General features: G+C 35.6%; 6 protein-coding genes and 1 long non-coding RNA gene across 10 annotated transcripts; 5 read left to right on the top strand and 2 right to left on the bottom strand.

Annotated features, from left to right (window-relative positions):
* Nucleotides 1-6878: 6878 nt before the first annotated feature.
* LOC100372147 (cleavage and polyadenylation specificity factor subunit 6-like) lies at nt 6879-32112 on the bottom strand. 3 transcript variants are annotated; one of them, XM_006825840.3, is made up of 14 exons: nt 32024-32112; nt 25439-25528; nt 24979-25077; nt 22298-22467; nt 22024-22109; nt 21476-21700; nt 16423-16598; nt 15874-15979; nt 15388-15725; nt 15180-15253; nt 14713-14894; nt 12470-12623; nt 11719-11944; nt 6879-7578 (listed from the first exon to the last, which is right to left on the bottom strand). In XM_006825840.3, exons 1-13 carry the CDS (start codon nt 32081-32083, stop codon nt 11737-11739), a joined length of 1968 nt encoding a protein of 655 aa, XP_006825903.1. In that variant the 5' UTR covers nt 32084-32112; the 3' UTR covers nt 6879-7578; nt 11719-11736. The 3 variants fall into 3 exon arrangements, with proteins under 3 accessions (XP_006825903.1, XP_085358059.1, XP_085358056.1); XM_085501933.1 differs by having other exon boundaries at nt 14713-14831; XM_085501930.1 differs by having other exon boundaries at nt 21491-21700.
* Nucleotides 32113-32330: 218 nt separating this feature from the next.
* Nucleotides 32331-51255, top strand: LOC144341602 (arylsulfatase I-like). 2 transcript variants are annotated; one of them, XM_085501919.1, is made up of 11 exons: nt 32331-32451; nt 35548-35725; nt 37119-37278; nt 38050-38162; nt 38272-38382; nt 38872-38997; nt 39666-39792; nt 39997-40354; nt 40717-40871; nt 42079-42243; nt 49273-51255. In XM_085501919.1, exons 2-11 carry the CDS (start codon nt 35618-35620, stop codon nt 49443-49445), a joined length of 1596 nt encoding a protein of 531 aa, XP_085358045.1. In that variant the 5' UTR covers nt 32331-32451; nt 35548-35617; the 3' UTR covers nt 49446-51255. The 2 variants fall into 2 exon arrangements, with proteins under 2 accessions (XP_085358045.1, XP_085358047.1); XM_085501921.1 differs by lacking the exon at nt 38272-38382.
* A 742-nt stretch (nt 51256-51997) lies between these two features.
* On the top strand, nt 51998-61817 carry LOC100369888 (arylsulfatase I-like). Its single transcript, XM_002741171.4, has 10 exons — nt 51998-52425; nt 54536-54695; nt 54968-55080; nt 55320-55430; nt 55766-55891; nt 57091-57226; nt 59157-59499; nt 59717-59856; nt 59978-60154; nt 60756-61817. The coding sequence occupies exons 1-10, from the start codon at nt 52315-52317 to the stop codon at nt 60917-60919; spliced, it is 1581 nt and encodes a 526-aa protein (XP_002741217.2). The 5' UTR covers nt 51998-52314; the 3' UTR covers nt 60920-61817.
* A 453-nt stretch (nt 61818-62270) lies between these two features.
* LOC100372300 (arylsulfatase B-like) lies at nt 62271-73523 on the top strand. Its single transcript, XM_085501908.1, has 10 exons — nt 62271-62526; nt 63341-63500; nt 64000-64112; nt 66196-66306; nt 68503-68628; nt 68801-68927; nt 69786-70143; nt 70438-70589; nt 71055-71189; nt 72529-73523. The coding sequence occupies exons 1-10, from the start codon at nt 62368-62370 to the stop codon at nt 72654-72656; spliced, it is 1569 nt and encodes a 522-aa protein (XP_085358034.1). The 5' UTR covers nt 62271-62367; the 3' UTR covers nt 72657-73523.
* On the bottom strand, nt 72797-82512 carry LOC102804409 (arylsulfatase I-like). The gene is made up of 9 exons (XM_085501914.1): nt 82358-82512; nt 81847-81959; nt 81525-81635; nt 80633-80761; nt 79799-79925; nt 78757-79111; nt 78088-78239; nt 76907-77071; nt 72797-75243 (listed from the first exon to the last, which is right to left on the bottom strand). Exons 1-9 carry the CDS (start codon nt 82383-82385, stop codon nt 75074-75076), a joined length of 1350 nt encoding a protein of 449 aa, XP_085358040.1. The 5' UTR covers nt 82386-82512; the 3' UTR covers nt 72797-75073.
* Nucleotides 82513-109373: 26861 nt separating this feature from the next.
* LOC102801604 (prestin-like) lies at nt 109374-116875 on the top strand. Its single transcript, XM_006819122.3, has 13 exons — nt 109374-109389; nt 109704-109814; nt 109990-110189; nt 110552-110716; nt 111701-111856; nt 111983-112065; nt 112170-112317; nt 112679-112792; nt 113082-113159; nt 114565-114660; nt 115221-115397; nt 115843-116064; nt 116567-116875. The coding sequence occupies exons 1-13, from the start codon at nt 109374-109376 to the stop codon at nt 116873-116875; spliced, it is 1875 nt and encodes a 624-aa protein (XP_006819185.3).
* Nucleotides 116876-117667: 792 nt separating this feature from the next.
* LOC146750886 (uncharacterized) lies at nt 117668-118372 on the top strand. The gene is made up of 2 exons (XR_014928645.1): nt 117668-117772; nt 117938-118372. It is a non-coding gene; the product is annotated as an uncharacterized LOC146750886 (long non-coding RNA).
* The last annotated feature ends 3524 nt before the right edge of the window (nt 118373-121896 follow it).

Genomic DNA, 121896 nt, shown 5'->3' with positions numbered 1-121896 from the left:
TTCGAACATGTGTTGCGTGACGACCCCTCCGGTTTAAAACATAGCAAAGAAAAGCATAGATCACAAGTGAAAGCATATCCAAGTTTTCACACTTTAAACAAACAAGATGGCCGCCAGTCGGCCATATTTGATCAAATTGCAAATTGAATTGACATGTACATGTATCCATTTATGACATGCTAAATATCAATGACATGGGTGACAGATGTAGCAATATGGCCAAATAAAAAACGGCCGTTATTCGGCCATCTTGGATCTGATGATGCATGTGCCAAATACTAATGAAAATGGTACATAATCTTGGAAATATAGCAGCAAGGCCAAAAAGTCAAATGGCTGACAATCGGCCATCCTTGATCCGATTTTGAAACAAATTGTCATGGACATATATCCCAACATGTATAAAGTATGTGTCAAATCTGAATGAAAATGACAGAGCATGTCCAATATACAACATTTTCAAAAAACAAGATGGCTGCCAGTCAGCCATTTCAAATCGCTAAACCACTGCATGTGCATATGTTCCACATAAAGTACTAGGCACATGCAAAGAATGAACAGAATCTGTCCAAATGATTCTAAAATACGACTCCGGGCGGACGGACATCGAATTACAAGTCCCCCCCTTTTCAGACTTCGAACGGGGACTAAAAATTATGACCATACAGGACTTGATATTTCAGTTATATACGTTGTCAGACAAGCCAATTAAAATACTAGTCTGCAAGAGTACTTAAGATATTACAGCTATGCATATTGAAGTTACAGCCACTTAGTCATCTGATACATCAGTCATATTTGCTTGATGCCTTCATTACAGCACTGGTTGCAAGGTCACATGACCATATAAGGCATTTTGAATGCATATCCCTGAATGCAAATGATCATCTATGTATCAAGTTTCATTGTATCTATTAGATCATTCTTGAAAAAACAAGCCATGCATGGCACAATCCCCGTTAGTTATCAAATTTAAGACATAAAGTTTTGTTTATAGTAATATAGCTGGAATATAAACATGTCAGGAATATGATGATTGTTTAACATTTAAATGATTGACATTTGTATCTGATCGTCAAATGAGTATTGAGAGATATTGCTCTGGAATAGCATTAATTAAAACAAAATCAGCCATTATGAATATATGTATAATGAATATATGAAATTCAAACATAGTCAGTCAAAGCATATCAGAGATAGGGCTCTAAAAGCCCATTCATTAAAACAAAATGGCCACGAGTCAGCCATTCAGAATCCGATCTAAAAAATAAAACAAGTTTTTTAGCACAAAAATAGCCACCATTAGGCCACTTTAAAAAGGATCGTCAAACCAATATATCCGTACATCTGTGACATGATGTATAATGAATATGAAAAATTTGAACATAATCAGTCAAAACAAGTCAGACATAAGGGTCTGGAAACCCATTCATTAAAACAAAATGGCCACAGGACAGGCATTTTGAGTCTGATCTGAAAAATAAAATGACGTGCATCAGGAACCCGTAATGTCTAATATATGTACCAAGTTTGAACGAAATCCATCCATAAATGCTTGATATTTGATGATTTTTTAGCACAAAAATGACAACCATTCGGCCATTTTGAATAGGATCGTCAAACCAATATATCTGTCTATGACATGATGTATAATGAATATTTAAAATTTGAACATAATCAGTCAAAACAAGTCATTGTCAATGACGCGTCCCCGTTCCGTTCATATTTGAGTGACATATACATTCAAAGCAGATCATGACCGAAATGCACCTGCATATGTACAACACATTGTGCTAAATCTGAACAAAATCCATCCATGCATGACTGAGATCCGGTTCTGGAATTGTGAAAATACGTGATTTTGATGCATTTTCGGCCTTAAAATGGCCATCATTCCACTATTGTTAAGCAGATCATGAAACAAATGCACATATCTATTTGTGACATGATGTACCATGTGTGTGTGAAGTTTGAACTTGATCAATCCAGACATGTCTTGGATACGGATCCAGAACTGAATTCTTTAACAAAATGGCCGCCAGTCGGCCATTTCGAACCCGATCCAAAAAAAAATGACGTGCATCAAGGTCCTATTATGTTTAATGTATGTACCAAATTTGAACAAAATCCGCCAATGCATAACTGAGATCCGGGTCCGGAATGGTAAAAATGTGCGATTTTGATGCATTTTCGGCCTTAAAATGGCCGCTATTCGGCTATCGTTAATCAGATCATGAAAAAAATGCATGTGCATATGTCCCATATAATGTGTGATGTATGAGTGAAGTTTGAACTTTATCGGTCCATGCATGTTCGAGATACAGGTGATCACGGACGGACGGACGGACGGACGGACACAGGACTGCGTCCGAACGGGGACTAACAAGTTGGAAATATGGGTCTAGAAGCCCATTCATTAAAACAAAATAGCCGCCAGTCGGCCATTTTGAATGTTATCTGAAAAACAAAATTATTTGCATCAAGGTCGCATAATGTCTCGTGTATATATCAATTTTGAACAAAATCCATCTGTAAACAGCCGAGAAATGCTTGATTTTTTTAACACAAAAATGGCCACCATTCGGCCATCTTGAATCAGATTGTGAAACAAATTGACGTGCATATGTATGATATCATGTATGATGTATGTGTGAAGTTTGATTGTGATTGGTCCAGGCATTTCTAAGATACAGGTCCGGACGGACGGGGACTAAAAAGCAGCCTCTTGGTTGAGATAGCTCTGCTGTTAGCAATAATGCACTTACAGAATTGATGATATCACAAAATGAACAAATCTGCAAAGTCCATTTAAAGTACCTAAAAGTGATATCAAAGTAATCAGACCTGCAGTCTGATGAAAAGGCTTAAAATGGCTCATTAGCAGCCTAACAAATCCAAGTTGCATTTTCATGGGAGTATCATGATCGAAGTCTCGCACAGATCTATACTTTATGCGCGTTGTTTGTGGTGACATGCCGTGATACTCAAAAAAATTCCTCATTAATGCTGAAAATTGTGCCCCAATTGGCAACATTGCCAACCAGGTTATACATGGAATAACAAATTATTTAATTTCCTCTCTCTGATCAATGATCTCACAATTCTTTGAGAATCACACAAATCTAATGGGGGGGGGGGGGAAAGGATCCCCCCCCTCAAACAAATTTACTTATAAAAACTCGAGAAACTCGGAATAAAAGTCTGGCCTTATTGTTTGATATAAAATAAATGCAAAATTAAACAGATCTTAATCGTGAGCAAATGTTTTGCAAACTTTATCAATTTGGGAAGAAAAAATACAAATGAAATGTTAAAATTAGTTTTCAATTTGTTAGCACCACACAATGAGAATATCACTGCATTATCTAGTACAAGATCTTGAAGAGTGTCTATCCTTTGCACTTGTGTTCAGCAGTCTTTATATACTGAATGAAATATAAAGCTAGTGGCATTAATAAATTTATAGCGAGCGAAAGAAAATGTATAAAAATACACATGCAGTGAAAAATGAGAGTACTATAATGTAGATACTGGTATCAAATACGCCAATGAGGAGATCTGTTATTTTAAAAAAACACTTAGTATTCATGTTCCTCTATTAATAGAAGTACTATATTAATCTTGGGGTCCCTTGCATAACAGTACAACAAGAACCTTATCAGTTTCCCAATACAGAAATATATAAAAACAAAACTTAAACATACTGGCCAGCATTTCAACAAGAAAAGTAGTGGATGTTTTGTGGCAGGAAAAATGATTTATACTACGTAATGAAAAACAATTTGGTTATTGTACTATCTAGGAGAGCCTACTGACACCTTGGTTCTATTTATAAACAGTATAAATGTTAATTCTGTGCACTAATATCAATTTTCAACAAATTAATTCTTTTAACCAAATCAAACCACCATCTTGAAAATTATATGTGCTAGTCACACAAAAATTGAACACAGTGGCTATTTTATGATTGGCAAGAATAGCTGGTTTGAAGATAATCAGATTAACCACAAGAAAAGAACAATTTCAAGTGACATTACACCAACTTGAAAAATGTGCATACAACACATTGCATACATCCAATTATTGCTAGTTAATAAAATATTCAAGTTTGAAAAAGATTTAATAAAAAAATTGTTAAGTTTATGCTGGAGACTTACCTTTCACCCCCCTCTCCACACATCTTCCCCTTCATCTTATGATGATTGGGCAATCTTAAAATATCCCAATTATACAGCTTTTCAAATGTTAAAGCATAGTGGTCGTCGCGCTGCGCATGTGCGACATTTGTGTTGATAAACATTGATTTTCCCCACAATTCAATGCGTTCTTCAAATGGAAATCACAAGTGTGATGTTCGATTTGGGCGTGACTTGCACTGAATACCGCCGGCGACTCTTGACACCTAAAAACACCTAATTAAAGCTTGGAAAAGTCTCAGTACTCGTTGATCTGTGCAACGGTCAAAGTCACCATCTTTGTTTATACGAGACCCATATATCTCGCGCATGCGTGGCGCGGCGACTACCATCCTTTAATGTCCAATTTGCAAGTTCATGCACAGATATGAATTTACTCATATTGATTACAGGTGGTAGATAAAATAAGCCCAGCTTGACCCGATCCAACCCAAACTTTGATAGCACGGCAACAACTAAGGCAGCAAGCTATACACCCCCCTCCCAAGAAATCTATTTTTGCAATACTGACAAAAAATCTTGCACACAAGTTCCTAAGGTTTAATAAGGTAAAGATTTGGGTCAGTAACGTTGATTGACAGAGAAACACTAACAAAACTGCAACAATTGGCTGCAAAGTTGGCAATCATGAATTTGATCTCAAAAAACCTGATATGCATCTTACATTGTTTGCAACCCACAAACAAACACACCCACCCACCCACCAAACCAAGTTGCAGCACTGCTTCATGTGCCAAATTCCTGTCAGTCAGCAATATTTGATAAGATTGAAAACAAAATTAATGTGCAAATGTATGACATGTCCACTTTGTGTACTAAGTTTGTAAAGAATCTGTCAATGCAATATTCCCAGTTTTCAGACTGAGATAAGTGGAGTGAAGCATTACCTGTTTAACTATATATTCATTTATACTTTACTGGGCACCAAGAAAAGTACATACAATGACAGCAAAACTAAAATTGTGTTATTGACTTTGATTCCTTCTATTCAAGAAGAATTGAATAATCTTTTAGTACAATTAAATTACACATGCTATTCCCATCTTTGAATGGAAGTCCACAGACACCTTTCAAGTCAAGTGTCATGACAATGCTGAAAATACTGTTAAAATATTGTTTTCCATCTAGCCCAGTTAAACTTTTTTTCACGCAGTTTGAAAAGAGCATGAAAACAGTACACAAGGGGGAGGGGGTGTTTTTTTTTTTTTGAAAATTAAACTGTGCTAAGAAACATTGTAAAACTTTAAATTCAGGATATGCTTAGGTAATTTGGAATGTACTTGTAATAAACTGTCTGCAAAACACAACTCGCCCCATGTACCAAAAAAGATGGAGTTCACGTAATCTGTAGCACATCAAGAGACTTGTGCTGTTAACAAAAATCTTGCATTAAGTGTTAGAGATGGTTGCTGTCGACTTTTCAGGGAATGGTTTGAAAAGAAAGTGCAGTTTCTGTTACCTATTCATGTAATAAAAACATAACCGTTTTGCTAGAAAATTCTTAATGTTGTTTCTCACTAAAACTTTTTTCATATCAATTTTAACAAGACTCAATACACAATCATGCAAATGTTTTTTACAATATTCAATTCTCAGCATGTCTAACATAAATGTCTGCAATTCAGAAACAATTTTACTATTTTGTCCTTTGCATCATTTAGGGGGGGGGGGGTGTCAGACATGAAACAATTAGATTTAGAGTAGATATACATCCAATTTTTATCTCTGCATTTAACACACCCTTTCCAATAAATCTAATTTCGTATTGCCAAAAAAATTGTGGACACAGAAGTCTTGCAATCGACACAGACTAGCAGTACTAGAGACACTGAGAATTGGAACCTTTACCACCCCCCCACCCTCTGCAATTTTTTTTTTTAGGCACAAAGTTATCTACGCTGCCAAACTCAACCAGGATTATCAATGTGAATAAGCCAAGGTTATTATTGGATCATGTATTTAAATTAAATTGATACAATAGTACACATTTTATAATCAACAGTCTGTCATGTCAGGTTATAATGAATTGCTTGCTCACCAGGTTACAATACTACCGGTATATTGCGGTAATCATAAGACACAAAAACAATCTTCCTTTTAGAAATTTTTTTTTCTGGTAAACTTTCGCTACAGCTAAATCATAGAAATGTTCATCTAACCGTAATTGTACCAGCACCTTGGAGTTTAAGATTTTGGTACAATTTGGGTTAAATGATCTAACCTGTAATTTTGTTTAAAAAACAAAACAACCGAAAACCTTAAAATAAACTTCAGAATGAACCCCCCCCCACCCCAAACAAAATCTCTAATATTAAAAATTAAGCTTTATAATTATAAAATCACCTGCAAAAGTTGTTCAAACAAAAAGACTACTTTCAGAACCCCTAAAGGTCACACATCCTGGTACTTTTGATAGTATGACAGGATCACAACCATACACAACTGGGACATTCTAATGCGTCTTTGTTCCTACCAGAAACATTTTAACCAAGTAACTAAAAAACAATTAGATAAGTCCAGGAATTGAACTGAAAGTACCAGAACATGCGACCTTTAGAGGTCATAAATGTGACCTATTACTAACGCAAAAAAAAAGTTGTTAACAATAAAAACATCAAGTCAAGTGAGTATGTGAATACAGATACCTACCTTTACAGATAAGTGACAAAGGTACACTTGCTATTCAACACAATATAATCTTTAATCCAAAGACACTTACCATAAAAATCACATTAAAATGCAAGAAATCAGAAGAAGCACTATTGAATGACGATGAAACATGATGAGATAATGATTTTTAAAAGTAATCTAATGCAAACACGAACATTGATGCCTAAATTGTTTTGCGAACTATTTTTTTTTCTCAAAAACATGATCAATTCAGGTACAGCTTTACTTTCGGATAATATAAAAACGACTAAAGGGAAATAGAAACTAGAACAAATCTAGCATCCAGCGTCTTCAAATCTGCGAGTTCAAATCAGACAAGTATACAATTAAGACCTTAAATTCTTATCTAAGCCATATCTCAGGAATTCTTTCAATTCATGTTCCTCTTCAATGCTTGCTGCTTTTATTTTCTTCATTCTCAGCATGGCTCAACATTTCTGTGTAATTCCAGGTTAATTCATTAATTTTCTCTTTTCCTCTTCACAAGTCTTTGCTTCTCTTTCCAATTTTCCCCCAAATCATCAGTTGTGTACATCACACATGTTTACATCTAGATTTGGTTACATACAATGTCTATTGTCTACAATGTTATTGTAACTCTGTTAACAATACTGTATAATGAAATATTTTCCAACATCACTAAATAACAGGAGTACAGAAGGAATGTATACTTGATTGACCCTTGAACTCTGACATGACCTTCAACCTACACCTAGGAGAAGAGAGGGAGAGATTGTACATATATGGTTAACATTCAAGATGTTCATTCTATCAAATTTACTCAATTTCTGTGGGTACGTACATTGCTTTGCTTTCCATATAAATTCTATGACAGTTTAGTAATGTCAAGTGTTTTTCCTTTGATTTTCATTTGAGGACATTTTAAAATTTTTCTAGAACATCTTAGAACACAATTTCAAAGAAAAGCTGCTTTTACACCCCTGCTAACTTTAAATAATCTCCCATTTGGCATTGTCTTTGACGTATTCACAATTTTAAACAAACACTGTAACTAACATAAGTTTAGGACCCGAGTACTACCGGTAAATCCAAAGTTGGAGGGCATACAGTGGAAAAAAAGTAATCTACAGTAGCCACATTTAAATAAACAATACACAGAACAAAATAAGTCACCCTTTATGTACATAAAATAACTGACCTCGTAACCTAGTACGGTATAAGACAGCTAAAGTTTCACTCAGAGATGGCACTTCTATTTATTGGAGCTCGGAATTTTTGTTGACATATTTGATGGTGTGGTAAGCATATTATTGGAAATGTAATTGAAATATTTATCAAAATGATCAGTAACATTTTGGCATACTGAAAATCATTAGAATTAAATATGTCACACAATAGGTACCAAAACTCTAGTAAACCTTAAAGTATTATCCCATAATGTAACTTCATGTTTTTACATGCAAGGAAATGAATCAATTCTGCATGTACACATTTGCTATTTACCATCTATAGAAACAAAATAAGATAACTGTAAAACCACGGTTATATCAGCCAATAGTAACATACCAGTTGTCATTGCCAATATACAATATTTTTTTACTTATGCAATATTATTAGCAATATCAAACGTTTTATATATATTTCATAAATGCAACAACTAATGACATTTAAACACTGTTGCAGTCAACATAATGAATGACAAACATGTGGTTATTACGTCTGACAGCAGAAGAGAAACTGTTCAATAAATGTTTTTAACATGCATGTAACCATGAACAAAAGGTTAACAATTTTACAAACTATTTTAAACTGCAGCAGGCTACTGTGGAAACAAATTACATGTTAGGAAGTTTTAACAATAAGATAATACATGACTACCCAGGAAAACTGAAGGCATCAAAAATTGTGCAGATGGTAGTGAAAATGCAAGTTTCAGCAATTTGACAGATGAATGTTTAACAATGCTTTTTTTCTATTAGGAAAGCATCAGACAACTGCAGCAATTCCAAAGTTTGTCCCAGAATAGTAACCCTATAAAAATCAAGCTGAGGTTTATGCATTTTCGAAATTTACCAAATTTGAAAAATTTCCCTTCATGCCTTCAGTCTTCAAAAGTATGACAAATATTTTTAACAGGTTGAAAAAATAAAATAAATCTGATGTCATCACTGCACTCCATTTCAGGCTAAAAATAGAATAAATACAGCTACATATATAATAATTTAATGAAAATAATACACATTGAAAAAGCAGATACCACAAGTCTATTATGATTATGCATGTAGTATGGTTATCCTTAGAAAGTTCAACAATAATCATTATTTCAGCAATAACTTGTATAGGCTACATTTACTGGCAAGTATCTCCACTTGTGGAATAAACCAACAATGAGAATAAAATATCACAACATATTTAAAGATATTTAAAGATATTTTGTTTTGTTTTGGTGAATTTAACTATCCTGTTCAATTACAAAAGAATGCAGTACAAATTAAGCAATCACAGAAGCCATTATATGTAGGCAGTACAAGCAAACAAGCAGTAGGTAAAGAAATGGCACGAAAGACAGTAGATTTAGTTATAAGACTTGAATTACCCCTTACTACAACACAATATATAACCCATCTTGTTTCTTGTTTCCCTGCAATGTCTGCTAAATACTTAAATATTTTGCATAAATTTGTATATTAATTAAGTTAAGATTGAATGATAAAGACCCATAAGTGGGAATAAATTGTGCATGCTCTTAAAGCGAAATCAATACAGCGAAATCACATTTGACATTAATATATGCCTCTATTGGAGATACACTTTACCAGGGCAACTATGTTTTTCAAGAATTGATAGGGTCCTGATTGTGCAGAGTTCAGTACCAAGATTCTCAAAATACAAACCAAAATATAATAATATAGCTTTTACATTTAGTTCAAGTATACAAAACAAAGTCAATTTGGAACATGTTTACTTTTGCAGCACGAGGACAGAAATCACAGCAAATGAGCCTTTAAGATTCTTAACACAGGATTATGCATTACAAAAGACAATCTTTTTGATGGCATCACTGCTTTCCATCTTGGCTATGTTATAATGCTATATAAAAGAAGGATGAAGTAATTACATTGAACATGGACATGTACTGATATTTAAGACATTTCATGATTAAAGCTGAACTTTCCTTGTCAGTTTTAAAAATATTATTGCTGTATTTACTCAAATAGAAGTGCATCCCTTAGAAAAGCACACAAATTATTGCATCATCCAAATATAACCAATGTATGCATTACTAATAGAAAATATTTAGTTTCAAAACATGTTCTATTCAGGAAGGCTGAAGAAATGGCAGTGTAGTTCAAAACATGATTCAGACAAATAGGACACTATTAAACAAAGTTTACAAATTATATGCCATTAATTTTTCATAAAACTGGACAGAGTATAGCTTTAAACAAATAGAATTGGAATTGCTTAGTAGAGAAATGCAGACTCTAGAACTAACTGCTCTTCACACTAATAAAGATATTCCTAGGATTTTGCTTTATATAATACTGCTTCAGCAATTGACCAGGCTGACTACAGCTCATTGACAATGTTAAAGAGGAATTATAAGTTGAAACATTTCTCTTTAAAAAACTGGATGGGGCAGTGATTTTGAAAAGAGGTACAATGAATATACTGCCAATTACTAGCTGGGTTTTCATTTGTTTCACTGATACATATTAAAACTTTATATTAAAACCCAATTAATCTTTATATTTAACAGAATGTATAGCTTTCTTCAGATGCCAGTGAATTTAAAACAAGTGATCAACTTTGCAACACCAAATCCGGTAAAATTAAATGTATTGAACATTTCTTCTAAAATATAAAGTTCATTTGTAATTTTTTCTAACGTGTCACGCTATTCATATTTTGCAAGAAAGAGAACCACTACATGAACGAATTAAGGTCTGTCAACATTTTTTTTTATATATATAAGGGAACAGTCAGTAAATAAAAAGTGAAAAAAAAAAAACACTCAACGCAACATTTTAGATGTACCGGTACTGTGTTGGATAAAATAACACTAACTATGGACACTAAGTGTGTCCAAGTAAACTAAGTATTTGTCAATTTTTACCGCAGTGCAATTAATACAAATGAAATATGTAAAACTCAAAATGATATGAGAAAATAACTTTGCTGCTCGCCGTTCACTAGGCAATAATATATAGACACAAGATTAGCCAATATATATATTTATATGACACCATAATAAACCCAGTGATATTCACAGAGAGAAAATTCGTACCTTTAACCTGAACCTAAAGTGGCAATACACATATGTGTAAATAAAACTAATATCTGTCCACTTTAATTTTTTTTGCTCTGAAACCCAGCTGAAAAGAAGCATTACAAATGGTTTCAAATGATGAAAGCCTCTTGGGCCAAATAATAGTCAGTGGCAAAATATGGGTACTATTCTGTACAGTTAGACAGTAAAACGTTTTTGATCAACAAACAACAAGTTCAGGTGAGGATCTCACAAAGTAAATAAAGAGATAATTAGGAAACACTTTAACTGAAACAAAAAAATTTACGGGTAGAAAACTCATTATGATGCACACATCATGCATCTCCCAAAGAAGCCCCAAAAAAGACCAACTACATTGTATTTACATAATGTGTTTCCAATATGGAATACAGTAAATGTCACATTGATCTGTGGAGAGAATTGCTGCTTACCAACACCTACATGTATAACAGCTCACTTTCTGAAGCAGCAACTGCAACAAATTAACACTGTTAATTTCTATATTTCCCCATATGGGAGATGATGCATAGTCGTACGAATGAATAATCTTCGAAAGAATGTACCTTATTTATTAAAACGCTTTCTGATCCTCCTACTTACCTCAAGAAAAACTAAAGCTTATCGTCGATAACGTTCACGTTCCCTTTCTCTATCTCTATCACGATCTCGGTCACGTTCTCTGTACTCTCGGTCCCGACTTCTTTCACGATACTCTCCTCTATCCTTGCTACGTGAACGATCTCTGCGTTCCTTGTGACGGCTCTTATCACGAGATGACCGATGGCCCCTCTCTTCTCTGTCATGAGATGTACCTCTGTCTTTGCGCCTTAGGGAGATAAAGTATTATTTTGATACTTAGTAAGGGACATCATTGAAATATGACTTAAATCAACACATTTTGAACAATTTGACGACAGAACTGACAGATTTAGACACAATATTACTTCCTCTTTGTACTAGTGGCTGAAAGCACATGGAAATACTTGATGTAATGTGCTACTCAGACAGAAATTCTACTTCTGTATCTCTATTGGGACCTTGAAGACAAAGATTTACAGAAATCCAATGCATTTTCTCATCAGGGATTGCTAGATGAATATATATTTACATAAACATATTTGTAATGAATTTCCAAAATAAGTTCAGGCAGTCTTTTCCTTTCTATACAGAGACAGCAATTCAGGGAAGACATTGTTCCTAAATCTAAAATATAATTTGTTCATTTAAACAAATTACTTGTTTCTAATCTACGGAAGGTTACATTGTTGACAAGCAAGTCCTATGATTATACTTTATCATATTTTATTAGTTTAAAATTTATAAATGTCAACTAAAAGTGAGCATTCCTTACCTTGACCCAGAACCATAGGATTTGCTTTCAATACCATGAAGGCAGTCTTGGAGAGAGCTGATTAGTACTTTACATCGATCATCAGAAGATACCTTAGACTGTTTGATGAGAGATATGGCAGTGACCAGTGTTTCTATAGCACTGGCATACTCAGCTGAAAAAGAATACATTTTATAATATTGAAGTTATCTTGAAAACAATTAAAAATACATCGAAATATGAAGGCCATGAAATGAAGCCTGGTGGACCATAAACTCTTCCTTATACCGTACTTATCCGGGTAAGAGCCCATGCCTGGACAAACGCCCACCCCCCACTTTTGACACAATAAAGAAGTTGAGGTCATATCCGGGCACACGCCCAGAGGGTCTTTTTCTACACAAAACAAAAACAAAAAAACTATTTTCTATTCGTTGACTGTGGTTGTATTAACAGTTGACTTTCTTGAAGTCAGTCGTGATACTTATAAAAATTGTTAATTGCATAAAACAAAGCGTAAACGCAAAATAGCTGTGACAGCTTTCTGCCTTCAGGGCAGCGTGTTCACCGCTGATTTTTTTCAGAATCATAGCAGTCAGCAAGTCTATAAAAATAAATATTAGAGCAGAAACGGTAGTTCTCTTTTTGAAATATGTCGTGGCCCTAAAAAGGGCCGGCCGATTGGTTTGTGCTTCCTTAGAAACGATTCAAGCAAATCGTACAAGTGTTTGCTTTAGCGTCGTCGACAATGAAAACAATGTTGCAATATTGTAGCAACCCGTACCTGGGAGAGTGGTTGAAATCGCGTTATTTTGGCTTTATAAATATTTTGTAGCAGCTTGCGAATCTATAACTGGGGCCAGCAATTTTGCAATGTCACGCCGAAAACTGCCAACTTTTTTACCATCTTTTATCACCGCTATTGCATTTCTGTCATGAAAACAATTCTTCTGTCGTTGGATAAAAAAAAAAAACTTCCTATTTCAAGTCCACCGCGATATCCATATAGTGAGACATTCCAACCGCCGGAACTTGCTGAATGATAACTTTCACCGTGATTAATAAGCGTCGAGTCTGATAAGAAAGCAATGTCACGATTTGACCTTTATGATGAAATACAAGTAGTGATGTCATTCTTAGCCAATCAGTAAAGCAGATGCATAAAGGTCAAAATTGATTGCTAGACTATAAACAAAAACATCGCGTGCCATTTCAGCAGAGCGACCCCATTTTTCTTGTCTCTTTATTATGATTAGACATGAATGAAAAGTGCCAAGCTGACAGACTGCGAAATTCGTGGATTAAAAGTGCTATGTCCAAATTGTGTGGGACGATATCGACGAACCTCAGGAATAAGTTGTAGGGATTTTGTTCGACAGCTACAGTGGCACCGACTTGAACATTTGAGGGTTTTGAGTTTGACGAAGATGGCAAAGAACGTACAAATAAAGATCTGAGAAGTTTTTTCAAACATCTATGAATTTTTATAATTTTTACTGTGTAAATTTGTAGATTATTATTGATCTTGCATGACGGTTCATTCGTAATTTGTCGAACCCGGAAATCATTTTACGCAGTTCAACCCCGACATTTTAATTCATTTTGAGTTCATGCGTATTGGGCGTGTTTGACGGCGGGAAAATCCTAATTCAAATGATTCCTCACTGTCGATTTTTATTATTTCTGGTTCATTTGTCACATTATAAGCAATACATTATTTTTGTTCTACTTCTAGTGTTGCATATTGTTCATTTATTTCCGTTGCATGTTTTCATTTGCCGTTCTATTCCCTGCCGTAGTTCGATCTGCCTGTTGTCAATTTTCGCGAATTTTCGTTTTTTTTGCCGGGGATCTCCTGGCAAACTCCCACCTCTTCTCTTTGGCAATTTTCCATGTTCAAGACCCTGGGCTTATACCCGGATAAATACGGTAAATGTTCTACAATTGCTGATCTTGGTGATTCATTGCAAGTACCTGGATGGCTCAGTTTAGAGATGCACAACATTTCTGGAATAATAAATTATAATACAGTGGCAAATTTCTGCTAATTAAGTTAAAGAGCCAATTTCATACCATGTAATTATAACAAAGTACACAAAAACACTAGTGCCTAGACACAGTAGAATGAATTTTTGAACCCATTTGTTTGGCCATAAATCTTTCAATTTTTATTTTACAAGTGTAAAAATATTGCGATGGGTTTCATTATCTTAGGTTTGCGACACAAGTTTACTATATACTCACAACTTTTGAATAGAACTCACCATTACTTGCATCTTGCACAGCTCTGGATATAGCACTGCTGGAAACAGTTCTATTACGATTCATAATCTCTTCAAACTCTGTTTCTGATAATTGAGGGGATGCAGGTGGCATTTCATGCCTAGAAATGACGAATGGATAGGTCACAGGGGTTGGATCCTTTGGTAAAGATGGATTGGCATTTCTACAGGTGAAAACAATTTACTCAAATCTCACTCGTCAAAACTGGCCGTAGTGTAGTCTTTGTATGCGGCTTATTGTGCTGCATGATGAGGTTTATACTGTATACTACAGAGCACATTATAGGAGAATACAATGTGACTTGTGTGAATGCCATAATTTAACAAATTAGCTCAAATGATGGAGGGAAGGGGTAAAAGGCGTTCAACACAGGATGAATTGGGTACACCCTAGTTATTGGAATCACAGACTTGTTTGACCCCCAAAATAAGGGTGCTTTGTCACATACCTCTCAGATCTATAGGGTTCTGGCTCATACCTTGGTATTGGTTGACCATACATGTCCATTGGTGGATTAGGTGGCTGATGGAAATAAAAACAGATGAAGTATGTTTAATGTGTTGTTTCTAGATAAATGTCAGGCATGTCACACCACAACAAGACCATACATGGAGAATTAGAATCTTCATGGTTATATCCAATAAGTGATTACTTACCGGCCTTTCTTGTGGAGGTCCTTGTGGTGGGAAAAATGCAGGATTCACATGTGGAGCTGGAGGACCTCCATGTCCTGGTGGGGGTGGATGACTTCCAGGCGGAGGCCCACCACCATGGGGTCCTCCATGAGGGCCACCATGGGGTCCTCCATGAGGGCCACCATGGGGTCCTCCATGGGGGCCACCATGAGGTGGTGGCCCTGGATGCGGAGGTCCTGGATGTGGTGGTCCATGCATACCTGGCGGAGGAGGTCCCCTGTTGGGTGGGGGACCTGGCATTGGTCCATGTCCTGGTGGTGGCCCACCAGGTCCTCCTGGGGGTGGCGGTCCACCATAGCCTGTGCATCAAATAATAAAAAAAAAACATTGGAAGTATAGATACAGATTCATTTACAATCATCTTATAAACTCCCAGTTTTGTAACACTGTCCCATGTTTTTTTTTTTTTAATCTTGTGTTAACAGAACAAGCAGGAAAGTAACATACCTGGAGGCCTGTCCCACTCTGGTCTTTGGGGAGGCCCTCTTGGGTCTGGTCCGGGAGGAGGTGGTCCTCTTGGACCTGGTGGTGGGTGTCTTGGTCCACCTGGGTGCTGGGTAAATTAAAATATAAAATTGGAACAATTATTTTTCTTTAAATTTGGCCAATTCAGTGAATATTGACTATTTCAACAATGATGAAAAAGCTGCCCATGAGAAACAAAGGATGGTTGCTCAAGATAAAAAGATGGGCACTACCAAATAGAGGGGGCAGAATTAAATTATGAAAGGACGACCGACCCATTTAAAACAGCTTGTGGAGAACACTAACTACAACTGTACATATAAACTAAGAATTTATTTTTGCATGCTGCGTGAATCTACAGATGCCGAGTTGTATTTCTTGAGTGAAATGTGTTCATTAAATAATCAAGCACAAAGCACAAATCCAGCAGGGGCAAAAAAGTGCAGAAAAATGTGGGTGAGAAAGTCTGGTGGGGAAAAGGTTAAGGGGCCTGACATGATCAGATTGGCCATACATGCAAACATCTCTTACCATGGGACCATGATGCGATGGATGTGGACCTCTATCTGGTGGAGGTCCTTGCATTCCAGGGGGAGGTGGTGGTCCACCATGGTGATGTGGACCTCCAGGATAACCAGGTGGTGGTCCACCAGGTCTAGGTCCTTGTTGCTGAGGTGGTCCTGGGGGTGGTCCACGAGGTGGTGGTCCTAAAAGTAATATAACAAAATGTTAATAGAACTTGGCATACCATAATGAGATACTGAAAAAATATTCAGTATGACAATATAAATGACCAAAGTAGGTTTAATAATGAACATTGAAGAATCCATACATCCTATTCAAACATAGACCCTAGCGAAGAACGACAAGAAACTGGGGCAAACAACGAAAGGAATGTTCGGTTTACAATCTTGGTTTCACTAACTGAATTATAATAGGACTATCTCAGACTGACAAAAATGTCACTATGTGCATTGACGTCAGAATTGTTTGTAGTTTTTGAAGTAAATTGGAAAACAATCCTGAATTGTGAATTATCTTGTCTTAACACTTCATTACTGGAGTTCTTGGGGCATTTGTAAATGATCACAAAATCTCAAAAAAACACGTTTTTCTGTTATTAATTTTATTCTAAAATTTCTACAAACTGTTTTACCCATACATACATACAGTGCATGCAAATCTAAATACATTTTGGTGCAAAGTTTTATAGTTGAGACGGGGAACACCTTGGGAGTAAGATGAAAAACAATACTGTATTCGACCGCATTAGCGCCCAGGGTCCTCAACTCATAAAATCAAGATTTTTTTAGGGGTGGGCGCTTACCTGAGCACCCCCCTGGGAAAAGAGTTAAAGTTTGAGGGAAAATATAACTCAGAAATTAGGTGAGTCATCATTGACTCTTACAATGAAGAAACAGAAATGGTCAAATATGCACATTTTATTACAATATTAATTACGTACCACCCGAATTTACAAGATTAAAAATATTCAAGTCTGTTGGAATACAGTCAAAGTCAAAATCTTCATCATTAACGCCAGTGACGAATGTGTCCGATCGTACGCAAACTCTTTCCGCCATGATTTAGGCGAGGGTTCTCCGAACCCGCCTATTCACATAGTTCATACCCACCATAGACTCCGGTCAGTCAAAATGACTATTTTGAACTGTAGGCATTAATCAGCGATTCTGCCGGTGACTGAGAGATAGAATCCAGGTCAGGGGAAGCCCCATGACCTCAAGATTCTTTTACCCCTTACGTCACGAACCCACGTAACCGAGGCCATGTGGCAACGCCACAGGTAGCCGTCCATCACTCTGGTTCCTTTCTCTCCGCCTCGAGGACTTAGACCAACGCGACGGATAGAGTGGGGAGGTTGGGGGGGGGGACCCGGAGTCTATGGTGGGTATGAACTATGTGAATAGGCGGGTTCGGAGAACCCTCGCCTAAATTCACTACGTTCAATTACCCACCATAGACTCCGGTCAGTCAAAATTACTATTTTGAACTGTAGGCAGAGTCAGACACCGATAGGTGGCGGGTTTTTCCGAGCCAACAGAAAAAAAAGGAATGATGAAAGTCTTTCCCCAGTCCGGGATGAAAACAAACTCAAAAGACCTAAGTTAAGATCCAAGAAGGGTGGTGTCTTACCTTGCCTGTGCTGTCCCCGAAGCAAGAAACCAATGCTGCTGTGGTGACAGGGTTCGGTGCGCCCGAGAAAGCTAGACCCAAGCCGAATTCGGGGGTGATAAGCTTGAAGTAGGACCGAAACAGTTCGCATGAGGGCGTAGGTCAAAAGAAGCGAAACCTGGGAGCTGGTGCGTTCTGCCTCCAAGGTCACCAGAGTGCTGGGCACGCATAATAATGCGCTCAAGCAACTCTGCCCTCAGGGCTAGATGGGTCGTCCTTAATTGCTAAAGACACCCATGGAACGCGGCTATCCCCCTTTGCCCGGTTTGCCAAATTCGTGGTACCGGGGTCTGGGGAAGGAGCCTTGGAATCTGGTTGGGGGCGTTTTGGTCTCATCCCATGCTATGGGGTCTGATCCCGAAACACACCGACCGGGTAGCGTTTGGTCCAGTGGGAATTGTTGCCTAAAGTTATCCCCACTCGGGGGCCTTAAGCATTACATCCTCCGTGGCTGACCAACGCCGCCCATCAGCACCATTTGCATGCTCTGCGCCACACTCCGCACTCAGACGGACAGGGGAGAGATGTGCCGACGGGGTTGCTTTGGATCCCGACACCCGTGATCCCATAAGCGTTGAAGCAACCTTAGGTGGTCGCTTTAGGATCAAGGGTGGGGGTATATACATCGTATCACTGGGATCGATGATACTCAGCCTAACCCCAAAAGCGTGGCTCACCGAGTCATACAGATGGAAGACTCTGAGGGACCGCCCGGAGTACCGGCTATATCCAACGCGAGCGAACTGAGTCTCCTTTAACTTAAAATATGTGAGAGGGAGCGTGTTCGACTGTGCGTCTCATGACAGGGTCGGTTCCCTCTGGGGACGAGCGTGGGTCAGTAAGAAAGGAGTCAAAACCCACAGCAGGGACCGCACACAAGGATAAATTCGTTACAGTTGTACAGTTACCGCGTGACGAACCCTAGCTGGCTGAAAGTGGGGGGGGTCAACGTGTGCCCTGCCCTGAAAGCCCTGCCCCGAGATCGGAGACTTGGCTGCCAGCACCCCATTGGCATTCAGTGCCCGCGGATCCAGAGAAGAACCGGTGCAATTAGCCTGAGCCTCGGCCACCCCCCAAAATAGTGGGAGAGCCGTGACTGGGAACGGGGGTTCCCCGGAAGAGACGTGTTTGAATGCAAACATGCTTTCGTGTCTCTTCCTGCTTGCCCACCGAGGGGACACAGTGGAGACAGCTCGCTCCGACTGCGTCTGATCTACCCGGCCCGACAGTCCTTCGACCAAAGCCCTCAACTCGGAGGCAAACCCGGTGCCGTGCGAGGAAGGGTCCACAAAGAGACCCGCAACGGGCCCCATAGGAGGAAAGCCTCCAGGGGCACAGCCTCGCTGCAGCCGGTAAAATCGGGTAAACCACCGCCTGAAAAAACAGACTGTGAGGATGCCCTCCGATCAGCGGGGGAGACCAAGAAAAATATCGGTACCTCCACCGTCGGGCCTCTTACTCGACGTCCCGGTACATGAAGTACCGGTAGCCGAGCGTGAGGACTTTCCACTCATGCAAAACACGCAACTCACTTTAACCGATTTGTTTACTGGACGCGCGACCTTGCTGTGACGCGGTCAGCCTCAGCGATTTTGATGGCTCTGAAAGAAAATCTCAGGCCTCAGAACTCCAGTGAAAAAAACACGCTTTCACGCAAAAACCCCGAAACCCGCACGTAGCTACGACAAAGTATCTCGGATGCAGGTTCTATGCTGGTAAATTCTGAATATAACCACTGCACGGTCGACTCGAAACACGAGGAGACCGGAAAGAAAACGGCAGCGAGCCCTGGTGCTGTCATTACATCTATATATTGCTAAATACATTAAAAATAAAAGATGACATGCATGAGGGAAACGAATTACAGTTGTAAAAGGTGCCGCCATGAAATAAACATGTGACTACGTAGTGGCGCCGGATTTTGATTTCTTTGCTGTGAAAAATACTACACACAAAGGGGAAAACGACACGAGGGTAAAAATGACAAGAAAAACTTATCCTACCAGCTACCATGTCGGATGCCGAGCAGCGGCAACAACCCAAGCTATAAATCCGGACAGGAAAAAAAAAGCAGGCGATCCAGCAGAGCTCGCTAGATTTCATCTCCACTCGAGGCGGAGAGAAATTAAGAGTGATGGACGGCTACCTGTGGCGTTGCCACATGGCCTCGGTCACGTAAGGGGTAAAAGAATCTTGAGGTCATGGGGCTTCCCCTGACCTGGATTCTATCTCTCCGTCACCGGCAGAATCGCTGATTAATGCCTACAGTTCAAAATAGTCATTTTGACTGACCGGAGTCTATGGTGGGTAATTGAACGTAGTGAATGTATTTGCATTTGACCTGCATCAACGTCCTTTGACCTAACGGGTCAAGTCTGTTACTATCCAATCAAAATGCTGTGTGGTACCAACGAAATTCTTCGGAAATTTCCGAAGACCCTCGGGGTAACGCTATGCGGAATGGAATTATCGATGTCGAAGTACGATCTGCTGGAGTTGATTTCGGCGAATAAATGACATGTTTTTTTGTTTTTAAATGGTAAATAGCAATTTTTAGCGGTAAACTGAATACGGCATGAAATATTTACTGCATTTTACTTTTATTAACAGGTCATTGTCGAAATGTAGTTTACGCACGGTTACCGTGGCCTATGCATTCACAACATATTCACGGCGGTCAATATCCACGCTGTATCATATAAAAGCGATAAATTATTGGCATTTTGAATGTGACCCCGAATATAAAAATTGCGCAAAAGTGGGGGGTGGGCACTTGACCGAGCATAGGCGCTAACGCGGTCGAGTACGGTAATTGCATTGTTTTTCATCTGCCCTAAGAGCTGGCTGTTCTAGAAAAAATATATTTGATATTGTTTATACCACAAATTTGCTGTCTGGTATTTAATTACATGTTAGACACACTTGTCTATTGGAATCAAACAATGTCAATGCCAAGGTTAATGTACTGAACACAACATTGCTAACTGACTAGCAAATTTGCCCGCTAACATGTTGCATTGGTATTCAAACGCTACAGGCAGCAATAGTAATTAGCATAAGTAATTCAAACACAGTTTGGATCAAATGAAATTCTCAGGTTTCTATCCTTCAAGGGTCTATGATTAAAAGATGTATAGTATGTTTGATTATCACTAAAGCAGTTTTGAGCACATGTACTGCAGTGCGATTAGTGCTTTAAGGGTAGCGACTCAAACCAACCAATAGACTACCCTGTCCTGTCACATACGTCAAAGAATAATCAAACAGTACCATATTCAACTGTTCACTGCTTCACTATTAACAATTACAAATTTTACCGAATACCATTAAATCTGTGTGGAATTGAATACTTGTATACAGTGAATGCACAGTGTTTTAGAAATATATTTACTCATATTTGGTGCACCTGGTCCTGGTGATTGATGAGGGAATCTATCTGGACCCATACCACGAGGGGGTCCTGGTGGTCCCGGTGGAAACCTTGGTCCTCCTCTTGGAGGTGGTCCAGGACCAGGTGTTCTGACTCCTCCTGGTGGTCCTCGAGGAGGTGGTCCTGGAGGCCCACCCCTGCCAACACTACCAGGTGGTCCAGCTTTTCCTTCACCAGACATTTGACCTAATTAAAAACAAAACAAAAAAGTTTTCAGATTGACTTACAAACAGTTCAGAATATGTTTTCAAGTCAATGGCAAAAAAAGGGACGTTACTGCGGCAAATGATCGTATGAGGTTGGTATACACCAATCATTTTATTTTTCAGGTGTGCCTCTGTTGGAGATGAAAATTACTGCCACTTTCACATTATTAGTGACTGGTCAACCATATTATCACATTTGATGCAATGCAATTTTCTCACAATCAATGCTTAATAACCGTTTGTGTGAATGCCATGATGCGACTAAAAACTCAACGAGACCAAGAAACTGAAAATAGTACTCACTATCTCCTTTTCTTGATGCCATCTCAAACTGATTGAGACTCACTCTGTTACATGGTGTAACAACGGGTAGTTGTCCATGAAGTTCTCTATAATATCAAGGTAAAATAATTTGTTCAACAGGAAAAATAAATCATGTACACCTCTATGAACACAAAGTAACAAATTGAAAGCACACTCAGTGGATCCAAAACAATGTCAATGAATTTTTGCACTGCAATAATAGAAAGGATTGAGAATATTCACATAAAAAATGAAAGAAAAACAAAACAACTACCTTTTAGGAAGTTTGTCCATGATAAGTCTATAAGAATTCTCAGAGCCTACATGTACAGCACAGAAGCCTTTAGACTGGCCGTTGGCACGATTCTCATAAAATTTGATTTCTTGAAGATCATTGACACCAACACTCATTATAGAGTCAGCTAAATCTTGGTCAGTTGTCCACTAGAATAAATTCAAGTTAGAAGAAAGTTAGCATAGTAAACAATTATGTTACAGGGATTGCGTTAACGCGGAATTACGCGTCCGGGAAGCATAGTTTTTCTGTGGGACGCATGAATTTTTCAACTGGTGAGTCCCTGGGACGCATCCGGTGAGCACACGTCTCGGTCGTATTATGATAGGTCTAAAGGCATTGTGTGCGTTTGCGATGCCATTGTCCCGCATACAAAGTTCATAGAGCTTTTAAATTCACGTAAAATACTATGCCATTGTCTTCAAAAACACCTATTAGCATCTACATTTCACAATGGAAAGTGTGAAGTCCCGTCTGAAGTACGGCGAGACAGTCAATACTGAGACCTGCTAATTTAACCGCCTAAAACTTACAATGTCACCCAGGGTAATTTTTCTCCAAAAAATTACTTTAACAAACCTGGTACGTGAAATAAACTTTATTTTCCTAATTTAATTGGTAAAGAAATTATATTCTAAACAAAGTAAAAACGATCACAACTGCCGAGCAACAAATGATCACGGTTGCGCAATCCAGTCATGCCGAGTTTCACAATTGTTGATTATTACTCAGTAGTGATTATAATAACGTTTAAAAAAAACAAATTTGTTGAATTGTAATGAAATGCAAATAAAATTCAACTTCGTTTCGTCGTAAGCAAATAATTCCGGTCGCAAATTAACGCTCGATGCTGTCGAGTATCCGCCATGTTCCTTGTCTTGCATGGTTGACCTAATACTAGTAGGTCAAATCTCCAATTAACCAATAAAAATGCTGGATAACGCCAATGTGTTCAAATTACCATAGCTCATTTAAATATGTTAATGTTATTTAACACAACGCGGAAGAGATTTGCCGATGTTGTAGTACGATCATTTGGCTTGGATTTTTACGGGAAAACGGCATGATTTTTTTTTTCAAATCAAAAAATAGTTGTTTTCAAAAGATAAACTAAGCGTTTGAAGACTAATTTAACATAATTTACAGTGACAACAACTCAAACCGAAACGAAGTTTGCGCACTCACGCTAGTCACAAAAAACGTACTCTTGAAATTGAATAAAAACTTAAACTCTATTTTAGGCGTCAGGAAAGATTGAAATGTCCGAAAAATGACGGCAAAATATTTAAATAACCAATATTAAATAAAATCTGCCGAAAAATCGCCAATTTCTTGGTCCCATTTAATTTTTTTTAAAACCATAACTGCCCAGATGCGAATTTACTGCAGAATCTGGTACTACTGAGTACTAGTATGTACACATTTTGGGTGTATTGTTTTCTGGGGGCAATATTAATCGAAACAATGAACTATTTAATTATATAACACAAGTAACTTTGGGAAAAAAATAATCACATTTCTAGAAGCCATGGATCGATTCATTATTTGCAAGATCGCCTCCCCGGCAGGTTCCATGTGGCAATGCCTTTTCTTGTCAGAATCGTATTAAGTCTAAGTTAAGTCTGACACCAGCTCATTTATCTTGGCTTATGAAGAACTTGAAGGGTAAACCCAGTAATGATTTAAACTTTTTACAAGCAGCATTACATTTTAATAACAGTAAAAATAGAAGTAAACCATGTAAATAATGCAGATTGCTGACATGTAAAGGCTGGAATGAACATGTGAATAAAGTACAATATAAATGTGATTAATGCCTGTTTATGTTTATTGTGTAATAGTTCGTGCAAAAAACTATTTTAGAAAAATAAAGTGCGGTAGCGGCAGGGACCCCACATATTTTTAAGGGACCCACACATTTTATAAGGGGTGGGGGTCCCAGGGACTCCACATTATCGAACACTAATGCAACCCCTGATGTTACAACACATTTTGTTTCAGGAACAAATGTGCCAGTAAATGTAGCTTTTATTTTAAACTGTCATTTTAACTTAACACAAGAGGCAGCAATTGACAGCCAATTTAAATCTATTTGATGTATGCATAGAAAACCTGCACTTACCCCTTCTTGAAACATTATCAAACAAGTTTTTGTTTCCACATTTTTTTTTGCACTATCACAATCATTGTATAGTTTATATGGTTGTTGCCATGGCAATTACAATCTGGGTTTTTTATAAACAATAGAGCCAATTTAGCAAATTTATTTATGCAAATTAGCTGATACTCTATGCCGTTTTCCTGGGAAGAACACTGATTACAATTGTTATCTTGTTACAAATCTTATCAAAGCAATCAAGCAAGTAGTTTTCAAGCAGATGTCTGATAAAATCACAAAGCTATTTTCTGAAAATAGAAAATTGAAGACATGTTCATGAAATGAACAACTCTCAAGAGGTTCATCTACATGTATGGTACCTACATATTAAGTATCAAAGTACTTGGATCGGTAGTCCAAAATGAAATTACAGACAGATGGACGGCCAATTACCTCTATAACAACCCTGCTCTGCTATCTTAGATACGGTAACAGTAGCAAACAGTAAGGGCAAGGATTTACGCATGCTTGTATTAGAGTACAGATAAAACTGGTAACTTACCCATGTGAGATTTCCAACATATAGGGAAACTCTTTTGCCACTAGATGTTTGAAGACTTGTAGGAGTTGTAGGAGCCTTTGAATGAACACCATCTGAAAACTGCAACAACGTATACTGCTAATTAATTTATAATTATGGAAATAATTTTTCATTGAAAACCATTGACATACAGATCCTCATCACCTTTGCTTGAAGGTAAATTTCTAGTTTAACTCTTAAAGTCTGTAAAATTATTTAGTTTTTCAGGTTCCAAGCTAGTTTCCGAGTGTGTACAATGTTGTCAAAGAAAGCTTGCAATCAATCAACCTAGTCAACATGGATTGAAAGTTTTTTTTTAAAGCAAGGTATAAGTTGAATCATGAGGGTGAATCTGCAAAGTTTTAATTATTAGAATTACAATTTGCCTTAAAAACAGGACACTGTAATTAAACAAAAAATTTTAATGAAAAAAATTACTTACATTTTCAACTCCCTGCCCATTACTAGCAGGAGCTGTTATTACATCATCGTACAGATCAACATTAGCTGAACTTGAACCATATTCGGCATCCTACACAAAAATATGTATTTGATTATATTACTTATGATTCAATTATCGTAACCTTAGTGTACTTGTCCGATACTTGACCATGTGTGCCCCCCCCCACAAACTTTTAGGACATTTCTATTTTGGTGGCCACATTCATTCAGACATCCCCTCCAAATTGCCTCAAATTTGACTGTGGATATATTCCCCATTAGTCTAGCATACTGTCATTTGCATACTTTTTCAAGGCAGGGATCTTACCAGCCCAATGTGAGTAGTAAATATTTTTTTATTCAAGTCAAAATATAATAAACAAAAATTCCATAAAAATTTAGAACAGTTTGAATTTTAAAAAGGAACAATTCTAAACATCCCGAAATACAAATGCTGTTGACTGAAATCCTGAAAAGAAAATTATTGTTGTAATCAAATAAACATTTGAAACTTAGCTCCCAGGAATATGTTCACAAGTTCCATGTCTTATTTACCACAAAACCACTTGTACAAAAAATTGACGAATTACTGTAAAACATGTTTAAATAGCTACATGCCATTTTAGCGAATTTTACTCCATGCATGAATTAACTGAATCTTAATTTAGCTAAAGTGCCAACAATCTCATTGTGAGAATATACTATATTTTAAATTAGTGACATCTTGAATTGGCGAAATTACAGATTAGCTAAAATAACATGCTAGCTAAAAAAGACATGTTTTACAGTATTTGGCAGATTGTGGTAATAAATTATTCATACCGCCAGCTTCTAAAACGCTTATATTACAAACAAGGTGCTAAGCTCCTTGCTAAATAATTACAATGGCATATTTTCCAATTTTCACTTTAGTTTTGTCACAGAAACTATTGTAAACACCACATTATCTTTCTTGTTCACGACTTTTGTTGATGGCTACACCGACTTTTTCGTTTATGATAACCATGGCGTGTGGTGTCATGTTACACAATTTTGACGTCTACGGAGTCATTCGGGCCAGGCAAACAAGGATGATTAGATATTTTCAGGGCTTTATTTAGCCACTGAAGTGATTTAATACAATGCATATACAGTAAAACCTGTCAAAACCGACCCCTGGATAAACCGACCTACTGTCAGAACCGACCGATTTATGTAGCCCCGAAATTTCTCCATAGACGCCTATGTTAAAACAACCTGTGAAATCCGATCACTGTTTACTCCGAACACCGACCGCATTGATCGGTCCCAAGTCCAATATTCACACTGAATACATCGACCATCCGACCAGTTGCACCACATCCGCTGTCTAGTAATTCGGTCTGCCCGACCTAAAAAGTGTGCTTTGTGTCCAAATTCCGCAAACGTCACAGAAACAATACCAAATCTCACACTACAAGTAACGTCCCGTGTAAAACAATGGCAACTGATTACATTTTTCACACCACACGCCCACGCATCGCGTGGTGTCTGGACAGTATAATGACCCCGGATATAAACAAATGATCGGGGTCATCACCTTGCGGTGAAGCACACTGCATTATCACTTCTTCAACGCTCAAAAGACATTGAGTTTTCTTCTTTCCATAACGATTCTGATCGACAATTTTGTGCTTTCGAATGTTTCCGTAAAGGGGGCTTCAAGATTGAAATTTATGATGACGAAGAAGCAGACAACAAAGAATTCGGAAACCTTGTTTAGCAAGTTGCAGACCCGCAAACACAGTGTAGCGTTGTAGAATACCTCCACTTTGATGAACGTATACCGACTGAAGCAATGTATGATGGCGAGTGGGAGCAACAGATTGTTGAGAATTTTATTGCAGACAAAGAAAACCATGAATCTATAGACAACAATGACATAAATTGCAACGACAGTCAAATTATTGACCCCCACAACGACAGTGACTTGACGCATGGCGATGTGCTAGACATGTTGACAAGATTACAGAACAAAGACTCCAGTTACTTGACAGATATCCAAAATTTCATAATTCGAACGGAAAACAAAATCGTTGAAAAAAAGATGTTCTTTAAAGTAGTCAAAACTTGATGATTTTTTACATCATAATTTGATTCATTGACTCACAGTTGAGGGACTGTGATTCACTTAACAGCAAAATCGACTGTCTGCATAAATTATGATAATTACATGTAGCTCACGTGAACTTACGTAGTTATTTTAATGTTAATTGATGTCGTGTACATACCATAATATTTTTGTCTTGTTTGGTAAATTATTTTATTGAAACAATACAATAAATGCACATTGTAAATACATGTAGAATCACCGGAGGCAAACTCTGATGTCTTTCATTTGTCCCGTGTTTACAGCACATGTAATTGTTGTTTCAATCAAAGTCACGCCCACCCTGAATAAACCGACTCCCTCTGAAAACCGACCATAGATCCCAGTCCCAGTCATGGTCGGTTTTGACAGGTTTTACTGTAGATCATAACACTCCTTCAGTCAATGCAGATAGCATCACAGTACAAAAGACAGGCGCCATGTTGTTGAAAGTTTGAAAGTTCATAGCTACTATATATGGATGCAACAAGTGGGCTGAAGCGTGAATTCACGTCTTTGACACTGTCAGTACAAGCTCAAACTCTCAGATGCAGCTCAATTAATTCAACAATGAGCTTGCATTATGTTTTTTGGGGGGAGTGTGTCTACCATATAATCTCTTTAATAGATGTCACTCTAATTTGGTTCTAAAATAGGCATCATGAAAAAACTGTTTACATGATAACAAGTACTGAGTATTTAATGTAATAATGCTTTTTTTTTAATTTTGTGATAACGAAAAAGTATATGAATTGCTTAGTAGCAATATTACTGTTGCACAGCGCAATCCGTTCATGCTGCGTTTCACAAGTGAATAACTTACTTGTTTTCAAAGTGTTACAATTGTTGATTAGTACAAAAAATAAATTCATTGAATTGTTATGAAATGCAAGTAAAATTCAACTTAGTTTCATCGCAAGTAAATGATTACGATCACATGTAAATGCTTGATGCGATATGATTTGACCTGAAACTGTTCTTTGACCTGATCTATGTAGGTTAAGTCGCTAATTAACCAATCAAAATGTGCCATTGTGTTCGAATTACCATAGCTCATTTAAATATGTTAATGTCAGTTCAGCGACTTCATGGTGAACGCAGCATGGGTAGAGATTTACTGATGTAGATTGATTTACTGTTATGTCTGAATGTGTCTATTTTCACCCGAAAAAAACAAATCACTATTTAATGAATTGACTAAAAAAGGATTCCATCAAATAGAGCACAAGATAAAAATAATTTCCATTTGTATTCTATTCATTAGTGGTCTTGAAGCAAATCAATTAGTTAAAACCCACTTTGCATATGCATAACGAATCAGCCAAACAATGGATTAATTTTGAGTGGTGTATGCGGCAAAAACGTATCTGCCAAAATAGCACCTAAAAATGAAGTTCAAGAGGTCGTGTAATTTGATTGCAAGTTTTTTTGGCAAAAAAGGTGAGCCAAAAAACAATTCTGAGAGTGCAGCCACTACTTAGAGTACTAGCAACAATGTCATTCAGAATTTGCCAAGCACAATGACTGAACCCGAAGATGCCATTCAGAATTTACCAAGCACATCATCTGATCCCGATCAAAACCAGGGAATTTCGAAATGTTATGTCGGTGACACCACAACAGCCCCCCCCCCAAATAGCTGGATAAATAAAAAAGATAGCTGAATGGTGTTATACTCATGGTTGGAAAAACCACATGCCGAGTTTGGAATGGTCTTCCGAATCAGCAGAGAAAGCTGGCAAAACCATGCCATTCTTAAGCACTGCAGTAACTAAGACATGAACTGATGCGACTTGCTGCCAGCACCTAACAGGAAGCTTTGCTGGACATCACAATCCGTTCAGATATGTAAACTGTTGAATGTTATTACAGAAAAACAAGATGCAGTGGTTGTTGCAATGAAATCTGCTAGCGAAAGAAGCCATATCAACTGATAAGTATACAAGTTTATTAGATTTGTTAGACACCAGCGGCTGTGAGCATGCAAAGAGTCTTAATGTAATGCAACACATCTCATTGATCACATACAACAGCCGAGGAATTGCAACAGGCTTGTGCAGATTCGATAAAGAGAGAATGAAATAATCCTGGAAAGCCCACAACTCAAATTGAAGGAAATTCACAAAATACAATGGTTTGCATTTTATGATGTGTTGCAGATAGTATCATTCCGGGAATGCATAGATATCATTTTTCAATATGTAGAACAAAACCAAAAACCCCAAAACAGTCTGTCTGCGTGACAAATTAACACAATATAAGTTTGTCACAGTTGCACATATTTTGATGGACATTATCCCTATTCATTACTCGTCTTAACCTAGTGTTCCAGAAAGATGAGATTGACATTGTCACTGTGAAGCTGTGTCAAAGCATCCATCGAGCAACTGAAGCAATACTTAGAGGAGAACTAAGTTCGAAGACGAGATCAAAATCAACGATGACTGGTTCACAGCTTTAATATGAGAAATAGAACAAAACAAAACAAATTGGCACTGTTATCAACATGAAGTATGAGTTTATCAATAATTAAATAGACAACATAAATACACGCTTCCTGGAAGACAGTAAGTACCAGCATTATTACTGAATTGGATGTCTTTACAATGCGTCACATCTCTTTCGTACCCGCCGACCAATTGTTAGATCACGGCAATGATAAATTAAGACTCTGATTGTACATTATGGCATTGATAAAGTAAGCAAGGAGGGTCACATATACAAAGCTCTTATCAATTCAGACGAAACCCCGTGACAACTATACTTCACTGCGGAAATTGATCAACACCAACCATAAGGCCACAGTGCCAAATTTAATAACTTTGGCAAAGACAGCTGTTGTTTTGCCTGTAAATACAGCAAACTGTGAGAGAGGATTTAGCTCCAAAATTGATAAGAGGCTTTGCTGTATCATCTGCTCAACCATCCTAGTTAGTAGAAGGTGAAATTTGATGTGCAGAATGTTATTAATATTATTGTAATAATGAAATTATTGCGTCAACTATAATTTTTCTATCTGCAAACTACGTTCTTTTTAAAAACACAAAATGTAGAATATAACTGCCAACAGTGGAGACCATAATAAAAATTCACTGCCCATGTTATAATAAGCAAATTTATGCTCATTAGAAATTCCCCCCTTGTTAAAGAAAACCCCCCCTCTATTTTGATCTGAAGGGGTGACAATCCCTTCTTATAATACAAAGCTGGAGAAAACACAGTATGTAATAATATTATTTTATAACAATTATATTGACTTGTGTCACAATGTCTGTTGTGGGAAACTATATTAAGCAAATTAGATGCATTGTTATGCAAAGTAATCATAATACTTGACACAAGGTCTGGGAGGACACTGCTTTATCTCTTTATTTACAAAGCTCCTTTAATGCAAGTGGATTGAGTAAATTAATCTATGGCAAATCTGATAATATCAAAATTAGATATTTTCTGTGAATAAATTGACAGCATAAAAAAAATGATTGTATTGCAACCTAAGTTTGCCCACCTGCTGAAACACTGCCCATGCCCATTGTGATGTTTTGGATGGGTGGAAAATCCAACTAATACAGTAAACTTAAAGTGTTTTGTTGTTTTGGAACAAATGCAGCAATCTGCCATGTTTTTTTACCACATGTTACCCTTTGACATAAACGTCATTAACAAATCAGAATAACACACAATACTATCATCAGTTTTGGGAATCTTCAGACACCTTGGGAAACTTGATGATTGCAAAGAACTTATTCCGGAAGTTACAGTAAGACTGATTTTTTGAGGGCATGACAAGTTATTTGTTTAAAAAATAATGTTGCTTTCTCATAACAAACTGTGCACCACACACGCCATCTAAAATTTTGTAACCATTTTTACTCCAAAATATCAACAGACAGGCATCAGAATGCTATTATTGGGTGACACTGAATAAGGCATTATCGAATCTAGTTCAATTGATAATTTGGATATCCTATTAATTCGCTAAAAACGAAAGCACTGCAAAATAACAAACTGCACTGAAGAGTACTTGCTAATTATTACTAAATGTTACAGGCGAGAAAAAGAAAAATACCCCAAACGACAATGCACAACTGCATTGACTCTGGTATGGAAATAATAGTAGTTAGGATTTTTATATAATAGCTGAATGTGGTCCGATATTTCGTTTGCATCTTGACTAGTATTATAATACAAGAAACTATGATTAAACAGCAGACGGTGACGCCTGTAACATACATACCGTCATACGTGCACTGCACAGCACAGTAAAGCACTGAATACAAAGGGGATTCACACAACAACCATTCATTCTTAGCCAAGCACGCCGCTCACAAATAATTTCGAGCAAACACGTCTCGTATTTATGATGGTTTTGCGCAAGAATTTTCGATATAGAAGCCAAGAAAATCTACTACCCAGATATTTGAAAGCATCAAGATCAGTCCTGCATAGTGCAAATTAACATGTGTGTGCGTTATTTACCTGATTGAATTCTTGTTCCAAGTCGTCGGCGTACAAATCAATGTCCACAGCGTCCGCCATGATGGAACTACTCAACTAAGAACTCCCCAATCCCATCAGCCAACGCGGCTTCAAATCGAGGGCGCTAAATTGGCGACGATTTGTGCAGAAAAAAACAACTTTTTGAGATGAACTTTTTAAATTTTTCGAGTTAATACAATTTAAACTATCGGAATTTTTAAAATCATATCTTTTCAAAAACTATTACATGGCGTTTGGGTTTATAAATATCAGCGAACGAGGTTCGAATATGCCCCACGTGACAAAACACATGATCAACAACAGCACTTTCCACCTGAGCACTTTCTGAACAGGTGAAATCTTAGATCGGCCAAACTGTTGCTGACTGAGGTAGGGTGCCGAATAAAAAGATTTTCACGTGAGGATAGGTGAGTTAATACAGATCACAGTCCTTCTATTACTATAAAGGGACTGTGTACAGATGTATATCTGATAGCTGTTGCAATAATATTTTGATTTTGTTTCATTGCCTATATTTGCACACTATCTGATTTTAGGGTCAGAGAAAGGTCGAATCAACAACAACAACAACTTTATTGCATAATGATCAACAACACACTTTTGGAAAAACAAAACAAAACATCAACAATATTTGCTTTCTGCAAGTGCTTTTTTTTTTTTTTTTTAGAGTGTCAGATATAAAGTTCATATTAGAGGCCTTTTGTTATCTGCAGATTTGAGATATTTATATAAAATTAATTACATGTATTATCTCTCTTAAAAAACAAACAAATAAGCGTTATCTTGCTGTATTGTATTTTTGGTTTTCAAGAGTGGTCAGAAATTAAAAAAATTGTTAAAGTGACAATAGCTGTGAAATTTATTTGGTTTGAATATAACTCGCATATAGATGACTAAATCTCACTAAAATAGTCACTAAGTGTATTAGACACAATATTGGATGGACATAAGTGACCTTAAACAAGGCTATATCACATAAAATGCGGTTGAGTAGTCATCATCTTTGAAATCTGCCATCAGACAGTGGCTTGGCCTCTTAAGATTGTGACGTACTTGACATGCTTTCACCCAGGGTCTCTGGTAAGTTGTACAGTGTCTTGTACTTTAATCTCTGAGGTTTGTTTCACAAAACTGGATTTCAATAGTTGGTGCAAGTGATTTAATGTACAACATCAATATATGTTGGTACTTGGTATTGACACAGGAAATTTGTATTAAAAATAAAACTCGGAGGAAAAAGATTGATAGCTAATTGCTGCTTTAATATTACCCTGTAATTTATTTCTTGTAATTAAATAAATGAATAAATAAATTGACATATAAATAAATACTGTTTTATTTCGAACATTATTTTAAATTGTCTTGGCTTTTCCACCTTTTCCCTGACAATATTTCAGATAAATACAGTTGTACTACAAACTAATCAAAATTTCTGCCATTCCGTGACTGGACATGGACAAATATCATTCAAAGCTATCTCCATTGAACATAATGGGTCCTTGATGCACATCATTAATTTTCATCAAAGTACCTGAATGATAGAGGTGTTCAGCGTTTTTCTTTTGCATTGCACGACAAGTGTATTATTTCTGGATTTGGGCCTACAGACCATATCAAATGCAATGCTCCTTAATTGCTGTACTTTCAGTGCAATCAAGAAAATATAAAAATCTGGCGAAATATCCCAGACTTTCAGAGGTTACATTCCATGCCCCCTCCCCACCTCTCTTAGATGAAATTGGATTGCTTTGATTTGGCAAGATAATGACTGGAAGCCCAGCACATATTTGTTCTCTACATGTTGTAGGAGACAATGGGCAGACTCAAGTCTTTACTATCTGGATAACCAATATGGCAGCTATTTTTTTTTTCAAACTCTTCCCTGACCTATTCGCACCCAAATAAACAAACATGTGCTGCTGTCATTTACAGTATCAAGACCAGGTATATTATTGATTGTACTGATTTTTTTATTTATTCAGAATCGGTCTACTCCAACATCCCATATAAATGTCTGACAATTACATTTGTATCCAAGTTATGGGATGGCAATTTAGCCGGCTAATTTATTAGAATGAGCATTGGTTTTTTCGAACTACCCGGTAGCTGAGTCAGGTGAAACAATCATGGCTTATCATGGTTTTGATATTGAGGGTCTGCTTTTTGATCGATATTTGTCATTCTGCCATATACTAGAAAGCATAAGAAAGATGTGCATCTTTATTGTAATGAAAATATGATGGCTAAATATAATTAGAAAACACAACAATGAAAGATCCTAATATCTTTGTATTACAGTCTGTACATACAGTTTGTAACAATTATTATTGGTATGATTTTGTTTTCAGTATTTTGTGAAAAAAGTAAGATTGTGCTTGTTCAATAATTCATGATCAGCAGGCTTCTAGAGGCGAACATTTAGTTTATCATCAATTTCAATAAGCTTCCCCTTTTGTGCACTACTGCAAGTTATACCAAATTTGTGAAGTTTGCCTCTGTGATCATTCAAACTCAACCCAACTTGCAGTGCGAAATAGTTATGCAAATGAGCAGCCATTAGGAACTTGAAAGTCAGAAATTCTTGGGATAGCACCATGGAATTATTGGATATTATTGTTAATTGTAATCTATCAACTAATCTATTGTCTTTTTAATTTTTCCAATATTTATCCACCCCTTAAAGGGCAAGGGGTGTAGCTGGTACAGGATACGGGAAATAAAAATGGCATTTTACATTTTTTCCAGAAAATAAAATGAAAGTTCCATTTACAATAAAAATAGGTTTTACAGATAAAGCAAATTCCTAATTACATTTTATATTTTTATAATATGTTTTTATAATATTTTTATAATATGATTTGTATTTAAGAATCAAAATTAGATGACTTTTAATGTGGAAAATGCTTTATACGCTTCCAAAAAATAAGGTCTTTGTACAAAATACGAATAAAATAGCTGATTATATTTTACACCTTGCCCATGTCTACGAATTTACGTTTTTTATTTATTTAAATTACGAAAATAAAAACGAATATACCGCTTGCCGCCCCTCCTTAAAATGTGACAAATTGTAACTATAAAACACCTTCTTCATGAATGAATGTATGCAGTACTAGAGCAAATAACTTTGTTCTATTTTCACTGCTACACATTAAAGCAATTCCACCTTTGAATTATGATACAACTTATACATTTATTAATTAATAAATATTTTAGGCCCCAGTTAGGTTTATAAACATGCCTTATATTATTAGTTACCAGATAGGCAAGGAAAGATGGTGTATAAATGCTGTGATGACCAGCTGCCCTTTAGCAAACACAACCAGAAGTGCCGGTATTATGATTACTCTGAATGAAAAGGCAACCCAATCAGCGACATTGCATATTAGCTCATTGTTTTGTAAACAAATAGCAATGTTGTAGTTGAAATGTAAGTTTCTTATGGGAAGAAAGAGAATAACTGGTTATATTTTCAGTTGTTGCTTATTGTTTCAACCATACAGATGTCTTCTATCAGTCATCCGGAATACCAACAAGACCTATAGGCTACATACAAGTGTATCACAGTTAAATATGGCTGATTTCATCACTCAACAGTTGTTGTGCTGCGTTGCATTATGGGTAACCTGTGATGCTTTTTCTCGTCAACCTCATATCATTGTTATACTAGCTGATGACTTGGTGAGTATTATTTTCCAGTACTAGTACGGTACCTTCAGTATTGTTTACCTTTTTTAATGCCCTAAATGGTAGATTTAGCTACCGTTAAAGTCCTAATATAAACCGCATACGTAATAGTAACCGCACCCCCAATTCCGGCTTCGGGGTTAAAGAGTTCTTAACAAAAATTGAAAACTTGAAAAGTACCTATTACTAACCGCACCCCCAATTCAACAAGACCGTGACTGACTTCATTGTTTCAACCAGCTGTTCCAAAACGGCATTGTTCCTAATCCTATTCTTTGTTTCGACAACATGCCTAAAAATATTCACACCTATTTATTGTTCAGCGGTGATAAGATGTCAGACAGGCAATGAAACTGCTTTTGTTCTGGCGGCGACCTCTAGCTTCTGTCAATACTCTTTCTGAATACGTCTGTGTTTCGTAAGTTTTAGACAATGAGCTTTTATCACCGTAAAAGTGTTAAACTGAGCATTGAAGAATAATTTATCTTTCGAAAACAAATAATTTCTTGATTTAAAAAAAAATCATGCCGTTTTCCCATGGAAATCAAAGGCAAAAGATCGCACTACATTATCGGTAAATCTCTTTCGTGTTGCGTTCACCATGAGGTCGCTGAACTGTCATTAACATATTTAAATGAGCTATGTAATTTAGACACGTGGGCACCATCCAGCATTTTGATTGGTTAATTAGCGACTTGACCTATCCGGTCAATAATACGTCACGTGAGCATTCAAAAGCATGGCGGATATCGTATCGGCTGTTTACATGTGACTGAAATCGTTCGCTTACGGGGAAACTAAGTTGAATTTTACTTGCATTTTATAACAATTCAACGAACTTATTTTTTGTGCGTTATTGTAATCACTACTAAATAATAATCACCAATATCAACACTTCGAAAACAAGTAAGTTATTCACTTGTGACCAGCAGCATGGCCGGATCGAGCTACCGTTATGTTATCATTTGCTACTAAGCAGTGCATTCGTGTTTTTATTTGAAACTTCTGTTAGAATATACTTTTCGTTACCAAGAAAATTAAAAAAAATAAATGCATATTACGTTAAAAATACTGAGTATTTTTTGTATCATGTAGAATTTTTTTTTGATTGACTGTAATCTTTCAACATTTCGTAACGCCTATTTTAGAACCAAAATAAGGCATTTCACTCTTCCCTGACGCCTATTCAAAAGACTATACGGTGTATTGTTTGTTTTGTGCATGTGTTGTGGACAAAAAATGACCACGCCCATTTAGTGATTGCAATATGTACGTAATAGAAACCGCACCCTGAACTTGAGCTTTTGATCCCAATTTTTAAATTGATACATTGTAATATAAACCGCGGTTTATAATAGGACTTTAACGGTATACTTTTTCTCTACAGGGATGGGATGATGTTAGTTTCCATGGTTCTGATCAGATTCCAACACCAAACATTGATGAGTTGGCTTACAGTGGTGTATTATTACATAACTACTATGTACAACCAATTTGTACACCAACAAGAAGTGCTCTCATGACAGGAAGACATCCCATACATACTGGTCAGTTGGTGTAAAAGGGCATATTCAGCCCTTCTTGTCACTCTAATCTGATGAAATATAGCTTTAACAAAATATAACGCTCACAATTCGTGGGATTAAAGTCTAATACTGCCTCTTTTCAGACAAATATTTACATATATGTGCCAATAAGATTAATGAAATGTTCCTTTGCTCTGAAAATTCAGACCATTATAAACTTTGAGTGGAGGTAAGTTCTGCAAAGAAAATTAAGAAAATGATTTCATCCATAACTGGTTTTTAGTATACCGGTAATTATAATAAAGGAAAAATGGTTAATTTTGTAGTTGAAAGTAAAATATAACCTGTATATCTCAAAAATAAAATGTATGAAACATATGAAGAATAGAGCGTTTGGTGTAAAAAAAACTAAAATGAATATTTTAGTTATGTTACCATGATAACCATTATACATGTATATGTCTTGATGGCACTAGTATGCTACCATGCTCTAAACTTTCAACTCATTTATTTACTTCAGAGGTTATAGATGAAATCATTTCAATTTTTCCACAACAGTTGTCGTCAAGAATGAAGATGGAAAGTTGAATATCTAGAGAATGAAAACTGTAAATCCCATTCTCCTGCCTTTGTGGAGCTCTTTCATCTAAAGCATTATGTTGTTATGTAGCCAGAAAACTTTAAAAACATAAAATGTATTAAATGTTATGACGGTAATGAAGATTTACTTTAATTTACTGTGGTTGGTAGCAATGTCTAAATGCCTTTCCTAATAATATATCTTTCTTGCAGGTCTTCAACACAGTGTTATCGTTGCTCCTCAGCCCTATGGGTTGCGCCCAAATGAGACAACAATGGCTGAATATCTGAAGCCACTAGGATATTCTACACATATGGTTGGCAAGGTAGCATGTGACCAATAGTATGCTTTGTAGTTACTGTAGCTTTTGGAACATTAATATACCAGTATATACATTTTGACAAATGATATAATGTGTTAGTTTTTCATTACAGTGGCATCTGGGATTTTTTGCAAAGGAATACACCCCAACGTATCGTGGATTTGATAGTTTCTATGGTTACTATTGTGGCCATGAAGATTATTGGGATCATACTGTACACTGGGTAAAATATAAATTCTAAAGTAGGTAAAAAATGTTTCACTGTGGAGGGGGCAGGGCTGGTAGATTCTTTAACATATGACCATGTACCTAAATATCCAAATAGTGTTCAAAAGTGGCTGCATTCTAGCAACCTGACCTGTTCTAGTAAGACACGCTATAATTGAATGATGTACAATTTCACACTTCTACATTACTATAAAACACCAAAAAACAAACAAGAGACAATGCAAGTCAAAATCACTTTATGCTTTGAATCATTATTATGAGTGATTTTCATTGCACCATGCAAGTAAATACTTGTATTGCAGTGATAAAAAATGCTATCATCAGACAATTTGGTTTTCTCATTCGATCACACACAGACTAGTGTTTAGCATGCGCATTACCACGCTTGGTGTGAAATATCAGTCAGTGTTATTGTATGATAAATGTAGCTACTTGTGAATGATATGCACCAATGTCATGAGATGAAATATGTAATTTTACACAGGGTAAATACTGGGGATTTGATCTGCATAAAAATATGGATGTAGATTGGCCAACTTTTGGTGAATACAGCACAGAACTCTTTACAACACATGCTGAGAAAATCATTTCAAATCACCCATCTGACAAGGTGAGTTTACAGTGTGGTGTGGTTATCTGAATGCCTTTCCCTCAACTATCTTGTTGCCATTACATCAAATGTTCACAAGTTCTGGTGTATTGTCTGGCACAAATACTCTATAATGCTATACGGGTTTTCTGATGCATTGGTTCAAATTACATATTTATATGGTACATACAGTTTGTTAGTGTGTGTATTGTTGTGAATGTAAGTAAAGGGAAGTTCTGCAACAAGGTTTTCAATATTTATGGGTTTAACAAAATCAAAAGCAAAAAATCAACTGCCATAGTGATTGCATCATGAAACTGTAAACAATGTGAATCAATGAAGCTATACTCTGTTTACTGCTAATCACAGTTCAATTCACGGATAAAAAAAAGTTCCGGAAACAGGTTTTAATGATTTTCATTGGAAGAGACATAATACATCAGTGGTAACAAAATTTGAGATTTTGATTTTGGAAAATCCAGAAATGTTGAAAATCTTTTTACAGAACTTCCTGTTACCTCTGTATGCACAGCAATACACATGCCCACTAATTTTTCCTGGGTTTCATCAAAACCTCTTCATTTTTCTTTCACACACCCCTGCTAAATCAAACTCCAAAGTATACTCAAAGTCTACCAACATTACTTACACTTTATTAATGTTTTACTGTTATTTCACCATTTTCCCAGCCATTATTTTTATACCTAGCTCACCAAGCTGTACACAGTGGTAATGAAAAGAGTCCATTGCAAGCTCCGTACAAGTATACAAGTAGATTTCCATATATACAAGATGAGAGAAGAAGAACATTTGCAGGTCCTTTGAATATTTCTAATCATTTCCATGCATGGTATATAACAATATAAATTGGGTTGGATTTGACTATATCATAATAGGTATTTCAAAACCTATTTGATAACTTGCATTCCAATTGTTTCAAGCTACATTTTTTCATATATTATTTGATTATTATTAGTCTTCAATCAATTTGAAGTGAATTTTTTTTGTTCAACTCCTCAGCAATGGTGTCTGCATTAGATGACTCAGTTGGCAATGTTACAAGAACATTAAAAGAAACTGGACTGTACGACAATTCTGTTATTATATTCAGCACAGACAATGGAGGACCTCCAGCTGGGTTTGACATGAACTATGCATCTAACTGGCCACTGAGGGGGACTAAGGCAACATTATGGGAGGGTGGCATACGAGGAGATGGATTTGTTCATAGTCCTTTGCTGGAAAAGGCAAGTCGAATATCATTGGATCTGGTGCATGTTTGTGATTGGATGCCCACTGTTTATTATTTAGCTGGCGGCAATATGTCTGCTTTACCAAGCAATTTAGATGGTTTCAATGTGTGGGATACCCTCTCAAGGTATGTACCTGAACTGTAGGAATTTTAAATAGATAAACTGTATGTGATAATATAGAATGTACATGTATTAATATGAGCCAGACTATTTTGAACTGTACAGTATTTTTTACCATATTTTACTCCACTGTCATCAAAGATGAGAGAGCTATGTAGGTGATTTTTGTTGTCGTTAGTCAATTCTATTTTTAAGTTCTTCTTTAAAACTACTAGCTCAATTGCTTTTATACTTGGTTTGTATGATTTCTTCATTTTGTGATGATAGCAAATATTTTTGTAATTTTTGTCAAAATTGCTAATTTTGAATTGAAAACTACTACTTGTTGGAATACAGCGTGATTATGATAATTTTTGCTTATTTACAGAGGTGAACCTTCTCCTAGAACAGAAATTCTCCATAATATTGATCCAATACAAAATACTGCAGCGCTAAGAGTTGGCGAATACAAGATTATTATAGGAGAAGCATATGGGAATAAATGGAATGGATGGTATAAACCTGAAGAATACTCACGACTAGGTACTGCTACTAGGTTTTTCATGTTATACCAGTCTTGGATGACCACAGGATATTTCATGTACTATTACTTCATTACTCTTCAATGATACTTGTTACATAGATGCTCTAGAACAATCAAAAGCTTTGATTAATTTAAATAATAATGTGTGCATATTAATCAACTAATTTGCATAATTAGTTAATTTTTGGTTTTTACAGTGATATCGCATGTACTAATAATTCCATTTCAATGAATCTTGGTACATAAATGTCCTAGAACAATGCACAGACCTGATTAGTTTTGGGTTAAAATCAGTGCATATTAACTACCTAATTTGCATAATTACCCAATTTTTGGCTTTTACACTGATATCACATGTACTAATTATTCCATTTCAATGACACTTGGTACATTTATGCTCCAGGACAATGCACAGACCCGCCCAGTTTTAGGTTAAAATCAGATCATATTAATTACTTAATAATTTGCATAATAAATCATAATTTTTGGTTCTAATCACATTTCAATGAAACTTGGTACATAGATGGTCTGTGATAGTACTTATCTTAATTCAATGAATCTTGGTACATATGTACTCTAACACAATGTGATGATCAAATTAGTTTTAGGTTCATATACATCTATAATAATTTACTTTTCTGTTTTCCAATAATTTAATTAGGATTAATCATCACATTATAATGAAACTTTGTACATGTGCACCCTGAAACAATTTGGTTCATTGAGGTAATCCACAGACATGATTAGTTTAATGTTGATGAACATGCATATTGATTATCTCAAATAGCAGACAAAAATTAGTTGCCAAGCTTTTTGTTTTGAAAAGCAAATCTTAAATTTTGAATTAATTTTAATGTGTCTCCAATACTCTCAGCACACGGGAGTTCTTTGTAAGCTTTCTTTGATTAGACCTTTTTTTTTCTCGAACTGCTTAACAGATAGATTTCAATTAAACTTGATACATAGATGGTCTGAGATAATGCACAGACCTGATTAGTTTTGGGTTGCAATCTTTACAGATTAATTGCCTAATTTGCATATTTATTAGCCAATTTCAAGCCTGGAATATTATCAAGATACAAGTAATTATAGCAATAATGATTTTACTGTGTGTTGTCATATGCCGTATCCCGTATCGGCTTAATGAAGTCATTACCATATAACAAGGCTTGTGTTCATACACATGTTACGTTTCATTTATTGCAGAGAAAAAGAACTTCACTGTATTGCATAATCCAAGAGCTGATGTTGTTCAATGTGGAGAAAAACCTGCAAATGCATCAACTAATTGTAAACCAACCAAGAATCCATGTCTGTATAATGTTATCAATGACCCATGTGAATATCATAACATAGCTGATAAGTACCCAGGTAAGAAACCATGTCTGTATAATGTTATCAATGACCCATATGAATATCATAACATAGATGATAAATACCCAGGTAAGAAACCAATTCTATATAATGTTATCAATGACCCATGTGAATATCATAACATAGCTGATATGTACCCAGGTAAGACACCATGTCTGTATAATGTTATCAATGACCCATGTGAATATCATAACATAGCTGATAAGTACCCAGGTAAGGAACCATGTCTGTATAATGTTATCAATGACCCATGTGAATATCTTAACATAGCTGATAAGTACCCAGGTAAGAAACCATGTCTGTATAATGTTATTAATGACCCATGTGAATATCACAACATAGCTGATAAGTACCCAGGTAAGAAACCACATCTGTATAATGTTATCAATGACCCATGTGAATATCACAACATAGCTGATAAGTACCCAGGTAAGAAACCATGTCTGTATAATGTTATTAATGACCCATGTGAATATCACAACATAGCTGATAAGTACCCAGGTAAGAAACCACATCTGTATAATGTTATCAATGACCCATGTGAATATCACAACATAGCTGATAAGTACCCAGGTAAGAAACCATGTCTGTATAATGTTATTAATGACCCATGTGAATATCACAACATAGCTGATAAGTACCCAGGTAAGAAACCACATCTGTATAATGTTATCAATGACCCATGTGAATATCATAACATAGCTGATAAGTACCCAGGTAAGGAACCATGTCTGTATAATGTTATCAATGACCCATGTGAATATCACGACATAGCTGATAAGTACCCAGGTAAGGAACCATGTCTGTATAATGTTATCAATGACCCATGTGAATATCATAACAAAGCTGATAAGTACCCAGGTAAGGAACCATGTCTGTATAATGTTATCAATGACCCATGTGAATATCATAACATAGCTGATAAGTACCCAGGTAAGGAACCATATCTGTATAATGTTATCAATGACCCATGTGAATATCACGACATAGCTGATAAGTACCCAGGTAAGGAACCATGTCTGTATAATGTTATCAATGACCCATGTGAATATCATAACAAAGCTGATAAGTACCCAGGTAAGGAACCATGTCTGTATAATGTTATCAATGACCCATATGAATATCATAACATAGCTGATAAGTACCCAGGTAAGGAACCATGTCTGTATAATGTTATCAATGACCCATGTGAATATCATAACATAGCTGATAAGTACCCAGGTAAGGAACCATGTCTGTATAATGTTATCAATGACCCATGTGAATATCATAACATAGCTGATAAGTACCCAGGTAAGGAACCATGTCTGTATAATGTTATCAATGACCCATGTGAATATCATAACATAGCTGATAAGTACCCAGGTAAGGAACCATGTCTGTATAATGTTATCAATGACCCATGTGAATATCATAACATAGCTGATAAGTACCCAGGTAAGAAACCATGTCTGTATAATGTTATCAATGACCCATGTGAATATCACAACATAGCTGATAAGTACCCAGGTAAGACACCATGTCTGTATAATGTTATCAATGACCCATGTGAATATCATAACATAGCTGATAAGTACCCAGGTAAGGAACCATGTCTGTATAATGTTATCAATGACTCATGTGAATATCATAACATAGCTGATAAGTACCCAGGTAAGGAACCATGTCTGTATAATGTTATCAATGACCCATGTGAATATCATAACATAGCTGATAAGTACCCAGGTAAGAAACCATGTCTGTATAATGTTATCAATGACCCATGTGAATATCATAACATAGCTGATAAGTACCCAGGTAAACACCATGTCTGTATAATGTTATCAATGACCCATGTGAATATCATAACATAGCTGATAAGTACCCAGGTAAGGAACCATGTCTGTATAATGTTATCAATGACCCATGTGAATATCATAACATAGCTGATAAGTACCCAGGTAAGGAACCACGTCTGTATAATGTTATCAATGACCCATGTGAATATCATAACATAGTTGATAAATACCCAGGTAAGGAACCACGTCTGTATAATGTTATCAATGACCCATGTGAATATCATAACATAGCTGATAAGTACCCAGGTAAGAAACCATGTCTGCATAATCTTATCAATGACCCATGTGAATATCATAACATAGCTGATAAGTACCCAGGTAAGGAACCATGTCTGTATAATGTTATCAATGACCCATATAAATATCATAACATAGCTGATAAGTACCCAGGTAAAAAATTAATAGTTGATTCTATCAGATATTCTCTATGGATGTTATAGCTTTTTTAGTCTCTGTTTGGACGTTGTTCGAAAACGGCGAAATATTATTTCACCTTTATGCATCTGTGTGATCCAATTCATGATGGCCGAATTGCGGCCATTTTACTGCTAAGCATTTCTGCCATTCCAGAACTGGGTCATAGTTGTGCATGGACATATTACTGTTGCATTCTAAATTTGTATGTCCATTCAACATATTGGGTCCTTGATACATGTTATATATTTTTCCCGGACTTGATTAAAAATGGCTGACTATGGTCATTTTGTTTCTAACAAATGCTAGTGGAGCCATGTTGCTTACATGGCTGGACTGATAATGTTGTGGCTGTCTATTGTACACATTCGATCAGGTCCAATAACTGCGAGCACTTTTTTAGTGAAGTGGTAACCCAACTATGGTAAACTGTAATGCTTATAAACATTAGTACGCCGTTTATATCATTATAGAAGTCTGGCATTAAGATACAATGAGTACAATAAAAAAAAACATGCAATGAAAAACCCTTTGATATTATGTGGGGTTAATCAAATTTACGCCTCGAATTTTAAAATTGGAGGGAAAGGCTGTGATTGGTTTGCCATGTTAGAAGGTCAATATTAAGTATACTTAATCTGCGAAAATGCAATTTTTCTTGCCTTCATAGTGATAATAGTGTCCTTGTGACCATTACACAAATGTCTTAATATGTAAACTGATTTGGGCTTCTTTGTAATAAAGATACATGTATTGTGAGATGAAATCAAAGATGAAACGACTTTTAATAACTACATCTCAGTGAATAATGCTTTGAATCGAATGAAATAAAAATGAACAAATGCAGAAAATCATTGTCTATCGATACAAACTAAATACGAATGAAAAATAACAATTACGAATAAACAACAACAAATATGAATGAATCAACACACATGTTGATAAGCATCCATGATAAATGTTCAAACTTCACACATACATCATGTAACACATTTTCATAGATTTGGTTTCAAAACCGATTCAAGATGGCTGATTGTCATTTTTATGTTAAAAATGTATTACCGGTATGAATGTCATGGGCTGAATTTATAAATGAATAGATGATTTTCCGTTCAACTGCGAGATCCCGCGACTTGCATGAAAAACGCGCACAGAACGTCTGCTGCAAAACTCAATTGATTTGATTTTGAACTCTAATTTCTTTATTTTGTACCTCACATCGACCGGCCGATCTTCGACAGAGGAATATTGCTTTCGAATACCCTCACTTAAGGTAGAGATGCAGTTTATTTGTGAATTTCAATCAAAAATAGTTTTTTTCGTTTTTTATATAGATTTTTATCTAAAGAACATTCTGTGAAAATTTGACCAATGAATTCTTATTGGAACACCGTTAAAATTGCTGTTTATTTTCCGGTTAAAAATAAAAAACACTCACACGTGGCAATGTTTATGTCCAATTGCCTAATTTGCATGAGTAACCAAATAACAGACCCTTTGATTGACAATATGCAAATCGAGATTGTACGGGTCATAGTTCATTCAATTCACGCGCATATGCAATTATTCTCAAATCAGGTCTCGCTCGCTAGCAAACCAAACATATTTCCTCAGTGTTTTTTCCTAATTGTTATCATTACATTATGCGTGGTGTGAAAAGAAAGAGAGGTAGAAAGAAGATTCAGATGATTTCTATGTCGGAAGAGGCAAAAGCTACACTGAAGGCATCAGCCCACCGAACGAAAAACAAAATCGATGTGAGCGTCCAAACATAACTTTCCCTGAAGGCATGAATCCGAGTTTCTGATTGACTGAGAGATTTTATTTTTAAATAATTGTTCTCAAAAAATAAACTGAACATGTGAAGAATAATTTAACATTGTTTACAGTGATAACTGCTCATTGTCGAAACGAAGCTTACCCATTCACGCTAGTCACAATAAACATCATACTCTTGAATAGGCGTCAATGACTACGGTAAAACTTAGACTCTATTTTAGGCATCAGGAATGATTGAAATGTCCGAAAATGACGCCAAAATACACCTTAAAAGTCCCATTTTTTTTCCCCTAAATCCCATCCCGAATTTACGGCAGAGTCTGGTCCCTCAAATAAGGGACACGTGAGCTTTGATTCTAACCGGATATATTGCACTGGGTCGGGGAGATACAAACTTTTGTGTATCTTTTGTCCAATGGGTACCTGTACTTCGATCATTCGCAAGTTTTGCTAGGTGGTGCGAGACAGCTTTGTTTGCAACCGGACGAACTTCGTTTAATTCAATGAAGCAAACAACTGACAATGCTAAAATAAATTGCAGAGGTACGCTAAAATTAATTGAAAACAACCAAATAATTTCAATGAAAAATAAATCACGGAGAGAGGTAACTTGATACATTACGATAACAACTCTTTTGACGCGCTGACCGCTTCTCCGCGTCTGATGTTTTGTTTTCCTTGTCATAATACTTACTGATTGATGATTTTGTTTTGATTTTTGAGTTTTTTAGCCTGCACCTCGGCCACGACCTTTGCTTTTTCCGTGAAAAATGGGGAAATTTACGTCAATTTGACGGACATTCCATTTTTTTAAACTAACGAAGCACACTGTTTAGCACTCCTATTTTTTCATTTGCCGATTTCTATTCAGAAAAATTTGACCGCTCGAAAATGCACCTTAATTTTGCACTCTTAAAACATGTCAGATTTCCAACACTAATTATTTAAAACCGGTCTAAATTTTAAAACTTTTACGTTAGAAGCTGGAGCTCTCTTCTTGCAAGCGACCGTCGCCGGTAGTACAACAGCATGTTTTGAACGTACATCCGTGCGCTGATTGTCTGCGACTGTCTTAGAAAATCCCTGAATAAGGCGTTGCCAAAATCGGAAAAAATAATAAAAATGCCTCCTTAAAAAACGAACAGAATTCAAATATTTCTTTTAACAAATATGTTGCAATGGGAAAAATTGGATTGGAAACGATGAACAAAACTTCTGTGCCTCGCGTTTCGATTCTAGGATTACGCGATTATTCATATAGTTGAGGATGAGCAACATTTTGTAATGAAATGTCCAGCTTACAGTCACCATAGGGACAAATTATTCCTGACTGCACAAAATAAAATTCCAAATTTTGATAAAGAAAATAGTCAGAATAAATTCATTTTGATTATGGCAAACCATACTCTAGCACCAGCCTTAGCTGTCTTCTTAAAAAACAGCTATGGAACATAAAACAGCAACAACTATCAGTGTATTAGGCCACATTTTGTGTTCATTCTATATTCTGTATTCACCATTGGCTGCAAATTGTATTTTTTTGTTTTTGACTTGTTTTTTTGTTTGTTTTTTTTTAGAAAAGTTTTTATTTTTTGTTTTCTTTTTTAGATTGTAGTCTTTTGTGTGTTTTTTTTTTAATTTCTTTCTGTAAGACCCTTTTTATCCTTTCCTAAGGATTTTATGCGTCTAATAAAAAAATATCAAATATCATTATTGTGTGTTCGCTTCCTGGAGTTGGTTCTCAATACTACATAAAAATCATCAAGGATAAATAATTTAATATCCCACTTTGTACTCTTCACGGTAAACCATAGACTGTGAAATACTCGTAGATTTTTTATTGAAAAATACATCGAAGAGAAGCCATGATGTTTTGATCGTGATAAAAGGTCACCTTCCTCGGACCGCCCCCTGTTTAATAATTCACGAGATGACGTCTTATTTACTGGGCATTGCCACGTGTTTTTACCGACCCCATCAAAACACTGGTATGAATGACGTGTTTCTGATTTATATATCCAAGAGCAGTTGTTCTGGTCCAACGATTTTACATAAAATGTCTATGTCTATACGTTAACTTTCGATTTCAATAGTCTAGAAAGTATGACAAAGTATGACAAAGCAGTAATTCCCGGTTTAACGCGCAAATATGCAAATTAGCCTTTTTCTCGTCTTCTATTTTTGGTGAATTCTTGGGTTTTAAATTAAAATAGCTGATAGACGCTTTGGCCATTTGCCTCGAAATTTTCACACATTATTGACAAGGTGTTCCCCCTTCAAAATGCGTCCGGACAGTTTATTACGGCGCGTGGAACAAAAATAACAAGTCCGCAATTAACATGGATATATAAATTATGCAAAAATAGAAAAGAGTGAACTTTGAGGTCATGCTGTGCGACTTTGAAAGTCGTTAGAGAGATGAGTGGACGCATTTGAATTAGTAGTATACCAAGGTATCCAGTGATGTAATTTTACCCACAAACGGACTTGAAGTTTTTAAGCTAATTTTTTTTAAACCACTTTTGTCCAAAAAAGCATATTTTTGACCCAAAATCAAAAACGCATTCTGGATATTTAAAATAAAGACAAGTTTTACAAAGTTTGTATAATAAGCTTTCAGAAAATATATAACATGTTGGATATATAATACCATCTTCATTGTCTAATTACTCAATTAAAAAGCAAGCCAAATAAACTGCATCTCTACCTTAATCGAAATTGCCTATCATCAAATGTGGAAAGCACATTATTAAGCATGGAAATGTTCCCCAAAATACTTTCGCGTTTGTCGAACCCCACGCGATGTTTGACGCCACTACGACGCTATGACCTTAGTTTGTCCTGTTTTTATGTTCGATTTCACGCATAACTCATGATTCTCGCAGTGAATGGAAAATGGTCTATTGCACAAATAAACTGGCTCCACTTTGTATCATGTCTGTCACAGGAGTAAATAATTATTTGGCACAATGACTTATTTGTTTTCATTGTACAGATATTGTTGCGATGTTGTTGAAGAGACTGGATGAATATAATGCTACTGCTGTACATCCACAATTCCCTCCTGAAGATCCCAAATCTGATCCCAAACTTCATGGGTATGCATGGGTGCCATGGATCAATTTAACTCAAGGAAATGATTACAATCAGGCTGCATGGGTTAACTAGGATGGGCTATTTTTCAGTTGAAAGAGTGGTTGGTGATTTCATGGCCATAGAATTGAAATTAAAGGGAACAGACAGATTTACATCGTATATTCTGCATTATTTTTGATGGATGAATCAAATGTTTAGAAAAAAAATATTTTCTGACAATTTTGTACGTAAATAAGATAACACTCATTGCATTGATTTTGATACCAGTAATCATTTTTTGCTAAGCTCACTTTGCTTGGTTTTTTGAAAGAGAATGTTTTTTATGAAAGACATTTACATGCTTAATTTAATAAAACAGAAAAAGTTTTGTTGATCAAAATTATATTTCTGCAGACATTTGATTAGTGGTAGGTGAAAATGAATTTCTACAGTCTTTTATTGTATACCTGGTACTGTATAAACAAGATGGTATTTAATAGAATTGGATGAAATAAATAATGCATTATCCTGTATTTATGTCAGTATATTCTTGTATGACCATAGTGAATAATTCCTCATTCTGTTATGTCACCGGGAAAGCGGATAAAACAATAGACAGGTATGCTGAGGATAACATGTCGACTTTGTCGAGTGGAGCTTATCATATGAGTGATTGTCCGTCCGTGTCAATGCTTTACTTTTTCGACTTCTTCTTGAAAACTACAAGCCTGAATGCTTTGATACTTGGTGTATATGTACCTTGGGTTGATCTTTCTTAGATTTGTTCATTTCATTATGATATCTTCAATTCTTTAATTTTGATGAATATTTTTGTCATTTTTGGTAAAAAGTGATATTTTTGACTTGTAGAAAACTGTGAGTCGAATTGCTTTGATATTACATATATAGGTACTACATGTAGACCTCTTTTAGATTTGTTAATTTCGTGGTGATATCTTTAATTATCTAATTTTCATGATTATTTTTGTCATTTTTGGTGAAAAGTGATATTCTTGAATTCTTGTTGAATTGCTCTGATACTATACATATTGTTCATTTTCTAATGATATCTTTATTTGAAATGTGCATTGCTAACAGCGGAGCTATCTCAGTCGATAGGCTGCTTGTTTCATATGGTATAGGGGAGGCATGGCTAAATCACACTCAGTCCATGATAGTGACTGTTGCTGAACCAAAGGGTTGATAATGTTCAATATTTAACTGTTTAAACAAAAATCTTGGGATATTGATATTCAAGAATGGCAAAACAAATAAAACCAATCACTAAAGCTCTCAATTTGGATATAAATATTACCTTACAGTGGTTGACAATGTGTCCATGTGTGTATGCTTATGTAAATTTAAAATATCGGCACACATCAAATTCCTGGTAGATCAAAGGAAGAGATATTGGCGTTTGAGTTAAGAGTTCAAAGCCAATCAGCATTTGTTCAGAACCATAACTTTAAAATTTATCAGGCAGTCGTGTTATGTAAAATTAATTCGAGTGTTGATTTGTATCTCTAATGCCCCATGTTGAAGAGCGGTGGTCGTCACGCTGCGCATGTGCGACATTTGTGTTGATAAACATTGATTTTCCCATAATCCAATGCACTCTTCTGAAAATGGAAATGGTTTGACCTGGTCACGACTTGCACTAATTATTGGTGACTCATCCGATACCTTCCAATCACCTAAAAAATGCCTAATTAAAGCTTGGTAACGTCTCGTGTTGTACTTGCTGATCTGCGCAACAGTCAATGTCGCCATCTTTGTTTATATGAGATCCATATATCTCGTGCATGCGGGGCGCGACGACTACCGCCCTTTAAATACAGACTTGGCATGATGTATTTGAACAGTTGAATTTTCAAGCTTGTGAAATAAAGGTAGAAAAAAGGAATGTGAAGTGGTCCATGAGCAGGGCAAAATAAACAAAAATGAAATTCTACAATATTTTTTTGGCATTATTCCCATAATCTATCGTCTCTCAAAGTGCCATTCGCAAAAGATGCAAGTGCAATATTGCTTTCTAAGCATAGTACCAGTACTTAGCTTTGTTTCCCAGGGCACTCAGGTCAGCAGGTGACTGTTGAACACTGACCATGGAAACTCAGTGAACAGTGGGAAGAAAAACAACACAAACTGCTAGAAGTTGAATTTTTATGGAGGACAATGATATATTTTATTACAGACTCCGGGGCAACAATTCTTCGCATTGCAATTCTCCCTGGCGTGGGGAAAATCAAGGATATTTAAAAATGGCGACAAATGTCAAAAACATTGTTATGCCAATTACGCCATGAAACACCGACAACGTTTTTTGAATTTCCTCGGCGATAAATTGGGGTCAAAACGATATTGGCAAGATGTAACTCAAGTCTGCCCATCCTAAGTTCCCAATGCTGCAGGTTCTTACACATTTCTATTTACTTTGAATAAAAGTTTCCCAAATAGGTACAATAGGTATACATTGTAATTTCTTTTTAACCTCTCTGCTTACCAAATACCGTATTTTTTTATTTGTTATACAATACATACGCCAAATCCTACAAACAAAATATATTGGATAATAAATAAATATCAGTGTCAGCCACAAAGGCTTTGAAATATCATAGCGCCACCAACGGTGACTGACACTCGTCACAAAGACGACGACCATCCCAGATAAATCACAAGAAAGAACAATGGTACTCCGGATTAACTCTGCCCCACCCCTCCCGCATGCTAACGAAAAAAAGCCTTTGTTTAGTATGCTTCGAGTCAGCTGTGCTGTTTCCACGACAATGAATCTTGTCTACGACTTCAACAAGCAAGAATGTTCCGATCGCCATTAGCTACTAGTACCTATTCCCCCGCAACAGTGCAAGGCACAGACTGTAGAGTGTGTACATAACAGATCGTGTTTTTTTAACAAACTCGCTTGTTTACAAGTCGGAGACATTTTAACCAGTACAGAGTGATGGCGATTCATACGTCGCTGATACTGAAAGTTGTGCTATCTTTGTTATCATGGAAACTAGTCATATCGTCTAAACAACCTAATATCATTTTCATTCTTGCTGATGACTTGGTAGGTCAAACTGACTTTTCATATATAAAGGTTAAATCGCCCATCCGGGGACAAGTGTGCTAATGCTGCAAACTTTTATTGTATGTTTACAAAGCCTTGATTTTTTAAATAGTAGAAGATTACCAGCTCAGACTAGTGGCCGGAACTCGTGGATTTAACTTTGAAAACATGGACTGTATAAGTTTCGTCTGGCAATGTGGATGATTTGTAAGCATTTTCAAACATAGTCGTAGTTTCGCGGCGTTTTGGGTCTGGAAAAGTACATTGCTGCGTCAGTCAGTTATATCATGGAACTATAGTTCCATGGTTATATCATGGAGGGTATATCCATGCATGGAGCTAAAAAAGTCTTTCTTTAGCTCCATGATTATATCATGGAACTATAAACCCCTTAGTTCCATGATTATATACACATCATCGGTATATAAACGCCGCGGGTCTGTGGAGCAAAATGGTCGGAAAACAACAAAAATATGCATATTTTACTCAAGTAAAATACCTCAAAGGGTACACTAAATCCCAATGTTCTCTCGACGGAAATCTGGATTAGTTATTTCATCGTTGTAGTTTATTTTTTAAGCATTTCTCACGATTTTTGCAAGCTCACAAAACTACAATGCCGCCATATTGAAAACTACGAGAATAAAGCCAAGTCTCGCAAAACAATCACGTGACTTCAAGATATCAACAAATCCATGCGTTTGTCTGTTTACGAAGACGAATAATGCGTTTTTAGCCGACATTTACATGCAATTTTTCTTTAAATACATAATGATTAACGTTATTCATATATTTTCATCATAACTGTTTTTCATTGTTATTTAAATCCTTTCCTGAAAATCCATGATGAGGAAAACTAATGCAAAAGTGAAAACAAACTACCGGTACATACAAAAGACACTGGCTAATCAAAACTGCCAAATATAATATAGGCGAGAATAACAAATAACAATGTCTAAAATACACTCTTAATAGGCAATCATATCTAATAACATAACTAATAGTTTGAGCCCTGAAAAAGAAATAAATGAAATTATACTTGCATTTCAAATACAAGACGGTGATCCAGAAGTTGTCTAAAGGAACTCGATAACATTATTTTAATGAATTTAGCCAGTGAAACAAGTAAACCAGTTTTATTGCTGTGCACTATAAATTTTAATTGATAGGAGAATTCTGCTCACCATTTATACTTTCCTATCTGATCCAATAAGGACTGTTTGGCTCACTAATTAATTAAAGCCAGTTATGAGAGGTACATCATGTACCTCTGCACCTCACCTCGTGTGCTTCAGCGCTTGACCCTTAAGTGTATCATATTAGCTCTAGTAGAAGCACATATGAACTGAAAATTGCATTTTTTGTATTCCTAATCATTAAAATATTACTTATGACCATCACGCTACAGTAGCCTTATAGTAAAATTTCCATTTGGCCATCTGAATAGTTGCACAGACTTGTCTCAACAGGCTATACTATATAAATATACATGTAAGTTTAAAAGTTGGTGTCAAGCCCTGTATTTCTGTGAATTTTACTTTCGTACATTGCACTTGGCAATGGCAACTTTAGATTATTGGTTATGAATTTTATACAAAAAAAAATATAAAATGTCTGTGTTTCTTCCACAATTTAAGGTATGAGAAGATTATTTATATACAATAATTCTCAAAACAAGCATAACATGTGATGTTCAAATTGTATTGTATAATCATTAATTTTCACTGACATTTAATTTCACTATTTTGGTGCTTGTGCATATTCATTTTGTTTTAATTTCAAAAATTTGACAAGGAAACAATAAGTTCTATTTTTACGGTATTTTATATGTTTACATAGATTTAATTTAGTGGAATTTACATATCAGTGAAAATAGTGAAATTAAAACCCAGTGACTAATTAATGCATTTACAGTACTACCCTAGTTTCATTGGGCATTGAGAGAAAATTATAAAAACTAAACTTGAAAAAAAAACATTTCCTAAATTGGCATCTTTATTTTCATCATATTGTCTTGGTATAGCAAATATCAAACAAAATATCATGATGATTCACATCATGCCCCACTGTTTTTTCTGTTTTTTTTAATAAACTAATCTGTGCTTTCTAGGGATGGGATGATGTTAGTTTCCATGGTTCTCATCAGATTCCAACACCAAACATTGATGAGTTGGCTTACAGTGGTGTGTTATTACATAACTACTATGTACAACCAGTGTGTACCCCCACAAGAGGAGCATTGTTGACTGGTAGATATCCTATGCATTTAGGTAGGTCATTCAAGTGTGAATTATCAATCAAATTACGGTTATGTTAACTATTATTATTTTATTTTTTTAAGAATAACTGATTATGGGAGAAAAATTAGGTTTCATTAGTGTTTCATTCTTGCCTGATGCCTAAATTAGAATATATATAGATTGTCAGAATGCTGGTGATTATAATAGTATCTATATGAAATGATAATGAAAACAACTCTCTATTGCCATTACATCGTAGTAATGTTACATATCATACTATTTTTGTGTGAATTATGTTGTAGGTTTACAACATTTTGTCATTACCCCTAATGAACCTGTTGGATTACCTTTAAATGAAACGACTTTGCCGACTTACTTAAAAAAATTGGGATATTCTACACATATGGTTGGTAAGGTGAGTTAATGATGAATTATTTGACTTTATGTATGTATGTATGTGATGCAGACATGCACACAATAATCTAAATTATTTAGTACAGGTAAGTCATTTTTACAGGTGTTCACAAATATTTTACGAGTGTTCACAATTACTTTTACTAGAGTTCACCTCCGCCACAATTGTCGCTCTGCATTGTGTTTGATTTGGATTAAAACAATTTTAAATTGCTAATTTCAAACTACTTTTTCACTCAGTGGCATCTTGGATTCTTTGCTAAAGAGTACACACCTACTTATCGTGGATTTGATAGTCACTATGGTTACTTCCTTGGACACCAAGATTATTACACACACAATGCATTATGGGTAAGAACTACTTTTTAATTTTTTTTTAATTGTCACACTGTTTTCTGGTGTATGGTATGTATAACTATACATTCAATTTCACTATTTTGACTGGGTTTTGAGTCTAGAAATTTGCCATGGAAACAATGAGTTATACTGCTTTCTCACATGTTCACCTGGATTAAACCAAAAACAAATCTTGCAGTAGTTATTTTTAATAGTTTTATGACCTGGTGGATATATATTTTACTTAATTCCATATAGCAATTGTTTGGAATATGTGGTTGCTTTAAGTCATTAGATTTTTTGTTATGACGTATAGTCAGAAATAGTAATTATTCATCCTTTTGTCGTAGAATAATCAATGGGGTTTTGATTTGCGTCACAATATGGATCTACAGAGGTCAACTTTTGGGGAATATGGACCTGAGTTATTTACAACACAAGCTGAAAAATTGATATATGATCATGATCACAAAAAGGTAATGTGTGTACAGGTTATTGCATTCATATAAACAACAACGTAAAAAAAATAATGTGTCATTGCAAATTTATATTGATATACATGTATTCTTACATCAAACTGTATATATTATTAGGTCATTTTATCATCAGTGAGGTGACCCTAACCTGTCTTATGACAGGAATCATGAGTTGGTTTCCCTCAACTTTAAATATCATAAATATGGTCTTATTTAGTCATCATTTGAGGTGACTTAACTTTGATGAAAATACATCTATATTGTCATCTATATACCGGTATTCCCACTAGAATAGCTTGATGGAAGTACATTCTTCTTTATCATCACAGAACATATATTTAATAATTAAAATAACTACCTGGTATACTGTTATATCCATATATGCATACTTTATAGCTAAATTGAATCAGGCTTTTACCTTCTCTTTTGCTCAAAATGTTTTTATACCTGTATAGATGATATACAAGTTTATAAACTGTGCTGTACACATTTGATGATGGTCAATTTCGATGAAGTAAGGGTATTAAAACGCAATATTTCCTTGTCAAAGATTGGCCTTTCGATGTGAGCTACAAAATAAAGAAATTCAAGTTCAAAATCAAATCAATTGAGTTTTGCAGCAGACGTTCTGTTTCACGCAACTTACAAGATCTTGCAGTTGAACGGAAAATAACCTATTCAAGTAGTCAATTTGTTGCTTATTCCAAGTTGATTGTCCTTTGATACCCATATTAAACATGGAACTTTTAGAACACTTATTGACATTAAAGACTGCTATGGTACCCTTGCTCTTAAGAGTTGTATTTATTTATTTATTTATTTATTTATTTATTTATTTATTTATTTATTTATTTATTTATTTATTTATTTATTTATTTATTTATTTATTTATTTATTTATTTATTTATTTATTTATTTATTTATTTATTTATTTATTTATTTATTTATTAACTAATTAATTAATTAATTTATTTATTTGTTTGTTCGTTTGTTCTTTGGTTTATTTATTTATTTATTTATTGTTTTATTTATTGTTTTATTTAATTTATTGTTTTATTTATTGTTTACACTGTCTACACTGAATAGATTGTAAGCTAGACAATGTGTTTGGTTTTAACAGGTTCCCAGCTTACATAAGGAGAGCTGTACTGTTATATTGATACACCACTAATAATCAGGTTATCGTTTTTCTTATGCAGCCTTTATTTTTATATTTTGCACATCAAGCAGTGCATTATGGGAATTCAGGACCTTATGGTACTTTGCTTGAAGCGCCATATAAGTATACAAGTCGTTTTCCACACATTGCTGATCACCAGAGACGCATTTATGCAGGTAATGGCTTATCCTAGTTTTGTTGAATGGGTTAAGGATGTCCCTTAAATATAATAATTATTTTGCAAATTATAAATAAACATAATTTGTGGAGTTTCAGATTTTTGTTGTTAGGTTTATGTCCAAATTTATGAATAAAGAAAATAGAAAAATCCAATTTTCATGAAAAATCACAAAATTAAATTGACCACAAACTTTCTAATTTTTTTTTCTGAGTATAAATGGCATTTGAATTTTGGTATCTGATTCATCAGAGGTTATATCCATTATATTATTTGTATTTTTTCTTCTCTTATTAGTAATTTTTTTGTATTTAAGTGTTCAAATTGAATGTAAACAAACAATGCATTTTACATTCATTGTATTCACAGCTCTCTTTACAAGCATGATTTGCTGCCATGTTTATGTTGCTTTAAATGAGACTATGTGTTTAATCTAATAGAAGTACACATATATCAAAAATAGCATTTATTAGTATGCTGGGTTATAACAGTATCACTTTCACTTTGGCCTGTCACCCCTCCTGGAACATAGGTCATCGATGACAGTTCTCCAGTGTGTGCGGTCCTGTGCTGCAGTCTCAAGCTGTCCCCAGGTGGATCTTGAGCGCCTAACATCATCGTTAAGGTCCCTCCACCAGGTGTTTTTAGCCTTCCTCGTTTCCGCTTTCCCTGTGGATTCCATGTCAAGGCTTGTCTGGTGAGGTTGGATGGTTACTTACGCAAAGTTTGGCCAATCCAACCCCATCTCCTCTGCAAGATCTCTTCCCCCATAGGAAGCTGCCTGGTTTGCTTCCAGAGCTCAAAGTTCCTGATCTCTTATCCAGCCAATGAATTTTTAGGATTGTCCGCAGGCATCTGTTTACAAAGGTCTGTACTTTGTGGGTTGTTGCTTTTGTGGTACGCCAGGTTTCTGCTCCATATAACAGGACAGACTTAATATATGTATTAAACAAACGAAGCTTGGTGTGTCTTCCTATTGTTCTGAAGTTCCAAATGTTCCTCAGTTGGAGGAATGCAGCTCTTGTTTTGCCAATCCAGGTTTTGACATCAGCATCCATCCCACCCTGTTTATCCACAACACTTCCAAGGTAAGTGATGGACTCCACCTCGTCAAGGGGTGTATCACTTAGTCTGATCGAGACCTTTGTCTTATCTTGGTGGATGATTAGACCAAATTTGTCAGAATTTGTTGCTAAGTTGGTGGTTTTATCTTGCATCTGCTTGTGGTTATGGGACAGGAGGGCAATGTCATCCGTATGTCATAACAGTATGTCATTATATATTATTTTGACAATAGACATAGCCCGGTCATTTAAGTGGGTAATACTGTAAAAGCATTTATTTTCACTGGCATTTAAATTCTCTATTTTAATACTTAGAGCAATTTCACTGAGTTTTAGGTTCACAAACATGGAATGAAAAACAATGAGTTCTATTGTTATTTTACATGTTTAGCTGTATTTAATTTACTGTAAACTACTTTATTTTCACTTATTTATTTATTTATTTATTTATTTATTTATTTATTTATTTATTTATTTATTTATTTATTTATTTATTTATTTATTTATTTATTTATTTATTTATTTATTTATTTATTTATTTATTTATTTATTTATTTATTTATTTATTTATTTAATTAATTTATTTTTGCTATTTTTGTTAAAGGAGTGAATCAGTGAAAATCCCTTTTTTTCTGTATTTTACATACGACTCAAAATAAACGAAAATAACCTCCATATAAAACAGCCAAAATGGTATTTCAGTGAAAATTAATTTCAGCTAAAAAAAATATTTTACAGTAATTTACTCAACAAAAATATCAAAATTAAAACTGAATAATTAATACAATTGCAATACAGCGCATAGGATAACAAGGTATATTAAGTTTATTTACTTGAATATTTCACATTTAATAATGATTTCAGGAATGGTTTCTGCATTGGATGATTCCGTCGGTAACATCACAAGAGCGTTAAAAAAGTCTGGACTCTACAACAATTCTATCATTGTCTTCAGTACTGACAATGGTGGTCCTCATGAGTGTGAGGCATTCAATACCCCTTTACGGGGCACAAAAAACACTCTCTGGGAAGGCGGTATCCGTGGAGCCGCCTTCATTCATAGCGTTCTCCTGGAAAAACCTAAGCGAGTCTGTGAGGGAATGATGCATGTGGTTGACTGGTTGCCAACAATGTATCACGTTGCTGGGGGCAATCTGTCTGATTTGCATAACTTGGATGGATTCAATATGTGGGACACTTTATCAAGGTTCTTTTGTTTTTATATACTTAAGCAATAACCAATATATATATAGATAATGATTTCATGCTTAATTATCAATATATATATAGATAATGATTTCATGCTTAATTATCAATAAACAATGAATTGTACATCAAATTATGGTAGTATGTTTGATAATAAAGCTTAAAAGTTTTAAATTCACAGAATATATTTAATTTATGATAATAATTATATTTTTCAGTGGTGTATCATCTCCAAGGACTGAAATACTACACAACATAGACCCGATTACCCAGACTGCTGCCCTCCGTGTTGGCGAATATAAAGTGATTGTTGGGGAAAATAAGAGTGATTGGTTTGTCCCCCCTCAAATTACATTTGGTATGTTGAATTTGCATTATGCGTGACATGATATTAAATAAATAAATATTTTCGAAAATGCTTTAATCGCTCTTCAAATATGTTTAGTGTGTATCATATTTTTGTATTTAATATATTATAGGTAAGAATGGAACAAACCTGACAAAACAATTTGGCTCTGATCATCGTGGAATTATTGTTCACTGTTCATCTGTACCCCCTGTCGCTTATAAAAACTGTGATCCAAAGCAGAAACCATGTCTCTATAACATCAAGAATGATCCATGTGAATATTACAACCTTGCTGATGAATATCCGGGTAAGCAATGAATTAATAGAAGCTACCATTTGTAGAAATGATTGAAATAATAATGAAACAATAGTTCAGCTTAATTTTTTGATCAAATATTTTGATGTGTGTATTTTGTTGACTTTTACAAGGAAATGATTTTTATAACTTTTAACTTTTAAAATTTTTGCTTTTACCAGACATTGATCATTTTTCACATCTGGCAGTAGTGAAAACACCTTTATAGTCTCAGTTAATTGTACCTTTTTAGCTCCGTTGTCATCGAAGATGACCGAGCGGAGCTCATGGGTTGACCACACCTGTCATCGTCTGTATGTTGTACCTTTTTCATTCAAATGACTTCTTCTCCAAAACCGTCAATTGGATTGCCTTGCTATTCAAACTATTTATACCTGGGATGGTCCTCTGTCAGATTTGTTCATTTCATGACATCACATGTAAACCTCTATTTTGTGGGAATATTTTTGTCATTTATGGTTAAAAATTATTTTTTCCACAATCGCTTGTAAGATTGCTTTGAAATTTGGCATAAATGTTGTTGATACCCATTGTTTATTAACACAAAATATTAATGTATGCAGACTATAACAAATTTGTCTTTTTTTTCTAGATGTTCTGCAAAGTCTTCTCTATAAACTAAATGATTACAATTCTACCTCTGTGACCCCATGGGTTATACCACCAGATCCACGCAGTAATCCAAGTCTACATAATGATACCTGGTCACCATGGATAGATCTGGCTGATATTGCACCTGATTTTGAATATCGCTAACTCAAATAAACATACTCCAGAACATTACAAAATTATTATTCTTTACCTAATAATAATTTTTACATAATATACAAAATAATGAAGGGAAACTTGTAATGTATTGGGATCTTTTTAGTTGAATTAATAGAGCAGACATATTTTTGTTTGTTATTGGTACTATATGTTATTGATTCACACAGTATCAATGTAACATATTACACTTTGTGTAATGAACAAAATAAACAACTTGTCAAAATATGGCACTATAGGCTTCACACCACAATTTGATTTAATGCTGATTATGCAGTAGAGGTCTAACCTTGCATGTACCACTCTGTATTTTTACATTTCCATGTCTGCTCACTGTTATTGGGATAGTCCGTCATTACAAAACAGATTAATTTTCACCAACTGACCAAGTCTTTACTCTGGGATAGTGGTGTTAAATCTACTATGTTTGCATGCTGTACAAAACGAAAATATTGAATGAGTATTCAATGTACTAATATTCACTAGGATTTTACATTAACTGGTTTGGGAAGGAAACTATTTTTAAGTACTTTGAAATAGCTACATGCTATTTTAGCTAATTTGACTCAATGCATGAATTAACAGAATTTTAATTGAGCTGAAGTGTCAGCAGTCTTATTATGAGAATATTTTTTATTTTAAAATTACAGGGTAACAGCTGGATTTACAGGGTAACTAACATGTTTCATTTTCTATTCTATTTTAGTATTAACTGGGTTTAATTTGGTGCATAAGGAAAAATAAAACCAAGCAATTAATTAAGTTTTCTACAATTTTTTTTTTTCAGTCTGCATTTTCTTTTTGCCTACCTGTAATTAATTTTTAAATGCAGTTATTTTAAATTTATGGTTGTTTGATTATTGAATAAAGCAATTGCTCAATCACTTTCTATACCGTGTATCTATGACAACGATGTACGCATATCAGGTGCTATCATGTACATTGGCCACTGGATTTCAATTTGTAACCGATGATTAATTTCATCAATATGAATAAAAAAATAGATGTTGACCTTATGGTTTATTTCTCATAACTTGATAATTAAAAAAAGTAGTTTCGTTTATAAATGACTGAAAATTGCCTAAATTGGAAATTTTTTAAAGCTAAGTAGATATTTCAATTTCTCAATTAGTGTTTATCAAAATTATTTGATGATGTAACCTCTGTATACCATTGTTTTATTCCGTTCAGACAAATTATAATGACAAAAATATTGGTGTATTGATGAAAAAATGACAGCATTCACTGAAACGCGCCAATTTAGTATGTGTACTATGGTGAGCATTTTCATAATCAAACTTGGTGGCGCTGTATAATAATATTTAGTAAGTTGTTGAGGGCGCTATCTGCGATAGGATTCGTAGGCATTCTTGGAGTACGCAGGTAACGAAAGTGGGCGTCCCCAATATGACGCTACTATCTTGATTACTGCAGTGTGAATGTTGATTTGTGAACATAACGGCTATAACATAAATATCAACATGAATCCGGCCACAGTCGTCGCAGAGTTGGGTATCTGGTTTGTGATGGCCGTCTGTGTTTCAACTGTGGCGACAACTACACCGCCTAACATCGTTCTTATTGTTGCAGATGATTTGGTAATGTTGAATACTATCTACTACTTTCATGCTAATTGACAGTTATTTTTTAGCACGCTGACTACACCTCCACCTTTAAAAATAGCTATTAGAATTACTACTAAAAGGACCTACAGTTTCTAAATTCATATCTTGATAACTTAAAGGGCGGTAGTCGTCGCACCACGCATGTCAAAGATATATGGGTCTCATATAAACAAAGATGGTTGGACTGTTGTGCAGATCAACTAGTAAAAACTGAGACGTTATAAAGCTTTAAATTAGGAATTTTCAGGTGATTGGAAGGTATCGAAGGAGTCGCCAGCTGTAATTAGTGCAAGTTGTGCAGGTCAAACCTCATACTTGTGATTTCTATTAGAAGAGCGCATTGGATTGTGGGAAAATCAATGTTTATCAACACAAATGTTGCACATGGGCAGCGCAACAAGTATAAGCGCCCTTTAAAATAATTATCTTGTCTTAATACCACTCAGTACAAAATCAAACGTCTCTTAATATAATTAAGAAGTTTAACAATAATAGGCTTTGAATTATATGCATACAAAAATACATTGTTCAATATAGGATATGGTACGTGTGATTGTGCAACATTTGGTGTGTATGTATGGATGGGCTTGAGCTTCCGAGTTTGGAGAACACTCAATTTAAGGTCAAATTTGAAAAATTGCATGAAATAAAAATATAGTGAATATCTGTATTTTTTGAAAGACAACTTGTTTGGCATGCAGTTGCAGTTGCCTTCAATGTCTCTGTGAATTTGATGTTCTGAATCTACATTCATATATTACTATCATGGGAAATGTTTTCTCCACAGGGATGGGATGATGTTAGTTTCCATGGTTCTGATCAAATTCCAACACCAAACATTGATGAGTTGGCTTACAGTGGTGTATTATTACATAACTACTATGTACAACCAATTTGTACACCTACAAGGGCAGCCCTCATGACAGGAAGACACCCTATACATTTAGGTGAGAATTTCATGAAAACTTGATGTAACAACTTGTTGTTTAACTGCATGGATCAGTCTATATATACCTGTGCAGCAATAACTTCATAACGCACATATATGAAATACCTAAATCCAGTTTTTGTCATTCAAGGTTTTCAAAATTCATTCATCAGAAATAAATTTAGTAAAACTTACTAACTACATATTTAGGGGGCAGGGGTGAATTTATAATAACAATTTTTCTTTGATTTTGTATGCTTTCACATACAAATGTAGTGAAAATATACAATTAAATATTTCACCATGGGAGCATTTAATTATGATTTTGAGACATTTGGAATATAAAATTAGGCTTAAGTGGGGGACCAGTGTAGAATTTTAGTAAAAATTTAACACTTTTAAAATATAAATTACAAATATTTATGAGCAATATTTTCTTAATTTCATTATCATTCAGAGTAAATACAAATTTTAGAAAGAGAATTAATAACTTCTAGTTTTTACTTTTTGTTAAACAGGTCTGCAGCATGATGTAATAATGGGAGCAATGCCGTCTGGTTTACCATTAACTGAGACAATATTACCACAGTATCTTGGAAAATTGGGCTATTCTACTCATATGATAGGAAAGGTAAACTTAGATAAGCAAGTAAATAGGCCTATCAAACACACTACCAAATTATTGCTGTAAGCTATTATTGTAACAGTGTTTTTCTTTTTAACCCCCGACAGTCCGAGACAGGGCTCATAACTTTGAAATGCATGATCTGATTTGAATAGCATTTTTTGGATAAATTGTTTTGTGTAATGTGCAACGATTTATGTACATTTATGGATATTTTTAGGTAAAATAGACTGAGAATGATGTTTTTGTTTGTTCTTGGCTCAATGTCATTCAGAATTCACATATACCGGATTCTGCCGTAAATTCGCCCTGGGTCGTTAAACAGCAGTAGGTTTAAAAAAAAATAAAATGGGACGAAGTGATTTTTCGGCAGTTTTCAGATGTTTATAGCAACTGGCGTGAATGGGTAAGCTTCGTTTCGACAATGAGCTGTTATCACTGTGAACAATGTTACATTATTCTTCAAATGCTCAGTTTATCTTTTGAAAACAACTATTTTTTTTTTATTTAAAAAACAAATCATGTCGCTTTCCCATCAGAATCCAAGCCAAAAGATTGTAAAACAACATCAGCAAATCTCTTCCGTGCTGCGTTCAATAACATTAACATATTTAAATGAGCTATGGTAATTTGAACATATTGGCATCATCGCTCGTTTTCATTGGTTAATTAGCGATTTGACCTGTCAGGTCAAAGAACACCGTACCAGGTCAAGACATGACGGATATTCATTGAGCGTTGAAAATGCAATCGGAATCATTCGCTTACGATGAAATAAGTTGAAATTTATTTGCATTTCATAACAATTCAACAAATTTATTTTTTGCACATTATTATAATCATTACTAGGTAATAATTAACATTTGTAAAACGCAGCATGGCCGGATTGCGCTACCTCAATCATTTGCTACTAAGCAATGCATTTGGGTTCATTTTTATTTGAAACTTCTTTTAGAATATACTTTCGTTACTAATATAATAAAACAAAATAATTGTATTTGGCACAAAGTTTGTTAATGTAATTTTTTTGGAGAAAGATGCGCAGTCTACTTTTTAATCCAGCAAGAAAAAAATGTATAAAATTTTAGATTAGCTTCTGCAATAGTTCCTTTAGTTTTGGTTGGTCTAACTGCCGGTGTTGAAAATCGGTGTAGGTGGATTTTCAATGAAAATATAAGCCCCCTAAAAATATTTGATGATCATTTGTTGAAATTTTGAACCCCAAATAAGGCCCCATACCATAGCTCATTTGAATAAAATGTTTGGTCAAAAAATAGGGTGAAAATGATGTATTTGCCTGTCTTTGATATTGCATTGCTCAATTTGATACAAAGTGTTTAAGGGTATCATTTTTAGAATGAATGGGGGGATGTTTTATACATTGACCAATTTCATTCAAAATTGGAATATATACTCAGTATCATGAGATACAGCTTCAATGGATAAAGTTGAGTCATCCATGCATAATCCAATAGGGTGGGTGGCCTAATTTGCATAATTAATATTATTTTAGATATTATTTGCATAATCCTATTATTTACCAGTACCACCTGAGTGGTATTTACTATATGGGGGTTGCCATCTTGAACCAGGTGTGTGCCAGCTGACTGTGAGTGAAATGACCACCTAGCAGAGTTACCAATGGTGGTTGCAGTGAATGTATATAATAATACTATTATTGTTTACCTAATGCAACAATGTTTTCGTAATTTTGAGGCTTTTCCACTTTTTTTAATGGAAACCAGAATTCATGCGTTATACTTGGCAGTTTCTAGAGGCACCAAGAACCAGTGATTTACACAGTCACCGAATAAATTGGAAATTTAAAAGAAGCATATTTTGCAATACATTCTGGGAAATATATGAAACTTTGTGGGAAGGGCTTTAAAATCATGAAAAGTACACAAAGAAACCAAGAAAGAAAAATAAAATTGAGCAAAATTAAGACTAATTAGAAGAAGTTTAGTTTATACGAGAGATCTAGGAAGGGTATATACATTTATTGTCCCTTTAAAATGTCACAAATTGATCACATTGTCCACCATTGTCCAAAATGTTAACCAGGTTGAATATTTTTTATACCATGCAGTGGCATTTGGGATTTTTTTCCTGGAAATATACTCCAACATTCCGTGGTTTTGATTCCTTCTTTGGTTATTATAATGGAAAAGAAGATTATTATGATCATATGACCCTGGAGGTAAGTAACCACAATCTATTGAACCAAAATTGTTTTTAGATTTTTCTAAACTTTGAAGAAAAAAAAAATCATTGCTGTACATTACATTACATCACATTACAATCATTTATTGGAACTTTACTCTATGTGACAGTGAATGGACAGTGTCATTATGATTTGTGTAATGATGTCATTGCCATATATTACTGATTGAATGTTGGAGCAATGATTTGTATTATAATGTCATTGCCATATGTCACTGATTGAATGTTGGAGCAGTGATTTGTATTATGATGTCATTGTCATATGTCACTGATTGAATGTTGGAGCAATGGTTTGTGTAATGATGTCATTGCCACATGTCACTGATTGAATGTTAGGTCAATGATTTGTATAATGACATCATTGCCATATGTCACTGATTGAATGTTGGGTCAATGATTTGTATAATGATGTCATTGCCACATGTCACTGATTGAATGTTGGGGCAATGATTTGTGTAATGATGTCATTGCCATATGTCACTGATTGAATGTTGGGTCAATGATTTGTATAATGATGTCATTGCCATATGTCACTGATTGAATGTTGGGTCAATGATTTGTACATGTCACTGATTGAATGTTGGGTTAATGATTTGTATAATGATGTCATTGCCATATGTCATTGATTGAATGTTGGGTTAATGATTTGTATAATGATGTCATTGCCATATGTCACTGATTGAATGTTGGGGCAATGATTTGTGTTATGATGTCATTGCCATATGTCACTGATTGAATGTTGGGGCAATGATTTGTGTCACGATGTCATTGCCATATGTCACTGATTGAATGTTGGGTCAATGATTTGTATAATGATGTCATTGCCATATATCACTGATTGAATGTTGGAGCAATGGTTTGTGTAATGTCATTGCCACATGTCACTGATTGAATGTTAGGTCAATGATTTGTATAATGACATCATTGCCATATGTCACTGATTGAATGTTGGGTTAATGATTTGTATAATGATGTCATTGCTATATGTCACTGATTGAATGTTGGGTCAATGATTTGTATATGTCACTGATTGAATATTGGGGCAATGATTTGTATATGTCACTGATTGAATGTTGGGACAATGATTTGTATAATGATGTCATTGCCATATGTCACTGATTGAATGTTGGGTTAATGATTTGTATAATGATGTCATTGCCATATGTCACTGATTGAATGTTGGGTCAATGATTTGTATAATGATGTCATTGCCATATGTCACTGATTGAATGTTGGGTCAATGATTTGTATATGTCACTGATTGAATATTGGGGCAATGATTTGCATATGTCACTGATTGAATGTTGGGACAATGATTTGTATAATGATGTCATTGCCATATGTCACTGATTGAATGTTAGGGCAATGAAATGTATAACATAATTACCATATTTCACTGATTAAATGTTGGCTCAATGACTTGTGTAGTGATGTCATTGTCACATGTCACTGATTGAATGTTGGGTCAATGATTTGTATATGTCACTGATTGAATGTTGGGACAATGATTTGTATAATGATGTCATTGCCATATGTCACTGATTGAATGTTGGCTCAATGACTAGTGTAGTGATGTCACTGTCATATGTCACTGATTGAATGTTGGCTCAATGACTGGTGTAGTGATGTCATTGGCACATGTCACTGATTGAATGTTGGCTCAATGATTTGTATAATGATGTCATTGTCATATGTCACTAATCAGTGGGCAATATGTATAACATCATTATCATATGTCACTGATTAAATGTTGGAGCAATGATTTGCATAATGATGTCATTGCCATATGTCACTGATTGAACGTTGGAGCAATGATTTGCATAATGATGTCATTGCCATATGTCACTGATTGAGTGTTGGAGCAATTATTAGTGTAATGATGTCATTGCCATATGTCACTGATTGAATGTTAGAGCAATGATTTGCATAATGATGTCATTGCCATGTGTCATTGAATGTTGGGTCAATGATTTGTGTAATGATGTCATTGTCATATGTCACTGAATGAATTCTGGTTTGTAATAATTTATGATGTCATTGTCATGTCTCCAACTGAATGAATGTAGGGTCTATGAATTATGTGATCATGTCAGTGACACAAAATACTTATAATATGTCACAAAATAATGCATAGTTCAGCTATGATTAACTTGATAATGTCAATATTACACAGAATGAATATATGGGCTATGATCTCCGTGATAACGTCAATGTAACATACTACATGAATGGAAGTTATACAACCGAAGTGTTTACAACAAAAGCTGAACAAATCATAAAAAAACACAATAAACAAAATGTAAGTATAGTAAGTGTTTCATTCCAATATAATAATTTATTTCAAGTTACACAAGTAAAAGGTGATTTTAGAACATTTCTATCATCAATTAAACATTTTGTTAGGAGTCATTTTTGTTACCCTGTTCATAGACACCAGGTCGATTAACACAAAAATATTTTTTTGTCAATAGCCATTATTTTTATATCTTGCACACCTGGCAGTACATAGTGGTAATCCTAGTAATCCATTAGAAGCACCAGAAAAGTATATGAGTAGATTTCCACACATTCAGGACAAGAATAGAAAGACATTTGCTGGTAAGATACTATCTACATGAATGCCTAAAACAGATAACATTCTTAATCCTGCTGAGGGAACTAAAGTAAAACCTACTTATTGTGCATAGTAATGGGGAAAATAGTTTTATACTATGAGTATATGAATACTAGTAACCTGTATTATTATACATCTGTCACGTAGCGCCATAAGTTACAGCGTGCTGTAATTTTGCGGTATTTTACGGGTTATTTTCATCCTACCACATTAGGAAATGCGAATTCCAAATATTGAATGATTACGCGCGTAAGCATCCTCTAATAATAAAAATAAACATGGCTGCCATCAGGGTTTGACCGGACACCACACAGAGTAGTTCGCTGATTCTCTTCTAAACTTTTTGGATTTCAGCATACACGACATGATCACAAAATCTCAAGAGAACCCTACATTTCTAGACATCCTAATGCAAACTAGTGATTTGTGATATGTTCATCTCCGTGTGTTCTGTTAATTCATGCAAGCAAACATTTCCAAACACCCACTGCATTTTTTGACGCTATTGGTTAAAACTGAATTTGATTGATGTTCATGGAATGGAAAACACTTTTAAATGTTAAGTTCTAAGTTCTTATCTCGTGAGATATTCATCGCTTATTGATATTTATGAAACATTCACACCCTGATTTTATGAATCCTTGAGACAATATACCTAATAACAAAAAACCCATGTCTATATTTCTTTAAGCCACTCAACATTACACAGAAATACTGCAGTATGTGTCATGTTTATATGTGCAAAATGTTATAGTAATACTATATACCATATAACACTTACCCATCATGCTCAGCACATTAATCTAATGTATTTATACTAATATGTCTGTAATATCTCACAGGTATGGTCTCTGCGTTAGATGAGTCTGTTGGTAACCTGACTAAAGTATTAAAAGACTCCGGAATGTACAACAACACCATCATAATCTTCACAACAGACAACGGTGGTCCTGCTGCTGGATTCAACAACAATCACGCTTCAAATTGGCCATTACGAGGAATCAAAGCCACTCTCTGGGAAGGTGGAGTCAGAGGTGATGGATTCGTTCATAGTCCGTTGTTGGAAAAACCTGGACGGGTTTCTACTGATATGATTCATGTCTGTGATTGGTTGCCTACTATATACCATATTGCTGGGGGTAATGTATCTAGTTTACCAACCAACTTAGATGGATTCAATGTCTGGGATACACTATCAAGGTAACTGTTTTAACTTACATTGTATATTACTCAAATTAATGGCCTTTATAAATCCTAAATTCACGACGATTGGTAAGAATAATCAGATAACTTTTATCATGTAATATTTGTTTCCATCGCAGAAATGTGTTTCATATCGACCTCAACAACAGTCAACGATCAAACTTCTCAACTAATAAAAAGATTTATTGTATTCCTGCAAATTCCTGGGTAGATCGATTTTACCCAAAAATTGATTAATACATTTCATGCATTTGAATTCATGCATGCAGTTTCTGATTTCCCCCATTTCAGAGGCTCAGTATCACCAAGGACTGAAATTCTTCATAATATTGATCCAATTTTACAAATAGCAGCACTGAGGGTGGGCAAGTATAAAATCATAATGGGTGAATGTTACCGTGGTAATTGGGATGGATGGTACAAACCAGAACAAGTCGCCAAAGGTATTGTGTATTTTGTTGTTATTTCTATGGTGGTGTAACATGACAATGGAGTCAGATGTGTTTTCAAGAGACACGTTCTGATCCCATTTTTATTTTTCTAATTCTGTATTTGCTCTATTTGTAATGTATGTGCTTGCATAAATGACAGCGATGTGTATATGTATCAACAAGATATATTTTAATAATTTTGCGTATAATAAATGCAAGTCCAGGGTTGTGTTCTATTAGATATATGCTTTGAATAGAGCATGTGGTCTAATGTATTTTTTTTTTTGGCATGATTTAGTGATATAATGAAAATAATACCAGCAAGTGGAAAGTATTCCTCAGCAAGTTATATAATGAAATGGATATTGCTGTAAATTACAATTATTTACACCTGAATGTATTTAACATTGACTTTAAATCTGCCAAATGTTTCATTACACTAAAGATATACTGAATGAATTATATTTTGTTACACAGTAAATGCTGCAGTGGTTTACTGTGGTGAAAAGCCAGCTAATGCATCTACGAACTGTAAACCTGCCAAGAATCCTTGCTTGTATAATGTTATCAATGACCCATGTGAATATCATAACATAGCTGATAAGTACCCAGGTAAGAAACCATGTCTGTATAATGTTATCAATGACCCATGTGAATATCACAACATAGCTGATAAGTACCCAGGTAAGGAACCATATCTGTATAATGTTATCAATGACCCATGTGAATATCACAACATAGCTGATAAGTACCCAGGTAAGGAACCATGTCTGTATAATGTTATCAATGACCCATGTGAATATCATAACATAGCTGATAAGTACCCAGGTAAGAAACCATGTCTGTATAATGTTATCAATGACCCATGTGAATATCACAACATAGCTGATAAGTACCCAGGTAAGAAACCATGTCTGTATAATGTTATCAATGACCCATGTGAATATCATAACATAGCTGATAAGTACCCAGGTAAGAAACCATGTCTGTATAATGTTATCAATGACCCATGTGAATATCATAACATAGCTGATAAGTACCCAGGTAAGAAACCATGTCTGTATAATGTTATCAATGACCCATGTGAATATCATAACATAGCTGATAAGTACCCAGGTAAGGAACCATGTCTGTATAATGTTATCAATGACCCATGTGAATATCATAACATAGCTGATAAGTACCCAGGTAAGGAACCATGTCTGTATGTTATCAATGACCCATGTGAATATCATAACATAGCTGATAAGTACCCAGGTAAGGAACCATGTCTGCATAATGTTATCAATGACCCATGTGAATATCATAACATAGCTGATAAGTACCCAGGTAAGGAACCATGTCTGTAGAATGTTATCAATGACCCATGTGAATATCATAACATAGCTGATAAGTACCCAGGTAAGGAACCATGTCTGTATAATGTTATTAATGACCCATGTGAATATCACAACATAGCTGATAAGTACCCAGGTAAGAAACCATGTCTGTATAATGTTATTAATGACCCATGTGAATATCATAACATAGCTGATAAGTACCCAGGTAAGAAACCATGTCTGTATAATGTTATCAATGACTCATGTGAACATCATAACATAGCTGATAAGTACCCAGGTAAGGAGCCATGTCTGTATAATGTTATCAATGACCCATGTGAATATCATAACATAGCTGATAAGTACCCAGGTAAGAAACCATATCTGTATAATGTTATCAATGACCCATGTGAATATCACGACATAGCTGATAAGTACCCAGGTAAGAAACCATGTGAATATTGTACTCTGCAGAAAAGTCTAGTGATGTTAATAGTTTGTTTTCTGTAATGATTTGCAAACTGCATGTACCATATGTCATATTGAGTTGCAAGTATTGCATTATTCATTTCAATAAGCACTTACGAACACTCATATAAAAAAGAAGGAATTGTTTATATCTTTCTCTCCAGATATTGTGGATGAAATGTTGTCAAGACTTCATGAATACAATTCTACTGCCGTGCCGCCATGGTTCCCACCTAATGACCCCAAGGCAGATCCAAAACTACATGGAGGTGTCTGGTCACCATGGAAATGAAGTGAACAGTTACTGTTCAATGCTATTTTTTAATACCACAGGTTTTATTAGGATGAAGCATATAATAGAATTTTTTTAATCAAATATGGCTGAAAAAAAATGAAGACATGTTTGTATAAATGACATAATCTTAAGACATGTGAGGGTTCCAATGATAGTTTTATTTTTGTACATATTTGTATTCATAAAATAAATTTACACATAGATTGCTCTCTGGACAAATATGAACATTGCAATTGTATTTATAAAAAATAACATTACAAATGTGTAAAATGCTTCAAAACTATCAAAAATTTGTATATGCATTTTTCAAACTAAATTTTGTTCATTTCGCTATAATTTCATTTTATAAAACTTAGTTTGAAATACTTAGAGTGGCAACATTTAGACAATAGAAGTGAAACACTTTAAAGATGTCTGTACACAGAATTTACCACCTGTTGCTTTCAAAAAAAAACCTTGAATATTGCACGATCGATTTTCCAGATATATTTGTTCAAGGTGCTTCAATATAATTGTCATCACACCTTCATTTTAGAAATACTGTAAAATATTTTATTTTAGCTGGATCTAATTTTTTGCTTTGGAGTTTATTCTGACTGATTTCTGATGAGTTGAATGTAAAACATAGGAAAAAGGTGTATTCACTGAATCATCTGTTCAGCGAAAATAAATTACAAGAGAAAATTAAGTATTTAACAATACATGTACTGGTAGTTAGTACCCGCTAGTATACTACAGATGTTTTTTTATAAATGGATACAGTAAAATATGGTATTTCAAAATTAAATAAGCTTCATGAATTTTAACTGAACTGTATATTCCAAGTTAAAAATAAAAAAAAAAATCATTGTTTTAATCTCTTGATATCAATGTTTACTTCATCCTGACATAAACATACCAAAGTTTTGTAGAGATAAAGAATGTACACTTTTTCACAACCAGGTACATGTATATGTACAGGTAAGGTGTAAGGAAGAATTCAACCCATAGCATTACTAAATGCCAAGTCAATCAAACTGGTTTTGACCAAAAGAATGTCATTGACGCTAAAATCATGGAAAGATTGATAGACACTTTTCATAAATGTAGTGCACTCGTTTTTTTGTGGGAGAGACCTTGAATTCAGGTGAACTCAGAAAGAGGCTTCTGGGAGAATACAATGAATACTTTCTTTTACTCTTTAGTGTGTTCAATTATCGTGTCAGATTTGTATTTAATTTTCAAAATAATATTCATTTATTACTGAAAAATTACTTTAATGAACTAGAAACCATTCAGATCAGTTAAATTAAAAAGAAATTAGAAGATTCAAGTGTTTTTTTACATTTGAAAAAAAATGGCAGTTTTCTATGCCTTTGTATGCAGCAAAAACTAGGATTTCACCAGGAGCCTCATTCTAAGCTAATCTGAACGGACTCTGGCAGGAAACTGAGGGCACAAGAGAAATGTTTGTTACTCATTTTGATATGCAAGTACATCACCTGAGATGACCATGCTCTCGCTTAATAGCATTTCCTAGAAATCAACGTTTGTTGTATATCCTTCACTGAATATCTCTTGAAAAGGTTGTATAGTCACAAGAGTTGGTATCAATGAGTAAAGTAGCATACCATGTGATTATGGGGTGAAAAACAAGTGACACTCGTGTAATTAAATTTATCTCGTATCATGCCAGTGTTACAAAGCAGTGTAATCGTTTTTTCTATCTCCATACTATGTAATAGAAATCCAGGCAAACTGATTTGTCAATGCAAGATGATTGAAATTTTGACACCACTAATGTGTTGGTTTCACAGAATATTTGGAGTTGAATATTTCTGTTAGTTTTAGATGTCAAAACTGTTTGCCACATAAATTTGAGACATAATTTCAAATTCTCTCCACATGCAGAAATTTGTTCATCCATGACTATAGTGCTGATTTTTCATAGGTTTTGAAAAAAGTATGGTTTAAATTGTCTCTAAAATGAGTACTAGTGTAACAAGTGCATCTCCCAAAACCATAAATACAATGTATAGTGATGGCTCAAAAAATAACTATAACTAACGGTTATCAGTGTTTATGAACAACTACCTTGTATGCAAATGAGCGGGATGTTCTACAATTATCTTGAATGCATGCCCACAAATTACAATCACTGTTAGTTTTTAGACTTCAGAAGCTGTGAAATTGATATATGGAATAAACAAAGACTTAGAAAGAAATGAAAATTACACTCATTTAATAAATCTGATATTGTAGGGTCATTCATGAGATATTCTTTATGTATAAAATATAATAAAAAAATAATTAAAAAAAATAATTTCTGTTGATTGAACAGTAGTACAACTTCTTAGTTGCACTGCCACTATGAGGTTGAATGATTTAGTGTCAGTTCTCTCTTGGAAGAAATTGAGAGCTATGGCAAGTAAGTGTTAATGGAGTCCATATTTCCTAATATCTTCTGGTGATGATGAATTCACCCATGGTACCCACGCACCATTATGATTGGCAGGATTAGCTGCAGGATCAAAACCTGGGTTCATTGGTGCCACTGCTGTCACATTGTACTGACTTAAGACTTTCAACATATGCTGTACAATATCTAGAATAAAATGATTATGTTGAATTTTTTTTGTCATTCTATCATGTTTGCATCAATTTAAATTCAGGAAATTCCTATAGACTAGGGTTTGGTTAAACCTGTAAGTGACCTCTATGTTAATACACAGCATTACTATGAATGCAGAGATTTTTATGTTATGCAAATTTTATGAAAAAGTTATCTTTACAAATATTTAATTATAGTGGCGAATTCACATTGTACGAAGAAAATAAATGTGAAATGTAAGAAATCAGGGGACACACAATTTTTGTTTGCACTTTCAGCAGATAGAAATTCTCATCCACTTGTTATATCAAAGAAAGCTTAGAAAGAACTCCCGTGTGCTGATAATATTGGAAACACATTAAAATTAATTCAAAATTTAAGATTTGCTTTTCAAACAAGAAGCTTGGCAACTAATTTTTGTCTTGAGATGCATAACATAAAAAAATATGATTCATATTATCAAAATTTATAATACATACAGAAAATACATTTGATTTTTCATCCATGATTTTCAGTCTAATTTACTCCAGAGCACCTCCGTGATGAATTCAATTTAAATCTGATTTTTTTTTAGATATCAGAAATGGGCTAATAATAGATAATCAATATGCATGTTTATCAACATTAAACTAATCATGTCTGTGGATTACCTCAATGAACCAAATGAATTATTATACAAATTAAGCAATTATTATGAATAGATTTAGGTCTGTATATTGTTTCAGGGTGCACATGAACAAAGTTTCATTATAATGTGATGATTAATCCTAACTAAATTAGTGGAAAGCTGAAATGTAAATTATTATGCAAATTAGGTAATTATTATAGGTGTATATAAAACTAAACTAATTTGATCATCACATTGTGCTAGAGTACATATGTACAAAGATTTTTTGAATTAAGATAAGTACTGTCACAGACCATCTATGTACGAAGTTTCATTGAAATGTGATTAGAACCAAAAATTATGATTTATTATGCAAATAAGGTAATTAATATGATCTAATTTTAATTCAAAACTGAGTGGGTCTGTGCATTGTTCTGGAGCATCAATGTACCAAGTTTCATTGATATGGAATAATTAGTACATGTGACATCAGTGTAAAAGCTGAAAATTGGTTAATTATGCAAATTAGTTGATTAATATGCACACATTTTTACTTAAAGTTCTAGAGCATCTATGTACCAAGTTTCATTAAAAAGTATTGAAGTATAGTACTTGAAATATCAAAAAGCTGAAAATTAATATTTCACATATCTGTCTGTGAATCGTCCCATGTATTTATGTAAGTTTCATTGAAATGTGATGATTAGTATCTGAGATATCAGTGGGAAAAGTCGAATATTGACTATTCATTATGCAAATTAGGTTAATTATATAAATGGATTTTTACCCAAAACTAATTACATCTGTACATTAGCCCAGAGCATCTATACACCAAGTTTCATTAAAAACCAACATACGGTTCTTGAGATATCAGTGGAACGGACAGACAGACACACACACACATATATACAGATACAGATACAGACAGGGTAACTGCAAAGACTTCCATTGTGTTGTTTGCACACAGGAGTCAAAAACTGATCCATGGCTTAAATTGGGATGAGGCACAAAGAGTGTTGGTATAACTGGAATAGTTATTAATATTTGTACCTGGATGTTTATCAGCGATGTTGATATATTCACATGGGTCTTCCGCAATATCATATAAGCATACATTGTCTTTCGGTTTACAATTTTCTGAAGCATTCTCAGGTTTGGGTCCACAGTCAACACGTAGCTTACTGCTAGAATACCAATATATTGTATTCCCTCTGTCTGAATGAAAAAATATACTGATACATTTCAATTTTTAGGAAAATGTGAAAATGACGGATTATAAACCACTTTTGAAAAATTCCTAAATACTGGAAAGAAATAACAATAATTAATTACAATAATTGCAATAATTTCCCTGTAGATAACGATATATATTTTGTGACAACCATGTGTGTTGAGTGAAAATGAGTGGTAAGGTAATACTTCCTTCCTTCCTTCCGTCCGTCCGTCCGTCTGTCCGTCCGTCCGTCTGTGTGTTTGTTTGTGTCAATATCTCAAGAACCGGAAGCTGTATTGGAATGCAATTTGATACTTTGGCAATTTGTGATGGCTTGCTCAAGTGGATTAAAACGGATTCATGCATAATACTTTTCAGGGTTGACCGTCTGATAATAGTTTATAAATAGTTTATGCATATTAATTAGCTAATCTGCATACTGATTAAATGTTTTCACCTTGTTTAGTCTGTATCATAATTGCCATAATGTTATTAATACATGGGAGCACTTTCATTATATGTCTGATTTTACTCTATGTCAATCTCATGACTGTAGAGACGAAAGACAAATACAACATTTTTTTACAAAAAACCTTGTGTTGCTCAAAGTACAATATGAAATGGAATTTGGACAAATAGATTTGTATAAACAAATGAACACTAAGATCTTGTTGAGAGAGAGAGCGACATGACTTGATTTTGCACCCTCAAGTAGTGTACTATTTCTCTTGATGACACGTTCACTGTTCCATGATTTATGTAACCATGGTATGTAAAAGTGGATGCAATGAAAGAAGAGGCGCAAAAACAACTTTTGTGGTTCTCTCACTTTCAACAAGATTTTGGCGGCCATTTTTATATCCAAGGTCTAATTGCATCTTTTTATTTTTGAATTCTTGTAGGGCTCTATTATAATGCTAGCAATTATAAAAATGAATATATAGCTTCCGAACTGCAATCATTATCTACATGTGGAATGTTCCATTCATACTAGCGGGAGGTTTCATGGCATGTTTACCTTGGTTGATGTCATCTGGTTTATACCATCCATCATAATGTCCACCTGCATCTTCACCCATTATTATTTTGTAGCTACCTATCCTTAATGCAGCAGTCTTCGATATTGGATCTATGTTGTGAAGGATTTCTGTCCTTGGAGATGGAGTTCCACTAAAAATATGATGGAAATGTGTATTATGGTTAAACAATATGAATATGAGTGTAAATCAAAGCTCGGTGCTACTATCTTTTAGTGGAACAAATTGTATGAATCATAATTACATTTGGTGGTTATAGTGAGTGTAAAGTAATAATAATGATTGTTTTCCCATCAAGCATTGCACAATGTTTATAATAGGGGGGGGGGGAGGGCCAAGCCCAAGCTTAAGTGTACACTGAACCTCAGACCAAACATGCCCGGCCCCATGTCTGGCTGACATACGGCGAAAGTAAAATATGAAAATGAAAACATTTGCACTATTGTAAACATCATGCAGTGTTTATCAGGGAAACAATCATATATTTTTACTTCACACTGTAACCATCGTCATGACTACCAGTATGTTGAGTAGTCGCTTTTTTTTTTGCTTTGCTTAGGTGTTATTGGTATTAATTAAAAATGAAATAAAATATGTTTAACAGAAATAAACAATTAAAAGATATCAATTAAATCTTCAAATCCACTTGCCTTGAAAGAGTGTCCCACATATTATAACCATCTAGATTAGTCAAATTTTTAATATCACCCCCGGCAACATGGTATAGGGTAGGTAGCCAATCACAGACATGCATCAACTCAGTAGATACACGTCCTGGAGCTTGCAGCAGAGGGCTATGAATAAATCCATTACCCCTCACACCACCCTCCCACAGTGTATGTTTACATCCCCTCAATGGCCAGTTTGATGCATCATTGCCATCGTAACCATTCACTGGTCCACCATTGTCGGTGGTTACTATGATTACTGAGTTTTTGTACATATTGTTAGCTTTCAAGGCTTGCGTCACATAGCCAATGGAATCGTCCACTGCAGCTACCATACCTTAAATAAACAAGATATATTAAGTCATGTCTCCAAGAACAAGATCAAATGAAGTTGTGTGCTACAAGGGATTCGCAAATAAAATTACTCAGTGGAGTGAAAAACATTTTCAAAATTTGTTGTTCAATAACAAAATCAAAAGCCAAAAATAAAGCTGTGATCTGAAGTAAACTGGATACATAAATATGTTGGTATGATTTGTGAAATTAACATCAAGGCTAATTTTTCATTATAATCATCATAAAATTAATGGTTGTGATGACGTTCATTCCCAACTGAATTCTATTACAATCATCAAGTAACTGGAGCAAGTTTTCCTTCCAATACCATGGTTTGTCCCAAAATACTAAAAGTGCATGAATCACTTCAAAATGTCAGTAAGATATGCATCTATTTGCCTTTGTACCATGTATTAAAAAAAAAATGCATGCCCAAATACTAGAGAAAATCATTTTCACACCATTTTTTTACCAAAAATTACAATATTGTGTCCAAAAAATTATTATAATTTTCTTGTGTATCAGCTTTGAACATGTATGCACAAGGCACACATGCACCAACTTAGGGAGTTTACTGTTCTTCTGGGATAAACCAATCAACTGAATTTATTGAGTGTGATTTCTTCAAAAATTTAAAAACTATATATAAAAATGGTATAAATTTATATTACTATTATTTGACATGTACCTGCCAATAACTTTCTTTTTTCACTTTGTATATGTGGAAATCTCTTGGTGTAGGTTTCAGGCGCCTGTAGTGGATATATATTATTACCAGCATGGACTCCTAGGTGGGCCAGATACAGAAATAATGGCTGCAAAATAATCATAAAGTTGCATTAGTGGTGTAACCATTAAACAGATTGGACCAAGTGGATATGACGAACTTGAGTCAGGCTCATGATTGGTAACCCAAGTTCAAATCTTACCTTAGTTTGAACACCAAATAGGGTTGACCCCTACCCTGGGTGAGTGTGCTACATACTCAATGGTAAGGTTAATTCAACTGGCTGAGATTCATTCACTAATGGATGCCTTAGTTAAGGTCTGTAGGTGCTTGTGACCATTTGATAGGGAGATGGCCGCACTCTACTGTGCAATTTGTTGTCAGGAGAGACAAAAGTGAGTTTTTGTGGGTTGCATGAAACTAAAGATATTGCCTTTAGTACCATTAAAAGTCAATTGAAAATATACATTGTGTCTTGTCTATATGTACCAACTTTGACTGAAATCTATCAGAGAGTCTCAGCGAAGTTGAGGTGACAAAATGCACTTTTCTTTCATGAACGATACTCTTGCCACATTTGAAAAAAATCAGTTAAGACGTGCAGAAATGTGCGATGACACAAATCTTATATGCACACTATGTAAACTTTGTCGTAAGATTTGATCACAATCACACAAAGCATTTCTGAGAATTAAATGATTCCTCTTTGAACTGTGCATCTGATCAGGGATTCTTTTTAAAACTATAGTAAATGTACATAAATAGTTAAGTAACCCTGTATACATATTAACTGACCTGTGTTGAGTTTGCATAATTAGCAATGATATTCAGAGATTCCATGGTAAATAAATCTGTTGCATATTGTCCATATGTACTGTAGTCTAGCACCCCATTTCTTCTCATGTCATAACCCCAGTATTTACCCTGAAACATGGTAAAACAAATATAGTGTTCAGATATGGCATTTGCTGTACGTAGTCTGTATGCGAGCCACATTTGTAGAATGCCCTATCGAAATATGTAAAAAAAATGAAACAATATTAATGATTTTAGGATACATTTGAAAACTTATTTGTTTAAGAAAGCATATAATCTATAATTATTCTTTCATGTTACAGTTTTTATGTCATGCACTCTTGATTTACTGTAAATGGTGCAATAAAAGTAAATATATTATTATAATTATTATTATTATGCCAAAAAATATGGAGGAGAAACTGAATTTAGTTCTGACAAAATTATCTGTCAATAAAAATGTTATATAAACAAATGTTATGCAAACAATAAATGAACATGAATAATAAACATTTTTGCTTGTTAAAGAACAAGCTTATCATAATTCAGCATATTAAACCGATCAGAGAACTACCGACTATTAATAATACTAATTTAACAAAACTGATTAGAACACCCTTACACCAAGTTCATTACTGTTACAAACAACAATTACACAAGTTCTTGTGAACACCTGTTGCTTATTTGTGGTTGGTTTCCCTCAATGCAAATGTGAAATCTGATTTCCTCCAAACTCTATTCTTGCACTTGATAGTGTTAATATTTAGTTCAATAGGGGTCCCATCACCATAGCAACACTATGTGTAGAATACATCATTTGGCTTTCCTGGTGTTGTGACATGGTTTAAGGATTATTACCATATTATTACTTGATTCCAAATTCTAACATTACCTCTCCTGATAGTCTGTCATAATAATCTTGGTGACCGCAATAATAACCAAAGTGAGTTTCAAATCCTCTGTGTGTTGGAGTATGTTCTTCTGTGAAAAACCCAAGATGCCACTGTTGAAATAAAAACAAAATTATTGTGACATGAATCAATCTTTGAAAGGCAATTGTCATAATTGTATAAACTTCTAATCAAAATGAGACACTACAGATAATCAGAATTGTAAAAGTCAGATACGTCTAAATGGACAAGGAAATCATGGAAGTGGGTCAGACGTTGTATAATAGCCTGTCCCTATTTACCATATATTACAGTGTACCTTACCTTGCCCACCATATGTGTTGTGTATCCTAAACCCTTTAAATGTTGTGCCATTGTGGTTTCATTTAGCCTTAGACCATAGGGCTGAGCACCGTAAATAACATCATGCTGTAAACCTATAAGTGACAAATATAGAATATCTAACACTTACTACACCATCTAAACCAAACACTAACATTACTTAAGTGGTTAAATAAGTACAGAGCTGTTCAACATACAAAGAAGGTTTTTCTGGATACACACTGGTTTAGTTCAGTGAAGAACCATTTCACATACGCGGGCTTTAAGTTCTAAGATTTGAGGGAAATTAATTTGAAAACGTATTTTCCTAAAAAACAACAATATAGTCACATGAACTTACATATAATTATAACTTTTTTGAAAATCAAGTTATAGTGGGCAAAAAAAATAAATTACTGCCCTGATTTATCCTTAGATATACGTCACATGATTAACACCAATAATTATTAGGCTTTCCAAGCCATTAGCTTTCTGTCACTCATCAAACAATCACCTAAATGTATAGGATGTCTTCCTGTCATGAGGGCTGCCCTTGTAGGTGTACAAATTGGTTGTACATAGTAGTTATGTAATAATACACCACTGTAAGCCAACTCATCAATGTTTGGTGTTGGAATCTGATCAGAACCATGGAAACTAACATCATCCCATCCCTGTGAAGAAAAAAATATAAAGATACTACAGTATTAGAGAAAATAAAAACAAGCAGCCTCTCGGCTGAGATAGCTCCGCTGTTAGCAATGCACATTTCAATTAAAGAACAGAAGATATCATTATAAAATGAACAATATGTATAGTTATAAGCAATGGGACTTACTGTTTTCAACAAGAATTCAAAAATATCACTTTTTACCAAAAATTACAAAAATATTCTCCAAAATTAGAGAATTAAAGATACTGTATCATTACAAAATGAACAAATCTGAGAGAGGTCCACATGTAGTACCTATACAATGTATATGTAATATCAAAGCAATTGGATTTGTGGTTTTTAACCAGAAGTCGAAAATTTCACTTTTTACCAAAAATTACAAAAATATTCATCAAAATTAGAGAATTAAAGATATCATTACAAAATGAACAAATCTGAGAGAGGTCCACATGTAGTACCTATATATGTATTATCAAAGCAATTGCACTTGCGGTTTTTAACAAGCAGTCGAAAGTATCACTTTTTACCAAAAATGACAAAAATATTCACCAAAATTAGAGAATTGAAGATATCAACATGAAACGAACAAACCTAAGAGAGGTTATTTTACGGGCTAGGAAGCTAGCTCCTAAATAGAAGATGAACTGAACTTAAGAACTTCTGACAAAGAAATCTATAGTAGCTGAATGCACTTTTTTAATTGATATGCACTATGACAATGTTTTTGTTTTTATCTAGTAAATAGCAGAAAGTGACAAAACAAAACAATTATTTTAGGGTGGATAATAGTCCAGGCCGACCATTACACAATTATAATTGTGTCCATTTAAAAGCAGAAGTGAAATACTCATTGTATTCATTCAAAGTCCTCCATCAAAGGTGACTTTGTAATAATACATTCAACTATATTTACCTTAAAATTAATAATAGGGTTGAGTGGGTGCATCCACATCACTAAATAGATCACTGATTGTATATGGCATATATACTACTAACCTTGAGTGGGTGTGATCACACCACTAATAGATCACTGATTGTATATGGCATATACACTACTAACCTTGAGTGGGTGTGTTCACACCACTTATAGATCACTGATTGTATATGGCATATATACTACTAACCTTGAGTGGGTGTGTTCACACGACTAATAGATCACTGATTGTATATGGCATATATACTACTAACCTTGAGTGGGTGTGTTCACACTACTAATAGATCACTGATTGTATATGGCATATATACTACTAACCTTGAGTGGGTGTGTTCACACCACTAATAGATCACTGATTGTATATGGCATATATACTACTAACCTTGAGTGGGTGTGTTCACACCACTAATAGATCACTGATTGTATATGGCATATATACTACTAACCTTGAGTGGGTGTGTTCACACCACTAATAGATCACTGATTGTATATGGCATATATACTACTAACCTTGAGTGGGTGTGTTCACACCACTAATAGATCACTGATTGTATATGGCATATACACTACTAACCTTGAGTGGGTGTGTTCACACCACTAATAGATCACTGATTGTATATGGCATATATACTACTAACCTTGAGTGGGTGTGTTCACACTACTAATAGATCACTGATTGTATATGGCATATATACTACTAACCTTGAGTGGGTGTGTTCACACCACTAATAGATCACTGATTGTATATGGCATATATACTACTAACCTTGAGTGGGTGTGTTCACACTACTAATAGATCACTGATTGTATATGGCATATATACTACTAACCTTGAGTGGGTGTGTTCACACCACTAATAGATCACTGATTGTATATGGCATATATACTACTAACCTTGAGTGGGTGTGTTCACATCACTAATAGATCACTGATTGTATATGGCATATATACTACTAACCTTGAGTGGGTGTGTTCACACCACTAATAGATCACTGATTGTATATGGCATATATACTACTAACCTTGAGTGGGTGTGTTCACACCACTAATAGATCACTGATTGTATATGGCATATATACTACTAACCTTGAGTGGGTGTGTTCACACCACTAATAGATCACTGATTGTATATGGCATATATACTACTAACCTTGAGTGGGTGTGTTCACACCACTAATAGATCACTGATTGTATATGGCATATATACTACTAACCTTGAGTGGGTGTGTTCACACCACTAATAGATCACTGATTGTATATGGCATATATACTACTAACCTTGAGTGGGTGTGTTCACACCACTAATAGATCACTGATTGTATATGGCATATATACTACTAACCTTGAGTGGGTGTGTTCACACTACTAATAGATCACTGATTGTATATGGCATATATACTACTAACCTTGAGTGGGTGTGTTCACACCACTAATAGATCACTGATTGTATATGGCATATATACTACTAACCTTGAGTGGGTGTGTTCACACTACTAATAGATCACTGATTGTATATGGCATATATACTACTAACCTTGAGTGGGTGTGTTCACACCACTAATAGATCACTGATTGTATATGGCATATATACTACTAACCTTGAGTGGGTGTGTTCACACCACTAATAGATCACTGATTGTATATGGCATATATACTACTAACCTTGAGTGGGTGTGTTCACACCACTAATAGATCACTGATTGTATATGGCATATATACTACTAACCTTGAGTGGGTGTGTTCACACCACAAATAGATCACTGATTGTATATGGCATATATACTACTAACCTTGAGTGGGTGTGTTCACACCACTAATAGATCACTGATTGTATATGGCATATATACTACTAACCTTGAGTGGGTGTGTTCACACCACAAATAGATCACTGATTGTATATGGCATATACACTACTAACCTTGAGTGGGTGTGTTCACACCACTAATAGATCACTGATTGTATATGGCATATATACTACTAACCTTGAGTGGGTGTGTTCACACCACTAATAGATCACTGATTATATATGGCATATATACTACTAACCTTGAGTGGGTGTGATCACACCACTAATAGATCACTGATTGTATATGGCATATATACTACTAACCTTGAGTGGGTGTGTTCACACCACTAATAGATCACTGATTGTATATGGCATATATACTACTAACCTTGAGTGGGTGTGTTCACATCACTAATAGATCACTGATTGTATATGGCATATATACTACTAACCTTGAGTGGGTGTGTTCACACCACTAATAGATCACTGATTATATATGGCATATATACTACTAACCTTGAGTGGGTGTGTTCACACCACTAATAGATCACTGATTGTATATGGCATATATACTACTAACCTTGAGAGGGTGTGTTCACTCCACTAATAGATCACTGATTGTATATGGCATATATACTACTAACCTTGAGTGGGTGTGTTCACACCACTAATAGATCACTGATTGTATATGGCATATATACTACTAACCTTGAGTGGGTGTGTTCACACCACTAATAGATCACTGATTGTATATGGCATATATACTACTAACCTTGAGTGGGTGTGTTCACACCACTAATAGATCACTGATTGTATATGGCATATATACTACTAACCTTGAGTGGGTGTGTTCACACCACTGATAGATCACTGATTGTATATGGCATATATACTACTAACCTTGAGTGGGTGTGTTCACACCACTAATAGATCACTGATTGTATATGGCATATATACTACTAACCTTGAGTGGGTGTGTTCACACCACTAATAGATCACTGATTGTATATGGCATATATACTACTAACCGAGAGTGGGTGTGTTCACACCACTTATAGATCACTGATTGTATATGGCATATATACTACTAACCTTGAGTGGGTGTGTTCACACCACTAATAGATCACTGATTGTATATGGCATATATACTACTAACCGTGAGTGGGTGTGTTCACACCACTAATAGATCACTGATTGTATATGGCATATATACTACTAACCTTGAGTGGGTGTGTTCACACCACTAATAGATCACTGATTGTATATGGCATATATACTACTAACCTTGAGTGGGTGTGTTCACACCACTAATAGATCACTGATTGTATATGGCATATATACTACTAACCTTGAGTGGGTGTGTTCACACCACTAATAGATCACTGATTGTATATGGCATATATACTACTAACCTTGAGTGGGTGTGTTCACACTACTAATAGATCACTGATTGTATATGGCATATATACTACTAACCTTGAGTGGGTGTGTTCACACCACTAATAGATCACTGATTGTATATGGCATATATACTACTAACCGAGAGTGGGTGTGTTCACACCACTTATAGATCACTGATTGTATATGGCATATATACTACTAACCTTGAGTGGGTGTGTTCACACCACTAATAGATCACTGATTGTATATGGCATATATACTACTAACCGTGAGTGGGTGTGTTCACACCACTAATAGATCACTGATTGTATATGGCATATATACTACTAACCTTGAGTGGGTGTGTTCACACCACTAATAGATCACTGATTGTATATGGCATATATACTACTAACCTTGAGTGGGTGTGTTCACACCACTAATAGATCACTGATTGTATATGGCATATATACTACTAACCTTGAGTGGGTGTGTTCACACCACTAATAGATCACTGATTGTATATGGCATATATACTACTAACCTTGAGTGGGTGTGTTCACACCACTAATAGATCACTGATTGTATATGGCATATATACTACTAACCTTGAGTGGGTGTGTTCACACCACTAATAGATCACTGATTATATATGGCATATATACTACTAACCTTGAGTGGGTGTGTTCACACCACTAATAGATCACTGATTGTATATGGCATATATACTACTAACCTTGAGTGGGTGTGTTCACACCACTAATAGATCACTGATTGTATATGGCATATATACTACTAACCGAGAGTGGGTGTGTTCACACCACTTATAGATCACTGATTGTATATGGCATATATACTACTAACCTTGAGTGGGTGTGTTCACACCACTAATAGATCACTGATTGTATATGGCATATATACTACTAACCGTGAGTGGGTGTGTTCACACCACTAATAGATCACTGATTGTATATGGCATATATACTACTAACCTTGAGTGGGTGTGTTCACACTACTAATAGATCACTGATTGTATATGGCATATATACTACTAACCTTGAGTGGGTGTGTTCACACCACTAATAGATCACTGATTGTATATGGCATATATACTACTAACCTTGAGTGGGTGTGTTCACACCACTAATAGATCACTGATTGTATATGGCATATATACTACTAACCTTGAGTGGGTGTGTTCACACCACTAATAGATCACTGATTGTATATGGCATATATACTACTAACCTTGAGTGGGTGTGTTCACACCACTAATAGATCACTGATTGTATATGGCATATATACTACTAACCTTGAGTGGGTGTGTTCACACCACTAATAGATCACTGATTGTATATGGCATATATACTACTAACCTTGAGTGGGTGTGTTCACACCACTAATAGATCACTGATTGTATATGGCATATATACTACTAACCTTGAGTGGGTGTGTTCACACCACTAATAGATCACTGATTGTATATGGCATATATACTACTAACCTTGAGTGGGTGTGTTCACACCACTAATAGATCACTGATTGTATATGGCATATATACTACTAACCTTGAGTGGGTGTGTTCACACCACTAATAGATCACTGATTGTATATGGCATATATACTACTAACCTTGAGTGGGTGTGTTCACACTACTAATAGATCACTGATTGTATATGGCATATATACTACTAACCTTGAGTGGGTGTGTTCACACCACTAATAGATCACTGATTGTATATGGCATATATACTACTAACCTTGAGTGGGTGTGTTCACACTACTAATAGATCACTGATTGTATATGGCATATATACTACTAACCTTGAGTGGGTGTGTTCACACCACTAATAGATCACTGATTGTATATGGCATATATACTACTAACCTTGAGTGGGTGTGTTCACACCACTAATAGATCACTGATTGTATATGGCATATATACTACTAACCTTGAGTGGGTGTGTTCACACCACTAATAGATCACTGATTGTATATGGCATATATACTACTAACCTTGAGTGGGTGTGTTCACACCACAAATAGATCACTGATTGTATATGGCATATATACTACTAACCTTGAGTGGGTGTGTTCACACCACTAATAGATCACTGATTGTATATGGCATATATACTACTAACCTTGAGTGGGTGTGTTCACACCACAAATAGATCACTGATTGTATATGGCATATACACTACTAACCTTGAGTGGGTGTGTTCACACCACTAATAGATCACTGATTGTATATGGCATATATACTACTAACCTTGAGTGGGTGTGTTCACACCACTAATAGATCACTGATTATATATGGCATATATACTACTAACCTTGAGTGGGTGTGATCACACCACTAATAGATCACTGATTGTATATGGCATATATACTACTAACCTTGAGTGGGTGTGTTCACACCACTAATAGATCACTGATTGTATATGGCATATATACTACTAACCTTGAGTGGGTGTGTTCACATCACTAATAGATCACTGATTGTATATGGCATATATACTACTAACCTTGAGTGGGTGTGTTCACACCACTAATAGATCACTGATTATATATGGCATATATACTACTAACCTTGAGTGGGTGTGTTCACACCACTAATAGATCACTGATTGTATATGGCATATATACTACTAACCTTGAGAGGGTGTGTTCACTCCACTAATAGATCACTGATTGTATATGGCATATATACTACTAACCTTGAGTGGGTGTGTTCACACCACTAATAGATCACTGATTGTATATGGCATATATACTACTAACCTTGAGTGGGTGTGTTCACACCACTAATAGATCACTGATTGTATATGGCATATATACTACTAACCTTGAGTGGGTGTGTTCACACCACTAATAGATCACTGATTGTATATGGCATATATACTACTAACCTTGAGTGGGTGTGTTCACACCACTGATAGATCACTGATTGTATATGGCATATATACTACTAACCTTGAGTGGGTGTGTTCACACCACTAATAGATCACTGATTGTATATGGCATATATACTACTAACCTTGAGTGGGTGTGTTCACACCACTAATAGATCACTGATTGTATATGGCATATATACTACTAACCGAGAGTGGGTGTGTTCACACCACTTATAGATCACTGATTGTATATGGCATATATACTACTAACCTTGAGTGGGTGTGTTCACACCACTAATAGATCACTGATTGTATATGGCATATATACTACTAACCGTGAGTGGGTGTGTTCACACCACTAATAGATCACTGATTGTATATGGCATATATACTACTAACCTTGAGTGGGTGTGTTCACACCACTAATAGATCACTGATTGTATATGGCATATATACTACTAACCTTGAGTGGGTGTGTTCACACCACTAATAGATCACTGATTGTATATGGCATATATACTACTAACCTTGAGTGGGTGTGTTCACACCACTAATAGATCACTGATTGTATATGGCATATATACTACTAACCTTGAGTGGGTGTGTTCACACTACTAATAGATCACTGATTGTATATGGCATATATACTACTAACCTTGAGTGGGTGTGTTCACACCACTAATAGATCACTGATTGTATATGGCATATATACTACTAACCGAGAGTGGGTGTGTTCACACCACTTATAGATCACTGATTGTATATGGCATATATACTACTAACCTTGAGTGGGTGTGTTCACACCACTAATAGATCACTGATTGTATATGGCATATATACTACTAACCGTGAGTGGGTGTGTTCACACCACTAATAGATCACTGATTGTATATGGCATATATACTACTAACCTTGAGTGGGTGTGTTCACACCACTAATAGATCACTGATTGTATATGGCATATATACTACTAACCTTGAGTGGGTGTGTTCACACCACTAATAGATCACTGATTGTATATGGCATATATACTACTAACCTTGAGTGGGTGTGTTCACACCACTAATAGATCACTGATTGTATATGGCATATATACTACTAACCTTGAGTGGGTGTGTTCACACCACTAATAGATCACTGATTGTATATGGCATATATACTACTAACCTTGAGTGGGTGTGTTCACACCACTAATAGATCACTGATTATATATGGCATATATACTACTAACCTTGAGTGGGTGTGTTCACACCACTAATAGATCACTGATTGTATATGGCATATATACTACTAACCTTGAGTGGGTGTGTTCACACCACTAATAGATCACTGATTGTATATGGCATATATACTACTAACCGAGAGTGGGTGTGTTCACACCACTTATAGATCACTGATTGTATATGGCATATATACTACTAACCTTGAGTGGGTGTGTTCACACCACTAATAGATCACTGATTGTATATGGCATATATACTACTAACCGTGAGTGGGTGTGTTCACACCACTAATAGATCACTGATTGTATATGGCATATATACTACTAACCTTGAGTGGGTGTGTTCACACTACTAATAGATCACTGATTGTATATGGCATATATACTACTAACCTTGAGTGGGTGTGTTCACACCACTAATAGATCACTGATTGTATATGGCATATATACTACTAACCTTGAGTGGGTGTGTTCACACCACTAATAGATCACTGATTGTATATGGCATATATACTACTAACCTTGAGTGGGTGTGTTCACACCACTAATAGATCACTGATTGTATATGGCATATATACTACTAACCGTGAGTGGGTGTGTTCACACCACTAATAGATCACTGATTGTATATGGCATATATACTACTAACCTTGAGTGGGTGTGTTCACACCACTAATAGATCACTGATTGTATATGGCATATATACTACTAACCTTGAGTGGGTGTGTTCACACCACTAATAGATCACTGATTGTATATGGCACATATACTACTAACCTTGAGTGGGTGTGTTCACACCACTAATAGATCACTGATTGTATATGGCATATATACTACTAACCTTGAGTGGGTGTGTTCACACTACTAATAGATCACTGATTGTATATGGCATATATACTACTAACCTTGAGTGGGTGTGTTCACACCACTAATAGATCACTGATTATATATGGCATATATACTACTAACCTTGAGTGGGTGTGTTCACACCACTAATAGATCACTGATTGTATATGGCATATATACTACTAATCGTGAGTGGGTGTGTTCACACTACTAATAGATCACTGATTGTATATGGCATATATACTACTAACCTTGAGTGGGTGTGTTCACACCACTAATAGATCACTGATTGTATATGGCATATATACTACTAACCTTGAGTGGGTGTGTTCACACCACTAATAGATCACTGATTGTATATGGCATATATACTACTAACCTTGAGTGGGTGTGTTCACACCACTAATAGATCACTGATTGTATATGGCATATATACTACTAACCTTGAGTGGGTGTGTTCACATCACTAATAGATCACTGATTGTATATGGCATATACACTACTAACCTTGAGTGGGTGTGTTCACACCACTAATAGATCACTGATTGTATATGGCATATATACTACTAACCTTGAGTGGGTGTGTTCACATCACTAATAGATCACTGATTGTATATGGCATATACACTACTAACCTTGAGTGGGTGTGTTCACACCACTAATAGATCACTGATTGTATATGGCATATATACTACTAACCTTGAGTGGGTGTGTTCACACCACTAATAGATCACTGATTGTATATGGCATATACACTACTAACCTTGAGTGGGTGTGTTCACACTACTAATAGATCACTGATTGTATATGGCATATATACTACTAACCTTGAGTGGGTGTGTTCACACCACTAATAGATCACTGATTGTATATGGCATATACACTACTAACCTTGAGTGGGTGTGTTCACACCACTAATAGATCACTGATTGTATATGGCATATATACTACTAACCTTGAGTGGGTGTGTTCACACTACTAATAGATCACTGATTGTATATGGCATATATACTACTAACCTTGAGTGGGTGTGATCACACCACTAATAGATCACTGATTGTATATGGCATATATACTACTGACCTTGAGTGGGTGTGTTCACACCACTAATAGATCACTGATTGTATATGGCATATATACTACTAACCTTGAGTGGGTGTGTTCACATAACTAATAAATCACTGATTGTATATGGCATATATACTACTATCCTTGAGTGGGTGTGTTCACACCACTAATAGATCACTGATTGTATATGGCATATATACTACTAACCTTGAGTGGGTGTGTTCACACTACTAATAGATCACTGATTGTATATGGCATATATACTACTAACCTTGAGTGGGTGTGTTCACACCACTGATAGATCACTGATTGTATATGGCATATATACTACTAACCTTGAGTGGGTGTGTTCACACCACTAATAGATCACTGATTGTATATGGCATATATACTACTAACCTTGAGTGGGTGTGATCACACCACTAATAGATCACTGATTGTATATGGCATATATACTACTAACCTTGAGTGGGTGTGTTCACACCACTAATAGATCACTGATTGTATATGGCATATATACTACTAACCTTGAGTGGGTGTGTTCACACCACTAATAGATCACTGATTGTATATGGCATATATACTACTAACCTTGAGTGGGTGTGATCACACCACTAATAGATCACTGATTGTATATGGCATATATACTACTAACCTTGAGTGGGTGTGTTCACACCACTAATAGATCACTTATTGTATATGGCATATATACTACTAACCTTGAGTGGGTGTGTTCACACCACTAATAGATCACTGATTGTATATGGCATATATACTACTAACCTTGAGTGGGTGTGTTCACACCACTAATAGATCACTGATTGTATATGGCATATATACTACTAACCTTGAGTGGGTGTGTTCACACTACTAATAGATCACTGATTGTATATGGCATATATACTACTAACCTTGAGTGGGTGTGTTCACACCACTAATAGATCACTGATTGTATATGGCATATATACTACTAACCTTGAGTGGGTGTGTTCACACCACTAATAGATCACTGATTGTATATGGCATATATACTACTAACCTTGAGTGGGTGTGTTCACACTACTAATAGATCACTGATTGTATATGGCATATATACTACTAACCTTGAGTGGGTGTGTTCACACGACTAATAGATCACTGATTGTATATGGCATATATACTACTAACCTTGAGTGGGTGTGTTCACACTACTAATAGATCACTGATTGTATATGGCATATATACTACTAACCTTGAGTGGGTGTGTTCACACTACTAATAGATCACTGATTGTATATGGCATATATACTACTAACCTTGAGTGGGTGTGTTCACACTACTAATAGATCACTGATTGTATATGGCATATATACTACTAACCTTGAGTGGGTGTGTTCACACCACTAATAGATCACTGATTGTATATGGCATATATACTACTAACCTTGAGTGGGTGTGTTCACACCACTAATAGATCACTGATTGTATATGGCATATATACTACTAACCTTGAGTGGGTGTGTTCACACTACTAATAGATCACTGATTGTATATGGCATATATACTACTAACCTTGAGTGGGTGTGTTCACACTACTAATAGATCACTGATTGTATATGGCATATATACTACTAACCTTGAGTGGGTGTGTTCACACTACTAATAGATCACTGATTGTATATGGCATATATACTACTAACCTTGAGTGGGTGTGTTCACACTACTAATAGATCACTGATTGTATATGGCATATATACTACTAACCTTGAGTGGGTGTGTTCACACTACTAATAGATCACTGATTGTATATGGCATATATACTACTAACCTTGAGTGGGTGTGTTCACACTACTAATAGATCACTGATTGTATATGGCATATATACTACTAACCTTGAGTGGGTGTGTTCACACTACTAATAGATCACTGATTGTATATGGCATATATACTACTAACCTTGAGTGGGTGTGTTCACACTACTAATAGATCACTGATTGTATATGGCATATATACTACTAACCGTGAGTGGGTGTGTTCACACTACTAATAGATCACTGATTGTATATGGCATATATACTACTAACCTTGAGTGGGTGTGTTCACACTACTAATAGATCACTGATTGTATATGGCATATATACTACTAACCTTGAGTGGGTGTGTTCACACCACTAATAGATCACTGATTGTATATGGCATATATACTACTAACCTTGAGTGCGTGTGTTCACACCACTAATAGATCACTGATTGTATATGGCATATATACTACTAACCTTGAGTGGGTGTGTTCACACCACTAATAGATCACTGATTGTATATGGCATATATACTACTAACCTTGAGTGGGTGTGTTCACACCACTAATAGATCACTGATTGTATATGGCATATATACTACTAACCTTGAGTGGGTGTGATCACACCACTAATAGATCACTGATTGTATATGGCATATATACTACTAACCTTGAGTGGGTGTGTTCACACCACTAATAGATCACTGATTGTATATGGCATATATACTACTAACCTTGAGTGGGTGTGTTCACACCACTAATAGATCACTGATTGTATATGGCATATATACTACTAACCTTGAGTGGGTGTGTTCACACCACTAATAGATCACTGATTGTATATGGCATATATACTACTAACCTTGAGTGGGTGTGTTCACACCACTAATAGATCACTGATTGTATATGGCATATATACTACTAACCTTGAGTGGGTGTGTTCACACCACTAATAGATCACTGATTGTATATGGCATATATACTACTAACCTTGAGTGGGTGTGATCACACCACTAATAGATCACTGATTGTATATGGCATATATACTACTAACCTTGAGTGGGTGTGTTCACACCACTAATAGATCACTGATTGTATATGGCATATATACTACTAACCTTGAGTGGGTGTGTTCACACCACTAATAGATCACTGATTGTATATGGCATATATACTACTAACCTTGAGTGGGTGTGTTCACACCACTTATAGATCACTGATTGTATATGGCATATATACTACTAACCTTGAGTGGGTGTGTTCACACCACTAATAGATCACTGATTATATATGGCATATATACTACTAACCTTGAGTGGGTGTGTTCACACTACTAATATATCACTGATTGTATATCCCATACTACTTACCCAGTCATCAATAACAATAAGTATGATATGTGGTTGTTGTGTTGTATTACACAATGTCACAAACATTAATGAAGCCAAAAGTAGAATCTGCATTTTGTTGCCAATATCTGAAACGACATATGAGATTTTTTATTACTCCACTGACAGTACTATACACTTGCCATCAAATGTGAAATACTTTCATAAAAATGAATTACTTTCATGTGTAATATTTGTTGAAAATTAATAACATTAAACATGAACAAGTGACGTTTTTTTTTATCAACCATGACTTTGTAAAATCTGTAATATTTCCCAGCATTTAGTGCCAGGTTAGCCCTGCGTACAGTGCTGTGTGTAAGGGGACGTGTTCGGTTGATAGATGTCCCCACTACAGCCCTGCGTACCTCCATAAACAAAGTCCGGGAGCGCACCGTAATTGGTGCGCAAGTTAAAAATAACTTTTAATAAGTAGTTTCCCAGCCGAAATCGGTTGAAATGGCGATAGTTATCCTTAACAAGCATTACAAAGTAATCTGAAACTGAAATGTCTTTAAATAACAACTAGTAAAGACGGACAAATTGTAAACCGGAGGAATCATCCACCAAACGCCGCAGTTTTTAATTTCATTCACGCGAGAGAATGCGTTTGTTTTTCGGGCAAAGTAGCCGATTTCATCCACAACTGGACTCTGAACTGGGAGTTCTAGATATATCTGGTAATCGATCATCATTTTTGATACCTGGGCATGTTATTTCATTAAAAAAGTTATATTTTTCAAAGTCCCGGACTTTGTCTATGGAGGTACGCAGGGCTGTGGTGGGGACATCTATCAATCAACCAACGCGTCCCCTTACACACAGCACTGTACGCAGGGCTAGTGCCAGGTCATCAAGTGCAAGCGAAGATGGACAGGGCATGTTAGAATCTCAAATATGCTGCTGTATGGACAACTGAAGCAAGGTCATTGCAACCAGGGAAGAATTGCACCCCTCATAAGATACAGAGCTGTAATTGCATGCCCACGAGAAACCAGTACACAAATGTACTTTCAAATGTACCCAACTCTTACTCTAACTCAAACCATAACTTTTCAGTCCCCTCAAATTAATTGTATATGCCCCTATAGCTATATGTATTCTCAAGAGGGGCATATACAATTAATTTGAGGGAGCAATAGGGGTAGGGATTAGAGTTAGTATTAGAAGTGGGGGTACATTGGAAAGTCTTTCCCAAATATTTATTACAGTGCCGCTTGAAATGGCAGGGTTCTTCCATTCCCAGTATACCCTTCTCCCCGCCAAGCACTGACACTCATTTGTATTGACATTTGCATTATGTTGTATTGATCGGCGCGAATTAACCGACAATGCCCTGTCCGTATTATGATACTAAACACCGATCGACACACAGTTCATGTACGCAGGGCTAGACACGACTGTGCAACTCATGCTATCGGCAAGACATGTTGCCTAATTTATACTTACATCAGATATTTTCCATAACACACCAGGTCGAGGTGATAAACACAGCGGACAGCTGAAAATAGAACTTGCACGTGATCAGCGTAACGCAAGTAACCTTTCACCTTCGGAAGCTACACCTCAGAGTACTAAAAGGCGCCACCAGTGGCGAGATAATAAAATACATTTTTACATTGATAAACTGATAACACTAACAACTATAAGGTATTACATTGTAAAATTATGTTGATACATTTTCCTAGCCTGTTGGCCATGAGACATGATCAATTTATTGTCCAAATTCTTAGAATGCAAGCTGTGACTTTTAATAAACATAGTGGACATTGTCTAAGAGCTGAGCGCCAGAAGTGGCAAAACGAAAGCAATTTACATTCATGCCGTTAGCGGGATACATCCTAACGCCAATGAATACTAGTAACGACAGGAAACACAAGACCAGCGTGACGGATCCAGAAAAATAACTCAAATCAGTGAACAGAGGTAGAAATGTGCAACTCAACAAAACGAAACATATCTAAAAGAAAGACCCATCAACTCAAAATTTCAGAATGTATTATGTGACCTTGATGTAATAATAAATATAAGAAAATTATACGAAAGTCGAACATTTAATTATTTTCGTTTTGCCAACTTGAGATGGCCTAGTGACAAGTGTATCGTAGACCATATTCGTCCCACTTAAGGAGAATGTAGCCGAATTGAAGCTTATATGCTATGTTTATCATACATTCAATTGTATATTTCATGTCACCAGGAAAAAATTATGAAAATAATGGTCATCGGAAAATTTTTGAGATGTTATGCAAAATGTTCAAAATTGGGATTTTTACGGTAGTTTCTATGGTGAGATTATTCCTTCTTATCTTAAAATTTGCTTGGTAACATCATTTTAGATAGAACAGTTATATAATATTATTGATATGAATATAAATATTGTGAAAATATTTCATAAAATTGGCATTTAATTTAATGAGTTTGCAGGGTAATAATATTTTTGATTACACATATACAGGGAAGTTTGCATTCTCAGTAGCGAAAAACCGAATTCGATGCGAACTTCCTCACAGTGAATGCAAGCTATTTCCATACACCTAACTCCCGCATCTGGTAGGCAGTTGCCAGGTGATTTAGCAGAGTCCCCAGACACTATCCTCGACACTCCAGTGACCGTTGTAATTATATTTTTTGTTTAATTGTTGAATGTTTAATAGCAGAAAAATAGTTATTTGCTAGTGTATATGTTTATAGTATTCCAGGGAAGTAAATGTCGACCAATCGTGTTCGGAACAGAGCATGTACGTCATTGGGGATTCAATGATTTTTTGGATTGTGACCGTGTGACCACCTGCATTGCCTGTATTAAACTGACGTTTATTGAATGGTACCATCGCGCGTGTACTGGGGCTACTTAATGGCACCATCGCGCGTGTACTGGGCTACTTAATGGCACCATCGCGCGTGTACTGGGGCTACTTAGTTTTTTTACCAACACATATAACGAAGGGTACTCTTCTCTCGATTTTTCTGAGGTGGGTACTTTTGTACGGGCCAAAACATTTTTGTTGAACGTCTAAATTTATATTTAGGTATTTCGGGATATTTTAGGGATAATTTAAGCATAGATTATACTGACCATAAATACAAATGTGTGCTTAGTAAAAATATAACTCAAATATCAATTAATTAAATTTCCACGACTCCTGAAATACGGATTATAAAAATAATGTCCAAAACTACGAAAACGGTACATCTTTAAATCACAAACAACTGAAATATAGACTCAATCTCGAATACGATTGACCGTCATTTACCACGGTGAAATAACAAAATAAATACGATTACCAAATGTAAACAATTAATTTGTCATTAAAAATTCGAAAAAAAAACAGACCAAAATAGCATAACCACTGTTTTGGTTTGTATCAAACATGACATGTATTGACATGATCATCTAGATGACCCATCAATCCATTTGTAATTAAATGGGTTATATTCGTGGGTTAAAGTCCGAAAATCATATTTGGTCGCATAGAGCGGCAGCCCAGAGCATTTTGATCAAACGAACGAGGTACCAATATCTGAATACATGAGCATTCGTGGTGTAACCTAACATATGCAAATATGGATATCTGCCGGGGACTTCCTGCTGCGTGTGGCCCCTGGAGGGCCTCTAAGAGGGGCCAAAAATGCACTCGATTAAACATTGGAGGTACCACCCTAAACCAATTTGAAATCAACAGGTACATCACACAGAGTATAAAATGGCTCCCGCCAGACAAATTTTCTGCTGCATTAGGCCCGACAGACGCCCAAAAAAGAACCCTCCAAGATTTGGGCTAGATCAAACATTGGAGGTACCACATGAAACCAATTTCAAAAGAGTGAGTACATCCCGCAGAGCTCAGAATATTCAATGCAAGACAAATTATCCGCTGCATAGGGTCTGCCAGACAGTCTCCAAATGTGACCCCTACGCCTACTATCTTAGATTTGACCAAGCGTAATTATTAAAAGTACCACTTGAAAATATTTTTTTAATATTATGACACATCCCATAGAGTACCCAATAGGGTATCAAAATCACATAAATGATTGTGAATGACATCGTAATGTGAACCGTGGTTACTGAACGTGTCAGCCAATCAGAAAAGTTACTGTGAGCATGCGCACTGAAGTCATCAATGAGCACTGAGGTCATCAGACAGCAGCACGTTTAAATAGACACGATCTGAAAGGTAAGTATGCTGGCTCAACACAGGCTTTCTGTGATTTTTCAGAGATCCACAAGATTTTCACAGCATTTCTAACAACGTGAATTCGTAGTGTAAGATTTGAAAAGTCCCTTTCAGCATTTACAGCAGCTGAGCTGAGAGCAAGCGTGCACAACAGGCTAGTACGCTATCAATGTTTGGTGCATCCAGAAGTGAGTTATACAAAAATGTATTGGACCTAAACCTCCCATAGTGTAAATTTTGTCTCTATTTAATGTCACAAAACAGTATAAATAGAAGAAAGCACTCGAACACTGGTGTAGGCATGCATGTAACCATTATATAGCCGTTACATACTGGGTAAACCAATAAATATTAAATAAATTTTAGAAAATAGATATACCCGAAATGGATGTTGACATCCTTATTGACATTCAATACATTTTGTATATCATTTTGCAGTACATTTTGGTTTATTCACTTCAACCACAAAAACTACTAGATATATGTAACTTGTTATTCGCAAGGTTACCAATATGCATGCAATTTGACCACATGCAGGGTATAATAAACATGGAGCTTCTGATAAAGTATTCACAATTGTTACCAGTTAAAATTCACCAAAAAAATTTTCAGATAACATACACCTCCACAATGGATGGTGACAACCCAAGCGACAACATTCATATTTCTGAAGCTAATCAGGTATGCACTTATATTTTTTTCAAATGTTTATTCAGTTCAATCACATATGCATATACATATAATAATATCATAGCTTGCTAAACCTAGGACCGAGTGATATGCGTGCAATTGATGCCGTGACTATGTGACTATGATAAGTACTCAAAAGCCTTTAATCAGGTATCCACCAACCTCTTTTTAAACTTATCTGAATGTGTTGCTATCCCCAGGAGCAACTAATACCAATGGAATTGATCTTGCCAGCCTTACCAACCATGATGATCATAAAGTAACTATTGTTGGTGTATCCGTCATGATTAATCAGTTATCCACCTGGGACCTAACTGTATCATTCCAATTGAAATTCAGCAACCAAAGCTGATGCATCTATGTTACGCATAGCTTTGTTTTATTTCAGGCAGCAAATACCTATGAAGCAGCTGATCCAGTGTGCATCATTTGCAAGTCAAAGGGAAGTGACCCACTGAAAGTATTTGTGGACAAAACATGGGGTACATTCAAGACAACAGCAGAATTTAGACTTTTATTAAAGTCAGATCGCTACAGAGATATAACTACAGAAGTCAATTTGAAGCAAGAAATTGACAATGCAAGGTACCATTCGAAATGCTACAGACATTTTACTGCTGTGAAAAGGCCATCAACAGCTTCACAAAGTGATCATCCTTCACCGAAAATAGTGACTTGATGCAGAAGTTCAATGCCACCATCAGATGCAAAGGGTTTATTGAGGGGCTCTTGTATATTTTGTCCTGTACAGCGGAAGACCGTCAATAGGAAGGTTGAACCATTGTCAGATTGTCTTACCAAAGATGGGTGTGATGCTATAATTGCAGCTGCTCCAAGAAGCAGAAATAAACGAGTAAAAGCTTTAGTTATGAGTGGAGTTGACCTTATAGCAAAAGAGGCCCAATACCACAAATCTTGCCGTCGTGAATTCTTCAAAGAAGTCGAGGCTGTACCAAAGACTGTAAACCCATCAAATAGACGTCTACATGCAACGACCTTTGGAGCAATATCAGATCTAACCGAGATGGAGGTAATTGACAATGGTAGAGCAATGCTTTCCACCTCAATTCTCGAATTTTACAGGACCGAATTTCTGAGTGTGGGAGGAACAAAAGAAAATATTGAAAGTTATACAGTGCAGGCTTTGATGAAAAAGATAGAGGACAAATTTGGAGAGAAAATCTCTATATCTATCTATGACTATCGGAAGGGTAATTTTGTGTATAGTTCCCGTATGTCTGAAAGTGATGCTAGAGCAAGCCTCCATAATGATGTTGAAAAGCACCTCCATGTGATACGAACTGCAGCACTTTATCTTCGAGCTGTGATACAGGTGATGCCCAAATGGAAAACACCGACTCCAACATCTGTAGCAGCACTTAAGGCATGCTCACCTGAACTACCTGAAGAAATGTTGCTATTTTACAAAACTCTCCTTTGTGGCCTCCGTGAACCTTTTGGCAATGATAACAGAGATGCAGTGGATAGAAAAGTTAAAGCCATGACATCAGATGCTGTGTACAACACATCAAGAGGTACTGTGCGACCATGGAAACACACCATACTTGGACTGGGACTTGGGACTTTGACTGGTTCCAAATTGATCTTACGTATCCTGAATCGTCTTGGAAACTCTCTGAGTTATGATGAGGTCAAGGTGTTAGAGACTGAATTTGCATATTCGGTTGAAGAAAATAATCGACATACTCCCGATGGTATGGAATTGAATCCTAACCAAGGCACAGGACTTGCATGGGATAACTATGACGTTAATATGGATACCATTGATGGAAAGGGCACACTGCATGCTACAGTTGGGATCTGCTACCAAAACATGCAAGATGCTACAAGCACAAACAAGCTGGTTAATGATGAGCCGATTGTTACTGGCATCTGCGATGGGAGAAGCAGACGACAGTTCAATGGGAAAGAACGTGAAATTGTACCTTACTACAAACAGCTTAAGAAAGCTAAATTTAATTTGTCACTGCTAAATGAAAATCAGAATCCAGATCCAGTATCAACTCTACGTGTCATTGATTTTTACTGGTTGCTCTAGTCTGAAGTTGCAAAGCCTTTACCACTATTTCCTGGCTTCTATTCAAAATACGCAACAGATAAATTGCCACAAAGAATCTGGTATATGGATCCAATATCTGCCTCACCAACCAGAAATGAGGTTGTCCGTGAAACCATGAGAAGGACAATGAATGTGGCTATGGAGACCAAAACTATGGCATTGTCACATATGACCTGGCTGTAGCTCTGAAAGCATACTCTATCCAATCACTGGATGCACCTCTATTTGACAAACTCCTAATTATGCTTGGAAATTTCCACTTGGAGTTAGCCTTCTATGTCGCCATTGGTACATTCATCAATGAGAGTGGTGCACAACACCTGCTGACAGAATCTGGGATATTGGCTGAAGGGTCACTGATGGGTTTCATTCATGGTAAATACTACAATAGGTGTGTCCGGATCCATGATATCCTGGCTCTTGCCATGGAACACAAGATTTATGACAGCTTCAAGTCAACTCTTACAAAGGAAAGACAGGATGCTGTCAAGGATCTGCTTGCAAATGTTCCCCAAGATGTCAATGCCCAGGAACAGTTCTTCCATGCACATCCACTTTTCCAAGACCATGTGGAGCAGTATGACCTGTTCTTCAAGGACATGATGAATGGAAAACTTGGCCCAACTGCCCAATACTGGAGCATGTATGTCTTCATGATTAATCGAGTTCACAGAGACCTCATGCATGCACTCTGCATGAACAATGTTGATGACTACATTGTAATAGACATCTTCTTTGGTTTAAATCGGCCCAACTATGCTCGTTGGGGTGTGCTCTTTCTCAATCAGCTCATGAATGCAGCACCACAGAGTAGAATGGTTCTACAATCAGGGGCTTTCTCTATTAGACGAACTGGAAAACATTTTGCAAGATCAGCAATTGATTTGACGCTGGAACAGACCATAAATAGAGATGCGGCATCACCCATGAGAGGAATTGTAGGGTTCCATTATTTACACAATGCAATAAGAAGATGGTGTATCACATCAACTCATCTGGGCATGTCTGTGACAGAGCTGCGAAGTATGGCAGGATTAGAAGCAGTGGAGCAGCCTGCAAGTTACGAACAAGCAGAATTGAGGACAGTCGCCATAGGGATGCTTTGATCAATGCAATCACAGAATCGTGTGACCCTTTCTCTTCACCAGCATCAACGTCAGCTTGCCTCCTGAACATAGCTACAGGCAAAGCAGCATCTAAGGAAACGCAAGAGTATTTGATTGGAAGCTTGGTTGCTGGCCATAAACTTCGTGTGAAGTTTCAAGAGGAATGTGCAGCAGATGAGCAAAGATTCCTGCAGCCCATCAAAAGACAAAAAGTGTCAAATTTTGTACAGGAAAACGTGAAGAAGAGGTGTCCTATTGCCAGAGGAAAATCTCCAGCTGAGAGTCTGAGAGATGTCTTCATTCACATACTTGTCATCATTTCAGAGACGATGAACTTCAACCTCAGACACGTCATGACCTTTCCAATTACAGAGTACCCACTGTCTATCACACACTCGGATGGGTCAGGCCTTAAGACAGACAAGAGCAAGTTGCTCAGGAAACTAGAGGAGCTACAGGGCGGTTTCACAGAAACACCACTACCACCCATCGATGTGACATTAATGGATGGTGGACTATTGATCCACTCCTTCTTATTTGCCATTGGGAACATCACATCATATGGACATCTTGCCAGGACTATTCTAGCATATGTTTGTTCCAGCCACGGAAATGAGATTCATGTATTGTTTGATACTTATCGGCCCATGTCCCTGAAGGAGAGTGAGAGGAAACTACGTGGAGCAGATGATCGGAACTTCGTCATTACTGGTCCAGAGGAAGCACCCAGACAGAGCTGTCAGAAGTTATTACAAAATGGGATTTTCAAAGATCAGTTGGCTATGTTTCTTCTCAAAGAATGGCAAAAGGTCCAGTATGAACCAATCCTAGCCAGGAAGACTCTAATAGTCTCACATGGTGGCAACTGTGTCAGTTTTGCTTTCAATGAGCTTGATTTCAAGATGACAGTTGGGCATCCAGTCCATCTCCAAGGGAGTCATGAGGAAGCTGACACTCTCCTCGCCTTCCATGCAGTGAATGCTACTGGAAATGTAGTGGTCAGAGCCTCCGATACTGATGTCATTGTTATTCTCCTTGGAATGCTAGGAAGGCACCTGGAAAGTCACAGGGAAACATCATACAATCGTATTATTATGGAATGTGGATCAGGAAATAACCGTCGACATATTGATGTCAGCAGTATTGCCACTGCCCTGGAGTCAATGCAGAATGGACTAGCTGCAGCAATGCCAGGTCTTCATGCATTTACAGGCTGTGACTTCACTGCATCATTCTACAGAAAGGGTAAAGTGAAGCCACTAGAAGTTCTTCAGAAAACCACTACGCGAACGCTCATCCAATTTTTCAGCAAGCTGTCTTCTGAAGATGCACCAGACCAGCGTAAAGCAGAAGAGTTCATTTGTTCTTTGTATGGAATGAAGGGTGATGTCAAATATACGCAAAACTGCTTCAGATGACCGGAAACAAGAATCAGGTAACTGGTATCTTTGGGATGTGGGCTATTTTATATTGTTGACTGGGTGGGGTCAATCAACATAACCACATACACTTATGCAGATGTGCTAATCAAAACATGTTTTGAAAATGTAACCTCTTCCAGCACCAATTTAATAGATGGGGACATTATACATGAACAAGTAAGAGTGATGATGAATACTCATAAACTATCAAGATCTAATAGCCAATCAGGACATAAAAATGTGTGCTAAAATGTCTAATTGCACTCACCGTGGTGCACACAATGTCTTGCCATGCATGCTTGTAGCTTTGGGTTGATTCATATTTCGTTCACGGGAAAGTACTGTTATAACTGCCTAGTAGCGATATTTTAGACCATGGAGCCTCAACATCTAAATTAAGTTACTAATTGCATACCATTAGTTTCCTTGTATTTAATTAAACTTTGTCAACGACAACTCATCTGCAGTTATTAACCAATAATTAAATCCCTCATCTGTAAATTGATTTTAATCCATACATGTACCTACATCTTATTTCAGGAAGCCTCAATGACCAATGTGAAGAAGGTTGACTGCGCTCTCCTGCCACCCTGTGCAAAGACTGTGCACAACAAATTACAACGGGCCCACTTCATTAGCATTCTGTGGGGAAATGCTGATTCACCATATCCAGGACATGGTTTGGGCCCTCTTAGGTATGGGTGGAAGGACAAGAATGGATATTATGCCCCTGACTGGTTCTCAGGACCTGCCATCCCACATGATCTTTTCAAGGCAGTTGAACGAATGGATGACAATGTGGAAGATCGTCAGAGTGACCAACAAGATGTAGCGACAGAGTATGATGATGCTGATGATTCAAGTTCTGAACTACCTTGGAGTGATGACTCAGAAAGTGAAACAGAAATCTGAGCATCCAACAAACTTTAAGGATTATATTCATAGACAAGAGTTGTGTGTGTACTAACAGATGTGTGATGACCAGCTTTTCTTTAGCTAAGCCATTTATTTATTTATTTATTTATTTATTTATTTATTTATTTATTTATTTATTTATTTATTTATTTATTTATTTATTTATTTATTTATTTATTTATTCTCACAGTTCAAATTATTTTATTTTATCTTGTTAATAGGTGTGTATTTATATGTAAGGCAATAAATTGTTAATATCATTATTAAAAAGCTGTACATTACGTGTTTAAATGCAAGTCAATTTTGGGATACCCAATGGGGGGGGGTTGGGTTACATGTATGCAGTGGCCAATTTGTGCTGCAGTAACATTTCAGACACAGATACAATAGTTGGTTTTACATGGTACATCTAATGTGTGATGTGGACCAAATTTTGAGATCCCTTTGGGGGATATAGTGGTAGTTTCCATATTTACTCAATCAGTAGTAAGATAATAGGCATAGGGGCCACATTTGGAGACTGTCTGGCAGGCTCTATGCAGCAATTAATTTGTCTTGCAGGGACCATTCTGAGCTCTGCGAGATGTACTCATTCTTTTGAAATTGATATCATGTGGTACCTCCAATGTTTGATCTAGCCCAAATCTTGGAGGGGTCCTTTTTGGGTGTCTGTCGGGCATAATGCAGCAGAAAATGTGTCTGGCAGGAGCCATTCTATAATCTGTGTGATGTACTTGTTCATTTCAATTTGGTTTGGGGTGGTACCTCCAATGTTTGATCGAGTGCATTTTTGGCCCCTCTTAGAGGCCCCCCAGGAGCCACACGCAGCAGGTAGTCCCCGGCAGACATCCATATTTGCATATGTTAGGTTACACCATGAATGCTCATGTGTTCAGATATTGGTACCTCGTTCGTTTGATCAAAATGCTCTGGGCTGCCGGTCTAGCAGTGACACACATCAGTCGTTGTGTTACAACGAAGCTTGATTGATGTTGTTTAGGTTTTATCTTATCTTAATTTGACCCTGTTTTGTTGCAATATGCAGCGTAGCCTTGGGTACATGCCTGTCTAAAGGAGTGGTATTTATATTGGGACTTAACGGCACCTAACATAATACCACGATGCTATTCGGTCACTAGGAGCCGCACCATATCAGTTCTGAAAATTAACACGTGCCGGATTGATTGTTTTCATCTTTGGGCATGAAATAGCGTGCGCCATTAATTCACCTATACGTACTGGTAATTCAAAGCGCAAGCGCACTAGCTTTTTTTTCACCGATTCGTCGAATGTATTTGTTGCCGAAATCATGCTCAGCTGAATATCGGATGTTCGCGATATGATTGGTTTATTTTTTCAGTCAATCACGAACAATAAACTCGACTGTTCAGGCACTTTTTGTCAATGTGCTCGACTGATTTCCCATATGTCTAAATGTAAGATGGCCAGGACAATTACCTCACCATCTTCTAAAGTCGAGGTTGAATTAGTAAATAATACAGATTACACAGAATACGTTTTTTTGAACTCATGTTTCCATTCCTCAGATTCTCCTTGTTTCCCTAACTCCCTGAGAAAAAAAAATACATAAGCACGCATCAGATGAGATGTCATAGCATAAAATGCATTTTTTTACCTTATGGCTATTGTAAACAGACTTTTTGTCAAAACAAAACATCTCACAATACAAACCTTTCATCACATCTAAGACAACTGATAAAGTTGTCAGAGATCACATCTAATACATTACATCTAATATCAGACCACCCACATTATTTGTATATTCACATGCTCTCCTATTTGAACACTTGCAACAATCATAAATGCCACTCCACCGGAGACTGATTTCCTCCCTGTAACCTAAGGGGACTTATTATTGTGAACTTAAGTTGACCCCCTATGATACAAAGTATAACTATATGGTGTGATACTATGCAGTGTATGTATATCAGACACGAAGGTTGAACATTAATATCAGATAACGCATTATTGTGAGTATCATGATTTCTTTTCATCTCGATTCATTATGTTATAAAGGTATAATTTTTATATAACTTAAATGGGGGATGGTGTTCGTTCATACTGTCCAATCCTCGTAACCGAACTCATTTCGTACTGACTATACAGCGTGATATAGACACACGACCTGTCTTTAATAGATTCATGCCGAAGTACATGCTCTTTAATTCGTGCGCTACTTGCGTAACTTACGGAACTAACCCTCACATACATGTATTAGTATGTACACTTTCAGCAGGTTCCACACTTGGTAATACCCACACTTGTTAGAGAGATAGTAGAGGTCCCATCGGTCTTAAATGTGATCCCACACTTGGCATTTAAAAATGAAGTGAACACAGAGAAAAATGGTAACACTATTTATCATACAAAATATAGCTGTAAGCAGCAACAAACGGGTTCCAAAATACAAAAATCATCAGATTCGAATAATTGTGTTTATAGGGTAGGGTGAAAAAGTAACCATAATGCATATAATTGGGGTTTCAGCCCTCAAGTGGCTATGATTGACTATATCACTTCTTGACCTGTAAGTTGTTTTGTCATTAATTTGATCAACCATTTTATTGTGAATTTGAATTAAGTGTAGTATAGTATGTCAAGTATTTGTGTACACGGTAATTAACTCCTATCATATCGCACTATATTATCTACACAGAGAATGGCTTCAATTGTGACACAAGATAATGTAGCTAGTGCAGATGAGATAGAAATAGAACTTGGAGTAATCCAACCATCAGAAGGTAGTTCAAATTCACATACACGTGCGAGTTACAATGTAAAACGGAATGAAGACATCACACCCAACAATGCAAAACTATGTACCGTGAAACAAGGCAATGACAATGATGATATACAAGTAATCACTTACAATGGGGATGCAGATCAAACTGTAAATCGTCAGAGTTATCATATTAACAGACCCTTGTTCTCTGAGAAAGATTTCCAAAATGAATATAAAGAGAATGATCTCCATTATGTACCGTACAACCAAAAATTAAAAAAAAAGATCAAGAATTGTCGATGCGGTAAAAGTTGTTGCAAGGGATGTATAACATCAACTTTTCCAATCTTTGGATGGCTACCTCGTTATGCAGTACGCAAACAACTGCTAAGGGATATTATAGCAGGTACAACAGTCTGTGTCATGAACATACCACAAGGTAAGTCCAGAAAGATCATGACTAATATCAGAATCAACTCGAAATTTACAAAATTTGGAAGATGTCATTTATTGAATAATTAATGTACAAATGAAAAAGCTAACACTGGTCTTGTTTATATATATGTGAATAGTTAAAACAATTGTCCAGGTTTAAAACACATTTTAATTTTAAAAAATGCATTGAACTAAATCCATGCACAGATTATACTATATCTTTCATTTGTCTATGAAACACACAATCTCATAATTTAAAGTACTGACACACAAATTATTATATTATTTAATGAGTTATATGTGAATGTTTCCCTCTAGGTATGGCATATGCTATGTTGGCATCATTGCCTGCAGTATATGGTCTATATCTAAGCTTCTTTGCTCCCCTTGTATATGCAGTGACAGGAACTAGTAGAGATCTAGCAGTTGGTAAGTCAATTCATGTTTCAAGTTTGTAAATTGTAAACAAATTACAAGCAGAGGATAATTGTAAGCATAAAAGCAGTAGATAATCGTCACAGACCCTTAGTAGAACATAAATAATACATAGATAAATTGAGTCATCCAATTAATAAAGATTCATGATCATAATCTATTTGTTCAGGTACATATGCAATTGGTAGCCTAATGGTGAGGGCAGCTATACAGGATGTAGTACCCCAATATCCTCTCGATGAACCTCCTACTAATTATATGGAGTATAATAACACAAATACTACAGCAATATCACCACCAGAATGGAACAGAGAACAAGAATTGGTGGATGCTGCTGTTATAATGGCTCTTTTAGTGGGCGTTATACAGGTTAATATAGTCTCGTATCATCATAATGCATGGTTGAGTGACACAACCCTGGTGGCAGTATTTTTCAGTATACACAACACAACACACTATGGATAATTAACACTTGTCTATTCTATTTGTTTTTTTTTGTGCATTGTTAAATATTGTCTTTCAAAATTGAATTTAGAAAGGCATAAAAACAATGAAATGTTCCCACCATATATATTTGCCTGGAAACTTTTTTAACTGGGTGATATCTACACAATGAATAAATACACAAAATAGATGCACAAGTATTAATTGTACATATAACTGCCGAGTAAAAGAGTTATTTTATAGCTGTAATTATTGTACTAATTATGTATTTATCTATTATATGACAGCTGGCTATGGGCATTCTACGTCTTGGTTGGGTTACTGTATATTTATCTGATCCGTTTATTAGTGGATATCTTACTGGAGCTGCTTGTCGTGTGTTTACAAGCCAGATAGATGCCATGGTAGGCGTGAAAGTAAGAGGTCATCCTGGTTTACTTGGACTTGTATATGTAAGTGTTATATTCACACATTTATTGATAAGTGTCAAAGCTTATTTCAGCAGAGATTGACACATTAATATTTAACAAATGTTATTAATGTCATTCACATTTTCACTGTTTTATCGCATAGTAGGTTTGGCAATCATGTTTTGGGAATAATCAAATAGAAATCTTTATGGTAATATTTGAAAAAAAAATCAGCAACATCATTGTGAAATAAAGAATGTAGCTCAAAAGTATTTTCATAGAATTATTGCAAAATTTTAGTTATTAATTTTCATGTTATTGAAGTATTGCATTTCAGTGTAATTGAAACGGCCATAGACTGCCATTGAGTTCTGTGGACAATTTAAGCAATGTTGTAATAAATGCTGAATTTGATAACAGACTTACTCTTTTTGAGGATATAACTATTTGTCAGCAATGTATGTAATTGTTTATTTGACCTGCATAAATGTACATAAATATTTTATAGAATTTAGCATGAAAGATGTCAGGTCATCAGACACTTTATTACAGAACTTGTAATTTAGCTTCAACATTCTATTTCAACATATATTCAAAACTAATTAATTTAGAATGTTGATTGATACCTCTTAATCTTTATTTAGATATTCTAATGTTTTTATTTCTTATTTGCTCGATTCAGCATTTGCATGTGTTATCATATGTTTACATTGCAGTAAATGTGCATTTAAACAAAATATAGTAAAACCTAATACATTGTGCTTTGAGAGAAAAATAATTGAGAAAAAAAAGTCAATTACTCCCAAAACATGATGATAATGTGGAATCACTCGATATATATGTCAAACTTGGCGATGTAGTTTTCTTCTCATTTGTTTATTTGTATGATGTATTGGAATCATTTAGTAGGGTCATTACGTCATTATAGTGATTCATGACTATATATAATATATATATAACACAAGCAAAATATAATAACGTATCAACAAGCTGAGATTAATGCAAATTATATATTCTATTTTGTAGACATATCGAGATTTACTGGCAAGTGCTGCAGATTGGAACTACGTGACTATATTGATATCGATTTGTTGTGTACTAATCCTAATATCAATTAAAGAAATAGAAACCAAATATAAAAGACAGCTGCATGGGTATCCCCTAGGCTCAGAAATAATAGTGGTAGGTCGAGTAATTTTGTAATTTGCCGAGGAATGGAAATCTAATGAGAATGCTATTAGCCTTCCTCATTCATGAACTACTCAAAGATGACTTTATATTGTATATTCTGGTATTTATTATCACTAGGTAATATTGGGAGTATTATTTAGTTACCTATTAAACTTAGAAGAAGATTATAACGTTAAAGTTGTTGGCGATTTACCAGCTGGGTAAGTTACTCTAATAACCCTCTCCATTGTATATACACATGTATGTACACATGCTTTATGTATTTATGTATGTTTTGAAAATATTGTCATGGTTCATTTTGCAGGGTGCCTGCACCGAGTCTTCCTTCAACTACATACCTCACTTCCTTGATTGGTCCTGCTTTTCCACTAGCTATTGTGTCATATGCCATTGCTATTGTTGTTGTGTCGTTATTTGCTCAGAAAAAGAGATACAAGATAGATGCAAACCAGGTATGGTATTCAAAACGCATTGTTTATTCAAATACCAGTGATTACTACGTGCAAGTGAAATACACAGTAATTGACAAATTGATGAATACTAATCCTAAACAGCAGATGGCACATGGCCAATAAGAGAACAGTGGATGTTGTGATCCGCTATCCAAAAAGTAACATATCAGATGTAATTTGTTTTGATCATTTTCGGCTTTCAATTGGTTGCACTTGTAATTTACACATAGCTAGATCAGGCGAGAGAACAGTGGCATAAGATTTTCAGTGTAAATTTATAAATCTGAAGTGTAAATAACTTCCTGTAATGTATGAATATAGTACAAATGTTGCATTTCACTTTCATGGTACTTCGTCATAGGAACTGATAGCTTATGGGGCAACTAATGTAGTGGTTTCATTTTTGTCCGGTTTTCCTGCTAGTGCTGCACTGGATCGTAGCTTAGTCCAGGACTCTGCTGGAGGCACATCACAAGTAAGTGTATATTAAGGTTTTATTTTTCTAGCTGCTAAGCCCAATTTCTTGTGGAGATATAGTGTGAATGGCCTACTGTCGACAATTTATTGTTCTGTTTATGTAAGTACATGGACATGAATATGAAACTTGTGCACAACATCTTTCTTTTGGCTAGCTGTTGGCCATGATTTTGATAAACGTTGAACATAGCATATTGACATATAAACAAAGCCTGACATTATATTCTGCGATTGGATTCAATAACAAGCATTAAATAGTAGACGACATTGATATTTTTTTATTTTAGATTGCTGGTCTGGTCAATAGTGCATTGATGTTGGTGGTACTGCTGTGGATTGGACCTTTATTTGAGGCGTTGCCAACGGTAATGTTAAAATATAATTAGAATTCTGGGCATATTAACACCAGGAGTGCAGTATATACGGGTGATGTTAGTGAGTGAGCGTACGAGACATATATTTTGGACAAGAACTGACTAGAAGATAAAAGAAAACATTTGAACTTTCGAGTCTGTGATAGTTAGGACTCGACAATTGTGGTGACTTAACCCAGTATTTAGACGTTTCACGCGCAATTTGAGGTAACCCTCCAATGCTGTCTGAAAAGCAATAATTGTTTTTGATGATTGATTTTTTTGAGTTAAAAATTGTTCTAGATCATAGGAAGTCACATGCTCCCCAGTATCCTCGCCTAACTACATTTATTTCTTTTATTCTATTAGTTAATATTTGATTATCGATATTATCTCTTGTGCAACCACCCCACAAACTTGTCCCATATTTACATATGTTGTTTGCTTGACACAGTACCACAGTAAATGAGTTGTTTTGAGTCTTACAGCGAATAAATACTACAACGATTATATGAAAATTTCAACTTTTTAGGAGAAACCTGCACTCAAATATGACACCCCCTTTATGTATATGCGTGCAATGAGACTTGGAGTAGATGAGATGTGTTGTAATAGGCGTGAAATTATCTACCTGTTGTATCTTCGTCATATGCCGGCTGCTCATAAATTCGTCTTTCTAATCTATTGAGCGGTGTCATTGTATGAACACATCTTATCTCAGATGACATGGGATTAACCTGCCTTATTTACCGATTGTAATCTACGTCTAGGATATCTGTGAACTCTATACATCATTCTACACAGTGTATCTTATTTATTTTATATAACTATATATTCCATGTGATTCATACCTCAGAATAGGCATCTATAAAATGTTAAAATATACTTAGAGTTTTATATTAAAACAGGTAATAAACTGAATTCATCAGTACATGAACGTTTTCTATATGAAACAATACATTTTTCAAAAGATTTAAAAACATATTGTTTTTACTACACAGAGATTCGTGGTACTGGGCGTTACTAAAATCCTTCTACAGCAATAACGGTGTATTTGAATGAAGCGCGAGAATTGTCCAGGATATCTTCTACAAAAACATGCATACCTTCATTAAATTCACTGTACACAGCTTGACCTAATTAAATATGTTTGTTATATTTAAAACATACACCGCCCTAGTTCAGACTCGATATCTCTCATGAGCCCCTTTCCGAGTTCCCCCCATACGGAAAAAACTGTTGGGCACCCGATTTGTGAAAAAGGTTTATACAACTGTGGGAAAGTACACATCTATTCTCCTTTGTTTAAAAGCACGTTTGGCGACTGTGCCATAGTCAGCATTAATTTGCTCAAATGTTTCATCTAAACATTGCACTACATGTTTGACTTATATTGTATTATGTTCTCACTTTACAGGCGATACTTGCTTCTATTATAGTTGTTACTCTGAAAGAAGTCTTTCGCAAAATTCTAGCAGTCCCAAAACTCTTCAAGGCTGATTTACTAGACTTTGTAAGTATACATCTATCAAACCGTATATTAAATTAAAAAAAGGAACATTTAAAGTGGGGGAGTCGTCACCTGCGCATGCTTTTTGCGTGTGTTGTTATCGTCGCTTGGAACTCAATTCCCACGCGTGCGCAAGTGATAATCAAGATTGACAACCCTGGTAGATTTATAATTTGCTTCCTTGAGTCTTCAAATATTCAGTTATATTTGTATGCGACCAATAACAGAAGATTGTACATAACATAACTTCTCTTTATGTAAATTATTGCATCTATCAGTGATCCCAATCAGCAGGCTTTTCCCTCTACTAGGACTATCAAATCACTAAAATCCCCATGTTGTCGTTCCATTTTGCCTCTCACGCCCATTGGTGGACGATAGTGAAATTCCGTCGTAAATGTTACTGAAACATAAAACATAAAAACACTTTGAACCACTGCTTATAAATGGTCAAATGAGTCATTACATCAGCTCATGCGTCATTCAATAGATATTGATTAATTAACTAATTAACATAGATTAATTAATTAACATGGATTCTTATAATTGTGTCCATATTTCAGCATGTGTGGTGGGTAAGTTGTGTTGCTGTACTTTTGTTTAATGTTGATTTTGGACTTGTCATTGGAATTGGATATTCCATATTCATGCACGTGTGGAGAACACAGGAACCACCATGTGCATTGCTGGGCAGAGTAGATGGAACAGATCTATACAAGGATATCAAACAGTATTCAGATGTAAGTATCAATAACTAAATCTAACACTTTCTTGTATCTACTTGCATATGTAACAGAAGCTGTATGTATATTTAAATTAACTAAGTAATACTTATTATTAAGCATGCCAATTAGGTGAATCTTTGTATATCTGACCAAATGTCTAATTACCGACAGTCCAAACATACAGTACATACAACTCGATGTTAACCCTTAAACGCACAATGCAATATTGTTCGTGATGCAGAAGAACAAATTGTGTGATATGTATTGATATGTAATGCTGTGGTGCTACTACTTTACTTGAGGTGCATGCCACACACATTCATTCAAGTACAAATGTCATCATACTGTATCAATATTCAAATTCATAATCAGTAACGTGCATAAAGAAACAATACTCACATAATTTGTTAGAATATATGTCTAAATCAGCTCTGATGCATCACCTCTGCTTCAATTTCAGGCTACAGAATCTCGTGGTATTAAGATATTCTGCATGCAATCGTCACTATACTTTGTAAATATTGCTCACTTCATGGCAAAGATGTACAAGCTGACAGGAATCAACCCTAGAAAAATATTGCAAATCAAAGCTAGGGAGGAAGAATTTGAAGAAAGAAACAAGAAGAAGCAAAGCAAAGAAATGAAGAAAGAAGGTGTATTGACATCTAGAGAAACAGGAGAGGTAATATCTCAAGCGTGTATGTGCCAGTGGTTTTGAAATTGAGCCAGTCGGAGCACCAGTGTTGTATTTTGATTTGTCTGTGTTTAGATGTTTGAGTTTAGATTATACTATCACAGGATCACAAGCCATATTTCCAGTTTTGAAGGATGTGGTTAGATGCTTCTAACTTTGATTCATTCCAATTTTGTGAGGTGGTGTCAATGCCAAGGATGAAAGCCTAGTGTATCTGAAACTTGTAACACAAGTGCGATTCTGTAGTACACCATCTTCTATTCTTGTAATTAATTACACCTCAAAATATGGCGAATTTTAATTTCGGGTGTCCCTGATTTCAATCAAATTGTAGTGTTGCTATCATTCATGGGATTTGACAGCTGAAGACAAGTCCCAGTCTAGAAGCAACATAATACATATGTTTTATCTTGTGCCTTAAATAAGATCCAGGCATAAGCAACTTTGAAAGTTTGTGAATACTAATTATCATTATAACGCCAATCTATAGGGCAATATACTGACACGGAGACAAGGACACTACAGCCAGCTATCTGCCACTGTGAGTAACGCAATCAGTGACAACATGGAAGATGATAAAGACGTCAATGAATGGGACAATGAACATGATGAAGACATCCATGGTTTGGAAGAGGGTGATGGATTAATTAAAGAAGACAAGATCCACACAATTATCATCGACTGCTCTTCTCTTAACTTTATTGACTCTACGGCATTAAGTGGATTACGACAACTTTTCAAGGAGTACCATAAACTTGGAATCAAGATATTGTTAGCTAACTGTAAAAGTATGTATTAGTTCTGGATATCACCACTGCAATTTAAGTGTAAATGATGGCAGCATGCCTAAACGATATCACAGTCATCAAATAGAATGTTATCTCCAAGAACACGAAACAATATAATTACAGGCATATAATTAACTTATAACCACGTCTTGCCATATAGGCAGATGCAGTTTCCGATACACCCTACTAAACAGCTCAAAAAAGATTGACCAACAAAGTGTGTAATAAACGTAAACTGACGTCACAACTACGTACATATAAACCCATAATGTATTCATTGTTAGTATTACCTAAGATGTGGGCCTTTTTGCCACGAGTGAACACTTAATTACATATAATTACATATAAACTCGCAACACGTGTGATTCAAACTCACGACCATGGCAAAGCGCCTTGTCACAGCAAAGAACCTTATCACGCCACGCTCAAGAGAGAGAGAGAGTTAACATCACTGACAAACAATCGACAGGTACACTACAATCTCACAAAACATTCCATAAAAATAATACAAATCAGTACTGGTGTACAATCAATTTAAAGAGAAATATAAGGCATGTACACACAATGATATCATCTGAGATCATCTTTGTATAACTGTGTTATCATATTTATCCACTGTTTAACCATTGAACAAGCTAACTGCTCTCTGCCCTTGCATAGTAAATAATGCGGTTGGAAGTATGTTTCTTGCCTTTATACATATATGTAAGACTTTCGATATATTGACTTGGGATGCTTGGGGTTTATATACACGATACAGATATATAACAAAGATCTTAAAATATTATTTTTTTTTCTTTCAGAGGAGGTTCGTGACTTTCTTTCTAGATGCAATTTTTATGAGGACGTTGGATATGAGGAGAAGTGTTGTGTATTTGTCACGGTCCACGATGCTGTCCTAAGTGCAGGTAATATAATTGGGTTGTATTAACATAAAAGTGAAACCTATTAATAAATATAACTGTTTTTATTTTTTTGCAAAACCCATGAATGTTATTTGTAATCAATCAATCAATCAATCAATCAACCAATCAAAATATATATCTAATTATTATTTTTCACTTTATCACCAGAACAACATTCCATGAACTAGAACATATATTCAGACTTATTAGACTGTGTAAGTCAGCTAAGCTCCCAACATACGACATAATACTAATACTATATATTCTACACTACTGGTGCAGGGTACAAGCAGACATTACATAATTGTTGTTCGTCGCCAGCCTTGACAACATGGCGATGCATTTAAATGTCACCTTCAGTTAATTACTTAGTTTATTGAAGCTGTGTTATCTATGATGATTTGATGAGATTAGTTATATGCACTTTTTTCCCACTATGCAATTTACTCACTCGTTTCACATGTGTTTTATAGTTGATAAGGAAGGTTAAAACTTAATTAAAACATCACATTATATTGGTATATATATTAGCACGTTATGTTTTTGAAGTTCCAATTACTCTCCTATACCAATTTGTATAATAAAGTGATTGACACATTATAAGACCTACTTTTGTATTTTACATTTCTGGCATCGGATTTGCAGTTTTTAAACAACAATACTGATTTATTTTATAACACCATTTTGATTCGGTTTTTAATTTATTTAGATACAATTATTATTTTCATATATTATTTCCATTTTGTTTTAACTTCGATTTTTTCCAATTTCAATTGAATTGATGTTCTAATTCAGTTTTCAATTTCTTCGACCTTCGACCACCCTATAAATATTACGTCTTACTTATTCCAAGACTGAGATGTATTTTTTCAATTAATTAGTTAATTAATCTCTCTGAAACTTGTTGTGAAATAGTTTAAGAATTTTCTGGTATCCATCCATACAGGTAAGCTACCATTGACAAAGAAGAAATCATTACCAACTACAAATCATTTATAACATAACCCAATACCAACCATGAATCACTTATGAAATATTTGTCATGACATCTTTTTTTCGCAAGAAAAGTTCTTGTAAGAGATAACAAATTCTAATAACGTTATGTTAGTTATGTATCTTGAATTTTTTATTGACAAGATATTTGCAGAGTTTGGAGGGCACATATTCCAACAATTCATTGGAATTGCAATGGGTGCAAATCATGCACCATTGTTGATTAGTTTTTACATTCGTATGAACTGTATCGGTTGGAAATAATTCAACTGTCGTTGATTGATTCATTTTTCCAGACAGGTTATTTGTTTATGCAGTTGGTCGATACAAATCTCAACACATAGGTAAGACACGGTTTTAAGGTGTTTATTACCTCTTGGTTTGTTTCTGGGAGTAACTCTGCTTAACTCGACTGTGTTGTGTGTGTCCGCTGTCATCACATCACTCTATCGATACATTTTGAATGTCACAACAAATTACTAAAATTGTGTCCAAACACATCAAGCAAAATTATAAAAATATTGCCAAGTGCAGGAAATATGGTCAAAGGCCAGATGTAAGTCACGTGACTATATAGCAGAATACATCATGACCATTTCAAATAAATAAGAATCCTTTGTCTAGCAAAGAATATGGCGTTAAAATCACCTCAAATGACAACTGCATATTGGATTCATCAAATTCAACAAAGAATAACAAAGAATAACAGACCCCCTAGTGTACATTCCATTACAAAATATGTTATTAGCCAATCTCTGCCTATGTTATGGAGAGCCGGACAGGACCCCGATACAACTAATATCTTACAGAATTATATACAGAATATATATAGTATAAACATACAGGAACATTACAGTAATTTTATAAATACATTGTTTACTAATTGGTTTCAGTAGTGGCAATTTCACAATGCTTAAACCTTTGACCACCGGGTATTCATGTGCCATGTCAACGGCTTCAGCCATTTGCTGATCGGGTGTTTACTCTGCCCCGCCTTAGAGATTTACTGGAGAGTACGTACTATTTTGTATGAAAGAGGGACAGCGATCGAGGCGTTAACTCAGCTGACTAATGAAGCTGGACTATTAGACCGGCAGCCCAGAGCATTTTGATCAAACGAACGAGGTACCAATATCTGAACACATGAGCATTCATGGTGTAACCTAACATATGCAAATATGGATGTCTGCCGGGGACTACCTGCTGCGTGTGGCTCCTGGGGAGCCTCTAAGAGGGGCCAAAAATGCACTCGATCAAACATTGGAGGTACCACCCCAAACCAAATTGAAATGAACAAGTACATCACACAGATTATAGAATGGCTCCTGCCAGACACATTTTCTGCTGCATTATGCCCGACAGACACCCAAAAAGGACCCCTCCAAGATTTGGGCTAGATCAAACATTGGAGGTACCACATGATATCAATTTCAAAAGAATGAGTACATCTCGCAGAGCTCAGAATGGTCCCTGCAAGACAAATTAATTGCTGCATAGAGCCTGCCAGACAGTCTCCAAATGTGGCCCCTATGCCTATTATCTTACTACTGATTGAGTAAATATGGAAACTACCACTATATCCCCCAAAGGGATCTCAAAATTTGGTCCACATCACACATTAGATGTACCATGTAAAACCAACTATTGTATCTGTGTCTGAAATGTTACTGCAGCACAAATTGGCCACTGCATACATGTAACCCCCCCCCATTGGGTATCCCAAAATTGACTTGCATTTAAACACGTAATGTACAGCTTTTTAATAATGATATTAACAATTTATTGCCTTACATATAAATACACACCTATTAACAAGATAAAATAAAATAATTTGAACTGTGAGAATAAATAAATAAATAAATAAATAAATAAATAAATAAATAAATAAATAAATAAATGGCTTAGCTAAAGAAAAGCTGGTCATCACACATCTGTTAGTACACACACAACTCTTGTCTATGAATATAATCCTTAAAGTTTGTTGGATGCTCAGATTTCTGTTTCACTTTCTGAGTCATCACTCCAAGGTAGTTCAGAACTTGAATCATCAGCATCATCATACTCTGTCGCTACATCTTGTTGGTCACTCTGACGATCTTCCACATTGTCATCCATTCGTTCAACTGCCTTGAAAAGATCATGTGGGATGGCAGGTCCTGAGAACCAGTCAGGGGCATAATATCCATTCTTGTCCTTCCACCCATACCTAAGAGGGCCCAAACCATGTCCTGGATATGGTGAATCAGCATTTCCCCACAGAATGCTAATGAAGTGGGCCCGTTGTAATTTGTTGTGCACAGTCTTTGCACAGGGTGGCAGGAGAGCGCAGTCAACCTTCTTCACATTGGTCATTGAGGTCATATCGCTACTAGGCAGTTATAACAGTACTTTCCCGTGAACGAAATATGAATCAACCCAAAGCTACAAGCATGCATGGCAAGACATTGTGTGCACCACGGTGAGTGCAATTAGACATTTTAGCACACATTTTTATGTCCTGATTGGCTATTAGATCTTGATAGTTTATGAGTATTCATCATCACTCTTACTTGTTCATGTATAATGTCCCCATCTATTAAATTGGTGCTGGAAGAGGTTACATTTTCAAAACATGTTTTGATTAGCACATCTGCATAAGTGTATGTGGTTATGTTGATTGACCCCACCCAGTCAACAATATAAAATAGCCCACATCCCAAAGATACCAGTTACCTGATTCTTGTTTCCGGTCATCTGAAGCAGTTTTGCGTATATTTGACATCACCCTTCATTCCATACAAAGAACAAATGAACTCTTCTGCTTTACGCTGGTCTGGTGCATCTTCAGAAGACAGCTTGCTGAAAAATTGGATGAGCGTTCGCGTAGTGGTTTTCTGAAGAACTTCTAGTGGCTTCACTTTACCCTTTCTGTAGAATGATGCAGTGAAGTCACAGCCTGTAAATGCATGAAGACCTGGCATTGCTGCAGCTAGTCCATTCTGCATTGACTCCAGGGCAGTGGCAATACTGCTGACATCAATATGTCGACGGTTATTTCCTGATCCACATTCCATAATAATACGATTGTATGATGTTTCCCTGTGACTTTCCAGGTGCCTTCCTAGCATTCCAAGGAGAATAACAATGACATCAGT

Source organism: Saccoglossus kowalevskii, chromosome 1 (genome assembly GCF_978046115.1).
Source record: "Saccoglossus kowalevskii chromosome 1, keSacKowa6.1, whole genome shotgun sequence".
NCBI lineage: Eukaryota > Metazoa > Hemichordata > Enteropneusta > Harrimaniidae > Saccoglossus > Saccoglossus kowalevskii.
Note: the sequence above shows the minus strand (reverse complement) of the source record. Positions and strands in the feature narration are given on the sequence as shown.

Bases quoted from the DNA above. Each gene is read 5' to 3' on its own strand.
- LOC102804409 (XM_085501914.1), bottom strand. From the start codon at position 82,385: ATGACAGGAAGACATCCTATACATTTAG. The intron at 79,926-80,632 runs GTCAGTTAATAT...ATTATTTTGCAG, and splicing joins ATTATGCAAACTCAACACAG to CCATTATTTCTGTATCTGGC. The intron at 77,072-78,087 runs GTAAACATGCCA...TTTTTCATTCAG, and splicing joins ACCAGATGACATCAACCAAG to ACAGAGGGAATACAATATAT.
- LOC100372147 (XM_006825840.3), bottom strand. From the start codon at position 32,083: ATGGCGGACGCTGTGGACATTGATTTGTACGCCGACGACTTGGAACAA. The intron at 22,110-22,297 runs GTAGTTGTTTTG...TTGATATTATAG, and splicing joins ATGGACAAACTTCCTAAAAG to AGAACTTCATGGACAACTAC. The intron at 15,726-15,873 runs GTATGTTACTTT...TTTGATGCACAG, and splicing joins AGAGTGGGACAGGCCTCCAG to GCTATGGTGGACCGCCACCC.
- LOC100369888 (XM_002741171.4), top strand. From the start codon at position 52,315: ATGGCGATTCATACGTCGCTGATACTGAAAGTTGTGCTATCTTTGTTA. The intron at 55,892-57,090 runs GTAATGTGTGTA...TTTCTTATGCAG, and splicing joins ATGATCATGATCACAAAAAG to CCTTTATTTTTATATTTTGC. The intron at 57,227-59,156 runs GTAATGGCTTAT...TAATGATTTCAG, and splicing joins CCAGAGACGCATTTATGCAG to GAATGGTTTCTGCATTGGAT.
- LOC144341602 (XM_085501919.1), top strand. From the start codon at position 35,618: ATGGCTGATTTCATCACTCAACAGTTGTTGTGCTGCGTTGCATTATGG. The intron at 35,726-37,118 runs GTGAGTATTATT...TTTTCTCTACAG, and splicing joins TTATACTAGCTGATGACTTG to GGATGGGATGATGTTAGTTT. The intron at 39,793-39,996 runs GTCCTTTGAATA...TCAACTCCTCAG, and splicing joins GAGAAGAAGAACATTTGCAG to CAATGGTGTCTGCATTAGAT.
- LOC100372300 (XM_085501908.1), top strand. From the start codon at position 62,368: ATGTTGATTTGTGAACATAACGGCTATAACATAAATATCAACATGAAT. The intron at 66,307-68,502 runs GTAAGTAACCAC...AATATTACACAG, and splicing joins ATGATCATATGACCCTGGAG to AATGAATATATGGGCTATGA. The intron at 70,144-70,437 runs GTAACTGTTTTA...CCCCCATTTCAG, and splicing joins GTCTGGGATACACTATCAAG to AGGCTCAGTATCACCAAGGA.
- LOC102801604 (XM_006819122.3), top strand. The intron at 112,318-112,678 runs GTATGGTATTCA...ACTTCGTCATAG, and splicing joins ACAAGATAGATGCAAACCAG to GAACTGATAGCTTATGGGGC. The intron at 114,661-115,220 runs GTAAGTATACAT...TCCATATTTCAG, and splicing joins AGGCTGATTTACTAGACTTT to CATGTGTGGTGGGTAAGTTG.